Genomic DNA, 125,631 nt, shown 5'->3' with positions numbered 1-125,631 from the left:
TTTGATGATGTGGACTAAACGGCAGGACTAGCTGAAGTGGAAAGTTAATGTTGTACTCTGCAATCTAACTGATGTACACCAAATTTTATTTATTTTACCAGAGGGTTGTCGGAGACCTCTTATCCTCTCTAGAAAGTTACTCACATGTAGAATTAATGAAAATATGAATTTACTGAACCTATGTTACATATAGTTTTGGGACTTCTATTACATTTCATATTTCTAACGGTTATCAAAGCCAGATAAATCACTTCTATTATGCTGTAGTTTCTTTAATGGCAGCCACCATGACGGGGTCGCCACAACGGACACAACCGTTAATTGTTGCCATGGATAATTGCTGCATAAGGCAGCGGGAACTAATTCTTAAGGCTGCCATTCTGTTGCTGTGATAAAAACATGCCAATTATACTTGGATACAGGGGGAGCTTTCTGTATCCTGCCATGACTCGACCTCGACTTCATCCTTTTGTTTTTATGATTGAGAGCCCCCTGGAGGTGGAATTTAGATACTGTGCCTTTAAGTTTCTTTACATGTGCTAAACTCTGTGAAGAGACGGACAATACCATGAAAGTACATGAAAAGTGTCTCTACAGAGCTTGGTTTAAAGTGCAGAGGTTTTAGGCCATTTCACATCAGTCACCCCACTTCACAAACACTTCAATATTGTCTGGGAAGTACGATTTTGCCTAAATGATCGTAAGGGGTTTACAGAACATTTCCTCATGCTAAATGTTAGAAATTGAGAATTTAACAAATCTGGAGGATAATCAATGTAATATCTACCTGGGGCTTAAGGAGATGGTGATGTTGCAGAGCCACTGTAAACATTTTAGCCTTTGAGGCTAATGCAAGCTGTAAGTATACTACTGTTGACAAATACTAAAAGTGACACTTGAGAGCTAATCTCCAGTGTCTCCTCTCCCAAAGATGTTCTCATTTAGACTTGTTGTGCTTTCAGCTTTTGTTTTTCACTTACTGCAAGTTTCTGCAGTAAGCTGGCATACCACACAGTGATGCTATGATCAGGCTGCATTCGAAGGTGGTCTTATAGAAATGGAGCAGCTGTGTCTTTAGAGCAGGGCCTCCTTCAGCTTCCTTAGGAAGGAGTCTCTGTCGGGTCTTTTTGACCAGGTGTGAGGTGTTCTGCCAGGAACATCCGTCTGTCAACCACTTCCACTGCTTATGTGAAGGGGGGTGTAAATGGTAAACTTGAGTTTGTATCGTGCTCTTCTAGTCTTCTGACTGTTTTAAGTGCTTTGAGACTCTGCTACGTAAAGTGACTATCAGAAGTAACTAATCCCAAAGTGTCTTGCAAATGGGACATGTAGCCCACTCTACCAAGTGAGCCACAGCTGGCCCACTAAATATGTGGTTTAGATCGTGTTGATCTCCTGAAGTCTATGGACTATGACAAATATGTTATGTGAACACATTTTTAAAGTTGCAAAGCCAGAAAAGAAGTTTGGAGATGCTAAAGACAAGCTACAATGTTTTGCATTAATATGACGCTGCTCGGGTCTACATCCTGTTGTTTTCGAATGTGAATTTTTATTCAGCTGTTGCCATGATGTCTAGAGTTGTAGCTAAATGACTACATTTGAGATGTGTATTTATTACATGCTAGCTGAGACAGGTTTGTAAGGTTCTGAAGCTTACCTAAAGATCAACAAGGGGGGATGTTTTTTGACGTGAGGTGGATATATTTGTTTTTATGCACAAAATAGAAGAGAATTTACTTTATCTCTCTTCCTGTGTTCCATGTCTTCCTGCATCTGACTTTCTCAAAATAACTATGACTCCCTATCACCACCTTGTGGTCAACTGTAATAGCACTTGATCGTCACAGTTTGTTCGAGGTTTTTGGCAATAAAATTAAAGTTTTTTTTTTTTTTCTTGCATCTGATTTAATATTTGATCTCTGAAAAACGTATGGATCTTCCCTTTTTGTTCAGGGTCTTTAGATAACACTTATATAATGGACCAAAAATAATGATTGACTGATTGATTGACTCACCCACAGACCGATCGATTGATTAAAGAGCATATTGTAGGTTAAAGGCAAAACTTAACTAATCATAGAACAATATGTTAACAATACTGTTTTTAAAGAAGTTCAGAAATTAATAACCCTCAGGGTCTCCTGGAGACGTTTTAGTCTTTGCTCTTTACTTCCGCATTCGGCTGTGACGTAACATAAGGGAGTCCCGCTGAATCCTCCTGCAGCACACCTCCAACCCCCAGGATTCTGCGCAGACCGAGCCAGAGGGATGATTCACTGTTGCAGCTTTGCGGGGTGCGGGAACCCTGACGCGTGTCTTATCGGGTGGTCATGGCGAGGAGCTCACGACACTGGCTAGCATCTTCAGGAGGAGGTGCCTTGCTTAGTCAATCACAGCTGTTGGTGTGATCATCCTGCAGGACAGGAGAGGAAGGCTAGCGTTGTTCTGCAGGATAGAGGAAGCTAGGGCATCATGATGTTGTGGAGTAGGAAGGAGGAGAGGCCTGGAGGAGCGCGTCTCAGTCGTGTTGAAAGATCACAGACGATTCACCTCACCGGCCGAAAACAAGAGAGACTGCTCATAAGTCAACAGCTGAAAGCTCGGCTGACACACTCTGACTCTCACACAAAGAATTTATGCTTTAAGGCAAAAAGCTCAAGAAGACCACAAGTCTAGTTATAAACCTTATCATGCAAAGTTGTATTACATGCATAATGTTTACTTATAATGACTTAAGTGTTTTATGTGCTAGAATAGTTGGTGGTTATAAAACCGGTTGAGGAGTGCAAGCTATCATTTATTGGGGGTCATGAGCTGCTCAAAGAGTGTGGTACGCAGAAATGCTCTGCTCAAAAAAGGAGTGTCATGAAGCTGCTTGAGACGTGTGTGTGTGTATATATATATATATATATATATATATATACACACACATATATACATCACCAATTACAGGCCTGTCTCAAATCTGTCCTTTCTGTCCAAGGTTTTTGAGAAGGTCGTGTCAAAACAGCTCTTGGACTATCTATCGTCTCATGATCTCTTTGAGCCACTACAGTCTGCATTTCGAGTGAATCACTCCACAGAAACAGCACTGACTAAGGTGGTGAACGATATATTGTTGGCTGCAGATGCAGACTCAACATCCGTTTTACTGTTGCTAGATCTCAGCGCAGCCTTTGACACTGTGGACCACTGTATACTGTTAGATCGACTGGAGAAACACTTTGGCATCTAGGGTCATGTGCTTCAGTGGTTGAGATCTTATCTGTCAGAAAGATCTCAGCGAGTTTTATTTAATAATGAGGTCTCTGAGTCTTGTGCTGTAAAGCATGGGGTTCCTCAGGGGTCTGTCCTCGGTCCGTTGCTGTTTTCTATGTATCTGGCACCACTGGGTCACATTTTGCGTTCGTGTGGGATTGCTTTTCATTGCTATGCAGATGACTTGCAGTTGTATATGCCAATTGTAGCAGGTAATGAGTCTGTTGCGTCGAAGCTTGAGTCCTGTCTAGCTGCTGTTAGAGGATGGTTGTCTTCAAACTTCCTGCTTCTTAACTCGGCCAAGACCGAGATGATGGTTGTCGGCCCAGCAAGACTGAATCATTTGTACGACGGCTTTACTCTGTCACTTGATGACTGTGCCATTTACTGTAGGGACAGAGTGAAAAATCTTGGTGTTGTGTTTGATCAAACTCTTTCTTTTGACCTTCACATTAAAGAGGTGACAAGAGTGTCATTTTTTCACCTAAGAAACATCGCTAAGATTAGATCAATCCTGTCCTTTAATGATGCTGAGACTCTTATCCATGCATTTGTGTCATCACGGTTGGATTACTGTAATGTTCTTCTGTCGGGTCTGCCCAAGAAGAGTCTGCGAGGTCTGCAGATGGTGCAGAACGCTGCAGCACGCCTTCTTACTGGATCCAACAGGTATGAGCACATAACTCCGGTGCTCTCCTCTCTCCACTGGTTGCCTGTTCACGCCAGAGTGGATTTTAAAGTGTTACTGCTGACTTTTAAAATTGTAAATGGCTCTGCACCAGCATACCTGACTGGTCTCTTAGATTCGTATGTGCCTGCTCGGTCACTTCGCTCACAGGGGACTGGCCTCTTAGCTGTCCCTAAGGTTCGCAAAAAGACTATTGGTGAGCGGTCCTTTTCATTCCGCGCTCCCACTCTCTGGAACAGTCTCCCTGCGGACATCAGACTTTCTTGTTCCATTGATGTGTTCAAAGCAAAGTTGAAGACCCACCTTTTCACTGCTGTTTATGCCTGATGTTTTTAATGATGTGTTATGTCTCTGTGTTGAGCTTTTAAGCTGTGTAAAGCACTTTGTCTAAAAGCGCTCTATAAATAAAATTATTATTATTATTATATATAACCATATATGTGTTGTTTATATTAAATATTGCTTGCTGTAACCAGAAATGTAAACTGAAACTTTTTCATGATGTAGCTGTCTGCCACAGTATATAGGAGGGAAGCACAGGCTTCTCTTGAACGTATTCACTCTTGGTCTACACTTGTTCTGCACCTGTGATCAATTGTATTATTTTTTTTAATTTTTTTTAATTTTTTATAATCACTTAGCTTTACTTACTCATTGTCTGAATAGCATTCAATTGTGAGATTTGTTCTGTTTTGTAAGCTCTATTTTCCAACCATTGTGGTATTATAAAATAAAAGGAAACCTTCCATTGTGAGGACTTTCCAACAAAAACCGTCTTCTTTTAGATCTTTTGGACCAAAGGGATAGAGGACTAAGGTAAGAAGCTTTTTATCCCCATTGTTCCAGAGAGGAAAACATAGACTGGAGCAGGGACACTCCTCTTCAAAGTGGTTAGGACCCACTAGGGTGTGAGAGACCCAAGGAGAGTCCCCTCCAGGTAACGGCTGCGAAGGAGGCCTTTCCAGTAGTAACAGCCGATGATCTGACCATAGAGGGGAATGACTTTAAAACTGTAATAACTCAATAACTTTAAAGGTAGAGAAGCTGAATAAACTGTTTATTTATTTCACCGCTCCTAATAACCAATAGTGATGTTCTAGTTCAGGGGTGTCAAACTCCAGTTCTGGAGGGCCGGCTTCCTCACACTGTTAGATGTCTCCCTGCTCGGACGCAGCTGAATCCAATGAGTGACTCGTTATCAGGCTTCTGCAGAGCTTGATGACAACACATTGGTTTAAAGTAGGTGTGTTAGAGCAAGGAGACATCTAAAAGTCTGAGGAAGCCGGCCCTCCAGGACTGGAGTTTGACACCTGTGTTCTAGTTCAAGGCAGCAGCAAAACCTTTATGAAAGGCAGTTATTGGTTTTCCTGACGAGATTCACACTCGGCCCAGACCAAGCAATCAAAGTGAGGTAGAGTAGAGGTCTCAAGGTCAAGTAGTACATAGGAGCAACAGACTAGGATATTAAAATAATAATAAAAAAACTCTTGGTTGGTCACTGACGACTTTGACTCTTCTTGGCCATGGCAGCAGTCATCGCAGGTGAGTGAGGGAGAAGCATCTCCTGGATGTGATCTCTGCCTGGTTGTGCCTCTTGGTTTGGATGTACTATCTGTGGGGACGCCTACAGACGGTGCATCTAGTCCAAGAGGCATGTTCAGATCACGTTCAGGGGTGATTCTCCTTGAGAATCATACCCTGGATGCGATCTCTGCCTGGATGTGCTTCTTCTTCTTTACAGTTCATGCACCCCAAAGGAGAAATCCTGGATTCTTAGGACAGCCTTGGAACATCAACTCGTCTTTGCCTCTCCAATCTCTGCCTGGATATGCCTTTTGTGATGGATGTACGCCTGGATTTTGCTGTTTGAGAAGAAGGAAAGCATCGGACACTTCAACTCAAAAGCCACCTTTTCCTGTTTTTGGTGCTACGTGCTTCTGGAAGGGATTAATACAGTTCCTATCTATATATTTAGTCAGTTCTATTATCTGCAATGTGCCACTATCACTTTATTATTTATCTGCCTACTTGCCCATCGCTCTATATGTATATTTATTTACTGCACTATTGTTCTGTTCACTACTGCACATGTCTGTTTAATCTGGTTGCTGTCCACTTGTACCTTCTTTTTTTAATTTAATTTTGTATTTTAAGTTTGTACTTACATTTTGACACTTTATTCTTTTGTTGACACTTTATCGTTGGTTACATTTTTTTGTATAGCTGGACTGTCACTCATTTACTGCTCTGTGTGCCTTTGAATTCCCCCCCTTGACAAATAAAGTTCTTTGAAATTGTTGTGGAATTTTTCCCATTACCAAAGAGTGAAAATAGAGTGAGAAGATCTATTCAAAAAGGAACCCCAAGATCGATCTGGTCTCAATGAACATTTATTCGAAGGCAAGATAAGCGTTTGAAGACCCCTCTCTCACACGGTGAGGAGAGAAAGAGGCCCCGAGAAGAGACAAACATGAACACTTATACATTTCCATCACACTACACAGATCATTTCCCCATCACGCCACATAGAGCCACTGCCCACCTGGCAGGGCACAATCTATCCCCTAGTGTGAGAAAAGAGACTACATGACTATTTACCATCTCCCAAGGCTGAGAAGGAGATGGAGTCCAGTGAGAAAGAGCCTGGGTGACTCGTCCCACATGTACAGAGTGTGAGAAACAGAATAAAGGGAACTAAATGATGGGAAACAAAACACCCAATATGCTGTGCATGTAGTATTCTAAGACATTTCAGATACATTTTATATGACAGATTCTATGAGACCTTCGTAGTACAAATGGAGTAAAATTTTCCATAACAAATTGAACAGAATCTATTTCCTCCTTTGTTTAGAGATAATGCCAGATTGTAAGTGTAAGAATTGTTTTGATGATGTCGACTAAATAGGACTAGCTGAAGTGGTTAGCGATGGGAGCTGTCATGACGCTGCTAATGGTTCCAGAGGCAGAGAAATCGCTGATAATGTCAGAGTTCCAGTCCGACCAGGAGCTGGCAACCTTCTTTGACTCCAACTCCAGCATCATTGAGTCAATGTTTTAGGGTAGGACACTTATCAAGCACAGATAATTTAGTTCAATTATGAGCATGTACAGTGGATTAGCAAGGCCTACACCACTGAAACACATGGAACTGGCAAGAAGGTAGAGGACACAAGGAAATTAAATTAGGGGGGGGGAACACACACTCTTCAAGAAACTTTTCTTAGTTCAGTTGGCCATAGAAATGTTGGGCTTTAGGGCTTAGGGTCTCAGATACCAGCGCTATATCATTAGAGATATCTTTATCGTTTATTCTCAGTTAAGTTTTTCTAAATCTCAACCAAGTATTCACAAAAAACGCAGTGCTTAGCTGTGTACTGATGATTCCTTTTGAGCTTTTCTTTTGTGGTTATTCCTCTAAATAATACTTGAGGATGTTGTTGTTCCTCTGCAAAAACGTGTTTTGTTTTTAAGTACAGAAGGTAAAGAAGGAAGAGATCATTTCTGATTTTAGTTTAGATTATATAATTTTACATAGAATGGATGGATTTTAAACACTTATTTAAACATTGCATTATTTATATATTTCAGGAATTATTGATTAATGTTAAGAATTTTAAATAATGACACATTTAAATAATTATTTAATAATATTCATTTGTTTAATTAAATAATTGTATATTTTTATGTATTTGTAGATTTATTTCCAATACAAAATAATTGACGACACATTTAATGATTTAATTAATTATATATTTGATTTTGGCACTTTTAGTCATCCATAGTACTTTTCTGAAATTTTAAATGAAGGTGATGATTGGTGAAGAGAGCCCTCAGGTCCTCTAACAGGCTCTATTTGTTGTCCCTCATGTCAGACTGAAGACTACAGGTGAATCTGTCGCTGCATATATTGAAAACTCTCTATGGCTGCAGCTGCACTGTTATGTCATTTTTACACATGTGTTCTTTTTCTATGAATTTTAAAGTTGTTGTGGTAATATGCTGTAAAGTAACCTCACTCTAAGATGCGACACCAAAAAATGTATTATTTTTATTATTATATGTCATATTATTATGATTGTAACTTCATGCCTAATGAACAACAACATGTCTAAAAAAACAAAACTTTAATGTTTGTTGTGAAATGAACACAATAATCTATAGTACAGTCCTAAATTTCCTTGAGGGAGTCATCCCAAAAGGATCAATAAAGTTCAGTCTCAGTCTAAGTCTAAGTCCACACCATTATGAGGTTCTCAATCCCATAAAGAGACAATTTGGAAAAGACCAAACATATGTCCATAAAGTGAGCATGCTCCAATTAGCATGAATTATTTACCCATTTCAATATTAACAATGGTATTTAATTTATTACAGAACATAATGGAGACATATATATCCTATCATCTTAATTCACAAAATAAAGATCCAATTATCCATTATCGATTTTCAAGGGGGGGGGGGGGGGGGGGGGTGGTTAAACGTTTATAACAGTGGCTGTTTATATTCTGCTGACAATTTGGGGTAAGAATTAAGAGTACACCCACATGTTCAGGCATCACTCAACCACTAGGCCTATCATTAAAAGCCTTAATTACCTCTCAGGTTTATGCGCAATGCGCATTCAAAATTGGTTTTGCGAATCTACACTGAGTTTTACGGGTTCCACACCCGGAAGCGCCTCTCTGCCGCCTTCTCCTGGCACACGGGAGTTTCACCTCTTGCTCCTGGGTAACTGGCCGGCTTTAGCCGCTCGGTGGTGATCGTTTCGTGCAGGTGAAGAGGTGCTCGGTGACTTTTTCACAGGAGGCTGTTCAAACGCAAAGCCAGCAGCGCGTGCACGGGGAGCAGTCCCCGCCGTCGCTCAGTGACATTGACAAACATCACGGCGCTGCGCACGAGGCAGACCGTCAGACACAATGAGCGAATACTTCAGCCTGTCGGACTGTGATGTTATCGGCTTCGACCTGGACCACACGCTGTGCCGATACCACCTGAAGGAGACCTCCAGGGTGAGTGTGTGTGCGTGCGTGTGTATGTACGTGTGTGTGTCCGCGCGCGCACAGCGCGTGCTGCTAGCTTCCATACATAACCATAAGGACGCTTCGATCTGCAGCACATCTGGATTAAAAATAGCGCACAGCCGTCAATACACTCCACGGTGACTTAATGGTCAATCCCGTCTCTACTGTATGTCCCCATTTACACATGTATGTGATCATATAGTGTGTGTGTGTGTGTGTGTGTGCGTGCGCGCGCGCGTGTGTGAGAGAGAGGTGATGCTCCTGATGCTGCAGTCATCTCTGCGTGACTCACAGGTTTAACGTCGGCGGTGATCGTCACACATGCCTTTAAATCATCAGCATCCTCTCACATCAGAATCCGCCCACGTTTAAAAAAAAAAGCAGATTCACAGGCACATTTGGTTACATTCAGTGAAAACTCAAACATGAAACCCGGACAATCAATTATGATGTGGTTTAATCAGGCCTGGAGATAAATCATTTCACACATCTATTTCTACTGATAATTTAAGTGCAGGCACATATGTGAAATCATCTTTTCACTCTTTATTCTGTCTCAGTCTTCACTCAGGCTTCCTCCATTTACAGTCTGTGGTTGTGTTTTGTTCAAACACAGCCTCTAGTATGGAGAAAGTTCTAACTTGTGACCGAGCTTTTGATCTTCAAACATTTATCAAATAGCTGAGATAGACCTAACGTAGGCAGAATTATTGTATTTGATGGTACTCTAGCTCCCAATTGAAAAGTCTTCTGTAAAATACGGTTGTCATGGCGATGGTATTGAAAGGTGGGATAACTAGGAGGACGAGCAGAGGGTTTGACCTGCTGTTTAGTGTCGGTAGTGTTTCTAAGCCCCCTCTCAATGTCACTGCTGTTATCTCAGTGTGGCTGTAGCTGATGCTTTGACATATTTTACGTAACTGTTTGTGTGTTAGTGTCGGTTAGTAGAAGTTCAGAAGTCTGTTCAGAGACTATCAGACTTGACTGATGAACACTGCATAGAAAAATTATTTTCACAAGCACTGGTGGCCTGGTGGTTATACTTCGTAGACCTCGTGTACAGAGACAACAGTCCTCAGAGTAAGGAGGAGCCCAAGTTCAGATCCAACATTTGGCTCCCATGCAGCATGCCGTTCCCCTCTCTGAAATCTAACTCTATCCACTTTTCTATCTCTCCAATAAAGTCATGGAAAACCCCAGAATTAAGTCTTTAAAAATACTGCTCACTGATTGGCTGCAGGAAGTGACAATGTCGTATCTGCGACCGAGGACTGCCATGATAAAAAGAAAAGGGGAAAGCTTTCTGGGGGCCCGACTGCATGAGGGTCAGCAAAAACAAAATCCATCCTAATGTAAACATCATAACACAAATCATTTTAAAGCTAAATACTCAGCAACTCTGATGAACACAAAACTACACAATCTTACTCAGCCACTGAGTAGAATAAGTGGCATCTGCCTTTCAAGGGTTCAGTCATTTCTTTGGGTGGGCCTGTCTGCGGCGTTATCAAGGTTGGTTCTGATGTCTCTGATTTGTATCTGTTAGAATGGTTGTTTCTGATGCTTTTGATGGTTTGAGTGCCTGACTGTTTATAGTCCAGGTAAGTATCTGTACATGTGCACTTTGGACAGCTGAAGCTGTAAATGTGCTATATAAACTTGATTTGACATGACTTTTGCTTGGATTCCCAAGATTTACATTAGAGCTGCAGCTATCGAATATTTTACTAATCAACTGTTCTATTGAATATCCCGATCGATTAATCGAGTAATCAATTAAATCATACTTTTGCTTAAAGGTTTAACTCATCTTGGGTCGCCCCTACAAACCTGTTTGTAGGGGCCGGACAGAGATCTATGATTTCTGACTTTCTTTACAGAAGATAAAATTGAACTCTATGTTTAAATTCAAATGCGGTGAATACAATGCAAAGACACAGTGAGCAGCTTGTTTTCTCGAGGTTTAAAGAAGAGCCGAGCCTTTTATGAGGCGCAGGGAAAGCATGAACTCAAATATCTTTTTTTATTTGACCAGTAAAACACATCTTGTTGTGATAGTAGATCCCTTACTCCAAAGAGCCCTGCCTGAGACATCAGCAGCAATGATTGAGACAGAGAACAAAAGGCTGACAGTAAACAAATACTACATCAACTAATCAAGAGCGTTCAGCAGAGACAGATGCAATCAGTCGTCAAACGTTCCTTCATCCTGCTTCTAAAATCTACAAAGCAAACAGCTCTTTCACCAAAGACAAATAAATGAGTACTTTTCATGGTATCTGCTGGATGTCAAAGAATTCCTCACACTAATGATCATCCGAATAATCTGCTGTAACCTTTGGAAGGAGGAGAAAAGAATCTCTGTATTCTTGGCATTTGGGGAAAGTAGTTTCCGTTCTATTGTTCTGGTTTGCAACATGACTGTTCATGCAGTGAGTGATGTTCTCTCTTCATTGTGTTTTTTTGTTGCAGCTGATCTATGAGAGCTTTGCCAGGTATCTGGTGGAGCATAAAGGCTACGACAAGGACCTGCTGAACCTGACCCCGGCTACCTGGGATTTCTGGTGAGTCAGCAGCTGCTGTTCCCTTATATCCCAGAGCAGGAAACTGTGCCATGAAGAGGAATCATGATCTGTAATCATCTCTGAGGGGAAACTACAGTGGGTTTTTTTTTTGGTCAAATGACTAACAGGTGTAAAAAACTGTCTCCACTCCATTGCATTAGTCAGAGGTCCTGAAACAGAATGTAATTGGTGCAATGCAATCCCTGCGAGCAAATGGTGGATCTAAATGCACCAAATAAAAGTGCTTTGTTTGTCGCAACAAAAAGTATCCCTACAGAGATGTTGGAGGCAAACATTCAGAGAATAAGCAGTTGGCTTACAGAGGAAGTAACCACAAACAAAGAGGAGCAGTGTGTTGGTTGTGTCCAACAATTTCTGCTTTAAAAAAAAAGATGCTGCGCAGAGGCAGGGCTTGTGCAGAACCTGATCTTATAGTGTAACATTAATGTTGCCTGTGTTTCTTACAATCCCAACAATCCCAACTTTTTGTGGGAAATTTTTTTTACGTTTTTTCCCCAAAAAATCTTTCGGCTCTACTCTCTGGCCAGGAATTTGATATGTATTTTTTTTAATTTAATGTTTTCTTAAATACTGTGCAGTTGGCTTTAGACCACATGTTGACTGGCCTCATACTACTATAACATGCTGAGTTTTGTGTTCAGTTTTAAAGGACTGGTGGTTGACCTGGAGGATGGAAACCTCGTGAAGCTGGCTGAAGATGGAACTGTCTTGCGGTACTCTCTTGTTGCAATAAATTTATTTCATCTGCCTCCAAAAAAATCCAACGTCTCTTAAATTTGTTATGTGGAAGCTTTCATTGTTTTCACAGACTATTAAGATGGAATAATGAAATTCTTTTATGTCTTGCTTTATTAGAGCGACACATGGAACCAATGACCTCAGCACAGAAGAGATCATCAAACATTACGGTCCAAAAAGGGAATGGAAGCACTTTAACAGCCTCAACACTTCCTTCACAAGATCAGGTATTATGTCCATATTTATTTTCATCTATTTTTTGGAGTTATCTTATATATGATTTTGGGGTCTCAATTAAACGATTGTTGGTTGCAGGTTGCGCTAATGGTCTGCAAATTCTTCTTTTTTCCCTCAATATCTTATTTGAGATTTTATTTGTGAGATAACAAAACAAGTGATACAAAGAAAGACAGAGAAAAAAAGGGGAGAACACATTTGCAGGCATATATATAGATAGTCAATTGCCAAAGCAGTGGATGACACAAGAACATCAGAGATCTGTTATTTGGAGATTCAGAACACTTCCACACCCAACCACGGACCCGCACAGGGACAATGCACAGGGACTATTCTCCAGGGCATACATTACAAGACGCAGATGTAGTTTTCAACAATCTGTTCGGACATACACAAATGCAAATTCTTCTTTTAAAGGAGCAATTTGTAACTCTGACCTCTAGTGTTTAAAATGGGTACTGTAGTCCAAATTCAAAGCGTTGGAGAGACATGAGAAAGTGAAAGCTTGATTTTGTGCTGAAAACTAAAGAAATTTTCTCCATCAATTGTACACCTTTTGAACCTAAATGTAATTTAGACTCAAAAGTGTGTTAGAGATAGAGTCTGTAGCTATTTCCATAAAAAATAAAATACAGACTAACACAAAAGAAATGCGTCTCAGTCGTCACTTCTGGGCATCCGTTCACTTTCTGCAGAGATCCTGTCATCTGACTGGATTTGAATGTGTTTGTTTTGATCGACTGAGGAAGTTTCTTGGGGGGAAATTTATGTTTAATTCTCCAGCCAATGACAGATGAGTTTAGGAGAAGATAAAATTCCGCAATTTGACTCGATTCATAGTGAGGAGAAACGCCAAGCAGAAAAAAACTCCTTCTCAAACGAGGGTTAGCTTGGACAAGCAAGTGCCAGACTAGCTTGTGCTAGTGTGGGGTAGCTTACAGTGTAGGGCAGGTGACCCCAGGAGGAGGGGCCCAGTTTGAATGTTGTGGTAACAAACTGCAACAAACAATGTTACTGACTCCACCTTTAAGTCAAAGCCCAAGTTGAACAATATCAAAATTACTTGTCTGTTTTTGTATTTTATTTCACCGTATATGTCATCTTTGTTGAACCTTTTTATCCTTTGTTTTGTTCTTTTGCAGCAAAATACTACTTCTACGACAACTACTTTGATCTACCCGGGGCCCTCCTCTGTGGAAGAGTTGTGGACATGTTGCACAGGGTAATAGTAAAAGCTTTGTTTTATATTTACCATTAAGATTTGCATGTGTAAAAGCATTAAAAAATGTTTCTCTTTTTGTCTTCAGCGAGGAAATGAGGTGAATTCCGACTTTTGGAAAGACATGGTTGCTGCTATTGACCACAATTACAACACATCTGCATTCAAAGGTATGTGATTTTGTTTAGAATCAGCACACATCAGAGTTTTTCTTTGTCTTATGAATGTCTCCTCTCAGGGATCCATGTAGAAACAGGTAAACAACACTCAAAAAACACAAAAACAGCATTTTTCTTTTTCAAACTAGACGTTTTATTCTGTGTTTTGGTCACTTAGCGGTACACAATTTAACACATCCAACGGGACATTGATGTTTCAAAAAAAGCAGTTTGATTTTCTCTTTCTGTGTTCTGCTTGTCACAGTGCTTGTGAGAATGTGCTGATCTCTAATGACATATAGTACAATGGTTTTGTGTCTTTTGTATTTATATCACAGGAAAAATCTTGAACAACAGACATTATAAAACAGACATGTAAAAGGCGTACTGTAAATGTTACAGGCAGATTTAAAGCACCACTTAAGAAAATTTCCAATATTTTCTCATGTTTTCTAAAACGTGTAAAGTACCCACAAAGGGGAATAAGGGGAAAAGGGATCAAGTCGAACCATAATTGAAAATTTGATGCACCATTAATATCTTTTTCAGTCAAGTAACTCTGTAACAAATTAAATACTTCTGATTATTGTATAGATTTACATGAGGCAGTTTTACTTGTAAAAATAAGACTTTTCTTTTTGCTCAAATCTCATTTTAGCTCTTCTCATCTTTCCATTCTTTAAATTGATTTGTTTCTCTGAGCAGTTCTATGTTTAGTAATGTTGTGAGGTTTATTATGATTTGTGAAATCACGTTGAGGCAATCAAGAACCCGGAGAAAATGCAGTGAACATTTTCAGCTGCAAATATACCATTACTTTCCTCATCAGGAACCTGGACATAGACTCTGTCACCAGGATGCAGCATGAGAACTGTACTGCCTGACATCTGATCCAGGAAGCCCTTGTTGTACTCATCGTAGGTGAACAGAACTGGCTCCTCATTTTTATAGAGAGCCACGAGTGCATTGGCACCATTAACATGCATGTGGAAGCTGAAATAGTAGAGGCCTGGAACCTGGCAAGTAAACACACCACTGTGGGCGTCGTAATGGTTCTCCCCGTTATACAGAATCTGGTTGAACACGATGGGGGATGCAGCTGGAGGGTAAGCCTGGGTCAGCACAGCACTGAAGGCAGACATGGGTGCCTTCATCATCTCATGAGGCATCACAACCTCGTGGGACTTGACTGGCATGCTCTTCTCATGGTGGTATACAATCTCTCCTGGTGGACCAGGTGCACCTGGGGGACCAGAGGGGCCTGGGAGACCATCTTGACCCCTGGCACCTGGAATTCCAGGGGGACCCTGAGGACCAGAATGCCCCTTAGCCATCTGGCCAGCTGGGCCAGGTGGGCCTGGGATACCTTGATGACCCTTAAGCCCAGGAGGACCTGATGGACCTTGTGGCCCAACTTGTCCCATTGGTCCTGGCCTTCCACTCTCACCACTTTTTCCTGGTGCTCCTGGTTGTCCTGTATGTCCTTTTGGTCCTGGGAGGCCGTTTGAACCTGGAAGTCCTGGGGCTCCACCATGTCCTTGTTCACCCTTTGGACCCTGAGCACCATTGTGACCTGGCATTCCTGAAGGACCTACTGCACCGGGGCTACCTGGTTTTCCAGTGAAACCCTGAGCTCCCTGCTCACCTTTGGTTCCTCTTGGGCCTGGTGCACCAACCATCCCGGTGTCCCCTTTGGGTCCTGCTGGGCCTCCTTCACCCTGGAATCCTCTTGCACCCTGTGGACCAGCTGGGCCAATAGGACCAGGAGCACCTGGTTGACCAGTATAACCAGTTGGTCCAGGCTCTCCTTTCTGACCAGTTGTTCCTGAAGTACCAGGGCTTCCTCTGCCACCTGGAATTCCAGGTTCACCTGTCTTGCCAATGCCTGGCATGCCAGGGGAGCCTGGCTGACCAGCAGGACCTTGTGGACCCTTTGCACCCATAGGTCCGGGCATACCTGGGGTACCGTTCTGACCTGATTTCCCAGGTGCACCTGTGCCAGGAGCCCCAGTGTGACCCTTTGGCCCTTGCGCACCCATTGGACCAGGAGAACCATCTCTTCCTGGCATGCCAGACTTTCCAGGTTCTCCAGGATATCCAGTGGCACCAGGTTGACCAATTCCAGGTTTGCCTGGCATACCAGATGGGCCCATTGGTCCAACTGGACCTGATGCCCCTTGAACTCCAGGAACTCCAATGCCTCTCTCTCCCTTAGCCCCAGGAATACCAGGAATACCAGGATGCCCCTTCAAACCAGGCTCTCCTCTGTGTCCCATTGCTCCAGGGATGCCAGCTGGTCCAGGTTTTCCAACAGAGGAAAGTCCAGCAGGTCCAGGGGATCCATTGGTACCAGGGGCACCTCTGGGACCCATTGCTCCATGTGGTCCAGTTGCACCTCTTTCACCGGGGATGCCAGGAGTACCTGGTTTTCCTGGGCCACCTGGGTTACCAGGTTTACCTGCTTGAGAGAAACCAGGGGCTCCTGAAGGTCCTGGTGGGCCTGGTGCTCCAGCATGTCCTACACCACTTTTTCCAGGGGGTCCAGGAGGTCCCATTGGTCCTGGCTCTCCTGGAGGACCTGGGGGACCATCTTGGCCTGCAACAGCTAGGGACATAAATTGTAGTTCAGCTTTGTTTTTTTTATAGTTGTATTTATTAAAATATCTTTCTATTTTCCTGAAACTTTATCTTAAATATAAACGCAGGACTGCACAGTACACCCAATAATAGAGTCGAGAGTTGGATATAAGAAAAGCACAATAGCGTACTAGAAATTAGAAAGAAAAAAAAACTTAGATAAAAGATTGCAACAATTTCTCCCATTTCCTTGCCTCCTTGACTTTCCCGTGCCTTGAGTAGGACTCTGTCTTCGTTCATGAATAATTTAGAACTTAAATTTTAGTATCCTTTAAACTCTACTCCCTATGATTGTGGGGATAGCGCTCCTTTCCTCCCAGGATTGCCTTGACAGTACTGGTCTGAGTTGATGTTCCCAGTAGGCTTATGTATGCGGGCATGGGAACTAACACACCAGCTGCTGTGCTTCTCAGTTATTTTGCATGAACCATACTGCACTCTTTAATTTCCTGCTCCTGCTCGTTGCTGTGAATGTATAGTTAGTGGTGTGCAAGTTGTCAGCATCACCTTGGTGTATTTCCTGCCACATAGCATTCGGTTTAGGGAAGCGGTCGCTGAATTGGTGTATCTGGCATTGCCGTCTTACTCGTCTGTATTCATGGGGTCGACATCAGAAATAATATTATGTAGTAGGTACATGGCATAGGAAACACTGTCCCATTTTTATTACTAGACATGGCTTCTTGAATATTGGCATTACATGGTTAAAGGTAAATAACTAAGGCTAGTGCTTTAACCCAGAGAATGGCTGTTAAACATTTGACAAGGATTTGAAAAAAATACAAAAATGTTTTTCACTAGTTAAAATAGAAAAAAAAAATTACTGATGCTCCATTCTAACGGAAACATTTTTTTCTATATCCATTCATTCTTTACTCTTTGCAGCTGAAGATATCATTTGACGCTGTAAATCTGAACTCATAGTTGCCAAAAGAGAAGTATGACCTGTGAAAGAATCAAATAGTAAAGCTTTTGTTGTGAAGTAATTGTTGTGTTTTGAGAGGAGGCTGTTTTGACAAGGCTGTCATTTTCAAGCCACATAAAGCCATGTCTGAAACCTCACACGAGGAAGTTTTTGCCAGGACTGGACTTTTTGGCAGCCAGAACCACTACAAACTGGAGGACAGTGATGAGTCCTGCTACAGGAACTGACCTTGTGACCTGCTGCACAACACTATTCTACTTATATTTGGACTAGTGCCGATATATCTTTTCTTAATTCAGTTGTCCTCATTCAACGCCCTCTGACTCAGGGTCTTTTCCATTTTGCTTTGATTTAAATTATGGCTACAGTAAATTTGCTGGGGTTGGTTTATTAGGTTTCATGTTTGAGCACATAAAAGTGTTTCTATGCAGTCTGTCTTTTTTTTCATTCAAATTATGTGGGCTGATTTTAAAACCACAAAACAATTTGGTAAGGGTGTGCCTGCGACGTGGTACCAGCATCTGTTTTGGAGATTCGTCAAATTTGAGCTCTCATACGAGCAAACAAACCACATCAGAACCTTTTATTAAAAGACAAATTAGATAATCACGTTTGCTGAATTTGTATAATTGTTTAGTGTGGAAATGCCATACTTTTTTTTCATCATTCTGGCAATGACATCACAGACATTTTTTCTTTATTTTATGACACGAGCAAAATTGACTGTTAACTTCTTTACCCTTTATTTATCCAGAGCACAAGTGCTCTTTTCCTACCACACCACGACCTCACAGCTGTATACAGCTAGACACATTCACAGCAGGTCGGCCAGCTCAACCACAGCTTTCAGCTCTTGGCCAATGAGACTTTGTGCTGGGCTTGCTGCATCTTTACGATCAAGGAGGGGTGGATTTTGGCAGCAACATTGACTTTTGTCGATGAGCCAAAATGGCATTGGTAGGAAGATCTTACTAAAAGATGTTTGATGACTTGAAACTTGAAATGTTCTTTACTTTTGAAGGGTACACTGGTTATTTTCAGGTGGTTTGCTAGGTATGTCATATGTATTTTTTAAAATGGTGTATTTGTTGTCTGTACCTTTAAATCTAATTTGGATATTGCCCAGAAAATATTTTAAAACATATTTTACCTTCTAGAAAATATGAAACCAACCTGGTTCTGTGCTCTTTAGCATCTTAAGTAACTATGAAACGTCAGCAAAACCCAGATTGAAATGTCACTATTTCAGTCATCTATAATTGCTAAATTATTGAACAGGAAATGGATGGATGTGTAAGCAATACAATCTGAAACGAGTTTGCTGAACCATGGCTTTGACAGCAAGTTTACTTAATTGAATGGGTGCTTTCATTTTTCCTAAGCCAATTTCTTTCTTTCATATTATTGGATCCATTTGTATTTATTAGCAAATCTCCATGATCACTTTGCTGACATGGGAGCTTTTTTTTCATTAAACGAGAGAAGACAAACACTACTCACCGTGGCTCTTGACGGGGTAGGGAGTCTTGCTCACTTTTGGCACATGGTGGTAGTATCTCTCAGGGGTCGCCTCAGCCAAGGCCAGGAGGACGAGGAGAACGCTTGTTACCCTCAGGTCCATCTTGGGAAGCTAAACCTGCGAAGAGAGAAAACCATCTTTCAGAAGAAGTTTCTTGATGGCAGTCTGCATCCAAAGGAACAACTTGGATCATGTTGGAGTCACATTGCACCTGTGTTGTTTGTGCCTCATGCAGTCAGAAAAGAAGAGATAAATGTCTGAATCATCCGGTGTCTAAATTAACTCCTCGATTAGTTTTGCACCAATTTCTACCTTAAACATCTTTAGCTGCATTTTGGCAATGCAAATGAAATGCAAACTTTTTCTCAGGCAATCCACTAAATTCCTTCACAGACCTATACAAACATTTCTTTTTATCAAAAACGTCCTTCATGGCTCTCTACACTTTTGTCATCAATCTTCCACCAACAACCCTGCCCTCGTCGAGAGCCAGGCTGCAGTTGGGGAATCCTCTGTGCATTAAACTGAAATCAGAAGAAAACACCACCTTACCAGGAAGGTTAAAGCTCCGAAACTGTGGGGTCAGGAGGCTGCTGTCCCGGCACTCTTATATCCTTTAGATGTGGAGTGTGTCTGTCTGAGCGGCAGCTGCTGCTTCCCAGGGCATTGGGCTCAAGGTATTTATACCAAGCTGGTCTCCAGCATCGTGGAGGATCTACCTCGCGTGGAAGTTCCCTCCCCACTCTGACATCATCTTTAATGACGGGTGCCATGTCCTCAGGAGGCCTGTCACGTTAGGGTGACGGTCCTCCCTCTCCTCCCCTGTCTCCTCTCTCTTCATTTCTCTTTTCTCTGCACACAGCAGCAGCACATTCACTTCTGGCACAATCACTCTTGGGTGACATTTTTATCATTTAAAATCTTGATTTATCTTCTAAAGATGATAGGCGGTTCAGTTTATGAAATGTGGTGGTGTAGTTCTTAAATCTATCATCCTTATTTACACTTTTTGACAGATGACTCGGGCCTAACTTTGCTCTTTTTTAAGTCCTGGATTGATTTTAGTTTAAACTGCAGGGACATAGTTGTTTAGTGCTAAAAAAAACCCACGCTATTGACTAAGTGGCCTGTTACCGGGTGTTTTTATGGAAAAGTAAAGACTGTGCACGGCTGACAATATTTTCTTCCAGTCTGAAAATTCACAACTTCTGAGGCTGTGGTTGACTTTGTGTACCATTGAGCTATTTTGGTCACGTTTGGTTCAATCCAAAATGACTCCCCTGCTTTTAATGGATGCTGGAAAAAAGGTTTTTTTTTTGTATTTGCATTTTCTGACTTTAACAGCAAGCAGTGTTGGTGCGAAGATGCATTTTTGAAGTCACCATAAGCCTGCTTTGTGTTCAGATTTTCACCATGGTTGCTTTTTAGCAGCTTTAAGACACCAGGAGGCAGGATTGAGGTTTTGTTCTGAGACGCTCCGCTGCAGTAGAAGAACCTGCAACCCAGCAGCGCTCGGATTTTAGTGGAGGGCTCACAGTAATGAATATGACCACTCATCAAATCAAATCCAATCAAAAATGTGTGTCACTGACTACTATATCGCACGAAAAAGTGTATTTATGTTTAAACATCTGCAAATATGACTTCAGAGTATTTCAAAGTAAAACTGCCAGCTTTGCTTGAACGAAAAGGAAATTCAGCAGCCGGCCTTTTATCTTCTTTTTTTTCTTTTTCTACTTTAACTAAAAAAAAAAAAAAGAAGATAAGGTCAGTAAGATTTTCTCCATAAGATATTATGAGAGTATTCAGTATCCCAAATAGAGACCTACCTCTCAAACAATGTCTGTTGTTTGTAGCGAAAGGGGCAATTATCTGACACAGCAGGATTCAACACAGACACAAAAGCATTTACAGACATATGTAAAATAGGCCTTTGTAAATCAGCAGTATACTTTTATAAAGCATGCTTCACGCAGGTTTGACCTTAGATTGTACTTTGGAAAATTTTTCTCCATGGTGTGTCTGCTCTCTCTTTAAGTAGCATGTTCCCATTCGCAGAGTCAATTATCAATATTTCAGATTGGGGTTTTTTGTGTCTTTACTAGAGTGACAGGAGAGAGAGACAGAGGGGAGAAAGGGGCCACAGGTCATACAGCCACCGGTAGAATAAATGTGTAGGTGACATGTGGTGTAATCGTGCTTTATGTAGTCAGAAGACTAGAATAGTGCCATACAAGCTCAAGTCCAGTTACCATTTCCCATTAGTTGTAGTTTGATTGGATAAAAAGTTAAAGGCACATCTGCCTGTCTGAGAAATACTGATACAGGTATGAGACAGGAGCTCAGTCTGTAGGGACTTGGGTTTGGAACTGGAGGGTTGCCGGTTCAAAGTCCTGGTGCGGACCATAATATGAAGAGCTGTCAGGTCACTTCCCGACTACTGCTGAAGTGCCCTTTAACAAGGCCGCCAAATCCCAGCTAACCTCAAAGAGCTCTGGTCACTTCCTGTGAAGCTGCTCCACTCCGACACCTCTCCATAAATGAATGTGTGACTGTGTCTTTCAATAACAGAGTGTAAACCAGAATTACCATCAGGAATGAAGTAAGTATGGAAAAAAAAAAAAAGTATAATCAGCCAATATTGGCCATATGATCGATAAGTTGCTGTCTCATCCAGCCAATGAGTGAGCTGTTTGGAAAAAGCCATTCCCTCCTTTTGTCATTTTAAAAACTGCCAACGTCTCAGAGTCGCCGATGAGCTGTCAGTGAGCCGAGGGCATCTTTGGTAAATGACAGAGTATAGTGTGGGGGGTGGAGTCGGCATTTAACAGCTTTGTAACTGCAGATATGCCACTGCACCTAACCATGAAAGTGGCTGTGACCACAATGAGGCATGACTGCTTTTTTATTTGATTTGAATCATTTTCTTTTTTTCTTCTTCTCCTTCTCTTCTTTGGCGTGTCAGAATTAATGCCTCCCGGTCTAAATCTGTCCACTGTGAGGTTTAATGTAAAGGCCTACTTAGATCCACGTGCTGTTTCTGGGGATGCTCCTGCTGTGCATGGTAAAAAGCAGTCACGGTGCATAAACATGTAATTATGAACGGAGACGCGCTGTATCGTAAGCAGCAGAGACGCAGAATGGGATGGAGTGTTTTTTTCCTCTGTGTTTTCAGACGCTTGGTGATGGCAGGGTGGGTGGTCTTTCTGGGAAGGGTCTGCAGCTCTAACCATTGTTTTGGCCCTCCGAACATCTGAACATGAGACTACTGCTCCACTCCAGACGTGACTCAATGCTTCTTCAGTGACTTTAATGAACTCTGGTGACGATGACGGCGGCTGTCCCCTAAACGGCACTGCGTCTGTTTTCCATATTTTCTAGAAACAATGTTCAGTCACTTTTTTTTCCATTTTATAGGTACAATATTTCTGCTTAGCATCCCTTCAATCAGCAGGTCTTAATATTTACACTCATGTGTGTTTTGCAAACAGGAGCGAAATAAGGACGGAAATAAAAAAGAAAAAGATGCAGCATAATTAACTACAAATACAAATAAAAGTGGCCTCTTTGACAGCCTCTATGACAGCTGCAGTGAGACAGGAAACGCTGGGAGGAGAGAGTGGGGGATGAAATGCAACAAAGGGCCGACGGCTGCTACGATGAGGACTGAAGCCTCCATACATGGAGCTCGACATAACCGCTCGGCTCTCTGAGCCCCCCAAATAAGTGGCCTTAAAGGTGATACTTGTAGTTTCTGAAGCATGGTGGAGTTTGTGCTTGAATACTTTGAGATCAAGTTTTTATTGGTAGAAACCTGAGTGTGTGAGTTCAGTTAAAATGGAGGATTATTGATCTGAAAACAAAAGCTTCTTGACCAGTTTTTAATGGAAACTGAGTCAGTTACAGTCCTGATAGAGCTCAACAGTGTGGCTCCCTTCTTCTTCTCCACAGCGGGTTAGAGTTTGAGCTATGATGTCATAACTCTCCTGACCACGAGCTAACTGAGCGTGAAATGATAGTTCATGCTCCTGTAGTTTATTACATACGTAAAACTACTGATAAGAAAAGAAAAGCTTTATCGGTGGTCTCAGGGAAATTAACTACAGTACCCACAATCCAAGAGTTTCACTGCGATGTTGTTACCATGGAAACATTTACTGACCCGCGAATTTCAGCTGCCAGCTGATACCATGGAAGTTCAACACACTATAAACAAACTACAATATATGAAAACACAATGAACAATTCAATAAACAGTCGCTCCACAACTATAAATGCAATTCAACAACCTCGAATTCTGACATTTTGTCAAACCACTGCAACATTTTGAGAATTGGATGAAAGTAAATTGTGTAACCTCTAAGAACTTAAGACGTCTTAGTTTACCTGTATGCAAAGAACCTGTATTTTTTCCTGTTTCAATTCTGGTTTTATATTTGTATGGCTACAGAAAACAACCTGCAGTGTTATTGAAAACACTGAAACTTTACTGCCATTTAAAACGCAAAATCAGGCCTTTAAGTTCACAACAATCCCAATAAAAGCCTGAGACATCCTGGAGGGACAAAAGGCTCTTGGACCTTCACCTTTTTCTCAGTAGTATCAGGATGCTGGTTTCCTTATTTCTGAATGATTTTCTCATTGTAGGATTTGATTGAGGAATCAGAGCTCTATATGTGACATAACTTGATCTTTATTTACATCTTACTTGGTGTTTTGTCGCATACATTTGAGGAAGCCATGGTGCTTAACCCTAACCCTAACCCTGTGCCCGCATGGAAGAGTGAAAGGCAGGAGCTAAAGATAGAGAGTTGAGCGGGAAAGTGACTTTTGCTCAAATGTAACGTTTTAATAAACCAAATAGACCACTAAGAGGCACGTAGAGCTTCATGAATGGAATGACTGAAGCTGGATCTCCTGACTGAGTGTTAACTGAATTATAGGGAACCAAGACAAAAATCCTGGTTGGATTTTACCAACACGAGGCTAACTTTAATTCAGAATAGCAACCCAAGGAGCCTCCACTGCACCTCTCTGCATTTAATTCTTTCTTTTCCAGACAAAGTCACGCCCGAGTCTTTCTGAGCTTATGGAAAGATTGGAAAAAGGAATAACAGCCAGAGATGCAGATTTTTTACTTAGTCTTATTTTAGGATTCAGTTCAGAAGCATGAAATTGGCTACTTAAAGACCAATTATCCTTATCAAAACTGAGTAAGTACATTAATGACCTCAATATTTTCATTTCTTCTGTATCTCGCTCAAAAGCTCATAATCAGCAGCTTTAGCAAAAGTGGGGTTTCTAATCCATCTGTGCAGCAACTCAAGAAAGCCTTTTACGTTCTCACATATCGGCAAATCTTTGTTTCTCCAACACGATGGCAGGGGACGGTTTTTAGGAGCTCAGGTTCAGTTTTGTAATTCAGTTCAATTTTATTTGTACATTTCATAGAAACCTAAAGCCAACGTGCTTTACAGAAGACAAAGATATACACACACACACACACACACACACACACACACAATACAAACTCATGACAAATAATAAACAAAAAAATCAAAAGAGAACAGTGTTTCTAAAATGCTCTTTGGCAAAGCTTTGTGGGCTGCAAGTTGAGCTGCCACCAGTATACGTTTACCTTTAATCTGGTTATATTGTTAAAAATGACACATACGACTTGAACTGCTAAGAAATTAGTCAGCTGGAAATGTTGGATGTCCTTGTATAACCAGCAAAAATAAAAAAAGGTGTATACAGTTTACAACGTAAGACTCATAGGAGTCTGGCGTGAGGGCCATCTACAATATAGAAAGGCGACAGCTTTGTTTAGAGAGGAAACAAACTTTTGTAGGCAAACCCCGAAGTGAGCAACGCCATTGTGTCATTTCATTAAAGCCTATGGGATCTTTGTATCGTAATGTGGGTCATTGCAGAAAGTATTCTCTGTGGCAAACACACATTCATTATGCTTTTGTGTTTGGTTCAGAAAAATTATCTTCTCAAATGGACATCATTTACATGATAGTTAAGCTAACGTTACGCTATAGCAAACAACAATGTTGTTGCATGGCTTCGACGCCTCCACCACTATTCCTCAGGAAGCTAACTAGCAATTTTGATTAGCTAGCATAACGTAGCCTAAAAAACTGTTAATTAACCCAATATTTGCTTTAACCCAAAAACCTACAGGAGATCTTGTGTCTCATTAAATCTTTGACCCGACATGATGGCATTTAATCTCCCTGACAACAGCACTTCATTTAGCCACCTGTTAGCAACCACCTTTCTGAACGCATGTAAAAACTTACAAAAATCACAAGTGGGGTTATTTACTTCTGTGTTTTCTATTGTACAACAATATACAAACTTTATGGTTGTGTTAACCACAGACCTTATAACCACCAACCCATTCAAAAAATATTAGCATATCAAGTGACTGGCAAAATTATCCGTATAGGCACATTTTTTTGCAAATAAATGCAGATTTTACAAAAATTGACTCCTCTGTCAAATATCAATTAATTTAAGTATCAATGTATTACAAGAGCAGTTCTCTTAAACCAGCAGCGTGCATTATGGAGTAACAAACATTATCACTCTCCAGAGTGTCAAGCGGTGATGCACGTACATACAGTGTGACTTTGAGTGACCATCTTGTATTCATTATAGCTCTCCTCCACAAGTGACGGATAAACACAATAAAAGTGTATATCTATCGTTCTCTGAAGATCGATCACTGATCAAAGAAAGATATTGGCTGATATATACATTTAACTTTAACGAAGTTGGATTAAAATTTCGAATTCTCTTTATTCTATTCCTTGTATTCATAACAAATGTGTTAGCTTTGTTGCAGTTTGTTAATTTCATGTTCATATAGTACATGAGTTTACGCTACAATAAGTATCGTCATGACTACAGTGATTGGATTTCTAAGTGATAGTGTGTGAAATGTAAAATAGCTGTGCTTACTTCCATGGATGTCTGAGTGCGTTTTCCTCTTGATGTCACCTTGTGACAGGGCACAACAGTGGCTCAGTTGGTAGAAACCTTTGCCGTCAGAGTGTGAACGGATGTGATTTTGTTGCAGTGGGAAAATGCTTTGAGAAGTCGAGAAGACTAAAAAAGCATTTTTTACAAGTTCCAAGTCAATTCCCCTTCTAGCTATTTTCATGAGCTTGTGTGCTCACTCATTTCAGGTTAATGAATGAAAACAACAGCTTACAATGTTAAGTTGCTTGTGGCTAACACCATGAGGGCCATGTCAGCCCTTTCTAACATATAGCCAGTAGTGTGGATATTGTTTGAATATTTCCAAATTTCACATTGTAGTAACAGAATGTGTCCCTCGCTATCTTTCTTTTGTTTCTGCTGGATGACCTTATATGGATACTATAGACCAATGATTATATTGGGAATAGTGATTGACTGAAGTGGTCAAGCACTTTCACCACCACTAGTAGAAATAGTTCTGACTGGTAAATATGACTTCAGGGGGCATTCCAGTTGACACTTCCGACTGGGACCTTGGAATTTAATACTTCCCAGTTCAAGTAGAACACAGCATTTTTTGACAAGTGGCAATCTCTGGTGTTTAAAAATGGAGCCAATGCCAAAATGAAAAAATCCTGTTCTTGAGCCTGGTTGCAAAAGTAAAACAACTCCCATATTCTAGGCTGACAGGTTGAGACGGGGTATCCATTATGTAAAAGGAATAATCAGGGTTTTCCAACATTGAAACACAAAATTAAAAAATATTTTTTTTTAAACTGATTGAATAGTTATTTATTATTAAAAAGATAATAAATCTGTACCAGCACTTTGGTGAAAAGTGACCAGTCAGAGGTCCAGATGTCTGTGGTGAAACTTCTTTTAACTATGATGATAAGTGGTTGCACAGTGTGTGCTTCAGCTGCGCGGTGTCTTAGCTCCGTACAGTTTCTATTTTTGAAGCCTTGAATTTTTGCCAGAGCACGATGCATCAGTTTAGCAGAGAGAAGCACAAACGGGATGGGAAGTCAGACACCGAAATAATATAATAAAATCTAGTTTATTTTCAAAATAAAACACTCAGTTTTGACGGTTCAGAAAAATGTCTGTACGTGTGTTTATGTTTATAAGATTTATATGGAGTTATATACCCCGTACATCGTATTATCGCACATTAATCTGTACATTTACTGCAGGAATTCCTCGGTACTCCAGCTGTCCGGCTGTGTTCTCCGGCAGCAAACGGAGACGGCGGGCGACGATGCACGGAGCATTAATGCGCATGTATACTTTGTACTGGTACCACCGCCCCTCGAAACTTCAGCTTTGCATATATTGCTTTGGTCGTAACCTTCTCCATGCTATGTTAGCTGCCAGCGCTCTGATGATGACGTAGTATAGGCGTGTGGTTGGTGGAAACACAGAAGCACAGAACTCAGCTTTGAGGATCAGCTCCATGGATCAGTCACTGATCCCCGATCCAGCTTTTTGGGTCGGGATCAGACCGATATACCAGCATCGGATCGGTGCATCTCTATTATATAGTATCCCACATGTGAATGGCTTTTTACAATAAGAACTATGTTATGGGTTGGATTTTTGTAGTGGTGTGTTGGAAGCTCATCGGCAGAATGTAACATTTGTTCTTTGTCCTTCAACATCTGGGGTAGAACAGATGTTTAGCGTGTTAACCAGCCGAGGGGAAAGAGTTTTTGTGGGGAGAAAAGGTGTTGGAGGTCAAACCAAATGTCTTAAAAAGCTCAGACCTCATTATGTTTCGGATGTTTTTAGAAGGAGTGGAAGTGTTTACCAAGTCAAACAGGGTCTGAAATAATGAAGGAGTGCAAACACAAAAATGGAGCAACACTGGAAACTGCTGCTGGAACCAAAGAGAAGCCTTTTAGGCGTCATCCATGAAGTTGTTTTTTTCACAATGAAAAGCTGAAGGCGCGACACAGCGGGAAAAAATAAGCAATCTTCCCAGTTCAATCTTTGGTTGAAAGGTGGAAGGAAAATCATGTGGTGTTGTGCTGTTGTTGGATTCCTATTACATTCCTTTTACATTCTTCCTTCCCTTTGTTGACTGATTGTAAGGCGACAACTCAAACACACAAGTTCACCGTCTGCTGCCCTTTCTCTGAATTTATGCACACACAAAATGTGTCAAATGCCTTGACACTGAAATCTCAAAGCCAAATATTGTTGAAATTTTTTGCAAATTTGAATAGAAATGCATTTTCCCTCTTTTTTAATTCCTACATGTATTATTAAGATAAATGCACTGAACAGCAGAGGTTTAGCTAATTATTTTGTTAAAACTAAACAAATAAAAAACTAAATAAAATCATTTTTTATGTTCATACATACATTATGCCAAAAACACTTCACCGTGTTTCTGTAACACTTAAATGTGTCCCTAGTCCGTCTACAAACTGAAATGATGAGAAAAGTCCATCCTCTCCGTCTTTAGCCTGATCCACTTTTTAAAAATAAAAAAAACAGCTCAAACAGTCTGTTTGGAGATTTTGCCACACTGAACCAAATGATGGAGCCAAATGTAAGACTCAAAGCACTAGACTGTTCAGTTCCTTTACTCAAGCAAGAAGTCGGTACACAAATTATCCAATCAGAACAGGCAGAGGTATCTGAATCAGTCAGCGAGGCAAGAAAATTATCCAAAAACAGGTCAGAACACAAGGAAGCGAAAAGAACAAAACAATGCTGGAATGTTGACGAGACGAACTGGAACAGAAGGAATGGAACACAGAGACCAACAAAAACACAAATTAGCACAAATTACATTTATTATTCCCTTAAATGAGTTTCAAAGGAGAACTTAAAGGTCAAATATTACGCAAAAGCACTTTACCACATTATTCTAACACCAATGTGTCCTTATTCTGTCTACAAACACCCAAATTAGTCCATCCTCTCTGTCTTCTGCCTGCTCCACTTTTCTGAAAATGTGTGTTCACACACAGAATTGGAGATTTTCCCTTAATAACATCACAAAGGACAGTAGCTCCTCCCCCAGGTGGGTGACACTAGGTTAGTTCTGCCCTTGGAGTCTTCTAACTGTAATCAATGGAGCGAGAAGGCCAGAGGCACCCGAGTCCTTCCAGAGAGGGGGTGTGGCCATACACAGCTCATTTACATATTTAAAGCTACAGACACAGAAACAGTCTGTTCTGATCAGGGCTGAAATAGAGGGGTTTATAGACATGATCACATACAGGATCAGAGTGGATTTAGAAACTTCACACGTTTTGGAGAGCTCTGAGACTTAAACATATTGAAGAGGAGGAGAATATGTGACCTTTTTAACTGCTTTAAATCTTTAGTCTGGGACAATCCTGCTCACCTGTATGTATAAAAGACTACAGTATGTGTTTCAATACCCAGAAATATTTGGTCCCGGACAGGTGTAAGATTTTCTGTGAAATATTTGAATCAGAAGGTCTGTAGTTAAAAGTTGATTTATAATGTATGGCTTGTAAAGTAAAGCTTGTGAACTTTGATTTTGGACTTTAATATCGGACTTAACCTTCTCATACCCATAAAGAGTCTGTCAGATCCCTTCACTTGTTGGCTCTTCATTTTTAATAAATGCACTACAAATGAACTCAACTCCTGGCTTTTGAGTGTGGCCCTGAAGAAGTCTTTATGGTATCCTTAAACCAGTGCATATCAACTGCGGGTGGCCAGTGGCCTAAATATACTTTAATTGTGGAGTTTCCTTCGCTGGGCTGCTCTCCTAGCTCAGGTCTGTTGTTGTTTTTGTCGGTTTTAGATTTTTTATTTTAGGTGTTGGGAAGAATCCCTGAGAACCAATCTTCAGGACGGTGGGAAGAATGCTGAAGGAAGCTCAACAGCACTTAGCTTTTCTCCCCTTTTAATCCAGAAACCAGGCACCCCTCAGTGGAAATGAATAAGGAGAAAGTCACGAATGGCATTTAGCTCACAAGCAGTATAAATATCCTTGGTTTGATTTTACCACATCTGATGAATAGATAGAAATGGTCATGCATGTAGCAGCGGCAGTTATTATACCTATTAAAGTAGCATATTTAGGACCTTAAAATACACCTTAGAGCGTATGTGAATAGTGCAAAAAGAGCCGAACAGTGTTTGTCTTTGTTTTCATGGTCATGCATCAAAAGATGAAACGACATCTTACGATACGATAAGCCACTCTATGAATACATTGTTTTCAGGTTGTTGTGAAACATTTAAAACAGTTTCCTCCTCCTTTCTGAGCTTTTGGCTGCTCAGAAAGGAAAGAAAAAAAAAAAACACCCATCAAAGTACGTGTTGTTTATAGGCTTACTAGAGAAAGAACACAGTGAGGCTGTGAAAGAATGAAACAAAGCTTCATGCACCACGCTCTTAAAGCTCTGCTGAGACATGTAAACACAGTCCGAAGGCTCCCACTCTTTCCCAAAATGGGACTTCATGTTTCCAAAAGTCGCTGCGCGAGAGTTTTATTGGTGCTGCTGTTGACACCAAAACTGAGGAGTGTGATTAACATGGTATTGTGTCTGAATCCGCCTTGTTCTTTGTCTTTCACCCTTCTGTGGATCACAGTGGAAGTGGGGCAAAAATCAGACAGCCATGAATGCGTTGATTGAGAATAAATAGGCCAAACACCTTTGAATCCAGAAAGTTCAAACAAACACTAAAGACTGAGAATTTAGTATTCTCGAATGTACTGGGTGGTACTTTTTATTCTTTCCCTCGACTGCCACATTTCAAAGTGGGCCTGGGCTTTCCAGGATAGCTCCCTCCCGGCTTTCTAGTACTGGCTCCAAGTATCTGTCAGAAGGACTCTGTCTCTGATCACGTCTCACTCCCCACTGGTCGATCTGGTTCCGTGGGTCAGTCCTACGGCAATAATGGCAGCAGTTTAGGGATCCTTCTGGATTCTGCACGTAGTATTATTGCATAGCGATGCGCTTGATGTTTGGTGACGTATTTCGAAGAGGACAAGGGTTCCGTTTGGGGCAACTTATGGCTCAAACAAAGACGTGTTTTATGATAACAACAAGCCATTTGAAGTGAATGTTAGAAATAGTTTTGTAGCATAAACTAAGAGAATCCAGTCTTATTTTGCATTTGTGAATTGTTTTTAGCAATCTATTTAACAACCAAGCTTTGGAGAGTTTGTTAGCCTGAAGACTTCAGCTAGTCGACTTTTGGTGAATTTAGACATGCTAATTCAGATTGCATCCTGTCTCGTCTCAAGCAAGGCCCCAGGAAGTGTCCCGACCATTGAAGCCTATTTTACATGGTATTGCAGGGTCACATGAGGCCATTGTCTATAAATCAGCAGCTATGTTCTTTTGAGGTACAAAAACTGATATGAAAACTTTATTTACACTGTTAACATTATTAGGTCATAAAAGTTGTAGAATGCAATTAAAGCTGATTTCAGAGATATTTTGTTGACTTGGTAAAAGTAGATCAGCTTCAAGTGCTCGTGCTGTACTGGCCCAGTAATACCAATGATCTAAACACTTTTACATGCAGATCAGTCTTTTTTGTTCCATGGCCCACTAAGTAACTTTCATTGGAATGAACATGGACCCGCCTCCAATGATAGATCTGTTCTGTAATACACCCAAGGTCTCAAATGAGTGTTTTTTTTAGATATGTGCGCAGAAAAAAGCCAAGCCAGCTAGCTTGGCAGTTTTTTAAATCATTTGTCTGGCATGAGGTCGTTACCAGTTAGCTGATCTCCAATCATAAAACCACTCAGTTGTTATGGCCAGCAAACGACAGAATTTTTAGATTTCATTCTTTTCACATGTCTTTCTTTAAGGTCTGACAATGTTCAAGGAATTTTTGTCTATTGATAAACCAAAGCCTGACTGATTCATTGGCTAGCTGATTAATATCGTCCGATTAGCTTATCCAGTGACTTACCAGTATTGGCTAGTTGATCACAGACATGCGCTGATATTACTTTGACCAGTCAACTAGCATTTAATACGAGATTTATTGTACTACATTCTTCTCTTTTACCAGCAGGGGGCACTATATGGATCACCAGAAGCATTATCACTCTCAAGTCCAGCGTTGAGGCCCGTGTTTTTGTGCAGTTATTTTCCAGTTGAGCAACCATCTTGACACCATTACACTGCATATCTTTTCCAGTAGTGTTTGACATCCGCATATGAGGGATTTACGCAATAATTCAATACATTTCTAATTGTCTGTCTCATTCATAGATCTAAGAAAGATGATGACCATTATATAGTTGCTAGATTTTTTTTCCTCCACAATATCAAAATCAGTATCAGCCCCAAAAATCCCATCCCCATCGGGCCCTAATGATGACCGATGGGTTATCAGTTTTCATGTCCCCTCCATTTCCCCCCCCTGTAAACAACCAAAGCCCTCTCACACATGATCTGTCACATGATTTGACTGCAAATTTAATCCAGGAGTTTATTGGAAGTGATTAATTTGCCTCTTATAAGAAAATATTCTGGCATCATATGTTGAAAAGCGGGTCAGTCCCCATGGAGGTTCGGACTCGTTTCCATGTGTCATACAGGGGGGGGCTGCCTGCAAAACTTTAATGACCACTGGTTAGGTGACCTCAGCCACCCTCCTGTGCTCTATAATTACTGAGACACTTCTGAAAGAGAAAATAAAAATCTCTTTTTTCTCCATTGAATTTGATGCACGCTGTAAGGAAAAAGGGATAAAGAACGTGTAGATACTGAAGAATATTAGAAACGGCCTTTTCTCCTGAACCACTGCATTTGTTTTTGTCTCTATTTTATTAGCTATATAAATGTGTGATGTGTGAATGTGGGAGGTGGAGCCACTGGAGAAAAGTAATGCCTAATTTTCTCTCTTAACTAGGGGACAGCCTAGGGGAAGGGAAAATGGCAATGGTTTTTATAGTAATCTAGCAAATCCAAAATAAGATGGCTTTAAAGTCAGCAGTTTCATCGCAAACATGGTATTAAGCTGCAAAAATACCAAAATGCTCTCATCAAATCCACCACGTCTCCGACCACTCATTTCACCTCGGCGTCCGCTGCTAAATTGATGCTAAATCTGTGTAGCTTCACACAAAGTGTACTTTTTGAACTTCCCATGTCTGATGGACTGCTGCTTTCTGGAGGCTTATTTGACCATAAAGTGTGGTCGCTTGTTGGATTTCTGCACAATAAAAACCCTTTTGCACTTGAGTTTTTCCTCAAACCATTGACCTGCTTTCACTTGTTGAAATCACCCTCAGCTGTAGAACGTTAAAGCTGGTGTCTTCATTTCAGTGTAAGTTTTTTCCAAAGGAGCTGCTCTCCTATACATTAAACACAGGGAGGGAACGTGCACAAGTATGTTGACATAGCAACTGTTTCCATGTTTATAGAGCTTCATAAAAATTTAAGTTACACAATGAAGTCATCCATACCACAAGCCTTCAATGTTAATTAAAGTGGAAAGTGACAAATGAGGTTTTTTGGAAGATTTCATTTTGGTCTTTGTTGTCGAGATAGGCGAGTGGATAGAGTTTGAAATCAGAGAGAGAAAGGAGCCAGAGGTCTGATTCGCCCTGAGCTGCCTGCTGTAGGATTAAAGCCTCCGCACCTCAGGCTCACCCACTGACCACAACACCACTGACGCCCCCCGAAGGAGCTGGTCGATGTCGTTTTAAAAACACCAGTGACTTGAAATAAAACGTATTCTTCATGGTGCACGGTGTTAATCTGTGTATATTAATGAGTAAAATAATCCGGCACCTTCCACCTTGTACTGTTCTCTATTTCAAGAGCTGCCACTAATATTAACTGATAATGAAGGTTATTTATTAAGAATACATTTACTATCTAGAATGAATATTCCCGCTGATATGATGCATATTTTTTTGGTGTATCACAACTACTGTAAGTCCTTGGGCAATGAAAACTCTCTATAATCTGTATCTATATTATCTATATCTATGTTATCTTATCGGATAATCTTATCTAATCGATCTCTATTATGGTGATGATAAGCTGAATTGTAGGTGAGCAGTAAAACCTTTAAAAAATGATCAGCCAGCATCACAGCTTGTCAGTTAAAATATGAATCCCCCTTAAAAAAAATGGACCTTTTTTACGATTGACCTTTTTTATTTTAAATGTTGGATCATAAGGGACTTAACTTAAGTGAATCAGGCTCACAGTTAATAGATGAAAATAACTTCTTCTAGACATGATACGCTTTGATGTGACACAATAAGGTAGAAAAACAAAACCTGTTATGCAACAAGTCTCATGACTGAGAGAACAACCTCTCTGTTTACAGCCAGAAGTATCGTCTCAGACACACACACATCCTGTGCTGAGGCCCGGGACACTTCCTTTGAGCCTGGCACTCTTGGAAGAGAGGTCACTACAGTTCTTGTACGAGCATGTGCACACGTCATTATGGAGAAATTCCTGAAGGCTTCTGACTGAATCTGACTCAAAGAACTTGACATAGTGAAGTCTTGTCTGTCGTGTCCGATGTGCAGACGTGAACTTTACTGTGCATCCCTTTTCATTTTTATCTTTAGTCCACCTGTATTGTGAAGTCAACACGCTTCACGATCACATAAAGACATTTATGTGTTGTGTAACGACTTTATGTACAGAGGTAGCCGTTCTCAGGCTTGGTTAGTCCTGGACTAGAGTGGGAGGCTATCATGCAATCAACACCATACGGAGCAACTGGGTTCATAGAGTGCTCCCTTTATAGCGTGTCTCTACCGACTGCAGGCAGCAGGTCCTTTTACCAAGTCATTCAAACTGGACAAACTGTTCTAGGCTGACTTCACTCTGTTTCACATATGACGAGACATGACGGAGTCTGATGTTTTCTCTGTTTACATTTTGTGCTCAATATGTGTGTTCAGGAAGGCAACATTTACCTTCAGTCCTCCTATCTCTGCCCCTTGTCTCCGAGGACAGGGCTGCATGTAAACACCACAAATCCACAAGTGAGATTTAAATGCCACTTCTCCTCCGTGCGGGTCAGTGGGAACCTTTTCTTCCACCTATCAAATGATCTGTTTGCTTTTTGGGTCGCTTTGTCATTCTCTTACAGCTTTAGAACAAATGTCTATATGAGTTGAATGGTATTGGCGGGGATCAGGGTGGGGATGCACACTGTTATGTCTGACTTGATGTCATAGCTACGCCTGTGCTTTGATCTGGCTTATGTTTGCTCTCAGATAAGCATAGCCTCCGTTTTGCATGCACGCAACAGTAACAGTTTCAGCATGATTCTTACAATGTCTAATCAACAAACACTCCAGATTAAATGTTGTTACCACCGTCCCAGAACAGTCCTGAGCAACCATTTGAACTGTAAAAAGTCGTAGACGAGTCATGGTTTCTTTCCTATTTCTTTCTTTCTCATGGATGCAGCAAACTAAGCAAGTGAGTCCAGGAGTTTCTGTGTCTGGGAGCTATTTCCAGCTTCCCTTTGTGGATCCGGAGGCTTTCCCAAACCATCCTGCAGACAAACTCATTTCTGCCCCTGGTATCTATGATTTCATTCTCTGGTTACTGCCACAGGTTCATGACCAAGGTTGGTGGTTGGAGCCTTTCACTTCAGCTTCTTCTGAACCAGACAGATTGGCTACAACATGTGCATTACTGCTGGCTTTGCACAAACTTGTTTGTGGAACATTCAGTCTAAATCCACCCTCTCCAATTAAAAAAAAATCCATGTAGACTTCATAATCAAACTCCCATAAACCAACCCCCCCACTAGACCCAGCAAGGTGAGGATCAGGTCTACTGTTTCATAGCAGATCATGTTGGTGATTTGAGAGTATAATGAAAATCCAAAAAGCTGTTCAGTCCCTGTAACTAATATTAGTTTGAGTTACCTGTTTACTTCACTTAAACCTGAATTTGCATTGCTCAGATGGTGATAAGGGTGTTTGACCTCATAAAAATAAACCTATATCACTAACCAAAGCCCCGTTTCCACACAGTGGTCCGGTACGGATCGGTACAGTTTGGTACGGTTTCGTTTGGTGACGTCTGATCCCGTTTGTGTTTCCACAGCCACCCGTGCCCTATTTGGTAGGCAGCGTGTAACCAGATGTGATGTCAGCTTCGTAGCTTGACATCATAGCAGCTAATCGCTAACAGCTAACCCGCTAATAAATATAACAAAGGAGAAAAACGCTACACAAACAAAACCAACACTGGAGACATCCAACAGTTCATCTCCTCTGTTACTGTCATGTGACTCTTTATTACAAGAACTCAATCAAGCTTTGTTTCAGAGAAGGCTGTGTGCGGCGAGGAGAAATACACACGTAAACAATTGACTGTGTGTTACAGTCAATGGTTTAAACACGGCGGGTTGTGTTTGCCGCTGTAACGCAGGAAGTGACGATTCTTTCAACCAATCAACGGACTGCAGTGTTTAGCTCCACCTTTTCTGGTCGGATCGATATTCTTTGCACCCCAAACAGAAGGGTCCCAAAAAGTGGGAGAGTACGGGTCAATAATTTGAGGATGTGTCCCGGCTTTAGTCTATGGAAACGCCTCAAAACTGCGTGCCGAACCAAGACGACCCGAACTGAACTACTTGGTGGAAACGGGGCTTGAGGGTAAGTAGCTCCAAATTCAGTGAGTTGAAGTCATCCCTCCACTTCATCAGATGTCCAACAGTAACCCCAGTGTGCAGTGACCTGCTACGTCACACCAAGACACGTGGTCCATGGCAGGACCAAAACTGTATGGATGCGTTTGCATGGCTTTATTTTGGAAATCAAACCTTGGAACATTTTTTCCAATATTAATCGACCCCATGCAAGGAAGAAGAGAAATCTACAGATACGATAAAATCCATATAATAAAATAAGAACTACACCACTCTAATATGAATGGATAAAAATATTCAAGTTTTAGTGTGGAGAATGGCTTTGGTGCATGGATCCACTTAAAACAACCAAATGTTACTGCTGGGAAGTAGAAACTCCCCGCATGAAGTGTGGTGTGTAAGAGGACTCCCAGCATGCCCCTGCTGAGCCATTGTTTATGGAGATTGCACCTTGAGACGGGAGGATCAATCATCTCTGAAGTGCCATAAACGCCCCTATGATTAAGACAAACATGGCCGGACTTGCTCAAGTTTTTACACATTAGACTTGAAGCGTCTGCTTCAAACAAGAGGGGCAAACTGAAAGACATTTCAGCTGAAGGTTTTCACTTTGGGTGCTTAAGGTGTAGACGGGGCTGTACGGATTCATACTTTGAGATTTGATGCTTCTGAGATCAGGCCTTGATGTGTGAATCCTCACAGTTTTCCTAAGATAGCTCTGGCTAAATATAGATCTGGTTGGGTGTAATGACAGATTGCAGTGTCCCTCAGGTTTGCTCTGAGGGGAGAGTGACTGGCCGACTGGCGTCACTGTCCCCCACAGCGATCTGAGCACGGCTGTCCAAAAACCACTGTCCCATTGTTCTTTCTGTCAGGACAAGACAGAGTAGCTTTTTTTTTTTTTTTTTGAACATAGGAGGAAACATTTGGAAATTGTTTAGGCACAACTTGAAAACTGAACGTACGTCTGAATGACTTCTCCACAGAGCATGATTCATCTTTGAGTTTTGAGACTGAATTTAAAGGCCCGACCGATGTCACCATATCTTCATTAACTTGGGTTATTGTTCTCTACATGTATGTTCTGTAGAGTAAAAAGATTTTACCTTTATCTCTGACACAGGCCATGAAGGCATAGTGTAGATATGAAGAAATATATTACAGTGTAGGAATTCTGGTTGTGTAAATAGGGCTGAATGATCATTTGCACGGTGGAAGTAATAACTAGACACGTCAAACTTTGACCCCTTGTTTGACGGCCTCAACAGAACCTGGCATAGTGAAAACTTGAGTGTCAAAGAGGAGCGGTACGTCGGTTGTTTTGAAGTATTTTAGTCTATAAAAAAGAAGATGCCGGGAGCACTGGTGGCACAGTGGTTAGTGCGTGTGTCCCCATGTATGTAGGTTCACTGTCCAATGAAGAAGAAGATACTGCACAGAGTCAGGAGATAAGAAACTGATCAAAGCTGTATCTATTTTAATGCATCATGCAATATGAGAAATTATGCAATACCAGAAAGTCACATGTAGGAAAACCACTTTCAATCAGAATCCACTTCACAACCAAAGTTGTTTTTTTTTTTTTATAAATGGCATAAAGCGATCTTTTGCACAGTTTTGGGTCTGGGCCCTCAGTGACACTGAGCTCCAGGAGAGTGTGGTGTGGTGTTGACCTTGGGAAAAGAAAAAGAATAAAAGTCAAATGTTATTCTCCTTGTCACTTCACGATTCTCCTCCTCTGTGACGGACCGAAGGCGTAAAAAAAAACTGTGCACACTGAGGGACATGATGCAGCAATTTGCGGTTGTTCTGCTAAAAATGGAAAGTCCACAGACAAAATTGCCCGGCCTGTGTTTTCCACGTGGTTCCGACAGGTGCTGGAAAACACAGCTTGTCTCGTTGCCTTTCTTTAAGAGAAAACACTTGTGATTATAGCTTCCCTTTAGAGAACCTTTCTGTGGGCTGTTTATAGAAACACTTTGATGCTCATTAAGTGAACAAGGAGAATAAAGTGAGATGTATTTTTTTCAAATATATCACCAAGAGAACCATCAATCACAGGACTGAGCCCTGGATTGTGTCCCCTCAGCACGTTTTGGTGTGGCTGTTTGTGAAACGCTCCCGTGCACGGCTCTAATTTGCACTGCAACTGTTGATTTGTGTATCCTGTCAGGTCCCTTTGATGTGTGAGAGCGATGGAGCTGCTGCCGTTTCGCGGTCGTCCCTCTGACACTGGGCAGCTCTCCAGTAGTCCAGGCCCGGCGCCCAGCCTGCACGGCACAGTGCCCAGCCACAGGTCCGCGGCCCTCAGGGCACTCCAGCCCTACATTCACAGCCAGAGCCTGCAGAGGCACGTTTTACTCCACCGCACACACACGTTGTAGTAAAGTGGCACTGGCCGATGACCTGAGCAGATTTGAAATATGCTCGATTGATGCCACACTGAGGCTGAACAGATGACAGCTTCTTTTCCAAATGGGAACTTCTCATTAAAACGTTCGACTGAACACACATCAGGGCTGAGTAGCTCTACTCAAACCAAAACACTGTTGGAGCAAGATGTTTAAAGACCAACTTCTGCTTCCCTCTAATAACTTTTAGATGTGGTTGAGATAGCTCTTCTCATCAATCAATCAATCTGTATTTCAATAGCGCCAGTTCATAAGAAGTGTCATCTCAAGACACTTTACAAAGAGCAGGTAAAGGACCTTACTCTCTGTCTGTTAACATTACAAAAGAGCAGGTAAAGGACCTTACTTATTGCTAAATTACATCATAAGTCGTGTAGAGCTGCTAACGAAAGGAAGACTTCCTTAAACAGCTTGGTTGGGATTGGATCTCAAAGACAGGTTGACAGTTCAGATGCAGAAATATTTTGAGTTCTGAAAGGTTATTAGCAGGATTTGAAACTCTTTCTGCTGTCAGCCTGGCGACAGTGCTGAAGAGGTATCTGGGATTGTTTTTATTTTCTTCGATAAGAGACGAGTAATAGGCAGCGCGAGCGTGTCGTAGAGCTTTCATATATTTATTATGATTATAAAGAGATTCTTTCATTTTGGTGGAGCGCCACATTCTTTCAAATTTATGCGACGTTAGTTTAAGAGTAAGAGTTTCTGAGTTGTACCATGGAGCTGATCTCTGTCATTGACAACCTTCTGTTTTAGAGTAACTCTCAGTGAGTCCACTGCACTGTCCAGTGTTGGTTTTGTTTGTGTTGCGTTTTTCTCCTTTTTTGAATTTATTAGTTAGCTGTTAGCGGTTAGCTGCTATCATATGACGCTATTACGTAGCAGCTATCGTCATCCGGTTTACACGCCGCCTACCCAATAGGGCACGAGTGGCTGTGGAAACACAAACGGGATCGGGCTTAATCGAACCAAACCGTACCAAACTGTACCGATCCGTACCAGACTGCCGTGTGGAAATGGGGCTTTAAATTTAGCTGCAGCACGATCAGATCAACTTCGAGATAGCATTTTTTTTATTAAGAGGAGTTAATGCTGGTAAGAAGAAGTTAAACGTTACGAAGAAATGATCGGATATCAGAGAATTTTCTAGAATTGATTAACTTCAATGCCGTAAGCTAGAACAAGATCCAGGGTGTGGTTAAATCGATGAGTAGGTTTGTTTACACCCTGAGTGAAGCTAATAGAGTCCAATAGAGACATGAAAGCTGTGCTAAGACTGTCATTAACAACATCCACATGGATATTGAAATCACCTACAACAATTATTCTATCACTGCTAAGAACTATGTGTGATAGAAATTCTGCAGATTCAGATAGAAATTCTGAATATGGGCCAGGAGGGCGGTAAACTATAACAATTAGAACTGGCTGAAAAGTTCTAGAGACTGGATGTGAAAGACTGAGTGTAAGACTTTCAAAAGAGGTATAATTCAGCTTAGGTCAGGGTTAATAGCTGCTCCTCCACCACCTCGGCCAGTGTCTCGAGGTATATGAGTATTAAAATGACTGCGAGGGGTGGCTTCATTCAAAGTGACTTATTCATCCTGAGACAGCCAGGTTTCTGTTAAAGTAGATCAATCCCAGTCCCTCCAGGATTTCACAGACTTTTTGGGATTGTTGCGGCCTAAAATGCTTGATTTCGCGGCAGCTTTTCACAAAATTGCTGTGCTGTTAGCTGTTTTCAAATTTCGGCAGGAAGCAAAAATTGCAAAATAGTTGCGATTTTTTTTTTCATGTCAATCATTTTCTTGATGTGATTGAGTGATATTTTAACCTGAGCAGAGCGATTTACTTAGTGAAGCATATTCATCTGCCTCACTAACGTCTCCCTCTCTCATACGCACACACATACACACTGTCATTTTTGCGTGGCCGCGCCGAGCTCTTTCATCTTTTTAGAAACTTGACTTCACGTTAGCTCTTTTCAATATGTCTGATATTCCCTGTATTTTATATCTTCCTACAGATATTATCTTGTACACAGCTCCGTGTCTGCTGAGTTAGAAAACGATCTCAAATTAAACGTGCAGTAAAAAGTGACGGAGCAGTGTCAAATACACAGCGGCACTTTGTCAACAATCTGTTGTCATGGAGACAGGACGGACCTGCAGCGCTTCATGCTCACTCTCCTGAGTGCAGATGAACAGGAAGTGAGTTTGGTCCGTGGTCACTAAACTTTGGTGACGTATAGCTCGCTGTTTTTGCGGGGAAGACTCTGATTGGTGAAAATTAAAAAAAATATATTTTGATTGTTGAAATTTGCAGAAAAGTTGCGGTGATTGGACAAAATTCCGTGAATTGTTGCGATCGCAACATCGCGACTTCCTGGAGGAACTGCAATACGATTCTCTGATCTCAGATCATCGACTAAAAGAGATTTAGATGCTAAGGATGTACTGTTTAATAGTCCGCATTTAAAGGTCCCATATTCTTCTTGGTCTGCTTTTAGATGCTCTTTAGTGATTTCCATGTGTCTTGTTCATGTTTAGACAGCTATGTGAAAAAAGTCTGCGAAAACGCGACGTCTCCTACCTCCTCCTGTTAGCTGTAGCATTAGCCGCATGTAATGCTTCGTCCCTAGCCCTCGTCGTTGTAGCAAACACAAGCTCATGCTGCATCGCTCAAAGCAACGGTCTGCCTTCCCAAAAGTAAGAGGGGCGTAACTTTTTCAAGAACCGTGCCGAATGACTGACAAATTACAACAGGGCAGATCGGCCAACCAATCAGATCAGACTTGGCCCACGTGGGGACCCTGATCGTGGGGGATTCACAGCGATGCAAACACGCAGATGAGAGAGCCTGCATGGAGCGGCAGTACATCAAATCAAATCAAATCAAACTTTATTTATAAAGCGCTTTTCATACTTTTAAAAGTAGCACAAAGTGCTTTACATGTTAACATCACATTAAAATCACATTAAAATCATTCCCACCCTCCCCCCATCCCCCACGCATACAGACAGTATCACACTCACAGTCATGCTCACAGTCACCCCACGCTCCAACACACACACGCAGACCTACTCACATACACACACATGCACACACACCAGCATCAATGGTATGGACAGAAGGCTGAGTACGGATGAACCAGGTAAGTAAACGCCAAAGAGGAGCCGTCTGCATCGAGAGCGGCAGATCGGCCGCGGCCATCAGGGGCACCATCACAGGGTGCCCAGGGGAGGCGGGGCCGAGACCCCTGACCTCCACCCAGACACCGCAGGACGGCGCCCAGGCAGCCACAGCCCTCCACCGCTCCCGACACAGAGGGCTCCCTCGGAGGAAACACTGGCAAGAAACGTAAAATACATAAAACTTTAAAATGAGGCCAAACAATAGACTGAATAAAGCTAAAACCAATAGAATGATGGTAAGAGATAAGTAATATGCTAAAATCATAACAGATAAAATGAATAAATATTATTTAAAAGCTAGACTAAAAAGGTGGGTCTTGAGCCTGCTCTTAAAAATATGAGCGTTCTCTGCGGCCCTGAGGTCCTCCGGCAGGCTGTTCCAGAGGCGAGGGCCGTAAAAACTGAAGGATGCCTCGCCGTGGGTGTGTGTCCTGACTTTTGGGATGACTAAAAGACCTCTGCCGGAGGAGCGCAGGGACCGCGAAGGCTCATATGGTAAAAGCAATTCTGACAGATAAGAAGGCCCAAGACCATTAATACACTTAAAAACCATTAAAAGAACCTTAAAATCGATCCTGAAAGACACGGGGAGCCAATGCAGTGATTCTAAAACCGGAGTAATGTGAGCCCGCCCTCTGGTCTTCGTCAGGACACGAGCTGCTGAATTTTGTAAGAGTTGTAGGCATGAAATATTCTTTTTAGGAAGACCAGAGAGCAGGGCGTTACAGTAGTCGATACGACTGGTGATAAAAGCATGCATTAGCGTCTCCGTGTTGGCCCGAGAGAGAATGGGGCGGACTCTGGCTATGTTCTTTAAATGATAAAAACCTATTTTGGTGATGTTCTTGATGTGTGGAATAAAAGTCAGCTCAGAGTCTAAAATCACGCCCAGGTTTTTCACCTGTGTGGATGGATTAAAAGATAGTGCCTGTAATTTGGGTAAAAGTTTCTCTCTCTGAGCCTCAGGACCGAGGACTAAAACTTCAGTTTTGTCCTGGTTAAGCTGGAGAAAGTTATCTGCCATCCAGGATTTGATGTCTAAAATGCAGTTAAAAAGTGCATCCATTGGCCTTGTGTCATCAGGAGACATGGAGATGTACAACTGTGTATCATCTGCGTAGCTGTGAAAGCTGACTCCATGTCTCCTGATGACACTGCCTAGAGGTAGCATATACAAGTTAAAAAGCACTGGGCCTAAAATCGAACCCTGGGGCACACCACATGTGACTTTATGGACCTTAGAGGAGCAAGTATCTAGACTTACCATGAATGTCCTGTCTGTGAGATATGAGGTAAACCATTTGTGAACAGCACCGGACAGGCCGATGTGCTGCAAACGGGTTAAAAGGACAGTGTGATCTACTGTGTCGAAGGCGGCGCTCAGATCCAGTAGAATCAACACTGTCAGCTTCTGTGAATCATAATTTAATCTAAAATCATTTAAAATCTTTAAAAGGGCCGTCTCGGTGCTGTGGTTTACCCTAAAACCAGACTGAAATTTCTCCAGGACATTATGTGAGTTAATAAAATCATTCAACTGAATAAGAACAAGTTTTTCTAAAATTTTGCTTAAAAATGGTAAGTTAGATACTGGTCTAAAATTATTAAAATCATTAAAATCTAAATTGCTCTTCTTCAGCAGGGGCCTCACCACTGCCCTTTTAAAGGCAGCAGGAAAGACCCCCGTCTGAAGAGAGCAATTCATCATGTTTAAAAGCTCTTCTCTGAAGGATCCATAAAATAATTTAAAAAATGAGGTTGGGGTTGGATCTAAAAGACATGTGGTGGGCCTCACTGAGGAGAAAACTTTATCAAGAGTCTCAGCATTAACCAGGACAAAACTGTTCAGTGTTTCCTCCGGTGAAGACAGACACCCAGATGTGCTTAAAACCATATTACTTTGGGAGGATAAAATGTTACATCTGATAGTGTCAATCTTCCCCATGAAGTGGTCTGCAAACTCCTCACAAAGGGAGTCAGTGGCGTTAAAATGAGGTTTGTTAAAATCTGGATTGAGTAGATTGTCTATTGTTGAGAAGAGAATTTTGGTGTTATTTTTATGGTTATTGATAAGGTTTGAGAAATAATTATTGCGTGAGTTTCTTATTGCTTTATTGTATATTTTTTGAAAACATGAAAACAGACACTTTTTCCAAACATTAGTGATTGTGGACGTACTTTAGTAGACACATGAAATAGAAATACAAACCCCAAAGAGGGCAGAATATGGGACCTTTAATTATCTTGGGGTTTTTTCCAAAATCTTATTTTTAGTTTTAATTTAATCAGATTTTTATGATGTTCTCCTTTTATGTGTATATTACCGAAAAACATGGAAACGATGTAAAGTCTGGTCCGGGGATTAGCAGCAGCTAGTAGCTACAGTACCTAGCTACCTGGTACCCTCGTTCAGACGAGGCGGACTCTCCTCTTGTTTGCCGAGCTGATATCATAAGTCACGCCCCTGCTTGGTTTTTATTGGTCAGTAAGGGAGAATTGAAAGTGACGAGTACTGAACTATTGTAAAAGATTTAACTAGTTCTTCAACAGAGCGCTGCGGGCTCAGTGACAAACACACGGCTGAGGCTTTAGTTTTGCACCCCCCATACTTTCTGTGGACACGAGCCCTAAGGTGGAACCTTGATCCTTCTTATGCTAAAGCCTATTCAGACAGAGTATTGCTCCTCGTCTGTACTTGGGTGGTAGGTTTCAGGTCCCAGTAGAGTGAAAGTGCATGGACGAGGTCAGTTGTTGTTTATCCTCGGGTGTGGAGTGAGTGCGATATGGGAGTTTGCTGGCAGGGGAGCGTTCAGCTGACCTCCCTGGCTGTGGGTAATGAGGCAGGGTCCCAGAGGAGGAGCAGCCCCACAAACCGAGGGCCCAGCCTTGATGTGCTGACCTGCTTTTTCTGTTTGACTGCACGTGTAATGGTCTGTGGGAACAATTTAAACTTCTGAAGCGTTTGTTGAAAACCAGAGTCAGATGTTTACCTCGGGGACATTTTTCAAAGGTGTGAAATTCGGGCCCCTGATTGGAACATCAGCTTCAGCTTGTTTGTGTTTGTCGTCATCTTCTGGTTAAAAGGCTCCACTGCCCCCTGACAGGCAGCCGGCCTCTTACCTAAAGCAAGCCCTGGACTCCGCCACAAGAGGGCAGCATGTCTAAACTTTTCTAAGGAAGATTGAAATGAGCAGACTGAACACACGAGCTGAGTAAAGGGGCAAAGACGAAAGACTTTCAGGCCCCACACAGACCTCATAATTCAAACATTTGACCGCATCTTCTTCTTTTTTATGCCCATGAAAAGTGTTACTAAGACTCGCCTGCTCAATCTACAAGACTTCAGGTCTAGTTTATGAAGTTGTAGCTTGTTGTTGGTACCAGTGCTTTTGTCCAAAGGGAGGTGCGTCACAAGCAAGACTTAGACAGGAGAGAAAAACATCATCAATCATCTTGAAGTCTGAGCGGACAGAGGTGCCTGCTGGAAGTGCAAAGAGACAAAGAACGCTGTACAGAAGCTGAATATTACCATCAACATCTTCGATACAGGAGCGGCACCAGAGACTTATTTTATTTATTAGCTGGTGGAGATTTAGGATGCTGCTGCAACGCCATGACACACACACGAGTACCCGCTGCTATGTAGTGTATAGTGTGTAAGTTTACACAAACCACACATTCAGCTGATGGGACAGAGATGTATGTTCACAAGACCTGTGTAAACACACCTCAGTGTCATCACCTGTAGAAACCCGATCAGATCTATCAACACTTGAACTCTGCTAACAGTGCGCACCACTGCGCCCGGCTAACAGCAGGAAGTGCAGTACAGTAAAGTCACCTGTGTTGGTTTGAATGTTTTTAGTTTCCAATATGTGTGTTTATTTATGTATTTGATTGTAAATGATCGAACTCACACATTGAAAACTCTAAATGAACCTCAGTAATGGACAGAGGGGCCACACCACCACCGACCACCAGATGGCGCCAAAACCAAAACCGTGAAACAGAACAACAACAGTAGCAAGCACCATGGAGAGGGCCGTAACACTGAACCATAACTCAGAGTCAGTCAGTCGAGTAAACCAAGTGTGAAGGTGACACAGGTGAGCTGGCAGCCTTTACTGGCTCTGAAGGCTCGTTCATGCAGGTAACAGAGTCAGGGGGGATTTCACACAGGAGCAGGTCGACGAGGAGAGGGATTTTCATCACAGTCATCACACTCGTTAGTTTCCTCGTCTCGTCCACATGCTGCCCTGTTTTCCTTTTTTTTTTCTCCCCCTGATAGTCGAGCTGCCACTTCTCACTTATTACCCTCGGGGCGAATCACCTCCAGGCCGCGTCGTCTTCGCTTTGATTTGATTGCACGTGTCTCCGGGTGGAGCTCAAATTCATTATTAGATCGTGACATTTAGAAGTGATTGCACAGCAGAGGAGAGAGCGACGCTTGGTTTCAGTCCTGTCATTAGCAGACTAACCTCGTGTTCACCCGTGGATGTGCCAATCAGCATCGAGCACAGAAATGTTTCCTTCACGACTTTTAGATATCCACGAGAGTCTCTGAAAACACTAGGCCAAGAATTACATCCTGTAACAGAAAGGATTTGTGTAAAACAGATCAGAGCGCCGCCATATTTGTCTCTGAACAGCAGCTTGTAGAAGAGGGGCTCGTCATCTCAAGACTGTGTTGTGGAATTTTTCCCATTACCAAAGAGTGAAAATAAAGAGTGAGAAGATCTATTCAAAAAGGAACCCCAAGATCGATCTGGTCTCAATAAACATTTATACGAAGGCAGAATCAGCGTTCGAAGACCCCTCTCTCACACGGTGAGGAGAGAAAGAGGCCCTGAGAAAAGGCAAACATGAACACTTATACATTTCCATCACACTACACAGATCACTCCCCCATCACGCCACATAGAGCCACTGCCCACCTGGCAGGGCACAATCTATCCCCTAGTGTGAGAGAAGAGACTACATGACTATTTACCTTCTCCCAAGGCTGAGAAGGAGATGGAGTCCAGTGAGGAAGAGCCTGGGTGACTCTTCCCACGTCTGTCCAGGGTGAAGAAGGAGGTGGAAGACAAAAAATCCTTATATACTGTGCATGCAGTATAGTAAGACATTTCTGACACATTTTATATGACAGATTATATGAGACATTTGTACAGCACGAATAATATAGTGCACATAGTACACGTGAAGTAAAATTTTCCATAACAACTGTCAGACCCCGGATTTGAAATCTTGATGGGTCAAGACCAGCACGTCATCACTGTTTTTTTCTGTAATAGTTTTGGACTCAGTCTCTGTTCCTATTCTGGTTTTTGGAGCGCTCTGGTTTCGACTTGTTCGGTCTTGACTGCAACATTATTTATTACCAAGGAGAGAAATAAAAGCATGTGGCCTTGACTGTCTGCCTTGAAAAAAAAAAAAAGTTGTATAGTTTTTTTTGGGTTTGTGTATTATTTAGTGATTTTCACACTTGTTGTGTTTTGTTGTGGTGCAGAGGATGCAGGGACGTACTTCCCCAGTGTAAAGAGGGACCCGGGCCGGTACCTGCAGCCCTGCTCGGACTCGGTGAAGACCTGGCTGCGCAGCATGAAGAACGCTGGGAAGGTGCTGCTGCTCATCACCAGCTCCCACAGCGACTACTGCAGGCTCATCTGTGAACACATCCTGGGGTAAGACTGACGTCCACAGCGGCTTCACTTTTTAATCCTCATCATCGCACACACCTGATATTATCATACGATCAAAGACAACCACCCTGGCCTCTTCACACGGGGCGCGTGACTCTCAGCGCTCCCCCGACTTTAAAAAAACAAAAGAAGAAGAAGTTGATGACATGTTATTTATTTCCTTTCTTCGACTACAAATCATGACACGCCCCTTATTCAAAATCAGTCCACCGCCTTCAAAGTGTCCAGCTTCAAACAGAAAACACACAAGCTCGTTGATTTTAAAGTCATTTTAATTAGGCAGGGTCTTAAAAGGTACAACACGGGCGGGCTCCTTCCAACATTTCTGATCTTTTAACCCCTCACGGACGCCGTCTGGCAGAGCTCTGCTGGTCTTCTTCTGTCCGAGCCCTCAGACAGCCCGCCAGTCCATGCGTCCACTATCTATACTGCTTTTCCATTCTGGGTCATGGGGGGGGGGTGGAGCGAATCATAGCTGCCATTGATTGGGTGAGAGGCGAGTAAACCTCAGCAGCGTGTCATCGGACTGCGGGGGGAAGCTGAACTCAGAGAGGCTCCATCAGCTGCCTCCTTTCATCATGTCGTATTGTTCTTTCTTTCTCACCTTTAGTTCATTCTTTGTTTGTTTTTTTTGCACACGGTGAATCACTTTGTTAGCACTCGTGGTGTTATACTAATACCGTATTTTTATTGGTGCAGGTTTCCATTGAGTGAATAACTCCTCTGTGTGTGTGTGTGTGTGTGTGTGTGTGTGTGTGTGTGTGTGTGTGTGTGTGTGTGTGTGTGTGTGTGTGTGTGTGTGTGTGTGTGTGGTTTGGAGCTTGTTTTTGCAGCGTAAGCTCTGTTCCACACTCGATCAAACAGCAAACAGAGCCTTGAATAAACACGGTGAGCGTGCTGCTGCTGTGACACCATGAGCCCCTTTGTGTCGGCCACAAGGTGTCGTCATCTCACGAGGCGCCCGCCCTGAGAGGCGCTCTGCTTTTTCACTTTACAGACCCAGAGTCGACTGTTTAGCCTCTGAAGTCCAGCAGATGCAGAAAACAGGTCGAGGTCGAGCTGCCGGTTCGTCTCAGGGGGGACGTATGTGGCCTGACCCCCCCCTCATTTCCTGTTCAGCAGCAGCCTGGTCATTCCCGTTGTTCTCCCCGGGAGGGCAGTCACAGCTCCAGCTGTTTGTGCTCACAGTCATGTTCAAGTCGCTGGTTTACAAGGTCAGGGGAGTGAATTTATGTTGTGACAGAGACGAGAGGAAGTAAGTGCAGCTCCGTCTCTCAGGAGGACTGTTTGTCCTTTGTTCACTTTCATGATCCTTCCTGTCTCTCCTTTACCTCTAATATTGATGAAACAACACTTGGACACTTGTTTTCTGCAGAGGGTTCGAGGAGGCCACACAGCACCTCCCTCCTGGCAGGTAAAACGTGTTCCCGTGCCGAAGCGGCCGGAGGCCAAAGACACTGAGCTGTCAGAAGTAGCACAACAAGGTCAAAACAGGAGACGAGGCGTCCAGAGAGGCTGCTGCTGATGTTTGAATCTACCAAACCAATGTTCGACTGATATATTGAGAAACACTGATTGAAAAATACTCGAGATAAATGTCCGTCAAACGCACGGATAAGTCTGTCGCTCAGTCTGTAGTTACTTGTGTTGAAAACCAAGGGTTGTCGGTTCAAGTCCAGGTTGACAAGCCTGGAAAGTGTCTTCGTTGCACATGAACACTTTCATACGTCACTTTGATTGATTAACACGCTCCTATGTTTCCTGTTTACGCGGTCTGCTGTGTGTTCTCCTCCTCATGTAGAAGTTAGCATGGCTGTGCTTCTTTCTCATGCTGTACAGATACAAACACTCGTTTTCCATAGGTCTCCATGGAGACCTCTTCTCATGCTCACGATCTGTCGTGGGAGTGTTATGTGTTTACTCTCTACGTGTTTCCCATCACGTGGGCACATGGTTGACTTTTCTGTAAATCTGAGCGTTTGGATGCAGTCCAGGCATTGTCCCTCACTCAGCAAGCAGGCGCCGACCTCACAGGTTAATGTTGTTGTTTTTTCTGTTACAGGAAGGATTACGAAGAGCTGTTTGATATCATCATCACAAATGCCCTGAAGCCTGGTTTCTTCTCCTTGGTGCCCCAGCAGAGGCCCTTCAGGACCCTCGGTAAGTACCGGGCTGCTGCTCACACTCTCCGCTGCACTGAACGCAAATGAAACACGCATGTTACGAGTCAGGCTGGATTCAGGGCTTAATCGTGTTTTTAAATCACATTAAACACGTATTTTGTCCCTTTAGGGGCACCGTAGCTAAGCCCCTCCAGTGTCTCTCTCTCCCGCCTTCGCTCGATGTCAGCGTTTGTATTTGACTGTAGATTAAGGCTGAACGGTTCAGTACTGAGCTCATCGTGTTCTGCTCAGGTTCACAGAGAATCAGCCGTCAGAGGCAGCTCTGCCACAAACACGCTCAGAAAAATGCTCTTCACTGATTGGTCGTGCAGAATCAAAACCCCCCCCTAACCTGTTGATGAACACTATTAAACTCCCCCCACCCCCCTTTAAGCCCTGTGTTGGCCCCCTGATTGCCTCCGGGTGTTTCTCACCTTTCTTCCACGTCAAACAGTGCCACAGTGTGGACTTAAAGCAGAAGTGACTCGGAGCTGCTGGGACTCGTCTCAGATCTCCACTGGTGACCGTTTCTCAAACTAACATCCTAAAAATCTAAATCCAAACTGGGTGCATCTTTAAAGGTTTCTGTACTGTCGTAGAGTGATAAACTTGACTCCCAGATATCTGGCTGCTGCTTTGTCCCCTTGACGCCTGTTGTCGCAAATTTGCATCAAACCACTTCCGCTCCAAATGCAGCCCAAACAGCGTCCTTATTACTCCACTGCCGGTTGATGCACTTTCAATACAAACCTAGGAACCTTTAGCAAGCATGAGTTTGTCATAGGACCAGTCAGAGACAGAACTACATCTGTTTGATGTGCTTTGTTTGTGCTATTTTTATGTAATATCTATTTATGTGCTGTTTTCAAATAAATGTTCTCAACTTAATTTAGCATCGACTTGAAAGCAGAAACACATTATAAAAATGTTTTAATACTTGGAGACAAATTCAGACGTCAAGGGGTTAACAAGGCCGCCAGGCCTGGTTTAGAGTCATATACTGATATTACCATACCAGGTCATATTACAAGAGTATTATGGTCTGTTTATATACAGTTCTCTATAAACAGTGATTCACTAGTTTTATTTTAGCATTCTATTTGAAGGAGTCCGTCCAGCTTACACATCTGTTAGTCGTGTTAGAGAGATAAACATCAGCTGCCAACATTTCATTGGCTCAGGCCCTCCTCATGAGCGGTGCACAGATCAGTGCTCACCTTATCGCCCACATCTGATCCTGGAGGCTCACGGCGAAGGTGTGTGCTGGCAGGGCCGGCCGGGCTGGAATGCTCCCCTCATCTGGGCCGTCTTCCTGCCAGCAGTAACACTGGGGATGCATTATGTGTGAAGACAGGATGATCCACTCGCTGAAACATTCTCTTCTCGCCTCGGCCTCGCTCTTCTTCCTCATAGATCTGCCACGCTGGCAGAAAGAAACATCAGCATCTGCTCTTCCTCCACCAACACACACTTGACACTCCCTTGAATCTCCCTCGGGATCAATAAAGTATCTATCTATCTTTTTTTTGTTTCAAATTTATCTCTTGTTATTCTGCATTCCTGAAATATTCTGTTGGATGATAACGAGCACATCGATAAAAAAGCGTCTTGTGGTTTTATGAGGTTTGAGGTTCTACGCACAGACGATAACGGACAGCGCGGTCCGTCACACGTGAGAACGATGAACAGCTGCAGACGGTATCACAACTAACATGGACTTCAGCGACTAAAGAAGGACTTCTTCAGTAGCTGGCTCAAGTCCACGTCATCGGATCTGGGTCAGAGAAAGCTGCGGCCGGCGCACTCAGAGATCGGACTTGATTTTTCTGAAGATATCCGAGTTTGAAGTTTGCTTATGTTTTTTCCAGACTCTTCAAACCAAGTGCGTCCTCGTCATCCCGTCGATTATTATCGCCTGTGTGTTCTGTTGAAGCAGAATAACAGGAGAGGGAGGGATGTTGTTCTGGATATCAGCCCTGCTGTGATTGGCTCAATCCACCCTGAGTGTCATATTATTTAACACAGCAGTTACTCAAGCAGGATATAAAATAATAAAAAGTAAACATCAAAAACTCCACCAACTGGTGTCCCACTTTGGACTCTTACAGTGTGAGCACATGACGTCCCACCCTCACTTTCGTACAATCAGGGAAAAATCAGTACAGTGTGACCTGTGCTTAACTGAAACTAGACTGTTGCCAAGCAACCAGACCATTCTATTCACTCGATGTAAAGTTGTCCCGTACTGTGCTGAAAGGTATACTTCATCCATTTACATTTAGCTTTGTATCATTAGAAACCTGGTGGTGTTTTTAAATGGTGCTGTAGCTCAGCCTGATATCTGTTGAAAAGTAGCCAGTGATGACGCAGAAGTCTTTGGCTAGAGGGGATGAAACCACATCTCCTCATGTTTTCAAACACTGAAGCTACAGACCTATCACAGATCAGTGGGCGGGACCTTACGCCCAGAATCTAAAAGCAACCTCTGCCATCTTGCTGGGAAGCTTTGCTCTCAGGCTCTGTGGAGAAAACTGAGAGGAACCGACCATATTAAAAAAAGCGTTTGTTTCTACTTCAAACTGATGTGGATGTAGACGATTTTAAAGGTCTAATGCTAGAATCAAAATTTCATGGCTCTTTCTACGAGCCGCAATATAGCAGTGAGCAGTTGAGGCTAATGTAGGAAGGCGAGGCAGCTGCTGTGCATTCTGGGAGTTCTTAGTGTGAATGCTTCAAAGCACACTATTGATTTGGATAACAATAATTATCCAAATCTTTAAACTTATTCTTCCACTTCCGTTTGTTTTTTTTCAGCCCTCTTCTACTTTTCAACCGTTTGTGCTACTTTCACCTTTCACATGTCCCCTTTTTCTCACTGTCACTTACAGTGACACACACACAAACACACACACACACACACACACACACCCCCACACACGCACACACATGCGTTGAACTTCATACTGTAAATGTTCTAATTTTTTTTTACTTTTTGATTCTTCTGCTTTTACTTCTTTTTCTGCTTCCACTTCTTCTTTTACTACATGTTCTTCTTCTGTCACTATTTCTGTTCTTCTTCTTCTTCTAAAGATATTTTTACTTCTTCTTCTTCTTGTTCTAATTTTACTACTGTTTTTTTTCTTCTGCTATTTCCTCTTCTTCTACTTCTTCCACTTTTTCTTCATCTTCTGCTAATTCTTCTTCATTCAGCAGTGTGTTGCGTAACATTTCAGCAGGTCTAGCACAAATTGTCTCGTTGTCTTTCAGTCACATGAGCCCAAAAGAGACTTTCTGCCTTTTCTTGGTCAAGAACTTCAACATGTAACATATATGACATAATGTCAGTACAGATTTATGTTTGAACGGGTGACTCATACTGCTTCAGGACTATCCGGGCCTGAACACGGTTACCTCTTATACTTAGAGTCACATGCATGGCTGTATGTGATCATGGAGTGTGCTTAGTTTACGACAGGTGAAGGCCTGGACATCATTTTTAAAAAGGGAACCACACAGAGAACATGTCAGCTACTTTACTGACTTTGGATTATTCTAAATCATGTAGTCAGATACAGCCAGCACACTGAGGGATTATAATTAAGGCTGTCCACGTTGTGTGCCCACGTGCACGTGCCTGTACATGAGCTGTATCATGCAGAAGCATACCTCTTCCAAACGTGCCAGGGTGAAGGAAGTGTACTGAGCACGGATCAGAGTGCTCACACTGGTCAAACACACTGGACTTTAGAGGTGAAGTGTGTTCAGGCATGGTGTGGATTGGTGAGTGTTAGTGCACCCTTTATCTGTTGGTGTCTATGGTTACCACAGAGCAGCTTCTTGAACCTTGGTCTAAAGTTTGAATATGACGTGCAACAAATGTGTACTCTGCCCTGTTCAATGAATACACATTCAGAGAAATCAGCTCGATGTACCTCGAGGATGGTAAACACAACGTTCAGTCAGAGAGAGGGTTGATAATGATCACTGCACCATCATCACCATCATCATCATCATCACCATCATCACCATCATCATCATCATCGTCACCATCATCACCATCATCACCATCATCATCATCATCATCATCGTCACCATCATCACCATCATCACCATCATCATCATCATCATCATCACCATCATCACCATCATCGTTTCCTGATGAGACTTTTTAAGAACTTTGTTTCAACTTTTTCGTCTGAGGATCGTCCATCAAAATCAACATATTTGGTCGCACAGAGTCCGTTGATAAAAATGAAGCCAAATAAGGTGAAAGAAGAGAAGGAAGTCAAGGTAGCCAGATCAAACTGACAACAAAGAACAAGCTGCAACGCCGCTGTCAGGCCAAAACGTTGCACTGTTCCCTCAGCTTTACAGATATACAGTCATAGGGGGGGGCAAAAGATGCTCGTCATCCGCTGAGGATATAACACAACCAGACTACCAATGTAGGCGCTTTATTTCTAATGCAGAAGAAGCGTACCCCCCCATCCCGACTCACTATTTAACAAATGTTGAGTTAAGTACAATTATGAAAACTGCATAAGAGAAAGTTTGAACAGACGTGGAGCTCAGTGTGATGATGAGCGTGCTTCGACTGACTCGTACACTCTTCATCTCAAACATCGTCTTTTCACATGAGCGTGTGTTTCGAGAAAAAGCCGGATGTTTACTGGTTAATAGAATTACATTTTTCTTTCCTGTTGTTGAGAGCCTGCAGCTGAACGAGTGAGAGAACTTTAGGAGTCCATACTGAGTCGTGTTTCTGCACAGCTCTGAGTGCGTACAGTAATGCCTGAGTGAGCTGTCATAAGTCATGCTGAGTGCCCTGTCCGGTCAGTGGAAGGAAAAAGTGATTGCATCCAGGCGAGTGTGTACCGTGTTTTTATGTTCTCATGATGGAGCCCAGAGTGAGGAGCAGCCTCTCTGTTTGACACACAGCTGACACACGTATCCTTAACCACAAAATCTAACACACTTCATCATGATTACACCATATCTGAAGAGTGTGCAGCAACCTAATGTTATGCAATTTTATGATCATAGTTTTTTTTTTCCTGCAGAGAAATGAGAGTTTGAAGCAGCGTTACAGCCTGGCTCAGGCCCCGTTTACACGGAGACGCTGTGACAGAAACGCTTCGAAACGACCCCACTCCGGATTCAAAGTACAGACCGTCTACACGGCAGGTCTTGCCTGAGTGAAAACGATGTAGTTGTCACGCCCGGCCAGTAGTGGGCAGTGGAACTTTACAACGCGACACTCAGCAGTACAACCACTTCCTCCACAACATCCTCTTTAGCGGCTAGTTCTCCCAAGTCTTACCTAAATGCTGCGTATGGTCGCCCTGTGCTTGGGTAAAGGTTGAACTATTTGCCGCAAGTGTTCGATGCTCTTTGGGCAGCGACATACACGATGTATCATCAAGGTTCTGTTATAAGAGACTATACACCACGAATAGCTGCTGAAGCACATAGCCGCCGCCATTGTTGTTTATGTTTGTTCTCGACTACTGCGCATGTCCAAATGTATGGGGGGAGTTGTGGTGAGGTCATCGCAGCCAGAGAGTTCGCTCCGTTTCGTTCACATGGCAGCGATACACCCCCGTGAAACACCGACGCCGTGTGAACGAAAGGCCAATCCCATACTCAACTGTTTCGTCTTACTGTCACAGCGTGTGAACGGGGCCTCAGACTGCAGGATCATCAAGGAGATTTGAGTCCCGGGGTCATTCCCAACAACGATTGTGTGTGTGACCATAGTGAGCGCGGGAGTCGAATAGTCTGACAGAAGTGGTGACTCGTGGGAAGACGCAACCTGCACAGGTGGTCGGTGAGAATCTGACCTCCAGCTCAGGCTGAAGAATACACAACCCATGCTGTCCGCGTGTCCCCAGACTTCAGCCAAACCCCTTCTTTTCTTTTTTCATCTTTATTCCTCTTTGCATTATAATCTGAAATATAATCATAATCTGAAATCTTAACCAGCCTCTCTGTTGTCCACGTGAGGTCACTTGAGGTCACGTGAGGTGGCGTGTTCTGATATCTTACAGACATCCTTTAGTTTGTGATGTGTCATGAGTTTAAAGCTGCTTCACCTCTGCTGCGTACACACTCATTATTCTGTCTCTCTCGGACAGACGTTGAAGTTCATGTTTATTTTTTTGTGCCTTGCTGCTTTTTCTCCACATTTTTTAAACCTCAAAATAATCAACACTGAAAGCACAAATCCCTGTAAAAAGAGAGAGAGAGCTGGTTGAAACATCCAGATACAGCAGGCGAGTCAAAGGGACTGAGGCTTAAACCAGGATGGTCTTTACTATATGTTTGTTTTGAACTTTTTATAACTTGTTGTAACAAGTTCATCTTGTGGAACTCATTAAATTCAACGTGTTTTCTTATTGTTTATTATTTGAATTTACGACCAAACACAAAGTGTGTTAGCTAAAATGCTGCATGTTAGCATGTGAATAATGACTTTCTATGGAGGTGTATAGAGGATAGTGTAACCTAAAGAGACTTCCCTGACGTTCAGAGTATCATGTACAGTGCTCTGCTCTTCAGTTTTCCTGCTGAGCCCTGTGGTGAGGTTGTAGCTGACGTGGTTTTGCTGCTGGAGGCCTCAAATCTGTGCGGTCATGTCTGCTTGGTCTAACCGTTCTGTCTCGTTCTGTCTCCACCAGTGAACGACGTGGAGGAGAGCGAGGGACTGCCGTCGCTGGACAAACCCGGCTGGTACTCGCAGGGAAACTGGCCGCACCTCCACGAGCTGCTGAAGACCATGACGGGGAAACCGGAGCCAAAGGTAGATTTTTTTTCCCCCTTTAGTTTCTTTATGCTACAGCGAACAGACAGACCTCTCTGGATGAATAACATCTCCGGCTCGCTTTGAGGTTTACTCCAAATCAGGTTGTTGGCAGAGGCTGAAAGAGATGAAGGCTTCACGATAAATCAGCTCAGGGAGATTCACACTGCGGTGATGGAGGAGAGGAACGTGGCCCTTGGCATGAATGTGGACAGGCCTGCTGTGTGCCAGCATGCAGCGCTGCCAGCTCCCCTCCAACTTCTTAGTGCACATACAATGAGGCTCATTCTTCTGTCTGCACAGACCAAAGACATCCTCATCCCTCTCTGCTTCGGTGGAGAACTGATTCACCTTTTCTTTGCTCCTGTGCAAACTGTTTTAAGTAACAATGTATTTCTAGGTTCACTCTCGGGCTGTCAAAGGAAATGTTAATTAATAACTAAATTACTATACTTCATCCTGATTAATCACTAACTTTGAATAGTTAATCCTGATTAATTCCATGTTTGAAATTCCATTATTTCACTTTTTAAAATAAAAATGGTTAGGCTTTTATTTTGAAAATGTGCACCAACTTAAGCTGAGAGTACTTTACTTACTGTTTGAACTCCATCCTGGTTTTATTTTGAAATAAAGTAAGAAGCTTTCGCTCGATGGAACGTTAGGACATCAGGTTGTTTAAGGCACATTTTAACGCCGGCTCCGTCGTTTCTGTGAGAAAACTTGGAGTCTGTGCTGTGCAAATATTTTCACATCTTGTAGTGTGTTTGTTTGAGATTCTGGAGAAGAAACCTGTTAGGATTTTTAAAACTCCTGAACTGTGAACCAGGTTTACTCAGAGCCCCAGGCGGGCCGCCCCAGTTAAAAAATGTCTGCACACGTCCGTGCCACGACTTGATGAAGAACAACAGAAGAACAGGAGCCTGAAGGGTTTTACAGACTGATCCTCACAACATGTTGGAGTTCATTGATAACGTGTGAAGTAAACCATGCAGAAACCAGGATTACAAATAAGAGACAATAAGGTCATAATGAATAGACTGTAAACAATGCTGAGTCATCGGAGCCGTCAGCAGTCTGAATACGAGCCAGCTACAAAAAAGTCCTGTGAGACAGTTCAGTGAAATGTACTTGGCAGAGAGAAAGCCTCATCTTTGGAGAACGTCTTTCAAACAGAACACAGAGGGAGCTAACGAGGAGGGACAGGACAATGAGAAGTCGTGTTTGTCCTATTAAACAAACATTAGAATCCATCAGACGGACCTAAATATCAAAGATCTCCTTTGAGTTTTAATACTTTGTAAATATCTGAACACTGTGTACAGACGGGATCCATTCTACCTGTAGAGTCCCTTTGCACCTTTAAGAAAAATCTAAAGACCCTTAAAGAGTCTTTGGACCTTAAAGATAGCGTTGAGGAGAGCGATGGTTTTGTTTGATAATAACAATATTTGATGATTATTTTAGAACTCTAAAGAACTGTTCTCTGCTTCTGGTCACTTCCTGTCAGCACCTGCGGTCACTTCCTGTCAGCACCTCTGGTCACTTCCTGTCAGCACCTGTGTGTCCGATCCTTTGCACTGACGTTGTTTCCTTCCTCCTCCAGACCCTCGCTTGTGTTGCTCTTACACCGGACTACCACCAGATATGTGTGCCCAAGCCTCACAGTTTTTATTTCTTAATTTGAAATCATGCAATTTTATACAATCATTTGACATCCTTAGAAAAATAATCAATTAAAAACATCTTATCCTCACTTTTATTTTCGTAGAAAACAAGAATTTTGTTTGCAATAATATGTTTTTTAATGTAATAAGTTATTAACAAAGGGAATCAAATGTAGAACAGACATAATAAATGGATCAGCAGAAGTTTTATTTCTTTTTGTTGGATGGCCTTTCGATAGCAAGCGGCGTGTCAGCTGTCTTTATCCTTGAACGTAACATAGATTTGAAAAAGTTTTCGAACCATGCCTAGTTTTTAACAGTTTAAATATCTGACATTTTAAATCAGTGTAACACTCAGAAGAGTTAAAAACCTTCCATAGCAGATCAAACTCCACCCAGCAGTACTCGTCATCGTCCACATCATCCCTCCTCCCCCTCTGCTCAATGCCCCCTCTGTTCCCCCCGCCACGTGGAGAAAGCTCCTGTGGAATTCAGTGTCAACCTGCACTTATGGCTGCTTTAAACCCTCGTACCGGGTTGACCTGAGGCACTCTGTGTTTTCACTTCTCTCCACTTTCACCTGACAGGACTTAATGCAGGTGGGCTGAATGGAGGCATTCAGGGAAGATTACAATGCTCTCAGCACAGGGCTGAACCTGACAGGGTCACGGAGGAGCTGAGACAGAGACACAGGCCTGAATATTTGAAGCAGTCATTATTCTCAGGGGTTTTTATGAGTGACACGAAGAGTTTGGATTGAGAGCAGATATGAAATCGTTGTTTAAGATGTTAAGAATTAACTTATATACTGTAGGTTTTAATGGTGCATATAGTGCTATTTTTTAAAGGTCACATATTCTCCTTTTCAACCAGTTTAAATAAGTCTCAGAGCTGCTTAAAAATGATGTGTGTGATGTTTCGTGTTGTAAATCCACTCTGATCCTGTATTTGATCATGTCTATAAACCCCTCTATTTCAGCCCTGCTCAGAACAGGCCGTTTCTGTGTCTGTAGCTTTAAATATGTAAATGAGCTGTGTTTGACCACGCCCCCTCTCATAAAGGACTCGGTTGTACTCGGAGCTTCCTCCCTCCATGTCCTATTGTTTACGGTGAGAAGGCAGAGTCAGAGGGCAGAACAAACACCTAGCTGTGGGAGTGTCACCCACCTGGGGGAGGGGCTACTGCCCTTTGTGATGTCATGAAGGGAAAATCTCCAAACGGCCTGTTTGAGCACTCATTTTCTGAAAAGTGGAGCAGGCAGAAGATGGATATCGACATTGAAAGAAGTCAAGTTTACAGAGTTGTTGCTGTATAGTTATACTCTCTTTACTAAGACCAAACATTGACAGAAGTGACCAAATGTAACTTGCTTCTTCTGTTAATAACTTTGAGGTCTTGTAGTGTAGACTGGAGAGCGTAGACCTGTCTTTCTCTTTGCTTGGTCCTAACTGCATTGAAAGCAGATGTAATGACCTCATTTTGTTGGCAGAATATTTCATACCTTATAGAATATATAGAAGTGCAGGTTTGAATATTGGACCAAATGACAAAGTGGGGTTTTTTCATGGCTGACTTGTCGACCCCCCCCCCGCCCTCATGGTGCTCCAGGGCCCACACAGCGTGCAGCACAATGAGCTCATTAAGGCCTCTCTGCATGCCTGCAGCTCTGTTTACCTGGCTTTAGCTTTAACTGCTCCTCTGAGTGATGGGTTGATGCAGAGACTATAACACGAATAAAAAAGGAAGCAACGAGCTGTGATGAATCGTATTATCAAACTAACCTTCGGATGAGGGACCAGACTGGCAGGTTATCACCCTGTGAGGCTCAGCTCTGATTCGACCGTTAACTTTCTTTTATTGGTAGGTTGGAGCCAAATGGGGCCCGTTTTTGGCAGTCAGTTTTTAACATACTGATGAATGACGAGTTCTACTTCACACAGCGTGTCGAAATCTTGCGCTGAAGCAGGTTTAAGAGTCTTTATATTTAGACTAACAAGAGGCTGATTAAGGCTACATAAAGCCTGAAGCCAACTGTGTATCCATCCAATAGTAAGTGGGCACATGTAACTGAGAGATGTGGAAAACTAGAAATTCATTCATTCAGGCTACCAAACAACTCGATTGGCTCCAGGCTCTGCTGGTGTGGTAACTTGCCTGCACTAATTTAGCCAACTAGTCCGATTGAGTTTTGGATTGGCCCATCATATAAGCGTGCTAGGCTGGTCACTTAACCAGTTTGACTTTAATACGGTCTGATTTAACCATCCAATCATGTCCTCCATTTGAGACTGCCACAGGTGGTGCTGTAGACCGTGTTTTTGGCTGTCAATAACTTCATGCTGTAACTGTCTGACATGAAGGGGGGGTATGCATTTCTTCCATTTTGATTTAATGAACAATACGAGTAAATCACAATGGTGAGTGAGTAGGTGAACTACTTGTTGGGAGGATGCAGTGTTGCTGTTCGTCAGGAGGCTTCAAACCCGCCTGTAGTTAGGTCGACTGAAAGCTCGTTTGAGACGGCATTTCCAGGATGGAGAACGCCATCGACGGGCCTCGAAAGCAGGAACAGATGGGTGAAGTCACTCAGACTTCATTTCTTTAATACGAACAGTCTGTAAGCATGATACCAGAACAAAGTATAAACTTGTAAACATCGTGTGTGGACGTGCTTGGAGGTAAGAGCAGCTTGTTCCATGCTGAATCACATGGTATCCTTCAGAGTGATTCACCTCATGTTGCTACCTCTCATGCAGAGCACAGTCAGGTTCAGGCGAATGTAACCGAAACCATCCACAGCGACTCCCTTCTGTAATACCTTGGAATCTTTGGCCCTCTGTAAATATTTATTATAGTGATCCCGTGACTCGGGCTGCAGCTCTGCTGAGCAATGAGAGGTGCATGGCTTTTCGGGGTCTGAAGACCAGCTGTGGGCAGTTCTGGGAAAGTCTGGAAGAAATGTGACTCCCTACGGCGGCAGCCCTCCTCCTCCTCCTCCTCCTCCTCCTCCTCCTCCTCACAGGCCTGGCTCGTAGCAGCCTGGATAAGCCCGTCTGTTTGTTTACATGTGCAAGACCCGACCTGGACTAAGATACAGCACAGATCTGTGAGGAGGAGGAGGGATGAGATGTAGCTACTAGAATACATCCTCATCATGGCCCTCTGACTCCTGAGGTTTGATTAGCTTAGAGCGCACATCTTGAGTCGTGATGCTAAGAGGGGCTAGCATGGGGCACATCGCATTTAGTCAAATAAAGACTTCAGTTGATTGTACACATTGAGGGTTCGGGCTGAGAGTTTATAATCTTATGGGAAGCGAGCAGGAAACAAACTCCACATGGTGAAAACAGATTGAACCAAAAAAAGGCGACTCAGCAACTTCTCTGGTCCAATCAAATCCAGAGCATTCAGGAGCACAATCTAAAGTTAGAAGGAGGACATACTGACTGCTGTATTGTTGTCAGAGAAGACAGAACTTCAACTCAGCATGTTTCCTTAAAGTCTGAACATACAGTAAGGTTAGTTTCAGGAGATGTCTCACAGATTGGACCTTTAAAGCTGTAATTGGATTGTGTTTCTTTAATTTACAAAACTTGAAATGGTTACAAATAATGTGATCATCCCCTCAGGGATTTTTTTTTTAAGAATGATCTTTTTCCTCAGCTTAAGTGAGTTTTTAAGCCTCTTTTAGCTCATTTAACTGTTTTCAGCAGATCCCCCAAAACATGCTTACAAAAAGTTCTTTAGAAGAATAATCAGAAGAAACTTTAAACTTCATAAATCACATGAGAGAAACTTCAAAATAAACCATATCATTGACATTTCATGATATAACCCTTTTATAACTAATAAAACCCTTATTCAAGCCACATTTAAATCAACATTTGGATCTTTTCTTGTTTCCCGATCATATTTGTCTTTGAACTGGACTCTGGTTTGCTTTCTCAGACGACTGTCAGCTGACTTCTGGGTCTTGTCATTCTAATCTCTTCACTTAATTTCCTCTTTGTTTGAGAGGAACAATAAAAAAACCCCAGCTTCGGTTAAAATGGGATTTAAAGCTTTAAATGGCGTGTGCCTGCACTTCAGTCCTGGAATGCGTCTCAGTAAAAGCCTGCCCCGGCTTGCTTTTTCTTCCCAGACATCCAGAACAAAAGAGACGTGATGGTCAAAGACGTTGTGATGAGTTTTGCAGACCGTTTGTGTCTGGTCTAGTTCCCCCCTGTGGGTCCATAAGGGATCTGCCAGGTGACTTTGACTTCTGCCAAGAGAGGAATTCAGCTTAAGAGCGTTTTTACCACAAGCACTTAAACCTGAGTGTTGTTCTTAAAAGTAACCAGTTTGTCCTCTCTGTCACCTCTTTTCTTCGACCCCCCCCTCAAACAGGTGGTATATTTTGGAGACAGCATGAGGTCGGACATGTTCCCCGCCAGCAGCTTTGGGAAGTGGGAGACAGTGATGGTCGTGGAGGAAATGGAGGGGGAGGGCGTCCAGAAGAGCGACGCAGCCATGTCCAACGAGGCCCAAGTGGAGCCTCTGGAGAAAAAGGGCAAGTTTGAGGTAAGTTTACTGAAGCAGCTGTTTCTGTTTAACAGTCCACCCAACCTCAGCTCCACCTCCCAGTACTCAACCCCCACCACCCCCAATTCTATGGGCCTCTTCTCCTTTACCCTGACTCCACACGCTTCAAGACTCTGGAAATTTGGTTTGAAATTGTTGCATCTTGTTAGGCAGTCACAAAAACCCGCGTGAATCAATCGACTTATCGTAACCCATCGCAGACAGAAGGTTAAATCACGGCTCATTTTGCAGTTCATTTCTAAAGACGTGTTAATCGTCTGATTCAGTCAGAAAAAGGAGCTGGTGCAGAAGTCCTGTCATCTGAATTTTCCTTTTTAACAGACCATATCCTCGTGAGCTGTAAGTTTACAGAAGCTCAGAGGTTCGTATTCGTTCTCAAAGCCATGAAGGCAGACTAGGCAAAGTGTTTAAAGACTGTCATGTGGATCCCGCTTTTTAAAACTCATATAGTGTTACCATGCTGAACGCTCAAACGAAACGTGGTCAAAGCGTTATGAGGTGAACATACTGGGCGCCAAGCCGCTTGTTCTGCAAATCACGCGATAAGTTCCCCGATATAAAACCAAGAACTTTTCCAGAGGACTTCCAGCCTCAATAAGCCGTTAAAACCTCGTCTATCGACTCTCTTCTCTTCTCTGAGCACAAGAGAGAAACCTTCAGTGACACACCGGTGGCCATGTTGTTTCCTTTGACACGTTCTTTGGATCTATGAGGCCACATCGTGTCGGAGCTGCTTCATCAGCAAGTCCATGAAGAGACTAGAGATGACTTCCTCTTCCTGTGGTCTGTTTATCAGTATCATCTTAAATGAACCAATCTGATGTGTGCACTGTGGTGCATGCAGTTCATGCAGCAGAGGAGTCTGTAGATAGAAAGATTACTGAGAAGTTTCTTTGGCTGCAGGCTGTTAATTAACTTCCATGTAGAGTTGAATCATCTGTGTTGGATTATGTCAGAGGTTGCTGCCTCAACATGCTGAACCTTTTCGTCTTCAGGCAGTTCTTCTTTGCTCTGCTTCTTTTTTTGTTCCTTTAAACGTGATATTTTTAGAAACACATTTGGTTCAGATCTCCATTCAAACATGATGATCACAGACATTTGACTCCTCTCTCTCTCTCTCTCTCCCTCTCTCTCTCTCTCTCCCTCTCTCTCTCTCTCTCTCTCTCTCCCTCTCTCTCTCTCTCTCTCTCTCTCTCTCTCTCTCCCTCTCTCTCTCTCCGTCTCTCTCTCTCTCTCTCTCTCTCTCTCTTTCTCTCTCTTTCCCTCCCTCTCTCTCTCTCTCTCTCTCTCTCTCTCTCTCTCTCTCTCCGAGCACTTTCTGATAACATTAGCTGCAATTGCCCACTTATCATTTTTTGGTTGGTGAGGTTTGATCCTTAGCAGCTCGTTCTTTCAACCACATCCTGTTGTTGAGGTGGTGGCTGCTCATGCGTTCTCTCTGCCTGTAAAAATGTTTAGATGTTTAATGAGTGATTATGAGTAAGAGAGCGGGGGATTTCTCAAGAAAATGATTCAAGTAGCTGCTTTGGGTTACAGCCAGTTTGAAGTCAGGGTAGAGTCGACTTCTCCCCCGTTGATCCTGTCAGCACACGTCTGAGAAATTAATCTTCACACACGGTTACATCATTTGGTTTCTGTGTCAACTGTTTGAACAGGAGCAGGGCATGAAGACACCGTCTGCCGTGTCCGAGCAGTGGGGCTCGTACTTCGTCGACGTACATAAAAGTGGAGGAGGGGACGAGGAGAGCCAGAAGCTGACCTGGTGCTGCCACTGCATTCACAAATACAGCACCATGGCCATCCCCAGTGTGGAGCACATAGCAGGTACAGTATGTGGAGGAAGGCACAGCTGTGTAAAGTGTGACACATCCGCAGAGACAAAAGAAAGGTACAAATAAGATGAGCCAGGGTAGAAACTAAAACGCACTGAGCAGATGCTTTTAAAGCAACAATATGTAACTTCTCCCCCCGAAAAAGAATCATTTCAAAGTCGATCTTTTAGTGAAAACAGCTTCCAGCGGGGAGAAAAGCGTCTGTCTTGTCCACAGATCACCTTCTTCTAGCACTAAGTAAATGAGCTGTTTCTTCGTTTGGCGAAAGCGCCGCTCTCCTGCAGCGACACACACCCCGAACCCCTCTCCACCCGACTTTACACCAAGAAGACTTAACAATAACACAACAACACACAATAATTAATCACCATTAAATGCAGGCGGTGGTCAAAATGCTCATTTGCTCGAGTTGCAGTTGCCCGTGTCCTGCATTTGTTTTGTTAGCATGCTAATGTTAGCGCACTTTGGCTAACTTATAACTTCACGTTGCACATACGTTGAGACAGAACGACTCTAAAGACTCTTACGTGACATCCAAATAAGCAGTGAGTATATGCTCGTCTTTCCTCTGGTCCTTGAATAAAACAGCTTTATACGCAGGGCCGATTCGTCCGTGTAAACACGACAACACAGCCAGCGGGACTCGAGCTTCTCCCTCACTGTAGACAGTCAGGACTCAGAGACACATTTAAACAGGATGTTTTTCATTTCTGCTTTATTTTGGGATAAAATGTTGCACATTCGTGCTTCAACCACCTCCAGGGACAGTGGGTGTCCTCAGTGTCTTACACTTTAATACAACGATCGAACAAAGTCTTTAAGGCATGATTGCATGTTTTGCACCTGTTCACCTTCTTTAAGAAATACAGTCTCTGCTGCACCTTTTTACAAGCAGCATCAGTGTTGGGTTTAAAACTAAGAGGAGGGAAGATAAAAATGATAAAATACTTTTTTTCTTTCCTGTGGCTGCGTTTAACGTTCACATGGTCTGCACATGTTCTGGATAACTTTCTTTATCACCTTCCCTGTTTGAATGTTTGACTCTCTTCAGATCTCCCTCTGGACTACAAGTTCCCCAGGTTTTCTCCCAACAAGCCCTGCACCACCGGCTACTACCCCAGGCCCCCGGATTCTCTGCTGAAGAGGTGCGAGAGCCTGTCGTAAAAAAAATATACAAATAAAAAGTAGAAGTCCTCCCGTACCCCTCTGCCTCAGGAGAGGAATGTGCCTCCATTTTTGCCTGTAGTTTGTCACCTGACCTCGCCGCCATCTGTGGAGCACGGGAAGCATCCACTCGTCACCCGTTCAGAGAAACCATGTGAATGTACGCCACAGTATCTCTCTGTAATAACGCCTACATCTGAACGTTGTTTCGTGGTTTAGTCAGTGTACCGTACACGTGGAAATACGACAAGTGTGTGTGGAAGTGTGTGCGTCTTCAAACAGTAGTAATAGGAAATGTAGTGTTTTATTGTTTCATGTGTGAGGCCTCTTAATTATTTCAATGGTAGAAAAATCCAAATCCTTCTAATAGAGTGAACATTGAAGGGATTACCTCACAAATATACCCAGAAGGCCACAGTGTGTTTGTCCCTGAAGGGCCCTGTGGTCTCATTGTGTCAGTATTGTCTGTATCACACCGTCATCATAAAGTCTTCTTTTTAAAAAAGATTTTACAGTTTGCATTAAGGTGACCTTCACATGAGGTTTAAAGGAACAGTCCAGTATTTCAGATCTGTGTACAGAAGATGAATTAGCCCGAATCCTTCAGATAGGCTGTAACAGCTGTCACACAATCCTGAGGGGAAAATATTTTGCAAAACTCTGCTACCAAAATATTTCCAATAAATGTTTGTTTGCAAGTTTTAATAATGGAGTTTAAAGCTTCTGTTTCTCCTTTAACAAAAAGCATCTTCCTCTCAGGAGATCTTTTTTAGCATTTCACCAGAGACATACAAGAACAGTTTTGATCGTGTCAGTGGAAAAAACAAAAAAATAACAGCCCTCAAGTTTCATTCATGTGGCAGCTGTTACAGTCTCTTTTAAGTAGGGCTCGACCGATATAGTATTTTTGGGGCCGATAATGAATTTAACAAGCGAAAATCTGATACCGATATATGGGCTGATATCTTTCGTACATGTATCTTGGATCTTTAGACACAGATCTACACATTTATTGTGTTGATCTCTCAAAGGCAGATACTTGGGGAAAAGATACGTAATGAAGACAGGATGGTCACTCGACTGAAAAGTAACGTGTACATGCTTCCTTAAACTCTGGAGAGTGAAGATGCTTATTGTAATCCATATAGCACCCTCTGCTGGTAAAACTCTGAGACGCTTAAATGACTGGTGAATAAATCTAGAAATATCGTTGTGTTGCAGAGATAACATTAGCCAATGCCGATAGTCACTTGATATGCTAATATCGGCCGATATTATCGGCCGGAAGATTTATTGGTCGGGCTCTAGTTTTAAGGCTGCAAACCAACATCAAACCTTTTTACAACGGTCAGTTCTTTAGTTTTCAAAAATATAATTTAAAAAATAGAGCACTTGTTAAAAGAACGGAAACTCCTCGGAGGGCTTAATGTTCCCCTGGTGTTCGTTTCGAGGAGGTGGTCGATCTTCAGGTCATTGTTGCTAAAGCACTGGCACAATGTTGTACTTTGTGTTTGCTGTCTTAAAAAAAAACTCTTTGGGAAACACTTAATAATATCAATAATGGATGAAGAAGACTATGCTAGGTGTTCTCTGTATTATTTCTTTCGGTGAAACAGTGACACGTGCTGTTTGAGTGATTTTGTAAAAAAGTGCGTTCATTCATTATGCAGTACCAGAGATCTGCTTTATCCGACTTCTGAATGGTTATTTGGTCGGTGTACATTGACAGGTTGTGCCATAATATTTACGGAACAAGACGTTTTGGATAAATCTGAGTACGTTTGTTGATTCTGCCACATCGCACAACATTGATACGTGGTTATTCTGTGAATCTGGGACGTTTTTGAGCCGAGCACTGAGAAGAAACCAGAGCTAATGCTAATGCTAGCCTCAGCCCCAAAACTTCAATTTCTAAGTGCTTCATAGCGGTATATCGTATGCTTGTCTAAAAACAAAAAATAGCCATCCTGAGTTCTCCATTAGTCCATTTAGTTCAGTTCATAAAATCAAACCATTTTGATTTTATAATTGTAACTGGTCATGTCGTGGCAAACCGCCATGCCAGACACAACATGTTCATCGTTGCTGTTCAGTGTGTGCTGCTGTGGTAAAAACAGCATATTAATTACTTTGCTACATGGTCAGTAAACATCTTATCTTTCTCAGGTCAGTTTCACCTGTTGTCTCGACTACGGTTCACTCTGAGTTCATTTTTATCGGGATTATGGGGAAAAGCACAGTGAATCACTCCCGTGATTACCTGCCAGCTTCGAGGTCATCTTCTGTTAATGATTTGATTGAGAGGCCCCTGTTGCTAACCTTGTTGGCATCTTGTAGTTCCCCTGTAGTGTGAATACAGCTGCACATCTCTGCCCTCATGATCCAGAAACAGATCTCGTTGAGCAGGGCGAACTCCCTCCGATGGAGCAAAACTGTGGCGTTGATGAGATGCAGCGGGCCCGTCACGCGAAACTATGACGACAGTCACAGCGCCTAACTGGTGTTTGTCGTATTTAATGCTTTCTATATAATAGATAAAGTATAAAGAAGAAGAAATACAAAATATTAGGAGCAAAAAAAGAAAAGCAATAAGAGCTGGCGGTGAGTTTTTCTAGATTCTAGGTTCCTTACTTTTTCATTCTTGGGTGAGGCTACACATCCCAGACCTAACATGACGCTAACCACGCAAGGTGAGACTGACATCGGCCTTTTGTTCGACGACAAACGAGTGGATTTGCCAAACGTCAAAGTGTTCCTTGAAGATGACCATCATCCCACAGATAAACGGAGAATATTTTAATAAAAGTCTGCGTCGGGCTCTCAGCATGTGTGTGGGATTGGTCATCCAATGTGAGTTCTGACTTGTGCTGTGTGTGCAGGTGTTTTATGCATACAGCTGTCGTGATTGTACTCTTCTTTTCTCATCTGACCTGGAAAATATGACATGCACATTTGCCTTATGTTGGAAGCATTTGTGGTCTTAAGTTTCCTTAAAACACAGGGAAAGTTGAATTCTGTGTTCCAGTGTTGAAGTACTGTCTATGAATAAAATGTTCTACAGTTTTCTTATGAACGACTGTCTGTCCCTCTCTCTTTTTTTGACATCTTCTGGAGAATATAAAGTACCAACAGAGAGAAATGAACAAAATCTCACTTGGCATTTTTATCCCACACATCTTTTTATACAAGAGAAAATACTAACACATGACAAAACACTTCAAGTTGTATGTAAAACAAAAAGTCAGCTTGCAGATAAATCCATCTTCAGCTTTGCCACACACTTAGCGGCGGTGCTGTTAGCTTAGCGGTTAGTTTGCACACCCTATGTACTGAGGCCTCTGAACGTGCTGCGCGGGTTCAAATCTAACAACTGGTTCCTTTCCCACATGTCATCATTCCCTACAATCTCTCTAGAGATAGAGTTCCTGACTCTATCCACTGTACTCAAAGGCACAGCCTGTCATCATGCAAGGCCGGCCACTGCTCAGGGTCCCAGGCCAGTACCACCCCCCCCCCCCCCCCCCCCCCCCCCAAAAAAAAGAGGGTGCACTCACAAGGAAATCTGTGTATGTAAGCATGCAGTTCGCCTGATTACTGTGAGTGCCTTGCTCAAGCACGGTACACTTCCTTGGACCTGGCACAAGCACAGGCACGAAACGTGGACAGCCTTATTTTATGGTGAGTCTTTTCTGTTTCTGACTAAAACAACTCAAAATAAATCTCAAAGTCAGTAAAGCAGCGGTCTTATTTTTTTGTCTCGATTTGGAGACTTGACCGCTACCCCCTTTTTTTATTCTCATCAAGTCTGCTGTCTCTTAAACTAAGCTGGCTGCATGATCACATCAAGACATTCATGTGTGATGTACAGAGCTAACTGTGCTCAGGCCTGGTTCGTCCTTGAGCAGAGTGAGAGCAGGACAGTGGGGGAGAGGGGAACAAGCACAGTACGGGATAGCTTATAGTGTGTGTGCACCCTAAACCCCAGCAGGGGCTCCAACTGTGCACATTTAGCAGTGACTCCAGGAAAGCTCCCTAATGGAGCCCCCTCTGACAGCACTCCCTCTCCATGCCCTGCTGAACATTGCATGTGTTTTTGCTATGAGCTGGCAGACATAACGGTGAATTTGTGCTTTGGGCCCCGACTGACTATAATCGCTGCTGACTGTTCTGTCTTTAACTTTATGAATAAAAATCTAAAAAATAAACCCATTGAAAAAAAGGGGGGGGCTTTGCTGTTCTTTGAGCCTGTGGAGAAACATTATAATCAAGTGAAAGAAAACTCTAGAACTAAACTGTGACTGGATTGTGACTTTCACCTCCTACCTGTCACCTCAGTGAGTGGAAGGAGGGCGAACACATGAGTTCATTAGTTCTCCTTTAAGTCCCCCCCAGCCCCCCCCCCCCCCCCCTCCGCTCCTCCTCGCTGCCCCTCCTCATCCGCCAGCATGACGCTCCCTCTGCGCGCACACATTCCTTCTCTCTCTCTCTCTCTCTCCCTCTCTCTCTCTCTCTCTCTCTCTCCCTCTCCCCCCTAAAACAAAACTTTTCAATCACATTGATAACCACTCTGAAGACCTCTGCTGCTGTGACGAGAGAGAAATGAGCGTGGAGACGACGGGGACACGGATCTGTGAGCAGACCTTCTGACAGGTACGGACCCTTCACGCGTTTTATACCCCTCCTCCTTCACTGTTTCCAAAGAGTTTTCAGGGCTCGACTTCTTCGGGAACAAGGCTCCCTCTGTGCGCCGATTGTTGGATTATCAATACCATCGATCATGACCTGTGCGGCTGTGAAAGTCCACTTTGATGAGAAGTGGAGAGGGAGGAAAGACTAGACCTACCGCAGCTGAAGAAGATGTTTGTGATGAAACGGAAGCATAAAGGAGACAGATTTAAAAAGCCTTTAGAAGTGGCACTTGAAGGATTTCTTATAAAGCGCAGGACGCAGTGGTGTGTCCAAAGACAAAGGCTCTCTGAAGGAGAAACTCCATGTCACTTTGTCTTTGTTTTAAATGAATCATCAGATTTTTTTTTACCTTCAGCTGTGAAAAACGTAGAGTGACAGATATGAATCACTACGTTGGGATCCATTTGAACGTGAAAGTCATGACCAGTCCCCAACCTTTATTGGCTTGTGACCCCACTTTGACTTCACAAAAACTCTGGGGACCCCAAACAGCCAAAACACATCCAATGTTTCACTCAAACTAGTGTTTCATCCACCACGTGATAGTTTCTGTCTACCTGTTGAAAGTAAGCCTTCATTTCAGGTATATTATTATTGAGGACAGGCAGAAAGGCGGGGATAAGATTGATGCTCAAATAGAGGATTGTATTTGTCTGGGTCTGATGTGTTGTAGTTCATATAGTCCACCGTGGCTGAAGTGGATAATGTCTTAATTCAAGCAGAATGATCCAAGATGTTATCATCTCCTTTGATAAATAATCTGACATTTCAGGAGCCTGATTTAATACAGTATATAACTCAGTTTATAAAGCTAATATTTGCATATCCGTCTTGTTATCTTCTAAATATTTCCCTTGGAAAATTGAAGTAAATACATTTGATATAAACACATTAGAAATAAGAAATGTGATAGTGCTTTCATACTGCATTGACTTAAAGGACCACAAGTCACATTAAAGAGCCTGAGGTGTTATTAAGAACACTATTAATATAAACTCCAGAGTTTATGATGAACAATTAATAACAAACAGTGAGTCTGCTTGTCCATGTCGAGGGGCCATAGTCCGTGTTTGAATCCGACCTGTGGCTCCTTTCCTCTAAGTCACTCTCGCTCTCTCCCCAGTGACTCTGTCCTCTGTCCTCTCTCTGACATAAAGGCATAAAGAACCCCCCAAAAAAAGTACATTTTAAAAAAATAATAATGGAAACAGATTCTGATTTTTAAAGATTTAAGAGTATCACTTTACTTGTCTAAAATGGTCAATGGACAGTAAAATATTCACCAGGGACATTTTGCAAGTACTGTAAGAATTCAATTTAAGTCCTAGCTTTTTATTAACATTCTATAACATGACCCTGCCTATATTAGGAGTCAATAAGAGACGGGCCTCCAATTACACTAAAATAATTCATATTCAACCTTTCATTCAAGACTCTTCAGTGACTCTTTTAAATCAGATTGCAGGTTTTTCAAAGCAAAAGGTGCAGAAACCCGTAAAGCCTTCTTCCCAAACTCAGCTCTAACTTTGGGAACAACATTTTCCTCAGTGTCCAAAGATCGCAGTTTGTGGAATCCATCGAGTAAAAGGTCATCCCCAATCATTCCTGGAATAGCTTTGTTAATGATGATATACCGATGTCTGAGCTGCCGTGCGCTCAAAGAAATCTTTGGGTGTTTTTGCCTTTATTAGATTGACAGGACATGTTCAGAGGAGAGAGGGGAGGTTGACGTGCAGCAAACATTGGATCCTCAGACTGCATGCACCTGAAGCAGTCCGGTTGACTTTATAATAAAGTACACGGATGAGTAAGAAAGTCACAGTCTGTTTTAAACCTCAGAGCCCGTGAGACACACTGTCCATGTCCAATACTTCCTCATCATCATCGAGGTCAGGGTGTTGTTGTGCACAGCAAAGATTAAATATGTACAATATGAGTTCAATCATCACTCATTTGATTCGCCCTGCGTCATGTCTTTAGTTGATGCAGATGTAAAAACCTTCAAACACAGGGCACTTCCCGAGTACTGCTGAGGTGCCCTCGAGCAAGGCACCGAAACCCCAGAACCACTCTGGTGCGCTCCCTGCGTGGCAGTGTGAAGCAGCTGCACTGATGCGTGTCCACAGGTCCTGTTTGTGTGTGATTCAGGACTGTGTGTGTGAAGCTCTAACAGAGAGTAAACCAGAATATTTTCCTCAGGGATTCATTTAGTTTGGTTGGGGGTTCGATTCCCAGCTCCTGCAGCCACAAGGTGCTCCCATTGCTTCGTCGTTACCATCAGTGTTTGAATGTGTTGGGTTGACCTGCGGTGTTAAAGTGAGTCTGAGTCTTCAGAAGACGAGAAAATAAATATAAAAGCTGAAGTCCATTTAGCATTTGAACCGTGATGAGCTTCTATTGGAAGTTTTACGGTAATTGTGAATGTCAATATTAAATGGAAAGGTTTGTTCAAATACATTTTAGACTGGTAAACAAAACAAATCATTGAAGTGTATCACCTGAACTCTGTTGTGAAACAGGGATGGAGATTTTTGTGAAGTTTAAAAGACAAGTAATTACAAAATTAATTGTAAGTAGAAGCTCAATACGGAATCACATTTGTGCCAAACAAAAAAAAGTAGTTAAAAAAATATTTTACTATTCTTACATCGATGAAAAAAATAGAGTATGTTTTTTTTTTTTTTTTGAGGGACATTTATCCATGTCTGGGCTAAGCCCCCAATCTCCTTAAACCCTAGAAACACCCCTGTGTCTGAGTGAAAACTAACATGCATTCACTGAAATGTTGAACTGACACGCTCTCCACAAACATGTGAAAATGATTAATATATACTAAGTTCAAAATTAACTGAATACAAAAAAATAATAACACAACTGGACAAAACCAAAGATATATTAATTTGCAGAATTTATTTTAGGTCTGCAAAATTAAAAGATCCTCCTTCCAGTTCCCATTATCAAACTTATTAGTGTGCATGATTCAGTATTAAAAGTTTCAAACAGTAGAAACAATCACAGAGGATCTGTGCGTCCTTGTCTGACTTTGTGTCCGAGTTGTCATATTCTGTCTTGCATTACGTAAAGCTGTTGAAAGTAGACTCGTAATTAAAGATGAATTTTGTTATGATTTGCTTACCTTGTTATAGTATAATTAAATATATGCATAAACACATTAATGTATTGATAGTTTATAGAACATTACAAGCCTTCTCTATGTGTGTAGGAACTACAATGATATATGCAACACATCCTGGGAGCTATTTAGGATCGGTACTTCTCTTGCATGCTTTTGTGTACAGCTTTCGCTCATCTTTGGGGCCATGTGTGACACAATGGAGTATGAGTCCACCTGAAAGAAAAAAAAACACATCAAGGAAAAATATGAGTCCAACAGCCACAAACAGGCCACGGCAAAGCTCTCTGTTCCTTTCCATGATGTCTATCAGGCCGTAAAGTTGTAGTCCCACATGAAGCTGCCTGAGCATGATGGTTCACCTTGGAGCGGAATGGCTCTTGATATGTGTACAACAGATTTATACATAATGTATCTGTAGTGATCATAGATGTTAATCGATATCGTGACTGATGTCTCATCCTTTGTTAGAACAGACCTTACATTGAGCTACCTGAGGCTGCATGGTTGGCTGCAGGAGGGGACTCAGTCAGAGAGAGGGAGAAAGCAAAGGATCACTGTGTTGATGAATTCCATTTTTAAACCATGCTGGTCACAAACGGGTTTTTTTGTAACATCATTTTCATGTCCTCAACAGATTAGGATGAAAATTGGCCCTACTAATAAATATTATTACCCAAACATCTGAAAACAAAAACCTACTTAGCGTTAGCCGACGTCATGTTTGTCTCAAATAGGCTACACCTCTTTGAACCCTTCTAACTGCAGGGACAGTGTCTATTATCAGACAGAGAGGACACGGACAAATGTTTTTCCTTCTGCCGCACAGAACAACGTTCGGGGCAGAGCTGTCACTCAAAAAACTCATTAGCCAATGGGGACGCATTCCTCATAAATCCCGCCCACACGAGAGGTTTATGCAGCGCAAACGAGAAAGCCGAGCGTGAGAGCGAAAGTCTGACCAGTGAAGAAGAAGAAGAAAAGGGAACTGTAAACAAGAGGTCTGATGATAAGAATAGTAACATGTAAGAGAATACTATAATGCTTTTTTTCTTTTATATATCTCTCTCAAAGTCTTGTTTTTGTTTGCAATTTCACAAGTTTTGTTTGACATTTTTTGGCACAAATGTGATTTTAAAGTGCTTTGAGTAGTCAGAAGACTAGAAAAGAACTAAACAAGCTCAAGTCCATTTAGCATTTAAAGCGAGGTTGATGAGGTCCAACTGTTCAGTCGACTAAATGTGCACATCGTTAGTAATAATTATAACAACAACAACAATAATAATAATAATAATAATAATAATAATAATAATAATAATAATATGTGTCAGATCTGTTTAGGCTTTTGGTGTCCTCTCTCTGTGACGCTGCTGTAAGTGTTTAGTGTGTAAATTATCCCACGGTTATCTCGTTGGTTGTGTCGAGGCTGAAATTCACCTCATGTGACCCGTGACTCTTCATGAGGTCAAAGCCCGAATGTATCCTGACCTGATTCAGCCTCCTTTCTGTGCACCAACTTGAACTTTCCCTACAGCAAACATGCTCCTGCCCCTGACTGCTCCGTGCCTCAGAATGGACTCTTATTGTCTAGACGCCGTTTAAATCACCACCAAAGGCTTTTCCACACGGCCTCTGCCAAAAGCTGCTCTCAGGTCATGGAATTTACTCTCATGTTCTGGGCACAGTCTGCGGTGTAAGGGACTCAGCAGCTTGGTTCAGAGGTGCTTTCATTAGACGGGAGTAATGTTACTGCAGTAACGGCCCGTTTATGACCTCCAGGCCTGGTCTGGACGGCTGGGTGTGCGTGGCGTGGCGTGGCTGGTCTGACATGAGCAGCTCAGCAATAAATCTGAGGGAGAGCAACGTGAGGTGACGCGGATGATTTGTGGATCCTGTCATTATAGATTCAGTGGGTTTAATCACATTGTGTGTAAAACAATGCTCCGTACCAGATCAGACAGGAGTGTAAAGTGGTCGCCTGTGCAGCTCACGGTCGGCCTGCGTCCATGTGGAAAGCCTGCATCATCAGACTACAGCTGGATCTAATTATTCAAAGAATGTCGAGCTTTTGTGCAGAGTACTGGGCTGGATCTCTCAAATCCTTCTCTTCCCCCTTTTCTCCCTCTCAGCTGAGCTCCTTCGGCTCTGCCTCAGTCCCCCTCTCTGATGAGACGATGAGAGCCCACACCCGCGGGGCCCCCACAGTCTTCTTCATAAGTCTGCTGTGGCCCTTGCTCGTCCCGGCGGCGGCAGCAGCGGAGGTGGACCCCAGCGGTGGAATCCCCTTCATGGGAGGCAACTACGATGGTCACCCCATGCTGTACTTCAGTCGCGGGGACGTGGAGGAGCTGCAGTATGCCGCGGCGGGGACTCACCGGGATATGGCGAGGAGGATCCGCGAGGCTGGGGAAACCATGCTGGAGCACCCTGAGGAGTACCTGCCCCCCTGGAGCCCCGCCGAGTTCAGCGCCCGCTGGAACGAGGTGTACGGAAACAACCTGGGCGTGCTGTCCATGTTCTGCCTGCTGTACCCGCACCGGGCCGGGGCCCTCGACCTCGCCAAGGACTACATGGAGAGGATGGCGGCTCAGCCTAGTTGGTACATTTTCTGTTTCTTTTCTTCAGTTTGTTTTGCAGACAGCTTGAAACTCATTTCCAGTCTTTAGTTCGTCTAGTCCAGTAGACAGTGTGAGGTTTGGCCGCTGTTTTAATTGGTCTTCATTTTACTGTTCAGACGGAAACGTTTGTCAGTGTCAGTCACATGTGAGTCATCTTTACCCTTTAAACTTTAGTCCACTGCAACTGAAGACATTAAAGTCCAGTTTTAGTCCTCAGATAAGTTTCATTACTTTGAGTCTAAACGTCTTTAAATTTTAAATGTAAAAAATATATTGGAACCAAGGCGACAGGGTTGCAGCTGTTTTTCTTAACCGGTGGACACGAAAACAAAAAACGTCAATAATACTAAAGAAACAATCGTAAAACGATCACAGGGAGAAATAATGACATCTCACAAAATGAAACTTTGAATGGATGACTTTTACCTTCCCAGTGTGATGAGCAGCCAACTTTTCCTTCTGAACCTGGTGTGTATTTTAGCACAGAAGACAATGACCCCACACGCCCCCCTCTGTGATGTAACATCCGGTGTTTCCACGGCAACCATACACAATTGGTCAAGGCAGCTGCCACTACAAAGCAAGTCCCTTTACTACTGTATAACTACATGTTCCTGTGGCTGTGATAACGGGGGAAAATATTTCAGGCAATGTTATAAAATATTTAAGTAGCATATGTTTAGTCCATTGTTTTAAATAATTGAGGTATTTTAATGTCATAAATAAAATTGGACATATTGTGCGTTTACATGTCAGTGATTGAAGGTAGCATTATGAAAGTATAAAAATCCAGTCCCACCAGTCTGTCCCTGTTTGGATGAGTGGAGGACCAGTACCTTCTATGAGGTGAAATGACAACGTTGTAGTCGGCTCTGCGATGTAACCCCCCCCCCCCCCCCCAACATGTTCTTCATCTTAGTCTTAAAGCTCTTAAATCCTCCCCCTCGGAGGCTTTCCTCATCAGTCACGTCTCAGGAGGTCTTTCTCTGTGGGCAGAGCTCCGGTGAAGAAGCGTTGTGGTCCGATAGGTCTTCAGTTCAGGAAATATGTTTAGCAGCTGTTTGCTGAACGTGCCACATCGCCTCAGATGAAAGGAAATGAAATGTTCAGATGTGAACTGAATGGCTCACTGCTGAAGCTCACGGTCCAGGTGACCTGATGTATCTGCATAGACAACACGGTGGTGAACGTGTCAGCACTGTGATTGACTGGTGACCAGTCCGGGCCGTACCCCCACCTCTCACCCAATGACAGCTGGGATCTGCTCAGGCAGCATCTTGTAGTCAGTCGGTCAAGTCACAGCAAACATCTACAGCTCTGTGAATAGTAAGTTTATAATCTGACACAGTGACCATCGTGATAGACAGAAAGTTGTGTAGTCTGATCTCGGCATGAGCCACTAAAAAACAATTCTTGAAAAAAATCCGTTCTACAAAAAAAAAAATTCTACAAAAAAACCAACGAAAAACGCTGCAGAACACATGACAGACCGCTCGTTAAATTAAATGTCCCTGTGAATCGTGGCAGTAAAATGTGTTCTGCAGGTGGCGGTTGCTTTCCTCTCGGTTTAACTCTGGATCAGAGGTCACGTCTTCTAAACTCTTAAGGGAGGAACGTGTGACTTTTTGATCCTGTAGATGTCGCCCTTGAGCACCAGCAGGAAGCCAAAACAAGACGTCCAGCCTCGCTCCCCTCACGTTCACATGAAGGAGGTGAGTGCAAGCAGCAGATAAAATGATCCCTGGCTCGAGCTGCCTGAGGCCTGCATTGTCGTGTTAGCAGGCTAACGTTAGCGCCCTTTAGTTAGCATACATATTTACACGGAATGACCATGATCTAAAAACACTGACGCCCAAATAAGCAGTGAGTATGCTCTTCTTCTTTTCTCTAGTCCTCGACTAAAACAGCTTTTACACACGAGGACGTCCCATCCATGTAAACACGATGTAAACACAGCTCTAAAAACAACAACGTCTGGAGGGACTCGAGCTTCTCAGACAGTCAGGACTCAGAGACACATTTACACAGCATAGACTGGATTTATGATATGTGTAAAATGTTGAACCTTCCTCTTTAAATTCAGTACTTTTTTTTTATGGTGGATTCATGCCCGTCCTTTTATATATTTCCAGAAACAGAAACATCTCCTGATTAATTAATACAGAAACTCAGATTCTGTAAGACGCAGTTACAAAGAAAGTAAACTTACCATTCAAGAAAAGCACAAAGACCAAGCCGTCTGCATCCATTCAGCTGAGGTTTGGTCCCAGGCTTTTTAAAGTCCACCCCGTCTGAACGCCACGCAGGCCTCAGCCCGTCAACTGAGCTGCCTCATTTCCCTCACAATTCCATTAAGCTCAATGAACATTAGTTCTGCCTGGGCAGTGCAAAGTGGCTGAAGTAGATTACAGCCTTTCAGCGAGTCTTACTTCTCCAAAGCGTTTTATTTCTCACACTGAAGGATCGGGGGTGTCAGAAAATCACGCTCGGAGGAGGATGTGAATTCACGGTGACCTTCTGCTGTTCACTTGTGTGAACTTACAGGATCCCGTGATAAGTGCTGCCTCTGTGTTTTAGTCACATCCTGGTAAACATGATGAATTCATGTATCCCTGTTTCTGAACGCTGCATCTTATTTGTGCAGACCTCTGTGATGTTTATTTGTTTCTTTTGCCCTGGACAGCCTGAACCTCTGACCAGAGGCGAAACGGCACAAAGCCCCAGAAAGGCAAATCTAATCCATCAAACACACTTTGATTCCTGAACGACTCACAGACACAACAAAGGAGCAGAAATCTAAAGATGCTTGGAAAAGAGGGAGACCTGGAGGGGAAAATAAAGATAAGAAGGTGAAATGGGGAACAAAAGCTCCTTAACGCGTCGCTGCCCACAGTCGGTCTCTCTTACCTGACTCCTCCTCCTCTGAGCATGGAGCACTCAGGTGTGAAGCAGGTGGAGGGAGACTCAAGGAGAGACTCTTGATGTCCTCCATAAACCCTGAGCCCTTACTGCCTTCATCACCTTTAAAGTGCAGCAGGATGCAAGAGCTTGAAAGTGCACGACTGCACCATGTCATGTGACATGAGGCGTTTGTATTCAACGTTTCTTCCTTTACTCACTCACAGCCGGGGCTCTCATGAAAAGTTCTACTTCATGTGACACAGAGAGAACAGGGCTGCGAGTTACGGTGGCTTTGAATGTGTGCATGCTGGAGGAGAAAGCCTGGCTTGATTATAAAATCAGACTTCTGCACTGTTTGTTGTAAATGCTCATCGGAAACTGTGGAGCCCGACAAGGAAGCACTAAACTCTTTGACTCTGAGGCTGTGTTTGTTTGAACTAGATCCATTAAAGCCCCATTCGGTCTGTTTCCATCTCTACGGTTCGACCAGCTAGGGGACTCTTGCAGGTCCATCTGTCATGTAGGGAGACGGGTCGGAGCTCTAATCCCTCTTATTTTACTGCATGACTGCTGCGTTGCCTCCGGCCCCTGGGCAGGAGGACGGGGGATTTTCCAGCAGCTCATTCCTGGGTGGGGGTTTAGACAGTGTGGAATGAGCGCCGTTTGCAGGATGGGTGTGTGTGTGTGTGTGTGTGTGTGTGTGTGTGTGTGTGTGTGTGTGTGTGTGCCACTGTGCAGAAAGGAGAGGCCACTGAGCATGTGTTTTCACGTCTGCAGAACATTCGCGTTGAGTTTCCCTTCGTGGCCGCACTTTTATTATGGTCACTGAACCTCTGAGGGTTTGTGCCGAGCGGCTCCAGGAACCAGGGAGCTGTGGTATTCGTGACCTCCAATTATGTCTCCCGACAACTCCAGGAACATGTTCTCGATGGAGAGCCTCTGCTTTGTGGCAAAGTGCTGCATGCTCCTTCTTTTTTTCCCCCCTCTTTAACAGTCTGTGAAGAAAAACATCCAGAAAGCAAAGTGCTAAGCCGACGTACAGGAACCTGCCATTTGTTTCTTCATGTGTTGCCTTATGGTGCAACGTAAAGGAGCTCTTTAATCCATGTGGTTTTCATTTACATGACCAGACAGGACGTGGTTTACACATAAAACCTCAGCTGCCACTTAACATGTGGAAACCATGTATGATCAGCATCCGATCATCATTACATGCTTTATTACCGACACTTTCTTTTACGTACTAAACCTGAGAGAAGTTATTTTGTCACCTAATATCTGACTATTAGTTCAAAAAGTTAATTAAATCTGTATTTTATGAAGTAAAAAAAAAAACATGCTGTCGGCCCACACACTCGGTAGAGTCGGTAGTCTCTCATTCAGGAAGGTCTGGGGTTTGATCCCCAGCTCCTGCAGCTTCCTCATCGATGTGTTTTCTTGAGAAAGACACTCAAGCCAGAGTTGCTCCCACTGCTTCATCGGTGGTGTATGAATGTGTATATATGATTGTGTTAATACTGATGGTCTCTTCACACAGCAGCCTCTACCATCAGTGTTTGAATGTGGAGTAAAAAGAGCTTTAAGTCGTCAGACTCTACAAGCTCAGGTCCATTTACCATTGAACAGTCAGGCGTCTGAGCCTCTGTGCTGTTTCCTCTGATTAGTGTTCGTAGTCATAGTTTTGACCAAATCCTGCATCATGTTAAATGTCTTCACTTGCGAGTTGAATAAAGGAGTATCTTATCTTTCATCAAACTTAACACACACTCTGACCACTTTGAAAAACAAGCACTACATGAAAATCAATGAGTGAATAGATATAAATAAATGTATGAGATTAATGACATATGGGGGCGCTCTACAGCTTAGCGCTTATGTCGTGTTCCCCATGAACGGAGGCTGCAGCCTCGCTACAGGATGCACCTCTTCCACTGTCCTGTGCTTTACTATCTGTTTAAAGGTCAGTGTCAGGCTGGCAGTAGCTACTGACCAGAGCTACAGCGCCAACTAGTGGTCGGTGGCTACAGTACACACCGTGTGACAGGCTTTGGTGCACTTGACTAAGTGAAGTCTGAAATCAAACCGGTGTTACATCTTGACCCGATTCACAGCGAGTCCACCGGACTTCATGTGACTTCATTTAACTAGAATACACAGAAAAAAAGACAAATAGTTTCATATGGGACACGTCACAGAAAAAATACAGTGTAAAGCAGCAAGAGTCTGATACCTGTGGAGAGGAGAACAGATGAGTATCAGAATCAGCTTTATTGGCCCAGTAGCTTAAACACACGAGGAATTTAACTTTGGTAAAACTGTGTTAACTTTGTACAAGGTTTAACATTGAATATCAACAATAAACACAAAATAAACACAAATAAGCAACGACTGAGGACAAGTCTAAATAAGACAATGGTGCTGTGGTGAATAGTGCAAAAGATGCTGAAGTAAACAGGAGGCAGACATTGTGAGTGATTTCATGACTGGTTTGCCTTAAACATATGTTTAAAAGTATAGTTACTGCCCTTTGTGATGTCATGAAGGGAAAATGTCCAAACAGCCTGTTTGAGCACACATGTCCTGAAAAGTGGAGCGGGCTAAAAAAGATGAACTAAATTCATAATTGGGGAGTTTGTAGACAGAATAGAGTCACATTAGTGTTAGCTAGCTGTAACATAAACAATCCTTTTGTTTTGTGAGGTCAGAAGACGGTCTGATGGATACAGAGCTACTATGAAACTGTTTTCCCTTTGCACACAAAATAAGTTAAAGTAGAAACCAGGTAATGAAAGAAAAGACCACAAATCAGTAAAAAGAGAAATTACAACGTTAAAGCTAACGTGAAGAATCTGTTGCTCTGTTAGATTTCAACTGTTCTTGAAACGTCGGGCTGATTTTCATCTCCACATCTGAAGTCCATTTCTCTTTAATTAAAGTGGGCACAACGGTAATGAAACACCTCTGGCTCTTTTTACGACGTGATCACCGCGCGCTCTAAAATTCACAGAATCAGCATCTCAGATCCGAGCGCCTGTTAACCCGGAGAGAATTTGCGCACGCCACACTTTAAATGTGTCTTTATGACGTCTGTTTATTGCTGCAGCTGTGAATGCGGCGTAAAATGCTACTTAGCTTCTTTATGTTTCGCTGTCAAAGTGATTAGACGTTTTACAGCCGCCATGATTGAAGGTAATTAAAAGGTTTTCCAGTGGAAAGGTTTCTCGTTTGTGTTAAATAATTTGCCAGGATTTAATTGAAACGCTGAAAATTTCACACCTGCTTACCATTGAACGTCTCCACCTGCTCCACACGTGTCGATGCTTTCTCTTCAGCTTCGTTGTCGTTGTTTGTGCTGCAGGTTAGTCAAAGACGCCCCCTGGGATGAGGTTCCTCTGGCGCACTCTTTGGTCGGGTTTGCCACCGCCTACGACTTCCTCTACGAGTACCTGAACAAGGGCCAGCAGGAGCGCTTCCTCCAGGTGATCGGCAACGCGTCGCGCCTCATGTATGAGAAGTCGTACGTGCGAGGCTGGGGCTTCCAGTACCTGCACAACCATCAGCCCACCAACTGTGTGGCTCTGCTCACAGGAAGCCTGGTTTACATGACACAAGGTGAGAAAAAGAGAGAGAGAGATAGTTGTGTGTGTTTGTTTGTGTTGGTTTGATCTGGACTTCTCACAGTGTAAAAACAGACGCTGACATTGTTTTAAATTGTTCTGAACGCTGTTCATCTTCTCTTGAGGATCTTTTTTCGTGTTGTCACCAGACCTCCCTCTCCTGAACCTCTTGGATGTCTGCGCGTCACTCGCTCCTTTTTCAATCTGAAACTGAAGAGACTTCAGACCCCGGCCAGAAAGAACAAAAAGTGGGAAGGTGCAGAGCTCACTTTTGCCCCTAAAATCAATCAATCAATCTATATTTGTATAACATCAATTCATAACAGGTGTTATCTCGAGACACTTTACAAAAAGCAGGTAGAGGACCTTACTTATGACTATATTACAAGAGCCCAGCTTAATCCGTCATAGAAGAAAAAACTTCCCTTTAACAGGCAGAGAGCTTCAGCAGACCCGGGCTCATGACGGACCAGCCGTCTGCTAAACTGTGCTGAGCTTGAGAATGGGATAAGGGGGAGATGGGACAAGATGCAGGAAGAAGGATAGGATAGGTTCAAAGGGGGGGATTGGGTTTTTTAAGCGGGCCATCCTCACCAACCGTCCTGAAGAACCTCAGAGAGCTCAGGAGCTCCTAAAAAAATACAAAATCTGGACGAAAACAACTAACCAGAAAAATAAAGGCTGACAATAGGACTGCTGGGTATTTCCGGCACTGATGGTGGAAATCTGAAGAAAACACAGTGAAGGCAAAGAGCTTCATATTGAGTGTGTTGTGTGTGAGAGTTGGAGGATTAGCTGCTGTGCTCAGCATTAAAGAGCTTCAGGCCGACTGACAGACTCTCATTAGTCCAGTTCACACTGTGGATATGAAGCCTGTGTGGTCTAAAGACTGATAAGGATACAACTGTGGATGTGTTCACATGAACAAAAATAAGACAAACATCAATATACCAGTTTTGTGTCTAATCACGTATCTACCCCGTGCCCAGTTCAAATGTCCTATCAGCTGCTGTTTAACGTTACTATGGTAACTCATTATGGTCGTGAGTGCTTCTTATTTTTCTTCCACGAGTGATTTTTTTCCTCTACAGGAAGTTAGTCTGAAGTTGGATATCTGGCAGACGTTCGCTCTGCTTCGCTCCGGGTAAACCGAACATCGAACCTTCACGGCGGTCACACAGCTCATCATTAGCTACAACAACGCGAAAAAAACAAAAAACAAAGCAAAAATCCTGGCGCGCTCCAAACTTGACACAAAGCGAGAGGTGGAATCTGAACATGGTGAGTTTAAGACAGAGTGGACTGATGAATATGCATTCTGCTGCCTGTGTGGAGCACGACACAGTTTAACCTGCAGTGAGACAGTTGCTCTTGTCTAAAGTGGAAACGTAAAACGTTGTTATGAAACAAAGAGCAGAATTACACACAAAACCAACACCAACACAAAGCTAACACCAGTGTCTACGCCTGGCCCTCACACCTTTAGTGCCCACCTTTAAAGAACTAGTGTCACGTTTCACACTGATGTGGTCAGAACACGTCATGCTTTGCCTTTTTTTTGTTCGGAGGTCTAATTTTGGAATTACCCTGGACTGATTGGACATTTGCTGAGTGGACCTTTTGAGTTTCTAATTGAGAACCCCTGATCTAGTGTCTTGGACATTCAGCATGAGGTCACCTGACATGAACCCCTCTGCCAGTGTCGTCCAGACGACCTTCTCATTCTGTGATCTGTCCCTCTCCGTGCGTTCCCCTGTGAGCGCCGACATGATTATCCACAGCTTAGTGTTTCTCTTTGTTTTAATATCCTGCTCTGAATATTCAGTTCGGGTCAGGAGAAGGTGGATGCCTGCGGTGCAGCTCGCTTCTCTTACAGGGATTTGATTCCTGGCAGAACAGACTCGATCCTGATGGGAACCAAACGACAGCAGGCTCACTGCGGTTTTATTTGTCGAGGGGCAACAACAGACTCAGCGCTCTGTGAACAGTTAGGAGAGTTGGAGTCCGACCCTGTTTTTGCCCGAGCAGAGGAAAGTTTGATCCAGCTCTGCCTGTCTGGGACACCTGGGGAGGAGACACAGCAGAGCTCGTGCAGAGAACAAAGTTTCTCATGGAGCAGCTGCTCAACTCATAAAACTACAAATGTTCTGCAGCGACGATGTTTGCTTGTTGTGATGTTGTTTATTTAATATCTGAGAGTGCGTCACATCCCTCGATTCTGCACAACATAAGCTAGATGTTTTAAAACAGAAACATTTAAACCGTGGGGCGGCCGGGGCTCAGTGGTAGATACTGTTGCCTCTCAGCCAGAAGGTTGGGGGTTTAATCCCCAGCTCCTGTAGCTGTCCCATATGTCCTTGGGCAAGATATGTAACGACAAGTTGCTCCCTCTGCTTCATCAATGGTGTGTGAATGTATTTAAATGGATTTGTTTTCTGTCATATGCAGAGGTGGTTTAGGGACTATTTTTTTAAACTTTTTTTGTTGTTGATATTTTTGGGGGCATTTTTTCTTTTATTAGATTAAACCGCTGAAGAGAAACAGGAAATGTTGGAATGGGAGAGGAGGGGATGGCATGGGACAAAGTCGAATTCAAAACACCACAGTATCTACAATCCTAGCCTCCTATCCAGTACCCTGGTTTAGGGACTTTTCAACCAAATTTGGGAGTCAGACCCCAGACTGTAAATATTAATGGAAGAACTCCATAGGCTATGGCGGTCTCTATGCTGGAAATGATGTCTCCCCCTAACTTTCAGTCGATCTAACTACAGTTTGAGAACTGGAGCTGAGGCGGGTTTAAAGCCTCTTGACAAACACCGCGCCCACCTGTCAACCATGTCAGTAACACGCCTTATTGTGAATAACGCTTATCCTTTATGAAATCAGAAAGTTCTCCGTACGGTGTGTACCGACTTTGTTTTTTGAACCAGGCTGTAAACATTTTAAAAACAGACTTTTTTGACTGAGTGTGTGCTTCTGTGGCCGGCCTCTAGTGGACACTCAATGAACTGCAGGTCATCACTTTGTTCCAAAACGTCTTAAACAGCATGTTTTTTAAATCAAAAAGCCTAAAAGCTCATTTTATCTGCTTCATTTCCAGCCTCTCTCAGGTGCCACATGTAACACTGTGCAGACGCTGCGTACTGTAAAAGAATCTCTCATTTCCTGTGCAGAGTGATGACTTTACATCCAAATATTATTCTCTCTGGATGGCTGCGGATAAATGGAAACTTTCCAATAAGCCCTTCAAAAATTCTCTCCATTGTTTATCCACAGGCACCGCGAGCGTTTCTGACTTATTATTTTTTTCTTCATTTTGTTCCTTAAAATAACACGCTGAATGAACACGTCATGTGTCACTCAGAACAGAAATCTGCACCCCGCTCGGCTCTTGGAAAGCTCTGACAGACTTTGGTTTAGATAACCGGGTCAGTACATTCCTGCTGCATGTGTTTGCTTGTTTCTGCCTTCAAACTGGATGTTTGGTTGTGCTCTGTTCCTCAGTTCTTCAACAGTGAGCGACAACGTCACCACTCAGGGTACCGCACACTTTAAATCCTGTGAAAACGTGTGAACTTCTGCTTCTGTATCATTGCGTCAAGTCCATTATTGCACATATTTCATCATACAACAGTAAATCAGATTGAGCAAATCTGATTGGTCAAGAGGCTTTCCATTAGTGACCACAAAGCCGAACATCATCACAGGGTCTTTTCACAACATGCATCGATTACAGAACAGATCCATCGGGTTAATCATTATCGAATCAGACTATGACCCTAAGTGTCACTCCCCGTTAGCTAAGAGTTTTAAACACTTTTACCTGACATCCACGCTAACACAACAAGGCAGGCCACAGGTGAATGCAGCTCAAACCTGGAACAACTTAATCCTCAGCTTGCACTTTAAACCTTTATGCAAACGCGATGGGAGGGGGGTCGGAGGTGTGTTGCTCGGAGAGCGGCGATGCCAGATTGGCGGAGGTTTGTTTTGGTTTCCTGCTAGCGCTCAAGGGCGACATCTCCTGGATCAAAAAGTCCCATGTTCTTCTTTTAATCATTATCGTACCTCAGAATCACACACAACACGCTCTGATTTCTTGTGTCAAACTGCTACTGTAAGTATCTGCTCTGTGGTTCATTAGCTTAAGCTACTGTAATGTAGTTTACCCGACACACGTGTTGTTAATGCTGTGGACTTATATTATGGCATGTTTCCTCTAATAAGCCAAATGAATCCATGCACATAGCATTAAATAAACTGTGTGAACAGATGGTTGAGCTTTCTTAGACTAATGATGTTTATTTTTCTCCCACAGCTGTCTTGAGAATCCACCTTTCTCCATTCGAACCTTTAATGTTTGATTTAATGTTTTGACATTTGAGGGAAGTGACTGAAGCGTCTCCGAGCTGCTCTGGCTCTGCACTGTGAGCGCTGCCGACACACTGTTGCTGTAAATACGTCCTTGTACGTGCCAAGTGTTCCTGTTTGACAGTAAATACCTGCTCTGTGTGAGCCGGCACTCCCTGAGCCCAAAGCAAACAGTGCTGGGGACGGCTCCGGTGGAGGGGGCGGGTGTCGTCTCAGGATTCGTCCATAGGTTGAGAGTGTTTCTGTGGTCACTCGCTCTCATAGTAAACTCTGTGTGTGATCTGTGTGTGAGTATACACACTGCGGTGTGTCATGATTTCCATGGAAGTGTGTCGAAGGTTTCTTTTGGTCAGAGACTGAGACAACTGTGTTTGCTGCAATGCTGTCTTTCATCTTCATTCCAAATCATGAGGTCATTTTTTTAATGTTCGAGGCCCGATTAAGAAAAGGATCGCACTCGCTAAACCTGTGCTCATGAGTTAGAAAGACGAATTCATGAAAGGTTAAATTCCCTCCCTTGCTGCACGTATTCAAATAAACCATCATGCAGTGATGGGGAGAAACTGGCCCTTTTTCTATTCAAATCAGCAACACTGTGAAAAGCATCTGATTCACAAACACCAGCGCTAACAGCAAGTTAGCATCCAACACTGTGCAAAATCCAAAGTGCAAAATCCTGCAGTTTGTCAAGTGTCCACTAGAGGGCACATTGACACACCCCTTTAAAAATAAATAAATCAGTTTTTACATCAGAGATGTTTACAGGCTGGTTCAAAAGAAGAAAAAGGTCTGATTAGTTATTGTCATAATGGGCACATAAACGTAATCAAGAATAAATAAAAAGCTGTTAGGCTATATAAAGGAACTACACCACCGCTGAATCAAGCTAACCACAGCTAACCACCGCTGAGCTTCCATCCACGTCAGCGTTACAGACAAACTCTGAAGTCCTAATTAACCAGTTGTTAACAGCCGCCTTATGTTAAGTGAGAAAAGGCTTCAAAATTCACAAGCGTTGAAGTTCCAGATGTACTTTATGTCGTAGAAGAAAATCGTTTGTGGAGTTTGTGTTAACCCCAGAAATGATTTCAAGCGTCCAACTGAAATATTCAAGATTTGGAGATGATGAAAACAGAAATGCTAAAATGCTAACTCTTTCACTCATTAGTGCAAAACCTTGTTAGCTGGGATTAGCATCACGGAGCTACCGCGGCATTAAACGTCCAATAAATCCCTACATGGAAAACGGACAATGTAAATGTGTTAAATCATTTAAAACGTTGCACTCGTGTCAACAAATTAAAAAAAGTTCCGATTCAGGCTGTAAATTAAGTCCACTGATGGTGATGTTAATATGAATGATGGTGGTGGAGGATGATTCTGATTGGCACGCTGAGGCGGCAACCTGCCCGCAGGTGACTGAATGTATCGTGCCATGTCTCTGTCGGACTGGCCTGCCAAGAACAACAAAGCAGCACGTCCATGTGCACGTGTCAGGAGCCGCTTTTCCATCTCGGCTCTACTGCTAGAAACAGAAGAGATTCAATGTATCTGAACTACTACAAATACAAAAGCTTACGCAATCTGTTCCTGTTTCTGCTGACTTCCGTAAAACACAACACAGAGGCAGCGCGAACGTCCCTCTGTTTCCTACATCCTCCTGTTTTTCTGACTCACACACTGTAGAGGCTCACTTCCAGTAACAAACCCTCCAGAGTACTTCACACGCAGACGTTACCCACAAGGATCCACTTCCCCTGAACAAGAAGGCTTGGCTGGTGACACAACTTACAAAAAAAAACTCAACTTGTTCTGCCATTTCACAGCCTAATAATAAATCAGAGTGTTAGGCAGGCTGCCACGTCCTCCAATCCATTTGAACTTCAGTAAACTCAGTGGAAGCTTTCTTTGGTCAAGCTTTTGTTTTCATCTCCACTTCCTAAGATCAACAAATGTTTTATCTGAACCTTTGCTTTTAGTCTTATCAGATGCTAAAGTTTAATGATTTCATATCCCGCTGCAAACAAAACAAATCTTTTTAACGTGCTACAAAACACATGACATGATGGAATATGTGTAACCTGGAACAGAGCCAATTAATCAGCCAGCTGATATTAGCATATCCAGTGGCTATCGGTGTTAGCTAATCTAGTCCAACAGCATGTTGTTTGAGAACTGTAGGAGCACTCTATCAGTTCTCTTTCTACAACAGAGGGCGCTACATGGATAACTATAAACATATGGGTACTGGAATTACTGATCCTTTTTCAGCCTCACGTCAATGTCAGTAAAAAATCCCATATCTGTCGGGCCGTAAACGTGTTAGCAAAAATTAAAATTGGATAAGTAACGGTTCGATTTTTTTCATGTGCAGCTAATGCTTTTACATTTTCAAGAGCTTCCTAAGTTTTTGCATGTGATGAGTTGTATCCTCATGGGATCGCGTGCGGGTAAATTCCCAACGATTTATTGTTAAGGTTGTCAGCAACCAATGGAAGCACGGTCCCCTGGACAAACAATTATCTCCAATATAAGACATGGAGTGAAAAGTAGCAGAGCAGTGTCGGTCAAACAGCGGGCATTGTCAAGAGACTGTTGTCATAGAGACAAGACGTACACACAGCACTTTAATTCTCAGTGTACACTTCCTCCAAGTGCTCATGAGCACCAGGCTCTAAATTGTTCCGCGGGCATAACAAACAATCCCCATAGTCCTCTAGTTTCAGTATTTTATTAATGCATAAACCTCAAAGTATATGTTAACATTTAAACCATGTCCTCTTCTTCCAGGTTACCTGCAGGAGGCCTACCTGTGGACCAAGCAGGTTCTGTCCATCATGGAGAAGTCTATGATCCTCCTCCAGGATGTGACCGACGGCTCTCTGTATGAGGGAGTGGCCTATGGGACTTACACCACCCGCTCTCTGTTCCAGTACATGCACCTGGTGCAGCGTCACTTCGCCATCGGACACTTCGACCACCCCTGGCTCCTCAAACACTTCGCCTTCATGTACAGGACCATCCTGCCCGGTAACTCATGTTTATCCTTTAATAGCTGTGAGTCTTACTTGATACATGTTTCTCTGCAGTGTCTTTATTTCTGCAGTGAAATCCAGAGCAGGTGTTTCCTTATCTGTGAACGGCTGACTCATGCAGTTAGTATTTTTGGATGGTTTATTTGTAATAAAGAAACAGAAACTTCTCTATATTAGATTAGATGTTGAAACCACCTGAGGCTGCCACATCAGAGTATCTCCTCTATGAGCTGACGTGAGGTATGCATGCGTGTAGTCATTCCCTTCCTGGCAGCTGAGCTCAGACCCGCAGGGATCTCTCGTGTCCTGGAAGTCTCATCTGAAGGTCAAAGGGAGGGCAGCCTCCGAGGAGGGGCCCCTGGGTCAGACTCGGACATTTCACAGCCCCCTACCGAGAGTTTCTGTATTGTGGCGTGGCAGCACTCAGAAAGCCCCGCTAATTACAGCAACCGGTAGAGCCTCGGATCAGGAGACAGAGGAGCAGCTCTCTTCCCCCCTCAGACAGGAAGACGAGGCCTGATCACCCTGAACTGTGTCTTTAGCAATGCTGACTGTTGCTAAACCTGACCCTGCATGTTGTCTGGGAGGAGGAGCCATAACAGCTCCCTATTACAACTGTGCATTTGCACTAAGACACCTGTGGTGGGCGCCAACACGCATCAAACTGATTTCCTACATATCGTCACTTTAATGCTAGTTGAGCTCGACGTTCTGACAGTTATTGTTGTTTTTTTTATTTTTGTATTGTTCATTGTGCTTCAAACCTGTTTATTGTGTTTCAAACCTGAACAGCACTTTGGTCAAATGAGGTTGTTTTAAACTTGACTAGCTGCCAATACTCTCTGCTTAACCTGCGTTTGCAAAACCTTAAATAGCTGTCACTAATGTGGTGAGAAATGCATTTGTTCTGCAGTCTCACTCAGGGCGAGTTTATTGCAGTTGTTGTTGTATGATAACTTCTGGTTGACTTAGATTGCCTGTGATTGCACGCTGTAGTTTTTATGGATGGTTTCTAAGAACTCTGTCACCACCAAGTGTCTACATGATTACAGACAACACAACTGTGAACACTAAGTGCCTGCTTTGGGACGGAGCTGGGTCAAGACAGAGGGGTCTGCGCCCAATTATTTAGTTCTGAGAATAGACGTGTGGTTGAAAATGATTCCTATATGCTGTGTGTGGCTCTGCACGCAACGTCAACATGAGATCGTTCATCCTGTAAATATATCCGTTTTTTTTGCTCTCTCAACAGGCTTTCAGCGGACTGTCGCCGTCGCAGATTCAAACTACAATTGGTTCTACGGCCCAGAGAGCCAGCTGGTCTTCTTGGACCGCTATGTGTTGCGTAACGGCAGTGGAAACTGGCTGGCAGAGCTGATCCATCAGAACAGGGTGATAGAGGGGCCGGGACAGGCTGGGAAAGGCCAGAGGTGGTGTACTCTCCACACAGAGTTCATCTGGTGAGCTGCTGAATTTGATTTCACAACATTTCAAGTGGAGTATTTAACTTTTCTTTTTAAAGTTAGATTATGTAAGATGTATGCGACACCTATAATACCTTTACATGAGCAATAAAACCAGGGTGACACGTTTTTCTAAATTAGGAAAATGAAACCCAATAACCAAGTACAATGAATACAAAGTCCATAAAAGGCATCATGAATCAATAAGTCAAGGGTGTAGCATGACTGAAAGTTAAACCCACTCTGTGCTCTGATGAATCCTCACAGACGGTTTCTGCTCACGAGTCATGAGAGTTGAGAAAGCGCTGATGATCACTGTAAGACAACTTGTCTTCCACTGACCAATGTTATTTTTTTCTGGTTTTCTTTTTTAAAAAGGCATCCTGAGAAAATATATAAAATTGTAAGAAGTTGACTGTGTATGAGTGGTAAACTAACGATGGAACTGATCCGATCTCATATCCATATCGGGTCTGATATTGAAGTAATTTACGCATTGGATATCGGACTGACAAGCTCAAGTCCATTTACAATTTATTTATTTTTTTTAATTTATCATCAATACTTGGTTTGTTTGTTTGTTTTTCTTTAGGTATGATCCCAACCTGATTCCCAAGCCTCCCTCAGATTTCGGCACACCGCGACTCCACTACTTCGAGGATTGGGGCGTGGTGACGTACGGCAGTGCTCTACCTGCAGACACCAACCGTTCCTTTCTGTCTTTCAAGTCTGGGAAGCTTGGAGGTCGAGCCATCTTCGACATGGTCCACAAGAACAAGTACAAAGAGTGGATTAAAGGGTGGAGGAACTTTAACGCGGGCCACGAGCACCCTGATCAGAACTCTTTCACTTTCGCTCCCAATGGTGTCCCGTTCATCACCGAGGCGCTCTACGGGCCCAAGTACACTTTGTTGAACAATGCAGTGCTGTTTGGCTCTGCCACATCAGGGAGCTGCTTCAAACCGTGGACTGGACAGGTAACGGAGGTCTGCGACTCAAAGTGGTTGAGGTACAAGGTGGGGCTGGCTGCTGACGCCCAGGGCCAAGTGGAGGCTGCTTTGGAGAGACAAGGAATGGTCTTCATCCGTGGTGAGGGAAGTTCTGCGTATTCCCCCGAGCTGAAGATCAGAAACTTCCAGAGAAACTTGCTCCTTCTTCACCCGCAGCTACTGCTCCTGGTGGACCACATCCACCTGGATCCAGACAGTCCAACAAGGGCCATGAGCGCCTTCTTCCACAACACGGAGCTGCCGTTCCAGGGGACGAAGATAGACGGTGTTCACGGAGCGTTTGTGTCTCACGGTGAGGATCGATACAAGATGTTCTGGATGGACGACACAGGCTTCAGTCACAAAGGAGTGGCAGGGTACTGGAATTACCCTCGAGGCTACCCGTACAACGGATCTAACTATGTGAACGTCACAATGCCGCTGAGGTACCCTCACTCCAGAGTGGCCTACATTTTCTTTGGACCAGGCGTGGACGTACAGAGTTTTAGCCTCCGTGGAGACGATCAGAGAGTGGATATCTACCTCGCCACCAAAGATCACACCTACACCATCTACCTGCTGACTGGAGAGGTCACCAGCAAGCCTCTGTTCGCCATGGTGCTGCAGGACCACAAGAAGATCGTCTTCGAGAAAACGACGACCGCGGTGGAAACCTCGCCCGAGGAAGTCGAGGAATACGTCAACGTAATGGATGACAACCTGCAGCACGTCAAGCCCGTCTTCCAGCAGATGGAGAGACACATCCTCGGACGGGTTCTCAACACGGCCAGTTTCCGTAAGACCGCCGAGCGCCTCCTCCAGTTCTCCGACAAGAAGAAGACGGAGGAGGTCATCGAGAGGATGTTTGCAATGTCCAAAAAACAGGGGAAGGGGAAAGGGGGGAGGAAAGTGAACCTTGGGGAGAAGCTCTCTGAGAGTCTGCCTGATCTGTTTGCTCAGATTGAGGTCAACGAGAAGAAGGAGAGACAGAGGACTTCAAAGCGTACGTATGAGGACAGTCCAGAGGAGGGGGACGCAGACTCCAGGGCCTTTATGGATTATCCAGATGGCCGTAGAAACAGAAAAGGGGCCTTTGTTAAAGGCCGCAAGTTTAAAGAGGTTCACATGGTGGCCACAGTGGGGAGCGAGGGTCTCTCCAGCACCGCCTCCTACATCAGACTCTTCCTCCTCCTGAACACCGCCACCTTCTTCCTGCTGCTGGCCGTGTTACTGACTCGCTTTCAGAGGGGGCGGAGCTTGCACACGCAAAGATGCTTCTACACCATCCTCGTCATAGACTGCTTCATCTTACTATACCTGTACTCCTCCTGCTCTCACACACAGTGCTAACACGAGGAGCGAGTGGGAGGGGCCGTCCAACTCTCAGATCGAACGAGCTATCACGTGAGCTGTTTTCACACATGCATGTCCTGAAAAGTTTCTAGAAAGATTCAGGAGGACGTCCCCTCAAATCCTCCACTTCACCTCACATGGGGGCCAGGCAGGGGGAACTCCTGAGGCCAGATTTGACATCTGATGAATGACAGGAAGGTAGTGGATGAGGCAACAGAGTCTACTATACAGCCATACAATGAGAACATTTACCTGTCTATCAGTAATGCTTCGACAGAATAACATTATCAACAAAGAAAGATAAACTGGCGAAGAGCACGTACTGTAATGCAGCAGTTTAATTACATGCACAGAGATTGCATCCGCCGATAAATGTCAGCACCCCCTCCCACTCGCTCGAGGAGAATTCTCCTGATTATTTCCTGCTGCGTTCTCACATCAGCTCACTCTGACTTCACTTGAAAGAAAAAAAGAAAAAAATACGATGGGGCTGGCAGGAGTAACGCATGCATCACGTTTGCAGCTCAACTCGAAAACGTCAGGAGTTTTAAGCAAGTGTGAAAGCAGCCATGGTGAACTAAAAGCACCGCACACCTCAGTCTGAACCCGGTCTTTATTACAGAGGATTTGGGCCACTTTTAGAGAAAACTCAGAATTTGAAGTTTTATTTTGATATGCCCAGCTCACATGGGTTTACATGACAGCGTGATTTAAGACTTTCCAGGATCGAGTGCAGAGGAGGTCTATTCATTATCATGGAACAAGAAGAGAAAGCAAAATCAAGACAAACACTGATTTAAACGACCGATCTGGTTTTGTTTTTTAAGCTTTCGAAACAAAATGAATACACTTAAAAAGCCATTCCACTTTTTGCACATTTTTACATATTTCAAGGTTTTTATCAGCTACTTCCTGAAACAGTAAATGTCTTCATAGACCCAGATATCAAAGAACATGGGACACAGTCCACACTTCATATTCACATCTCCCACAAAGTCTGTTTAGTTGTAGAAAATATTTGAATGGACAATGGCCAGAGGGAGTACGAGATCTTCACTGTGCGACAAAGGATATTGGACTTCTTGATTCTGATTGATCTGCACATGTTCGTTAGTTTTGACTTGGACAGAACATTTTCATATTATTTCTTTTTCATACTTGATCAAGAGCTATTTTGAAGTTTGACATTTGAAAAATATTTAAATAAATATAGATGGTTCAATATATGAACATAAAGTGTCCCAATTAAATAATAGTCCCCCAAATCCCTTTAAGTCCAAATGTGACAAGCTGCTTTTATGATACTTCATACGTTTACCTCTCTGCAGATATTTCTGTATGCGTAAGGTTATTATGTTACTCTTTTATAGCTGTTACTCTTTTGGAGCCATGCTTAATGTAAAACTATATAAAGTTATTTTATTTCTCTTGATACAAAGAAGTAAGTAACATCCATATTCCGTTTTTAAGCGTTCAGGTTCATCCTCCGTCCATCAGTCAGTCCATGTTCATAAATAATATTATATCATAATATAATCTGTGAAGAATATTGTCAGTAGTTGTTTCATATTAACTGTCCTCCTGGAGTCACAATCAGAGATTGGAAAAAAAAAAAAGTTTTATGTGAAATCATACCTGATGAAGCCATGAGGTTAAAGGTCCTCCTCCCTGTGACATCGTGTCCTGGATAATCTAGTTTTTCATCTCCTATCTCAGGTTCATCAGAATAACACTGCCATGAGGTCCTGATGGAGGAGGAAGAAGTTTGATGTTCAAAGCTCTCTGTGACCTCTCTTCCATCCCACACTGTCCGTCCATCCAATTTTTCTGCTGATTATTTTTTAAGTGATCCGACACGGGGCAAAGATGTGGGTACAAGACACGATCTGTAGGTGGAACAAATACAGGGAGCATCGTACATTGTTAAAAGATTTTCAACTGCGGCCGTGCTAAAAAGGCGGAGCGCTTGTACAAAAAAAGACACTGGGCGCTGCACTTTTTCTCCAGGCAGACGCTTTCTGCTGCGAAAGCTCTGTGCTCATTGAAAACAACTGACAAAAAAAAAGAAGCTAGGTGGACAAAACTGAAAATACTTTTTTCTGATAGGTGTACACCGGGAAAGAGACGTCTCTGAATCAGCAGATACATATTTCTTTAGTTACATCACATCCCTGATACATACACTTAACTAACCCAATCATGTGGTCCAACACTCGACATAATGAACGCAGATCAGAGCTGCTGGACTGTGATTAGAGTGTAGGACAAAATAACCATGTAAATCTGGGTACTTTTACTCGCCGAAGTCGACATACAGCCATGCTCCCGTGTTTAGGTAGACTAACTTATATTGTTGCTCTATTTGTTAAGTAATGTACAGTATTCTCTCAAACAATTTCACTATACACGTATGTGTTCTCCGTCCTGACCGCAGTAATAAATCATTGGTAAACTACGACTCACATACAAACCCAGGGTTACTAGATTCACCAAGAAACCATTCTGAAAACTTTTTAGAAACGTGTGTATCCCTTTCTTCTATACCGATAATATTGTGAGAATCTTTAAATGTTTTTTTCTAACATTGGCCCTAATCCTGTTCAAGGTCTACATATGAGGTGCTCAGGAAAAACAACTGATTCCAAATCGATGTTCTGCCCACATAAAGAACCCGATCAGCTCTGACGTAAGCAGCTTCTGTGGAGCTTTAAGAGTCTGTGTGAAGTGAAGTTTGGGTTTTTTTTCAAGTTCAGAGGTGCTGCCCGATCTCAATGTTAGCCACTAAAAAAGAAAGAAACAGCTGCCTCATCCGTCTTCAAATACACATGAATGTATATATATGTGAAAGTAAGATATATTTTTTATGGACTGTCTTTTTTTTATACCATTTGTAAATAAATTAACTACATGCAAATGCAGTGTGTGTCTGTGTTTCTATGAGCAGAGGCGCGTTCAGATGGGAGGCCAGTTGAAATCTGATTGGCCACCGAAGGCTCCACTCCAAAAATTCCTGAACTTTGATTGGCTATTTGCCCTGTCAGGAAAGGGACTTGTGTTTAAACCAACTATAAGAACGTGTAGGTTTTTTATGGAAAGGCTGCTCGTGTTTCCTTTACATACCAATGTGTAGTTAAAAAACAGGCGCAGAGGAAAGCAACGCACTTTGTCTTTTTTGCAGTTAACTAACAGTTGGCAATCTGTTGGGACCAATATGTTGCCACTTATGGCCCTGTGTGCAGCTTGTGCTTTTTCCAGGCAGCAAAGCGTTGGCTTGCATTCACAGTAAAACGCTGAAAAGAAATGTGCTGCACGTCTCTATGACAACATCCTGTTGACAGTGGTCGCTGTATTAACAACACTGCTCTGTTGTTCATTAATGCTATACTGTTTTGTATTTGAGACTGTTTTCTTCATGATCAGACACAGAGCAGAGATAGATAGATAGATACTTTATTGATCCCGAGGGAAATTCAGGGATGTGTCTGGAGGACATTTTTACCCAAAATTAAGGAAATAAACCTCAGGTGTTTTCGTTTTACGTTTTAGTACATCGACAGGGTGTATCACCTCCAGAGTCTTATTATTAAAAACATTAAAAATTGTTAAGGCAGACTTGGTTGAGCCCGAATGAGTGCAGACAATGTTCCCCTAAAGTTTAGGGGAACAGTTTAGTCTAGTTAGTGATGATCAATTAAACAATTTTTATTTGTAAAGCGCCAATTCACAACAAATATAAACTTAACCTACATCACAAAAGAGCAGGTAAAAGACTTCACTCATTATGACACAACTACTGTAAGACCCTACAGCAACCCATCATGAGCACTGAGCACCGTTTAGTAAAGGAACAGTGGAGAGGAAAAACTTCATGCTGAACAGACATCTGAAGAAACTGTGAAAAAAGAGGGATAGAGGCAGGAAGAAGGAGAGAGACCTACAGTACGGGGGGGCTGCAGACCCTCACCACCGAGGATCCAGAGGAACCTCATAAGAGACAATAGTGCTCCGGCGCTCCCAGTGTCCATGAAAACTAACTGATGGTGACATGCGGAAACATGATGTTGACACACATCTGTTGTAGATCTACTGTCTAGACGTCGACTCCTCCTCCTCGCCCTCTTCGTCCTTCAGGCCTCACATGCTGCAGTCGGCCTCAGAGCTGTTTCATTTACCCTCCACGCACTCACAAAACAAACAAAAAAATCAGGGTACAAATGATTAACAGCAGATAGAATCATTGTCGTGCAGAGAACACATCAGGGATGAGACATGAATCTGATCAGGACTAATAAATCTTTGTGTGGCATTGATCAGTCGTGTTGGTGCTTAATGTCTTACGCTGTGATGTAACAGAGAGGCAGGCGCTCTGGCCTTTCTTTGACTCGGTGACGTTACGAGTCAAACACCAGTGAGACTGAATAAAATTAAATCATATTTTTTACATTCCTCTCCCTACAGAAAGGCTGTGAGTTGTTTTGGTATGATTTAGCAGATGATAATTTCCAGATGTGCTCGGTATGTTGCTCTTATATAAGACGCTGACCTCTGTGTGTGACCTCAGCCTGCGTGGAAGTGATGACTGGTTCAATTTTATTTCTCTCCCGCAAGTGAAACCTTCAAGTGACAAACAGAGGATTGTTTGGGAGTTAAAACTGACTCAACGTGAACCCAAAATGATGTCAGCCATTTTTATTGAAAGGATTGATTTAATGTGTTACAATGTGCTGCCATCTGCTGGACGAGGATTATTTTTGACATGAATTAATGACTCCATTATAATAACAAAATATCATCATTCACAACATTTGTTTTGATTTTAAATAAGTTTATTGAATAACTACCTTTCTTTATTTAACATCACAACAGCTGTTGATTATTTTCTTTTCTCACCTTCAAAAAGTCAAACTTTTTACATATGGTTTACTTTAAACATGGAGGAATAAAAGTAGTGCTCCAATATGACTAATTATGTTAATATTATATTTTATTGTATAACTATAAGTTTAATAATAAATAAAAATAAAAACGTTCTGCCCAATGACCCACAAATATTTGTTTTCTGTAATCCATCATTTCCTTTAGTAAACAGTTTTAAGTCTTTACACTTTAACCAATATGTTAAATACTCCACTGGTATAAGGTCAAAGATTATTTAACACCATCCAGCCCGCACTGCTCTGGGAGCTTCCTGCAGAAGTTCTCCGATGACACAGCTCTGGTGGTTTGTGTTTGTAAGGGGAGTGACCAGGAGTACAGGCAGGTCATCATGGACTTTGTTAACTGGAGCGAGCTCAACCACCTTCAGCTCAACGCCAGCAGGACAAAAGAGATGGTGATGGACTCCCACAGGAAGTCACTCCAGACTGCACCGGTGAACATCCAGGGTTTGGACACTGAGATGGTGCTGGGAGTCTGAGCAGCTCCTTCAGCAGCAGACTGAGACACCCACCCTGCAAGACTGTGTGCTACCACAGGTCATTTATTTAATCTGCAGTCAGACTGTTTAACAGCACCACCTCATGACTCTGATGTATAATAATCATTAATGTTGCACACATGTGTTTTTAATGTGATCTGTCTTCCCACAAGTGAAAGTGTACATCGTGTTTATGCCTTGTATTATTTACTGTTTTTTTTCTTCATTTGATTATGTAAACTTGCTCAAAAAAAAGAAGCGAGGTGGACAAAACTGAAAATACTTTTTCTGATAGGTGTACACCAGGAAAGAAACGTCTCTAAATCAGCGGATACATATTTCTTTAGTTACATCTGGGGTTTTTTAGTTTTCTTTTGCTATTGATGCTGTTTATATTTCCAGTTTTCCTGTTTTTTGGAGGACTTGTGATTTCAGCATACTAACACATGCTTTATTTAGTAATATCTATCATTTCTCTTCTGCTTTATTGACTCTCCTTGACTCAAATATGTTCCAGTGATACAACATTTTAATTTAATTCTTTAATTATTTAAGTTAAGTTAATACTTGAGGAACCATACAGCCTGTCCGCCACATGGTGTCGCTGCTGATTTGTAATTTACATTTCGCCATATGAGGTTTGATCCTCCTTGCTCTCCGTCCAAAGCGGTCTTTGGTAACCTGTCAAACATGGGGGCACGAGTTGCGCGTATGTTAAGAAACTTCAACCTGGAGAACCGGGTTCACCGAGAAATCTCAAAGGAGAAGCCGCAAGCAGCGCCCCGACACGCGGCCAGCTCCCCGCCTTCTGTCGGCGGCCCCGTGGGTGAGTGTCTGAAGAACCAGGGACTGTCCTCCGTCTGTGGGTCACACCAGGACTAGAGTCCTATGATCCACATGCACACTTTAATCTCTCTAAAGAAACCTCTAGATCATTCCTCCGGTTCATGGACTTGTTTTGTGTTTCAGCTGCGGAGACGGAGGACGTGTCCACCAAGAAGAACGACCCTCTGCTGAGCCTCCTGAAGACCGTGTATGTGGAGTCCTCAGACCCAGCAGCTGCAGAGGTCAGACCCGGTCACTGCTCTTTACTGCTCTGCTTATAGTATATATTCTATTATATTAATGCATTATTATTTGTATTATGATACGGCTGGTTGTAAGGTTAAAATGAAATTATAAATGTCTTTCCTCCTATGTGGAGAGAAAATGAAAAGTCTCAGAAAAGGACTCGTCTTAAAGGGTACATATTATACCCCCTTTGTTCCTCTTTTCAAACAGTCCCCCTGTGGTCTAACTAATTTGGTCCAAATATAACATGAATCAAGCAGCAGAGGTTTGTGACCCTGTAGAAACCAGCTCTCTCAGAACGCTCCGTTTTGGTGTGTGTGTCTCTTTAAATACAGTGACCCCGCCCCCTCAGTTTCCTCAGTAGACATCACTCCTCTGTAGAGACAATAAAAATGGTGGACTTGTGAAAAAGTTTTACTCCAGGCTGGAGGTGGAGTCAATGGGTGGAGACATCATGGCAAGGGATTTATTTACTAGAATCCAACTTGTGATGTCATAAACTGAGAACATTTTAATTTCAAAAGCACTTAGTGTTTTTTAAACATTTGGGTAACCTGAGTGCCTATCGACCCACAACATTTGAAATAAATCCTTCCAGTCCTTTATTTGTGGTCTGTATTTAAGTCTTACCACACAGAAAAAAGTGGATTTTTCATAAAATGTTCCCTTTTAAAAGTGATTGACTGATTACATAACAGTTCTGAGCCCAGTTAATGTATTTCATACACCAGTGGTTCCTACTCTTTTTCCTGAGAGCCTCATACTGCGGAGCTTCTCATCGTGCTGTTGATTAAACGCTGCATCGTGTTGGTTGAGCTGTTTGTGTAGTTCCTCATCTTCACAAGGTATTTGCACACAGTGATGTTTCTATGACAGGTGGTCTAATACATGTGTTAATCACTGCACATACACTGTCTACAGTGCCTGCTTTCATATCAGACCTTCACTAACTGTGCTGAACTAGTCTCTGCAGTCAGCCCTGGTTTTAAGTGTTGGACACATTCTGTCCAACTTTATTTGTTTAGCACTTTAAAACAACCACAGCTGACCAAAGTGCTGTGCAGAAGAACAAATAAAATACATAACAGCTCACATGAGTTAAAAAAAAAAAAAACTACATTTGAAATCCCAAATGAATTAAAAGACATAAAACACAAGTCAAGGTACACTGTAAAAGAAATAAATCAATAAAAGGAATAAAATCAGCGTCTTACTTGATGTCAAAGGCCATGGAACAGAGAGCCACATGCAAGTCTGTCAAGTATATTTTTATCAGACATTGACAGTTTTTCTTTTCTCCACTCTACCTTATCTTCCCCCAGATGTCCAAGGACGATCCAGCAGGTGAAGAATCAGAGCGACGGCCTCTTCAGTTCAGTGTACCGGGGGCCTCGTACGGTCTGGTGGAGCTCACAGACGTTCCTAAAGGCAAACTGACCATCGCTGAGGCTCTGAAGGCGATGAGCAGCCACCATCGAGAGCCTCAGACGATGACTCCGGAAAAGATCGCTCAGGATTATTGCCTGGATCTGAAAGACACCAAAGCTCTTCTGGAGTTCTTTATCCCCTTCCAGGTTCAGATTATACCACCCAAGACTGAAGAAGCCAAGCAGATAAAGGCTTCTTAGGACCCGATGGTTGGTGAATGACGGACTGTAGACACATTATTGTTGAATTTATTTATGTACGTCAATAAATTACATCGAAAGAGTTACAAGGTTGCAGCTGATGAGGCAGCGTTTGATTGAAAGGTGTAATCATGCTGAGCTCTAATGATGAGATATTTGGGATCAAAACAATAAAATGTAATAAAGTTAAATCTCACTAGACTTGTGAAATCTTGAAATTGAGCCAAAGGTCGATCTTCAAATCTGTCCTCACCGCATGAGACGCAGGCAAACATCAACCACAAAATCAGCTTGATTCCATACTGTCCTATTGGAGTGACTTAACAACCGAAGCAGCAAAACCCCGAGCTCACATAGGACACGATGTAAGAATCAAACTCCCAGGTTTAAAGATTTCTTTTTTAAATAACCACTTAATTTTCTGTCCTTCCAAATGTAAGACAAGCAGAAGAATATCAGTCATGTCTGTGTGTTCGATGTGGAGCTTGAGACAGTAATTTGTTAGTCTAGCTTAGCACAAGGTTAAAGGGGACAATAGATCCAGCAATTAAAGCAAAGCATATTGCGTCTGGGAAGTAGCTTTTTTGGAGTTGTCAGTCCCCCCAGATGTCAAGCTCGCTTTTTTTTAAATAAAACATCCATTTGTTTCCAACGATGTAATTTTAAAGGTTCTCCGCTTGAGTCTGTTAACATCTGTCCTGTTAAGAGGTGTGATCATCAGACTCCTATTTAAGGGACCTTTTTCATGTTTTTTTTGTGTGTGTGTGACACTGGAGTGTCAGATATCTTCAGACTTTTGATGAAAAAATACCTCACTTATTTTCTGCATCCATTGAAAAGCAAAATAATCAAACAGTTTCTCCTCACTGGATTAAACCGCTAAACGCACAGCGCTGGAACATAAGAACCTTAAATCACTAAGCTTGATGTATGATCATGTCGTTTTTACTTTAAAGAAATTAAGGGTTTCTTTTGTGTTGTTTGTTTTAATATCACTTATAGCCATAAATGTGCAAAGCTGAAAATCCATTTTATCGGAGCTGAGAGCTTCCAGAAGACTCAAAACATCTCGATATGAGGTTGTGGATGATAAAATATGAACATGCTGCACGTACGCACACTTTCTTCAGAATAAACAGCTCTTTTTGTCCTCTATTACATTTGGTGTTGCATCCTTAATCTGATGTTTGTATGGCTTCTGACACTCAGCATCATTTTTACCTTCAAGTTCCTCGAAGGAAGCATACAACGTGTTAATAACACTGCACATTAATTCTTCACAAATTTGTAATACAACCGTTTTCATAGCCTAAATACATTAAATAATATTACAACACTGAGCCAATCTTTGCAATAACAGGCACCATTTGTCATTCTTACCACCCACCATATGCACCAGCACATGCCCAAAAGCAGCACTTCCTCCAATCAAACCACGCCCCTTTCCCCCTGACTTTAACATTTTTATTGGGTATTGGCGTACCCAACGAAAACTCCTCTGTGGCCCATGCAACTGGCCTCTGTGGGTGTCAGTTATCACTGAATACAAAGCTGCAGCAAGCTGACAGGAGTTATAGCAATCCTTTCTGAGACTGTGCTATAACGCCTTCAAAATAAAAGAGCTTTGTGTTGAACGTTCATAGATTTACTCTTAAGATTTTCTTTCCGGGTTGACCATTATTGTAGGTAAACAACAACAGTAGAGTAGGTAAGTAAATGAGCCCACTTGTGAGTTATTACCTCAGTAAATATTTAATTTATAGTGCCAATTCAGAGTTTGAAGTCTTCTTTAATGTAACACGTTGCATGTTTTAGAAATAAGGTCCCATTTCCATTAAGATATAGTTAAATCCAAAGTGTGCTTTTGGGAATTGCATTTCAAATACTTTCAAATACCAGTTCACCCCATCCTCATGTTAAAATTTTACCAATGCTGGGCAGGAAATAGTCCTAGAAATTTTTTTATTGTTTGCATTTACAGGTGCATCCATAAAAAATATATTATGCATGTACGAAAACGTGTCGTCTACATCAGCTCAATTTGGTTTGCTGTATAAGATTCAAAAACACAGATATGAAAGAAGCTGCTGTGAGGTGCATGTGTGAACAACCAGGTCAGAAATATTTCAGAAGCAGTCCCCCTGAAATTCCCTGTATATTATCTATCAACAGAACACGTTCTTTTGCTTGCATTTTTTTTTTCATTGAGAAAAAACAATGTAGTTCACTGTTTTCAGCATCACCATCCTGAGCGCTAAAATGTATTGGCATCAGCAGTTGTTTTTTTTTGTTGTTTGTTTGTTTTGATGGGCTCACAGAACTCTCAGTGGAAAAAGCTCAACCTCTAGAACAGTGCCTCGCCTGTCAATGTCACATCTCCCTTACTGACCAATCAAAATCAAAAAGACGTGGGACCTGATGATAGATGGATGGATAGATAGATAGATAGATAGATAGATAGATAGATAGATAGATAGATAGATAGATAGATAGATAGATAGATAGATAGATAGATAGATAGATAGATAGATAGATAGATAGATAGATAGATAGATAGATAGATATTTAGATAAGCTAAGAATAAGAAAACCAGGGTTAACTTAAACATTCCAACTTGTCAAAAAAAGTGAGAAATTAACTGCGACATTTGTAAGTCATGTTTAACTAATGTAAACATACTTTGCTGGAGTAGAGAAAGAAAAGAGATGCTGCTGATGTCAGCACATATTATTTAATGTTTTCTTGGTGGTATTACGCAGGCCCTGAAAGAAAAGTCTTACATTTTTCAATCTCCTCCTTGGTGTCTTTTATTGTGAAACTCCAAACAGGAAGTAGTATAAGTGGGGCCGTTGTTGTTGTCTCACAGAGAGAGAGTAGTTTTGTATCAGTGCGGCGATAATGTGGGCTTCAGTACATATAGTTCAGAGCCTCATACATCTGGTGCTGGATAAATCTGCATAAAGGGACAGAAAGCAGGAGAAGCAGATATTTATTCACTCCTTAAAAAAACATGGAGGGCTGCCTCTGGAAACAAAGCGACGCTGAAGAGGATTTTACGTTCACGCTGCCTCAGATGTAGAAACATCTGCAGCTGCCGCACGGCTTTCTAAAATCTTCAGACAGAGAGGCGACGTGTTGTGGGGAGATCTCGTTTGGGCCGCTTGTTTGGCTGGAAAACTGTTTAATGTGTGAAATACAGCGAGGAGGAGAAAAGATTTCGTGCGAGGTGCACCATTAAGAGGACCGAGCTCCAGGACTTCAGCACCGGGAAGGAGCCCAGACATGGGGGACCCGAGCAGGTAAACAGAAACGGAACCCACGGTCAACATGCACCGCTTACTTTTCACACATTTATTTGCCTACATCCAGAAAACACGACGTCTGTCTCAAACACCCAGCCGGTCTCATCGTCAACAGAGATGTTTTAACTACGTGAATCACAGTTTGTCGTCTCAACCATTTTAGTGCCATAACAACGAAGGACAGTTACTACAGCAACCCAGGCTGTAACGTTTGATACACGGTGTAACGGTTACTAAAGCAACCGAGGCTGTAACGGTTACTACAGAAACCCAGGCTGTAACGTTTGATACACGGTGTAACGGTTACTGAAGCAACTGAGGCTGTAACGGTTACTACAGAAACCAAGGCTGTGGTGTAACGGTTACTAAAGCAACCAAGGCTGTAACGGTCGATACTCGTTGTAACGGTTGCTACAGAAACCAAGGCTGTAATGTTCGACACGGTGTAACCGTTACTACAGAAACCGAGGCTGTAACGTTTGACACGTAACCGTTACTAAAGCAACCAAGGCTCTAACGTGCGATACACTGTGTAACGGTTACTACAGAAACCGAGGCTGTAACACTTGATACACGGTGTAACATTACCTAATAAACCGTTACACCGTGTATGGTTAGCAGTGAGCTGTCGATGAACACTGGTTTAATTTAAATTAACTTTGATTAAAATATATATTTGGGTTAATTTTTTTCCCACAGATTTAGTCCCTGAGTATTAAAATGTTTATGTGATTGTCATGAAGCTAAAATATATAGCATATAGAATAGTATTTCATAGTGACACAGCTCATCTTTGTACGACAAATTCAAATGACAAATAAGACTGGAATGCAGTGTAACAGAACTATAATTAACATTAATACACATTGTATGCACTCAGTGATACTTAAAAACCACTAAACAGCTTAAATTAGTCCAACACAAAAACAACATTTAAATTTAAAATGCAGTTGAAATCATAATTTCATATTTTTTAATTACAGTTTTTTTAGTTTGTAGATCTAAAAGACTGGGTCAAGGAATTAAAGAATCATTTCGATAGATTTATAGAGATTTTGAATTTCATACATTTTGAAAGCAAAATTGGATCATTTGAAACCGAGGGCTTGTACCCCGAGCCTAGCCTTTAGCTCGGCTCCGGCTCTGCAGCCTCTGTACCTCCATGTCAGCTCCTCTTGTATGAGGGGAACACTGCCGGCTTGTCCCGTTGTTCAGCATGAGAGCAGCTTCTCCCTTGAGTAAACAAGTTTTCCCCCACGCTATATTTACGAAAGGTAGACATAGGATATGTAAAGTTCTACTCTGTAAGTGTACTACAAAAGGTAAAGTTAAAAAAACAAAACACCTATACAATTAAAACATATATTAAAAACAAACTTAACACAGATGGAGCTACTGGATATGCACTCGCGTCGAAGTAGAAACTAACAAACAGCTCAGAAAAACATTGGTCTTCACCATGATGGGTTAAACATGGAGATGTGGATACAACAGAAGAATTCATAGTTTATTGTTTTCAAAAAAAGAGAGCATATTTATGCTAAAGAGTCAAGCTGCTCATTGATGTTTGGAAAAGAGATTGGTGTTCCTGCATGGAAAGCTTTTTACAAAGGAGTGTGAATCCCAATATGGATAGTGTATTGTTTATTATAAGTCAGCTGCTGTCTCCTGTTTGAAAGACAACGAATGGTTCACGCAGAATAGATGCCAGAGAGGAGGTCCATAATGGAGTGTGATCCCGTTTTGTTTCACACTTTGTTTCCAGTGTCTCCTAACAAAAGGATGTAGCTTTGATGTGTCACCAAGGTCAAAAATTCATGGAGCAAAGTGAGCAAATTGAAGCTATCGACCTGTCTAATAACTGCCATCACTTGTTTCTGTGCCTGCAGCATCAAGTAGTATCAACACAGGGATCACTTTGCCTCCCCCCTTTACGCCTCTGTGACATCCGTGATGACGGCTAAAAGTCATGTGGGAATAAATATGATGGCACCTTGAAACGGCAGTCTGAGTGAGGCTCCTCCTGTGTCTGTAACTGAATCGTTTGTTCGACCCCCCCCCCCACACACACACACACACACACCCACTCCAAGATGATCAAATCTAAGATTTGATTTCAGAAATATTCCTCCTGAGCTGCAGGCTGTGCTGTGTCACAGAAATGAACTGAATTTATTTGAAACCTATTTCCACTTGTACATTTTTCACTGTTCTTGCAAGCGTAAAAAAAAAATAAAAAAAAATAGTCTAGTCATTCTAATAAACTAAACACAGACTCCTTCTCATAGCGCTGTTGTCAAGATCACACGAACCGGGGACCAAGACTTTACCCGAGACCAGAGTGCTCAGAGAGCATGCCAACCAGGAAATACAAATCCAATCATGAAACAACAGAACTTATTTGTTTCTCTTTTATTCACAGTGACGTTGGAAAAGATCTCTGTTCAGTGGTGGTCTTGACCGGATCTTTATTTAAAATTAAGAGTCGGCCCCGTCAGAGACCCAGGCCAGGATTTTATAAAGGGGTTTTAAGACCGGGCTGACTTGGAGACACTCCCCCGTATACAGAGATTGTGTCGATATCTAAAAATTGATGTGACTTGGTGTGAACAGTGTGCACATTTCAAGATCACGATCAGAAACAGACGATCACAATCGTTACTCACACCAGTGGACTGATACTTCAGTGTTTATGTGAGGCATTCAAAAGGATCATTCTGGTGTTTTCCATAATGATTTCTTCAAGCCTTCGAGAGTCCATATGCTGATGGTCTCAGTCTGAAAACAAAGGTGGCACTGAAGGTTTGATGTGTTATCATTTACCAACCCCATCCTATAAATGTCAGATTGTAGAGAGAGAGAGAGAGAGAGAGAGAGAGATCAGCAGTGTGAAACAGAGCTGAACCTGAATATGCTCTTGACTGGAGAATGATGAACATTCACTTCTCCCCTAACATGGACGCACTCGACAGGTCTCCACTTCCCTCTTTGTCTCCCCGCTAGACTCAAGGTAAGAAGATTGGACTGAATGAGTCCGCTCTCTCTGCAATCCTCCGTTGCATAATTGCGCTGCCACATTGCCACAATGTTTGAACAGTCCCCGGCTCGTCCATTACACCTGCAGCCGGTTGACTTGATTGCTTGCAGGCTGAAGTGGCTATTTTAACATTTCAGGTCAGTCTGCCCCTGAAGGCAGGGAAGGAAGTGTGCTCCCTCCCTGTGCAGCTCGACTGCTGCTGAGCATGTTGAACGTGGGGGACACACGAGGCCAGTGTCCTTCCACACATGGAGGATCATCCACTTCTCTTATTGTGACGCAGTCATCACCATGTGAATAAAGTCTTCTGCCCTGCGGCCCATCCGTGTCCTCAGTGACTGTCCTGCCCGTCTCGCTGACAGTGATAGCATTGTCTGCTGAATGGCTGCACATCCAAAGTGTACAAGCATCAACCTGTTCTTTAACACGGCCGAATAAAAAAGGCTGTCCTCTCTCTGTCCTCTTCATAATTGCCTGTAATTGTGTTTGCTTGGTGTTTCCACCCACACGCGGCTGGAAATTAATGAAAAGGCTTCGTGCGAGCGCGGATGAATCCGTTCAAGTACTCACAAACGGACTCTGTGCCACGCGCGTTGGTCGGCAATTGCTGCTTTGCGATTGTAGGTGACAGCAGGTGGTCTGATATAACAGTGATGTTTGTACTGGAGATAAGGGCTTTTATTGCAGCGCGGCTCTCAGCTTAGACATGGTCTGTTTGTTAATGGAAGCACTTTAACATGATGTAGAATAACAGTTGAGCCAAACAGAGCGCGGCATGATTACTCTGCTGTCCCGACAGCACCGTGTCCTGAAGTGTGGGTATGCACCAGTGAGGAAGTCCAAACCACGCTCACCAAGACCTGGACTTACCTGAGACCAGAGCGCTCAGAGACCGAGCCATTTAGGCATCTAGACTGAGTCAGGACCAAGACCGTAGCCATCACTGAATCGTCTGTTTTGGGTGCTGGATGGGAGTCACTCACTCCGACTGTAACACCAGAGAGGTAGTGATCGTACCCAGAGGATACAAATCCAAGATATATAAATAATTCTAAATGAATTCAATTTTTTTTGTCCTTTTTGAGAAAGTGTCGAAGGCTCATTAGCGCCACCCCTTTCCCCAGTGTTTGGGTTGTGTAATGACAGATACAACGACATCCATCTGTTGGTAGAGGACAGCAGTGCTGGGTACTTTGCGCCCTGTCACAGCTTGTGCACGCCACATAAAGGGCGCTCGGGTCAGGACGACGAGAACTTCCAATGAATACTATCGGCTGGGGATCCGTTTGCTTTAACATGCACGCTAAGACACAAACATGGATTTGTGTTGTCGTGGACATTTGGCTGATCGGGAGGTGGTGTCGCCTGGTAGTCATCAGCACGTTGGACGCGTCTCAGATAAAACCCGGAAATGTCTTCAGTTCTTTTTTTTTTCCCTCTCAGACACACGGCTGACTTTTCCTTGAGCTATTCCCCGTCTTTAGCATCCAAATGAATATCCTCTTCCTTCAGCTCATCCGACCTGGTCCTCTTTTTCTCTCTTTTGCTCTGATGTCCTGACGGGGACACAAGTCTTCACAGATAAAGGGGAAGGCTTCCACGCTTGCTCTCACCTTTAATCACAACACTTTTAATTCAATCCGTCGTGCTCGGAGACACGCGTTTGTGATCCGCTGCTGTTAGAGGACCCGAGGCAATTCAAATACAAACTCAAAAGTATTTTTAGCATCTGAACTGCTTTAGCAGAGGTTCAGTTCTGCTAATTGGTGATTTGTGGGACTCTGCAGGCTTCAGAGAGATGATGGCTGTGTGAATTAATTGGGGGCTTGCAGGCAAATAACGGTGAGTGGATGGCAGGCTCACTGTCGCTCTGAGGGGAATTCAGCTTTTCTTTAATAATGTTTCATTTACACTCTCTATATTTCTGTGTATTTTCTCAGGGACTCACAGGAGTGACGCCGCCGCCATGTCCTGTTGAGCGGGGACTCTCTGCGTCTACGATACCATGCATGGTGCGAGCTCACCCGCAAGCATGCCCGTTCACCCCGGGGAAGAATGCTCCTCTCCACTCCTGCTCCCCTTCCGCAGGCAGGGGACACTAACGCCGCTCTCTGCTGCCTCGTTACGGGGCTGCTGAACCTTCCGGAGAGGCCGTCGATGGAGAACGTCTCCATGGCGAATGTTTCCCTGGGCTCCCGGTCGCCCACGGAGCCGGTCACGCCGACAGCGGAGGCCCCGGAGATCCTGCACGGCGTGGGCCTGCCCCTGCAGGTGTTCTTCTGCTTCATCATGGCCGCCATCCTGCTTTTGGCTCTGCTGGGGAACGTGGTGGTGTGCCTGATGGTGTACCAGAGGTCCGCCATGCGCTCGGCCATCAACATCCTGTTGGCCAGCTTGGCGTTCGCCGACATGATGCTGGCCATCCTGAACATGCCCTTCGCTCTGGTGACCGTCGTGACCACCCAGTGGATTTTCGGGGACGTGTTCTGCCGCGTCTCGGCGATGCTCTTTTGGTTCTTTGTGATGGAGGGCGTGGCCATACTGCTTATAATAAGCATCGATCGTTTCCTTATCATCGTCCAGAAACAAGATAAGCTGAGTCCGCAGAGGGCCAAAGTGCTCATCGTGGTCACGTGGGGACTCTCTTTCGTTTTCTCTTTCCCTCTGGCTGTCGGCTCCCCTCCCTTACAGACCCCCCCTCGGGCCCCTCAGTGTGTGTTTGGCTACAGCGTGGAGCCCGGTTACCACGCCTACGTATTGATACTGATGCTAGTCTTCTTTTTCGTCCCTTTCATGGTCATGCTGTACACGTTCATGGGGATCCTGAACACCATCCGCCACAACGCCATCCGCATCCACAGCCACCCGGACAGCATTTGTCTGAGCCAGGCCAGCAAACTGGGCCTGCTGAGCCTCCAGAGGCCCTTCCAAATGAACATAGACATGAGCTTCAAGACGCGTGCCTTCACCACCATCCTCATCCTCTTCTCAGTGTTTACAGTGTGCTGGGCGCCCTTCACCGCCTACAGTCTGGTGACCACCTTCAGCGACGGCTTCTACCACAAAGACAGCTTTTTTCAAATCAGCACGTGGGTCCTGTGGTTGTGCTACCTCAAGTCGGCCCTCAACCCTCTCATTTACTACTGGCGGATCAAAAAGTTCCGCGACGCCTGCCTTGACCTGATGCCCAAGTACTTCAAGTTTCTTCCTCAGCTGCCGGGCAACACCAAGAGGCGCATCCAGCCGAGCGCCGTGTACGTGTGCGGAGAGCACCGCTCCGTGGTTTGAAGGGTAAAGCCAAACACCCCCCCCCTCGACAAACGCTCGGACACTGTTAAAAACACATCTTTACTTCATGTTGTGTCGTGGTTTACTTTTCTTAGCAGGGTGAACACGGGGCTGCGTCTCAAGAGGCTGGGGCTGCGTTGGTGGGGATGTGTGTTGCTTCAGGTAACGAGAAAATCAAACGGGTCTCGTCTTAAACTAAGAGACTAAATCCCCCGTGAGCCGCGGCTAAAAATATCAACAGAGAGGATTTGACAACTTGAAGTGTGGCTGTTTAAAATGTCCTAAAACTGACTTGTGCTCCGTAACTACGGCTCAAACACACCTGACTTCACGAATAGAAAGCGTTCTACAGACCTGCGTTTAACTGTTAGCAAAAGGTAGAAAAGGAGGCCAACATGTCAGCTGTGAATGTCTCAGATACGTTCAGGGATTGTGAATTTTAAGGGTTCAGGAAATGGGTTCGAGACTTCCTTTCTCATGGTCATGTTTGAGCTACAGAACTCGGATGTTAGCGTTAATTAATTAATTAATAATAATTAAGACTGTAAAATGAAATAGAATACTGCAGTGTATATTTCCCCATATTAATCACCTGCAGCGTGTTGCACCAGCTGTGTGAAGGTTCAAAAGTCCAAACTGATGGCTGCGTTTATGTTCCACTAACATGTAAGGTGTTGCACCAGCTGAGATGGTTCCAGCATAACACCTGACACATAGTAAGGCTATGTAAGGGCCATGTAGGTGGAAAGTCCTCCATAAAGTACGGTCGTCATGGTGATGGATTTACTGCTTTGCCGCAGGAATTCAAAGCGTCATTTCTGCCACGATACCATCGGGTTAGTTTGGACGTCACCCTCTGCTGACCGAACAAGCAGCTCACCGAGGCTGAACTCGCTCCAGCGTGGGGTCGTACCATGACTTCACACAGAACGTAGAACACAGCTGGTGCGTTCATCATCGTTTTCTCCTCGTTATCGATGAGTATCAGGGTGACCAGGTAGGACACCCCCCCCCTCTTTGTCTGAAGACACTGGACTACAACACGGAGGTTTCAAAGTGGTCAAAAGCGACCGTTCGCTGTGTGCTCCATTTTTTTTTTTTTTTCCCAGAATTTGCGGCCCACTTTAAAACGGGGAACAGTTTTTAGGAGTGGAAGTGGGCAGCAGTTCTTTTACTGCGGCACCTCAAACAAAAAAAAGTCAATATTTTAAAACTTTTTAGTCTAGACGATAAAATAACAAGCCCACAAATGTCCCTTTGAGGACTTCAGTGATGCTCGCTCCTGGGTGTTGAGATCCGGCTGAAGTTTCGAGGCTGCGTCAGAAAATGTTCGATCAAAAACTCAGACAATCGAGGCGTTGAAAAGGATCTCTGCGTGCGTCGTCTCGCAGATCGAGCTGATGAATCCTGAACCGAGAGAGGAGAGTTCAGTCTTAAAGCGCTAAACGTACACAAACACACGCTCACATAATGATCTCAAGGAAAAAGGCAGAGCGAACACAAAGCAGCGCTCCTCTCTTTTGTCCTGAACTTCAAGCCTCAGAGTGAGTGAAGGTTGTTTCCTTCAACTACTACCTGAAATCTCAGTCAGAAAAACAAGAGCAGCGTGTGTTAGATAAACAGCATGATGTGAAAGAATCCTTAACACATAAGGCCCACCTTCATCTCCACCAACAGCAGCTTCACTTCTAGGGCTGGGTATTGCTGAACAGTGCTTGATACGAGTGCTGAAAAGCAATCATTTCTTTCTCTCCGTCAAAGTTGAGCCTGAATCAAGTCGAGTCAGAAATACTCACAGACAGCGGTCTGTCTGTGGGGCGCCTGTACCACGGAGCAGGTGAGACAGGTGGGCTCCTCCCGAGGCTCCCTCAGCATCGAGCAGGCCGGACTGTTCTCTGCTACCAATGAGTAAAAGCTGCAATCCAGCTGAGAGAACAGCGTCTTAATCGGTCGTTCACGCCACAGGTGAGCATGTCATTATTTAGTATATTAAGGCTGACATCCATTTTGCACTAGTTATTCTTTAAGCCTTCATTTGCACATTCACACGCTGTGATTGTTTTGTATGTGTTCCTCCTGAGTTCTTCCCGTCACCGCTGCAGATGTGATTTTAGTTTTGAGTAAATGTTTACTTTCATCATATTTAGTTTTTTTATTTAACGTGCTGCTAACTCCTCCCCTTTTATGTGAACACGCTCATAAAAACGTGGTTTTCTCATTGAGACTACGGTCTGACCGATGCAGGGTTTTAGGGGCAAATACCGATATCAACCTTTGGAAGAGAAAAAAATCTGCTCAAGATTCTTGTGTATTATTTTCTTCAGATTTATATTTAATTTGAGAGTTAGGAAAGAGTGAGAAAGGAAGCAGGATTGGAGCCCAGACTTCCTGTATGTGAGGCGTGCACACCAACCCCTACGCTCCCGACTGTAAAAGAGATGTGGAAAAGATATTTAGTAAAGACGAGATGGTCACTCGACTGGAAATTCACTGAGCCACCACTGAATCACCACTCGTCACTCTGGAGAGAGATGATGCATGTGGTCCATACAGCGCCCTCTACTGGTGAAAGAGAAGTGCTAGTGAAATATAATGAAACGTGACTGGTGAATAAATCTAGAAATATTGGCACATAGATATGGTAATAACCATAGACGCTTCATATGCTAATATCGACTGATGTAATCTGTTTGCTGATATCGGTCTGTCCCTAATCGAGATTTGTGTTACCGCCTAGCGAAATCTCTGACGTCATGGTTAGTGAAGCCAGGCCTCCTCTCAAATTCAGGACGATGTTTTTTTATATTTTTATATTATTTTATTTTTTATTTCATGTCAGAATTCGATCCTTGAAAGTTTCTACTACCAGGTTGTCAAACACGATGCATCTTTACCCAGCTCTACTCAGTAGACCTTGAACGCAGTGCAGCAACAGTAAGAATGCTACCTTGGATTATAACAGAAAATGAAAACACTTAACCCTGCAATGTCCTGAATGACACGTACGGTGTGAGAATAGAAACGGGTGTCTTTTTCCTTTAACACTGCTCTGAGGAGGGAGCCGCTGGGTTTCTCTTGACCGCACGTCTTTTCCTGCCACTGGAGTTGCGAGCCGCGTGGGGGAGGACCGTGTGTGTTTTAGTTGCGTAGACTTATTTTTATGAGGCATGTAAATTAACGGCTTCAGTGGGATTTGAGTGTGTGGTCAGAAAAGTGGTCGCGACACATTTGGACACGTGTATTTCTATTTAAATGTTTTGGATGTGCCTATTGATTAGTCCATTTGCCAGTCAGAATGCTGCTATATCTGGTGAAAATGTGCAATTTCAGTGTACTGTACTGTTGAATGTAATAAAGAAATACACATTTCTTACCTTGGTAAACCGTCTCTTCAGAGCTTTATTTCTCATTTTGTCTCTTTTTATTTCTGGCGACCCGCAATATCACTATTTCTTGTAATTCATCTGACATTAAAGGTCCAATCAATAATATCTAGTGAATAAATAAAATTCAGATAGAAGTGATTGTACCCGAGCTAAAAAGCCTCTGCATGTTTCTAATAAGCTCCAGCAGCAGAAAGCTGCTCAGACTAGGATCAATGTTGGAGATGATTTTAGAAACACTTAAGTTTCAGCGACATGGCAACCTGCGTAAGCATCAATGGTCGGGAGGAGGGGTCCAGGGGGCTCTCTTTAATGTTTGCCCACAATCCCCATTTCAAACACTAGGAGTCAGATTTACATATTTCACCTTTTATTTATCATGCCTATGTGTCTCAAATGCCACAAACGTTGTCATATAATTATGACATTTCAGAGCTTCTCTTCAGGTGATAAGTTGTAAAAACTGGGGCAACACCAAGGATCCTTTAGTATGATTAGCCATTTGCTTTTTCAGACTCGTGTTACAACAGGCTTCTTTAAGCTTTCTTTTCATTTCAGTAAAGCCTATTTCATTTTAGTCAAATCTAAGTTGTAAATCGTAATCTCCTTCAGGGATACAAAATGGCCGGAGGTACATTAGACATCTGTATCCTACTAATCTTGTTATTCTGACATAGTTTTGCTATACTATCTGTACAAGTTTTGATTGGAGAAAAGTCCATCCTCTGTCTTCTGCCTGCGCCACTTTTCAGAAAATGTGTGCTCAGACAGGCCGTTTGGAGATTTTCCCTTCATCACATCACAAAGGGCAGTAGCCCCTCCCCCTGGTGGGTGACCCTCCCACAGCTAGGTGTTTGTTCTCTGAGTCTGCCTCCTCACCGTAAACAATAGGACATCCTTCGAGTCCTTCCAAAGAGGGGGTGTGGTCAGACACAGCTCATTTACATATTTAAAGCTACAGACACAGAAACAGCCTGTTCTGAGCAGGGCTGAAATAGAGGGGTTTATAGACATGATCAAATACAGGATCAGAGTGGATTTACAACAACACACTTCACACACATTTAAACTAAAAAGGATGAGAGTATGTGACCTTTAACAAAGAAACTGAGCCTTAAGTAACCACCTGATCATGACATATATAACAAACACTAGAATATAACGCTCAGTTAATGATGTTGGAAATTCAGCACCTTTTTTTGAAGGTTATACTGGAGTGCACTGTTGGCTGTTTTGGTGAATAATGGAGCTGGAAAAGCATCAAGGTCGAACATCAAAGGGACATGTTTTATTCTTCTGGATAAATCGACCTTGGTGCATCAACAATGCAGCGTGTGTTGGATAAAATGTGGTCAAAGAGTGCGAATAAACAGGCTTGTCAACACGTTCATGATCCATGTTTGTGGTAAATCTCTAACATAAAGTAACTCATGGGGTTAGTCAGACTGGTGGGTGAAAATGCTTAATGTACCGTATAATCCCAGGTGACTAAGAGCATGTGTGTGTTTGGATTTGAATTAGCACACGCTCAGTGCATGTAAACATATTGTTTTCTGTGGGCGCCTGCTGTTTTTTCATGCGATGCAAAGCTCTGCGGTAATTATCATTCTCCTGATGTGTCACCTGTGTCTTTCCGCTCAGGGACTCCACTTCCTGTCATCGTGTCTGCTGAGTGCTCTGTGAGGGCGACACACGCCCGCGGTGCGTTCATGCATCCCTCCTCCATACCATGATATAAGCTAAGCCGGCTTTGACTTCATGCCGGTCTTAGATATAAAAGCTTCACAGTGGAGACATCAGCGTGTTGTGCAATGCAGCCCATAATAGAAACTGAGCTGCCTGCAGTCTGTTTACTCTTTCACAGCTCTGTTTGTTGTGGAGAAAGCTTCAGTTCACATTACTGACTGCAGAGATGTTTGGTCAGAATTTTATCAAAGAAAATGTGAGTTTTATATTTTCATAACCACCTGGCCCCCAAAAAGCCTCAGTGTGGTTATTAATTTGACCTGGTGCATGTGGTGACAAGATTTTGCACAAGTATTCGTTAATGTGGGGCAGCTGTGGCTCAGTGGTAGATTGGGCCTTAGATTGGATCCCCAGCACCTGCACATGTCTGATGTGTCCTCGGGTAAGACGCTTATCCACAAATTGCTCCCTGTGCCTGGCGTATTAATGTATATGAATGGATGGACACTTTAGACAGCAGTCTCTGTCATCAGTGTGTGAACGTGTAGGTGTGACCTGAGGTGTTGAAAAGGGCTTTGAGAAGTCAGAAGATGAGAAAAGAAATATACAAGCTCAAGTCCACCTTATTTAAAATTCTCCACTTGCACAGTCTCACTTTGAAGACATTCAGACTGAACTGCATAAAGCGTCCGCAAATCGTCTCCATGAGATTTAATGTGTGAGCCTAGCTGAGCGCCCCATGTGCAGAGGCTATAGCCCTCATCGCAGTGACCGTGGGTTTGAATCCGACCTTGGCCCCTCTGCTGCATGTCTTTCCCCTCTCTCTCTTCATAAAATTTCCTGTCTCTCTTCAGCGGTCCTTTTAAACAAAGGCAAAAACCCACCAAAAAAAATAAATAAATAAAAGATTGAAGTTGAAAAACCTTGCAGTCGTTGCTGCTTCCTGTTTGAATGTGACACATCCTGATTCAAAAGTGGATCACTGCTTTTCACACCTATTGTCTATTGTGAGAACAAATTCATTCATCTTGGTAAATTTGTGAGCGCACCCTTTAAATCTGTCTACTCTCAATTCGTCTTTTAGGTTTGTGTAGTTGTAATACACGTGTAAGACATCTCACCAGCGGAGCTGTTTGGATAGGAGCTGAGTGTATGCTGTGAGCTGAGAAGGAAACTGAGGCTGGAGAAATGTTTCTGTCTGACATTTACAGGTGAAGGTAACTTCTTCTCTCCAGCCTATAAGAAGAGTATCCTAATAGAAAGGGATACCTGCTAACTGAATGTAAGAAAGAAAGTTTGTCAGCCACGTGTGTTCAACTTCTGACGAATAAATCTTACAATAATCCACCAAGTCTGTCTAATGATTTTATCAGCTATACCACATTTCCTTAACAGACTTCTCTCTGTTTGTGTGACCGTTGATGCGTCTTCTGTCAAAGCTCTTTGTGAACATCTGTTTCAAAGGTGCTAAATAAATAAAAAATATTATGAATAATAATATCTCCAGATGTTGCTTTTGAATGGCCTTGAATTTAAAAGAAAGTTTGTTATTTAAAGTTTATTTAAATAACATTTAATGATGTTGCTAATAAACTCCTATGAGACTTATTTTGTCCTATTTTGAGGCTCCCTTTAAAAGCTTTTACAAAGAAGCTTTAAAAATGTTTAATCGGGGAGAAAATGTTCTTACAAGTCCCAGCTACACAGACGAAGATTGATTGATTTTAGAGATAGAAGACTGGTGTTGAAAATCAGGAGAGGAGTGACATGCGGGAAAGGACCATCCTTGTAAACACAGCTCAGACAACAATACAGCTGGTGGGACTCAGACTTCTCCCTGATTGTAGACTGACTGTCTTTCATCTTACATGTTGGGGCTCCCTGCTGATGTAAGGCTGTCTTTAATAAATGTTATTTTAGGTCAACATTCAATTTGAAATAGAACGCCTGACTTCACTGTCGGCCCAGAAGACGGATCAAAGAGGAGTCAATCAGTGACGACTGTGAGACATGAAAGCAGAGCAAATGAGGCTGCTGGCAGCAAACCAGAAAAGGTCAGCAGGCACTTTTTCTCACCAGCAGATATCAGACTGTAGAGACCTGCGCTGACCTCTGGGACCCTCCGCAGCTCAGGCATGGACGGATACTTGCAGTGAGACGAGTGGAGTTTGATTGGCTTCAGACTTGTGATCATAAAGGATGTCGTTGTTAATCAGCTTCCTCCCTGGGATCCATTATGCAGCCAGCGGTGAGTAATGAGCGTGCCCGGAGCTTTGAAGCTCACTTTAATCAGAGCGCTGAAGACTATTACTAAGCAACAGGAACTTGCAGATGTCTCTGGAGGACGCATGGTGGCGGGCAGAATGATACTCACCTGAGATGAGATCAAGTCAAAGAGGCACTTGTGATTATCCACCTGTGTGCACCACTCTGCTATTGTCATTATACCATTTAATACTGCTTATTTTCAGGCTACATGATCGCTGCAGATTAGTTTGAAATGAGCTCACACTGATGACACACTTTTGGAGCTGCAGCAGGTGTTCTGTGTTATTCATGCATTACTGTACTGACCAGTTGGCCTTGATTATTTAAAATTCTGACTCAAGTTAAAACAACAATATGTATCTTCTCCACCAATAGTTTTTCATAACTATGTACTGTTGATACAGCTGAGGCTAAGAGAAAGAGGTTTGAAAAGAGATGAAGCTAAGAAGAGAAAGATATGAGTGAGGGAGAAAGAGGCAGAGTGTATATCCCTGCAGATATTACGTAACGTTTACGAGAGACGTAACGTTCGGCTGCATCGTTAGCGGTGTCATCGTTGTCTCATGTTTGGGGCAGAATCTAGGTTATGTCTTAGGTTTGATACAATTAAATTAATAAATCCACCTTTCAACAAAAAGGCATTGAGAAAATGACCCCATCTAATGTAGCCATTTAGCCACGGCCTGTAGTCGTCATGGTAACAGTTACAGTAACACATACACATACTTCACATGCTAACAGTTTACTGACAAAGTAGGGTGGCTGTGGCTCAGTAGGTTCAGTCATCGTCTCTCAACCAGAAGGTCGAGGGTTCGATCCCCAGCTCCTGCGAGCAACATGTCCGATGTGTCCTTGGGCAAGACACTTAACCCCTGCTCTGTCAGGGAGTATGCAGTTCGCTGCTCCTGTGGATAGGTGGTGCTCGAACCCTTGGTGCGCTAATTGCCCCACGGGGAAGAAAAATAAAAATAAAAAGCGCTTTAGACACGAGCAGAGTCAAATTTGCCCAATGTCTGGGAATATTACTGACCCTTGTCATGTTTGTAAAAAAAAAAAGCCAGGTGTCTAAGATGATAATAAAGTGACGTAACAAAACAACGTGCGTCTGACAACAAAGCAGTCGCATGAAGAGACCTTTAAGGGGCACCAAAGTGCACCAAACCAATGTCCTACATAGTGTTGCTTTAACCCCTGAATTGAAAGCATTTCACCAATTGTGACACAACCTGTTAAGTTACCTAGCTCATGGTTTCCTTCTGCACATTTCTTTCTTCCTGTTTACTTACTTTCAGATCCTGCTCCTCACGGTTTCCCGCCTTGTGCCTCACCACCCTGATTGTGCTCACCTCAGACTCGTTATCTCTTTATTGTCTGTGGCTATAGTCCCTGTGTTTTCTCCTTCATGTTGCCAGTTTGAAGTCTGATCTTGTATGTCACCTAGTTGCAGCCGTTTTTCCTTGTTAGCCTTCTAGTGTTTCTGCCTTTTGCCGGCCCCTTTAGACTTTGTTTGCACCGCTGATTGCCTTCCTGTATTTTCACCTGGACTCTTATTATTAAACTCTGCTTTTAATGAACTCAGTCACCTGTGACTCTGTATTGTGTCCCTGTATCTTTCTGGTTTCTGTTAGTATAAACTAGCCATAGAATGGATTAATTCAATAGGTGCAAACACACTGTTTGCGCTGTTTGCTCTGCAGCGCATCAAGAGATTTAACCCTTTGCAAGGGTTTTTGCTCATTTGCACAGGTGAGCAAAAACTGCAGAATATTCTATTATATATATTGTAATATTGTATTGTACGGAATATTGTGTGAATTAGGCCTAACATTTGAAAGCATTATTTGTGTGTTGCATTACAGTGCAGCACATCACAAGGAAGGTTAAGTCATTTCACATATTCCTGAGAGACCACACCCATATGTACTTTGAAGACGAGGGGTACATTCAGATCGTCCCTTCTATTTACTTTCACTATCCACTTTACCTTAACCTTAAGGAAAGGTGTTAGGAGAATTCATAAAGGGCTTAGTGAAAGGCGATTGTGTTGTTATGACAATCAGACCGCATTTCCACGAGGCGACATAATGATAATGTGACGGCGGCAGAGGTTAGTGACTGCTGTGAAACTACAATTTTAAAAAACGGACTGCAAAAAGTTCATCTAAATATAGTGAACGCTCGGATGCATGAGTCGCTTTAAAAGTTGTGCCGCAATGAATTACAGTAAACGGTAATCTCAGATACCTCTGCATCGCTCTGTAAATCTTTCTGCGTTCTAACCTCTCTCCATTTTTTAAAATCCTCACCAATATGAGAAACATGCAGAGGCTTTTTAGGTCGTGTACAATCAGTATCTGTTCTCTTGTCCGCTTCATCGCTGCAACACCTGCAACATCGTTTGACCTGAGAACTTCTCTCAAACCAATGGGCGTCCAAAATGTTAAAACCGCCTACCTGAAACAAATCCAGAGCATTCAGGAGCAGAATCTAAAGTTAGAAGGAGGACATACTGACTGCTGGATTGTTGAAGAGAAGACAACATAGCATGTTTCCTTCATGTCAGATCTTATGGTAAGGTGACTTTATCAGTTAAACCATTATCTTACTTAAATGTTTCTCTAAAATTGGAAACATAGTATAATAAGTGAATACGTTACATTTCATTTGAAGCAGTTGAGCTTTGTTCTCGCCTTCATGGCGAAGATTAAACTAGATAATAAGTGTTGTCTGCTGAGGCCGATGTTTTACAGGAAACTGTTGATTGTTGCTTTCACACCTGCTGTGTTGTGAAGCTGCTAACTCCTGACGGGAACAGCACAGGGATCTGTGTGTCACCTTGACTACATTGTCTGAGAATCTTAAATCCTTTGTGTCGGTTTCATGTCCTCACTGTGGGAAATGTAGCCGCCACCATGGAATATATTTCCTCTCTGGAGAGGCATCTTCTTGTTGCCCTTAGTGACAGTCCTGCAGTATTCAAATCACCTCTCACGGGCAGATCTGAAAGGTCAAGAAAATGTAAGGTTACACTGCTTGCACAGTAATCTGTTAGCTCCTGAATCAATACGAGGACTCTGGTGTTTCAGACTAACACTATGGTCTTTATCACAAAGTGTTGTTGCTATGTGCCGCCGTGGAAACCAGAGTCACCAAGCGTCCCTCTAACCTTCGAGTGTAGGATGTGTAACGGTGAGGTTAAAGTTTTAAATGAGCAACGTCAGCTACGTTGAACGCATTCGATGACTAAAAGCTCCAATAGAGAGATCTGATTCTGTAATTTCCCCAGGGTACATGTGGGATTTTAATGGACCCATTTAATAAAACTAGAAACAACAACTCCTTTCTGTGTCAGTCAAACATGTTTTCAGAAAGATACCTCATTGAAAACTGCATCACAACAGATCTTTTTGTAATGAAAGCACACTTTGTTTTCCATTCAAGGAACCAATTATTTCTGTTTTTCTATTTCTGAGTCACACTTTTATTTCTTCAGGTGTTTGTGAAGGTCTACAAGGCATCGGTGGATTGTTAAAAAGTACTTCAGTACTTGAAGGGTGCACTCAAAGTAGGCTGAGTTGTTCCGAGCTGAAGCTTGATTCCTGAGTCTCCTGAATTGTGTAAAGTTCTTACAAATGTCACAAAGGTTTTTTAATAAATCAAAGTTATTCATTGTGCAAAAAAACACAAAAAGTGAGGCCAGATGTAGCTGAAAGGGCCGCCGAGTACTGCCCAAATCGATAACAGAGTAAAACAGAAGGACTGTAAGTAAGTAGAGTGGATGGAGATGTCACAGACAGACCTAGTTTATTTATAAAGCCCATTCCATATGACTCAATCTGCTTTAAAACTGAAGAACAACAAAGATGATACACAACAATGACATAATGTGAGAGCTTATGGGATAAGAAAGTATTACATAGAAAACAACATATACAACGTTAACATTCTGAAATAATTAAAACCTAACTAAAGGCTTGTGCAAAAAGATGTGTTTTAAGCTTGCTTTAAAAAAAAAAAACACACACAGGAAGAATGAGGAAGTCGCACTACATGTCCGTAGCTGCTTCGCAACTCAAACAACTTATTTATCTGATGCTGGACGGTTAGTTTCTGCTGCTGTCTCTTTAAGGCCATATACTCCCCACGGGCCTGCATTCTTCTGATTGGCCGAACACTGCAGGGCTGCCAGATGAAGGCTGCTCTCCAGTGCTGGGATAGAAGAGCATTAGTAAAGAGGTTTCAACAGCTTACGTTGAGGCTTCATGCCGTCTTATGTAAAATGTAGTCTGTGAAGGCCGTCGTGCAGGGTTCTTACTGTGCAGGGTTTGCATGTTATTCCTGTGCCTGACGGCGTTCTCTCCAGGAACTGCAGCTTCCTCCCACAATCCAAAGACATGCTCGTTAAAGGTTCATAGGTGACTCTACATTGTCCGTAGGTGTGAATGTGAGTGTGGCTGATTCTCTGTCTCCATATGTGATTGTGTACCCCACCACTCGTCAAATGACAGCTGGGCTCGGCTCCAGTCCCACCAAGACCCTGAACTGGATAAGCGGTGTGGATAATGGATGTCTGGAACTATCACCTGATTTGCACGACAAGACGTTTAGCGCCCTCTGCAGACTTAGTGCTAGGCATTCAGCATTATAACAATAGGTGAGTTTTAACTTGGGGATCAACACGATGCGTTAACTTTGAGGTGTCAGTCGACAGGTGCTTTCCTCTAGATTGGTTGATTGATTCACTGCAGCTGTGAATCAATTAAGCTTCACAGGCAGCAGCACCCCGCCAACACACACACACACACACACAATTCAATGTAACTTTATTTATAAAGGACCATCTGCAATCAAAACATAAATGTAAACATTTAATGCATTGCACCAGAGTTAGCCTTGGGCAAATGTACATTTGCAGTCCCTTGACAACATATATAAGCAAGTAACAAATGCGCGCACACACACACAGACACACACACACACACACACACCTTGTCAGCTCCATGAGGAGATATAAAAAAAAAAATGAGTTAGAGGAAACATTATAAAGAGAAAATGGCTGACAAAATTAGTGAGTGCATTCTTGGAAGATTTTTAGGTGATTATTTTTGATTAGTGGCTTTATGAGAGAAAGGGTTCACACACCCCCCCCCCCCCCCCCCCCCCACACACACACACACTCACCCACACACACACACAGACCAAAAGGGAGGTCAGACACAGGTGAGGAGGTGCAGCTTGGGCCTGTGAAAAAATCTACTTTGAAAAAAGGAACGGAAACATGTAAGTTATTAATTTAGCTGGTTTCTACAGTCAAAGGGATCTGTGTTCATTAGCCGGCTTATATTTTTGCCTCAGTGTTTTTGTTTTAGTATGAATCATATTCTGGGAGTAGGAGGCTCTGTTTTAACATTTCTCGTTTTAGAATTTAATTCCTCATTTGACATCTCTCACTTGCCAAATCCAGCGAAAAAAAAAAACAGACAGCAGAAAGAGAGCGAGAAAGACTCCAGCCTCTGTGGAGGAGATGCTTGTTTCCATGGCAATGTGGAGCATGTGCTTGTGTGTATGATGACCTCACGCATGCATGTTCTCCTCGGCAGCCTCCCCTTCGCTGCCAGGATGAAGACAGTGTGTCTGCCTCAACGCAGCACATGGTGCAGTCACATGTCAGGCTCCGGTTTAGAGGCGGACGCCGCGTTCGAAATGTGAGAATTCCACGGGACAAAGTTAGCAGAGCAAGTTTTAGGGAAGGGTTTTATTATCATTTTGACAGCTCTGCGCTCAGGGTTTCCTTCTGTCTCAGTGCTGATAACAGGATTTCACAGGATTATAGGAGCTCTCCTCCATGAAGACAGGAGCTTGATCACTCCTCGTTAAAGTTCCAAATGTATTATGTGAAATGACTGTAGAGCAGCCTAATACATTGATGTTGACGGCCTGTTTAATTTGATCTGGAACCAGACTGCCTGAAACCGTAAATGATTCAGGAAGGATTTTAAATACTGGGTCAAAGAGGCATGCAAAGTTTTACTGACGCCATGAAATGTAACTGTGGGAACGTCTCTTTATGACCTATTAAAACAAGCGAGATCATCATGGACAACATGAATAATTTTGTAATTCTTTTTTTCGTGTATGTAACAGCTGCTGTATTCAACAAAGATATTTACAGCGCCTGGACATCTGACGCACAGCGCCCTTCACTAAAACAATTAAACCCCAGACTCGAAACACGTAGACCAAAAACACATGAAAGGACGCCTCACAGATTTAAAGTTGAACTCAGGGCT

General features: G+C 42.9%; 5 protein-coding genes across 7 annotated transcripts; 4 read left to right on the top strand and 1 right to left on the bottom strand.

Moving 5' to 3' along the window:
• Nucleotides 1–8,602: 8,602 nt before the first annotated feature.
• On the top strand, nt 8,603–69,163 carry nt5dc1 (5'-nucleotidase domain containing 1). Its single transcript, XM_079360599.1, has 12 exons — nt 8,603–8,961; nt 11,446–11,537; nt 12,200–12,271; nt 12,414–12,523; nt 13,676–13,755; nt 13,841–13,922; nt 47,692–47,866; nt 49,947–50,044; nt 56,724–56,845; nt 62,900–63,073; nt 64,750–64,918; nt 65,978–69,163. The coding sequence occupies exons 1-12, from the start codon at nt 8,869–8,871 to the stop codon at nt 66,088–66,090; spliced, it is 1,380 nt and encodes a 459-aa protein (XP_079216725.1). The 5' UTR covers nt 8,603–8,868; the 3' UTR covers nt 66,091–69,163.
• col10a1b (collagen, type X, alpha 1b) lies at nt 13,930–20,461 on the bottom strand. The gene is made up of 3 exons (XM_079360462.1): nt 19,544–20,461; nt 18,973–19,108; nt 13,930–16,515 (listed from the first exon to the last, which is right to left on the bottom strand). The coding sequence occupies exons 2-3, from the start codon at nt 19,091–19,093 to the stop codon at nt 14,660–14,662; spliced, it is 1,977 nt and encodes a 658-aa protein (XP_079216588.1). The 5' UTR covers nt 19,094–19,108; nt 19,544–20,461; the 3' UTR covers nt 13,930–14,659.
• Nucleotides 69,164–70,569: 1,406 nt separating the features above from the next.
• Nucleotides 70,570–97,176, top strand: dse (dermatan sulfate epimerase). 3 transcript variants are annotated; one of them, XM_079360380.1, is made up of 6 exons: nt 70,570–70,740; nt 76,042–76,511; nt 82,790–83,043; nt 90,213–90,452; nt 91,710–91,917; nt 92,513–97,176. In XM_079360380.1, exons 2-6 carry the CDS (start codon nt 76,087–76,089, stop codon nt 94,257–94,259), a joined length of 2,874 nt encoding a protein of 957 aa, XP_079216506.1. In that variant the 5' UTR covers nt 70,570–70,740; nt 76,042–76,086; the 3' UTR covers nt 94,260–97,176. The 3 variants fall into 3 exon arrangements, with proteins under 3 accessions (XP_079216506.1, XP_079216507.1, XP_079216505.1); XM_079360381.1 differs by lacking the exon at nt 70,570–70,740 and adding an exon at nt 74,684–74,937; XM_079360379.1 differs by lacking the exon at nt 70,570–70,740 and having other exon boundaries at nt 75,760–76,511.
• Nucleotides 97,177–100,313: 3,137 nt separating this feature from the next.
• On the top strand, nt 100,314–103,532 carry ndufaf4 (NADH:ubiquinone oxidoreductase complex assembly factor 4). The gene is made up of 3 exons (XM_079358970.1): nt 100,314–100,504; nt 100,648–100,745; nt 102,072–103,532. The coding sequence occupies exons 1-3, from the start codon at nt 100,369–100,371 to the stop codon at nt 102,375–102,377; spliced, it is 540 nt and encodes a 179-aa protein (XP_079215096.1). The 5' UTR covers nt 100,314–100,368; the 3' UTR covers nt 102,378–103,532.
• Nucleotides 103,533–105,204: 1,672 nt separating this feature from the next.
• gpr63 (G protein-coupled receptor 63) lies at nt 105,205–115,387 on the top strand. The gene is made up of 3 exons (XM_079360626.1): nt 105,205–105,676; nt 110,657–112,603; nt 112,676–115,387. Exon 2 carries the CDS (start codon nt 110,772–110,774, stop codon nt 112,002–112,004), a length of 1,233 nt encoding a protein of 410 aa, XP_079216752.1. The 5' UTR covers nt 105,205–105,676; nt 110,657–110,771; the 3' UTR covers nt 112,005–112,603; nt 112,676–115,387.
• The last annotated feature ends 10,244 nt before the right edge of the window (nt 115,388–125,631 follow it).

The sequence above is a fragment of the Symphodus melops genome (genome assembly GCF_947650265.1).
Source record: "Symphodus melops genome assembly, chromosome: 1".
Lineage (NCBI taxonomy): Eukaryota > Metazoa > Chordata > Actinopteri > Labriformes > Labridae > Symphodus > Symphodus melops.
Note: the sequence above shows the minus strand (reverse complement) of the source record. Positions and strands in the feature narration are given on the sequence as shown.

Bases quoted from the DNA above. Each gene is read 5' to 3' on its own strand.
- col10a1b (XM_079360462.1), bottom strand. From the start codon at position 19,093: ATGGACCTGAGGGTAACAAGCGTTCTCCTCGTCCTCCTGGCCTTGGCT. The intron at 16,516-18,972 runs GTGAGTAGTGTT...TTATGTCCCTAG, and splicing joins CTACCCCGTCAAGAGCCACG to CTGTTGCAGGCCAAGATGGT.
- dse (XM_079360379.1), top strand. From the start codon at position 75,919: ATGTGGAAAGCCTGCATCATCAGACTACAGCTGGATCTAATTATTCAA. The intron at 76,512-82,789 runs GTACATTTTCTG...TTTGTGCTGCAG, and splicing joins ATGGCGGCTCAGCCTAGTTG to GTTAGTCAAAGACGCCCCCT. The intron at 91,918-92,512 runs GTGAGCTGCTGA...GTTTTTCTTTAG, and splicing joins CTCCACACAGAGTTCATCTG to GTATGATCCCAACCTGATTC.
- gpr63 (XM_079360626.1), top strand. From the start codon at position 110,772: ATGCTCCTCTCCACTCCTGCTCCCCTTCCGCAGGCAGGGGACACTAAC.
- ndufaf4 (XM_079358970.1), top strand. From the start codon at position 100,369: ATGGGGGCACGAGTTGCGCGTATGTTAAGAAACTTCAACCTGGAGAAC. The intron at 100,505-100,647 runs GTGAGTGTCTGA...TTTGTGTTTCAG, and splicing joins TTCTGTCGGCGGCCCCGTGG to CTGCGGAGACGGAGGACGTG. The intron at 100,746-102,071 runs GTCAGACCCGGT...ATCTTCCCCCAG, and splicing joins CAGACCCAGCAGCTGCAGAG to ATGTCCAAGGACGATCCAGC.
- nt5dc1 (XM_079360599.1), top strand. From the start codon at position 8,869: ATGAGCGAATACTTCAGCCTGTCGGACTGTGATGTTATCGGCTTCGAC. The intron at 13,756-13,840 runs GTAATAGTAAAA...TTTTGTCTTCAG, and splicing joins TTGTGGACATGTTGCACAGG to CGAGGAAATGAGGTGAATTC. The intron at 13,923-47,691 runs GTATGTGATTTT...GTTGTGGTGCAG, and splicing joins CAACACATCTGCATTCAAAG to AGGATGCAGGGACGTACTTC.